Source organism: Salmo trutta, chromosome 23 (assembly GCF_901001165.1).
Source record: "Salmo trutta chromosome 23, fSalTru1.1, whole genome shotgun sequence".
Classification (NCBI taxonomy): domain Eukaryota; kingdom Metazoa; phylum Chordata; class Actinopteri; order Salmoniformes; family Salmonidae; genus Salmo; species Salmo trutta.
Window position 1 is genome coordinate 10760395 of NC_042979.1, and position 120774 is coordinate 10881168.

Genomic DNA, 120774 nt, shown 5'->3' on the forward strand with positions numbered 1-120774 from the left:
TTAAAACTTCATTGTTGGTTAAGGGCTTGTAAAGTAAACATTTCACTGTAAGGTCTACACCTGTTGTATTCAGTACATTTGACAAATACAATTTGATTTGATGGCGTCACCAAGTACTCGTAGTGCCCAGACATCGTGCTGAAGGCCGTCTTCCATTCATCCCCCTCCCGGATGCGGATCAAATTGTTGGCACTACGCCGGTCGAGCTTAGTAAAAAACCGACCCCCACAGATGTAGACCCCCCTCCTTCTTGGCCACGAAGAAGAAACCTGCCGACACAGGGGAGGTGGATGGGCAGATGAAACCCTGTTGGTGAGCCTCCTGGATGCACTCCTCCATAACCTTGGTTTCAGCCACCGACAGGGGGTAGACGCAGCTGCGCGGATGCGCAGAGTCTATTAGCAGGTCGATAGCATAGTCCCAGGGGCAATGAGGAGGGAGACAGGTGGCGTGGGTTAGGGAGAACAACTCTCGGAGCTCCTGGTAAACCTCTGGGATGTTAGCCTGGAGGGCAACCAAAGGACTCTCAACTGACGTGGAACAACAGGGTAAGGGAAAGCAGGTCTTCCGACATCCGGGTGCCCAGGCAGTGATCTCCATCCTCGACCAGGAGATGGTGGGGTTGTGGCGTTGGAGCCACGGGGGGCAGAGTAGGACTTTGTATATGGGTGCCTGGATGATGAAGGGAAGGCTTTCTTGGTGCAGGGGTCCCATGGTAATGGTGAGTGGTGATGTGTGTGATTGTCCCAGATCCCAGTGGTTGGTTATCCAGCGCTTGAACCGGAAAGGAGAGCAGGTATGATGTTATGTTCAGGGAGGAGGCAAGGGCCTGGTCAATAAAGCTGCAGAAACAACACATGACGGACATCCAGAGAGTGAAATCGTGACTAAAAAGGGTTTGGTGGAGAGTGATGATGAAATACTCACACCTACCCCAGTAGACGGATGATCACGGGGCTGTCCCTCTGCTCTAGTGGCTCCCAGGTTGGGACGTAGTGGACACCATTGAAGCTTGTGCCCCTCCTGACCACAATAGGGACAGAGCCCAAGCTGTCTCTGTTGGCGTCGCTCAGCAGCGCGAAGGCATGTGGCCCCTACCTCCATGTGTTCAGGCTCTGTCAACGAAGGAGGGGGAGAGGCGATGGGGTTGCTGACACTCCCAAAGAAGGTTATACAAACGGATCGCCATCGCGATGAGTGTGTCCAATGAGAGTGTGTCGTCTTAGCATGCCAACTCCGTCTGGACCTCTTTGCGCAATCCTCTTCTGAATAAGGTGCGGAGTGCCGGCTCATTCCATCCGCTGGATGCTGTCACTGTACAGAAGGTGAGGGCATACTCCCCAGTGGTCTGGCCCTCCTGCTGTAGTAGGCGCTCACCCCCTCTCTGCCCTCCGATGGATGATTGAAGACTCCTCTGAACAGAGCCATGACCCTCTCATAGGAACCCAGCTCCTCCTTGCCTCTCTCCCAGACGGCCGTAACCCACTCCAATGCTCGCCCGGTCAGCAGGGAAATAACCGTGGCAATCTTGAACCTCTCGGTGGTGGGGGCTCCCATTTGATGAGCGAAATAGAGGGAGCACTGGAGGAGGAAGGCACGGCATTTGGATGGAGTCCCATCATATTTGTCCTAGAGGGACATCACTGACCTGGGCAGACTGTTGAATGGGCTGGGGTGCTGGCTCGACTCACGGTATAGGATCCTCCGCTTGTTGGAGGTGACACCCCTTGAGGAAAATCTAGATGTTGAAGAACGTGGAGGACCTTATCCATAGCCGTCTCCAGTTGGGCCAGATGGTCGTGGTGTTGGCGAAGTAGGTCTCCCTGTTCGCCGACCATCTGGGAAATGCCTTGGCTGGCTGCTGCTTCCATTTTGTGAGGCAGTATTCTGTAACGAAGACGCAGGGAGTCAGGAAGCATGTGCAGTCTGTCAGTTTAATAAGAACGAACATAGAGTGAATACACAAACAAGAATAGCATCTGAACATGAAGTCAGAAACAGTACTGCCTGATGGGTGATGACAACAGAGTGCTAGATAAAGGGGAGTAATCAGTCCAAGTGTGCCTAATGATGAGGCGCAGGTGTGCGTAATGAAGGTTGCTAGGTGTGCGTAATGTTGGGTTGCCAGGACCGGTGGTTAGTAGACCGGCGACGTTGAGCACCGCAGAGGGGGAGCGGGAGTAGACATGACACAGTCAGACCATTTTATTGGTAAGCTGCACGGTAATGTAAACATTTTATTTTTTTGTGATCCAATATGTAATACGGTACATTTATAATAATTTGGTTGTAATCCAGAGAGATTAGATAAAGGATCTAGATCTTCTATGAAGCTGTGCAGGGATCCAAATTGTGGACTTAAAATAAAACATGAGTCGTCAGCGTACAATGAAACCTTTGTTTTTAAGCCGCGGATTTCTAGCTCCTTGATATTATTGTTGGATCTAATTTTAATAGCTAACACTTCAATGGCCATAATAAATAAATATTCTTGACAGTTTAATACTTTCTAAGAAGTATCCATTATTTACTATTTTACTGCAAGTCTTTGACACATGACATGGAGTACAGGGAGTGGATTACCAAAAGAGACTGGTTCCCAGGCAAACTGCCTTCCATTTTTGAAGAAATGTATTTTCATTGTTAGAGTGGCCACTTGACTATCTGGTCAATATAATGGAATACCTGTGGGCACACACGATTACATCATTCATGGGGGATGACATGTTAACTGTTGCCTTGTTTATTTTAACCTCAGCACTCACCCCCTCTAGGTTCTGCAAACTTTAGTCAAGCCAGGTGTTTGTTTACTGCACAGAATAGAATTGAGATGGACTCAATGGAAGCTTTTATGAACACTACACCAAAGTGTAGTGTTCATGTGTAATTTATCTGCATGTTTTGAAACTTGAACAGTAATTTTTATTAACATTTTTCACATGTAACAGATATTGTTTGTTACTTCATTTTACCAGACCTGGTTGATGCTTGATGCTTCCTAGATCCCTTCAGTGAGCTAACCTGTGGTGATTTGTCTACCTGCTCAGGTACAGTGCCTTCAGAAAGTATTCATACCACTTGACTTATTCCACATTTTATTGTGTTACAGCTTGAATTCAAAATGGATTAAATATATATTTTTTCAACCATCTATACACAATACCCCATGATGAAAAAGTGAAAACATGTTTTTAGACATTTTTGCAAATGTATCGAAAATGAAGTTCATAAATATCTAATTTACATAAGTACACACCCCTGAGTGAATACTTTGTAGTAGCACCTTTGGCAGCGATTACAGCTGTGAGCATTCCACACCTAGATTGTGCAACATTTGCCCATTATTCTTTTCAAAATTCTTCAAGCTCTGTAAAATTGATTGTTGATCAATGCTAGACAAACATTTTCAGGTCTTGCCATAGATTTCCAAGCAGAATTAACTCGGCCACGCAGGAACATTCACTGTCTTCTTGGTAAGTAACTCCAGTGTAGATTTGTCCTTGTGTTTAAGGTTATTGTCCTGCTGAAAGGTGAATTCTTCTCCCAGTGTCTGGTGGAAAATAGACTGAACCAGGTTTTCCTCTAGCATTTTGCCTGTGCTTAGCTCCATTCTGTTTATTTTTCTTCCTGAAAAACTCCCCAGTCCTTAATGATTACAAGCATTCCATAACATGTTGCAGCCACTAGTATGCTTGAAAATATGGAGAGTGGTACTAGTGATGTGTTGTATTGGATTTGCCCCAAAATTGCTTTGCCATATTTTCTGCACTATTACTTTAGTGCCTTGTTCCAAACAGGATGCATGTTTTGGAATATTTTTATTCTATACAGGCTTCCTTCTTTTCACTCTGACAATTAGGTTAGTATTGTGGAGTAACTACAATGTTGTTGATCCATCTTCAGTTTTCTCCTATCACAGCCATTAAACTCTGTAACTGTTTTAAAGTCACCGTTAGCCTCATGGTGAAATCCCTGAGCGGATTCCTTCCTCTCTGGAAACTGAGTTAGGAAGGACGCCTGTATCTTTGTAGTGACTGGGTGTATTGATTCACCATCCAAAGCGTAAGTTAATAACATCACCATGCTCAAAGGGATATTCAATGTCTGCTTTTTCTACCAATAACTCCCTGGTCTTTGTGGTTGAATCTGTGTTTGAAATTCACTGCTCAACTGAGGGACCTTACAGATAATTGTATGTGGGGTACAGAGATGAGGTAGTCATTCAAAAATCATGTTAAACACTATTATTACACACAGAGTGAGTCCATGCAACTTATTATGTGACTTGTTCAGCAAATTTTTACTCCTGAACTTATTTAGGCTTGCCGTAACAAAGGGGTTGAATACTTATTGACTCCAGACATTTCATTTTCATTTTTTATTATTTTGTACATATTTTGAAAAACATGATTCCACTTTTACGTTATGGGGTATAGTGTGTAAGCCAGTCACAAAACATCTCAATTTAATCCACTTTAAATTCAGGCTGTAAATGTGGAAAAAGTCAAGCGGTGTGAATACTCTCTGAAGGGACTGTAGCAAGGCTACTCCAATAGCAGGGTCCATTTCCTCAGACAGACCACCCTCTCTCTCACACAGTCCCTCTCACTCCTGTCCTGCTCTGACCATACTGGTGGTCATCTGGTTATGATCAAGGTTTTGAGTTTAGGACCACATTTTTGGAAAATGTAACAGTGTGTCTCAGCCTCAAACCAATATACCCAATACAAATTGAAACAAGTAACATCCACATACCAGGGATCAGAGGAGGCTGATCTGGATGGTAATTTCAGTTGTCAGTGTTTTCATCTATTAGCATCGTATATTGTAGAACTAAATCAAATCAAGTTTTATTAGTCACATGCGCCGACTACAACAGGTGTAGACCTGTCATTACAGTGAAATGCTTACTTACGAGCCCCTAACCAACAGTGCAGTTTCAAAAAAGTATGGATAAGAATAAGAGATAAAAGTAACAAGTAATTAAAGAGCAGCAGTAAAAAAATAACATTCACAGGGGGGTGCCGGTACAGAGTCAATGTGCGGGGGGCACCGGTTAGTTGAGGTAGTATGTACATGTAGGTAGAGTTATTAAAGTGACTATGCATAGATGACCACAGAGTGGCAGTGGTGTGGAGAGGGGGGGGGGACAATGCAAATAGTCTGGATAACCATTTGACTAGATGTTCAGGAGTCTTATGGCTTGGGGGTAGAAGCTCTTTAGAAGCCTCTTGGACCTAGACTTGGTGCTCTGGAACCGCTTTACGTGCGGTAGCAGAGAGAACAGGGTGGCTGGGTGGCTGGAGTCTTTGACAATTTTTAGGGCCTTCCTCTGACACCGTCTGGTATAGAGGTCCTGGATGGCAGGAAGCTTGGCCCCAGTTATCTTACTGGGCCGTTAGCACTACCCTCTGTAAGGGCCTTGCGTTCGGAGGCTGAGCAGTTGCCATACCAGGCAGTGATGCAACCAGTCAGGATGCTCTCAATGGTGCAGCTGTAGAACCTTTTAAGGATCTGAGGACCCATGCCAAATTTTTTCAGTCTCTTGAGGGGGAATAGGTTTTGTCGTGCCTGCTTCACGACTGTCTTGGTGTGCTTGGATCATGTTAGTTTATTGGTGATGTGGACACCAAGCAACTTGAAGCTCTGAACCTGCTCCATTACAGCCCCGTCGATAAGAATGGGGATGTGCTTGGTCCTCTTTTTCCTGTAGTCCACAATCATCTCCTTTGTCTTGACCACATTGAGGGAGAGGTTGTTGCTGACCTCCTCCCTATAGGCTGTTTCGTTGTTGTCGGTGAATAGGCCTACCACTGTTGTGTCATCGGCAAATTTAATGATGGTGTTGGAGTCGTGCCTGGCCGTGCAGTCATGAGTGAACAGGGAGTACAGGAGGGGACTTCGCACGCACCCCTGAGGGGCCCCTGTGTTGAGGATCAGCGTGGCAGATGTGTTGTTACCTACCCTTACCACCTGGAGGCGGCCCGTCAGGAAGTCCAGGATCCAGTTGCAGAGGAAGGTGTTTAGTCCTAGGGTCCTTAGCTTATTGATAAGCTTTGAGGGCACTATGGTGTTGAACGCTGAGCTGTAGTCAATGAATAGCATTCTCACATAGGTGTTCCTTTTGTCCAGGTGGGAAAGGGGTGCTACGGGTCGGTAGTCATTTAGGCAGGTTACCTTAGTGTTCTTGGGCACAGGCACTATGGTGGTCTGCTTAAAACATGTTGGCATTGGCACACACCATACTCTAACAACTGAGCCACAGGGAAGGCTGTACGACTTGATCTTAGTCCTGTATTGATGCTTTGCCTGATTGATGGTTCGTCGGAGGGCATAGCGGGATTTCTTATAAGCTTCCGGGTTAGAGTCCCGCTCCTTGAAAGTGGCAGCTCTAGCCTTTAGCTCAGTGCGGATGCTGCCTGTAATCCATGGCTTCTGGTTGAGGTATATACGTGCTGTCACTGTGGGGACGACGTCATCGATGCACTTATTGATAAAGCCAATGATTGATGTGGTGTACTACTCAATGCCATCGGAGGAATCCCGGAACATATTCCAGTCTATGCTAGCAAAATAGTCCTGTAGCTTAGCATCTGCTTCATCTGACCACTTTTTTATTGATCTAGTCACTGGTGCTTCCTGCTTTAATTTTTGCTTGTAAGCAGGAATCAGGAGGATGGAATTATAGTCAGATTTTCCAAATGGAGGGCAAGGGAGAGCTTTGTATGCGTCTCTGTGTGTGGAGTATAGATGGTCCTGAGTTCTTTTCCCTCTGGTTGCACATTTAAGATGCTGATAGAAATGTGGTAAAACTGATTTAAGTTTCCCTGCATTAAAGTCCCTACTACTAGGAGCGCCACCTCTGGGTGAACGTTTTCTTGTTTCCTTATGGTGGAATACAGCTTATTCAATGCTATCTTTGTGCCAACTGATGTGGTATGTAAACAGCTATGAAGAATACAGATGATAACTCTCTCAGTAGGTAGTGTGGTCTACATCTTATCATTATATACTCAACCTCAGGCGAGCAATAGCTCGAGACTTCCTTAGATATAGTGCACCAGCTGTTATTTACAAAAATACATAGTCTGCTGCCCCTTGTCTTACCAGACGCCGCTGTTCTATCCTGCCGGTACATCGTATAACCAGCCAGCTGTATGTTGATATTGTCGTCATTCAGCCACTACTCCGTGAAGCATAAGATATTACAGTTTTAATGTCCTATTGGTAGTTTAATCTTCCCCGTAACTCGTCGATTTTATTGTCCAAAGATTGCACGTTTGCTAGCAGAATTGAGGGAAGTGGGGGTTTATTCGATTGCCTTCGAATTCTCCCGCTCTCTGGCCTCTCTTTCTCCGCCTCATCTTCACGCAGATCACGGTTGTCGGGGCCTGTTCCCGAGGAAGCCGTATATCCGCCGCCTCGGGCTCGTCAGAGTCGTGAAAGAAGAATAAGGATTCTGCTAGTCTGTGGTGAGTAATCGCAGTCCTGATGTCTAGATGTTATTTTCGGTCATAAGAGACGGTAGCAGCAACATTATGTACAAAATGAGTAAAAAAATAAGTTTAAAACAACGCAGATAAACAAACAAAAAAATACAATCGGTTGGGGGCACATAAACATACCTACTGTACCGGTGGCATAATGCCTGGAATAATGGTCTGGTGATTGGAAAGTTGGTATTTTAATTTCCTTTGGGGTATCTGGGCTCCCGAGTGGTGCAGCGGTCTAAGGGGACTGCATCTCAGTGCTAGAGGTGTCACTACAGATACCCTGCTTCAAATCCAGGCTGTATCACAACTGGCTGTGATTGAGAGTCCCATAGGGCGGTGCACAATTGGTCCAGGTTTGGCTGGTGTAGGCTGTCATTGTAAATAAGAATTTGTTCTTAACTGACTTGCCTAGTTAAATAAAGGTTAAAAAGAAAAACATGTTTTATTCTGTTCTTTTTTGGTCTGGGAATAAACAGTTGTTAAATGTACCATGGCTCTACATTTTCACAAATATTGCCTGCTGCTATTCCCTGACAAGTTGCACCAGAGATGGGCTTTGGTTGTACTACATTTGAAACTATCTGTTACTTTGGGATTTGATAGAGTTTAAAAAATGCAATTTATTTGTTTTTAGAGGCAGAACAAATCCTTCATAGCAAGTTTTGGCAGTAAGACATTCAGCATACTCAAGTACCCAAGGGACTCATGCCAGGTTCTGTTTTCTGACCCCTGTGAAATAAGGTAGAATTGGTTTGTATCATATACTGTAGCTCAATTTCAACATTCTTTGATGTCATGTCAGAAGAAAGACATATTATTATTATTAAGCCAATCAACATGTGATCTCCATGGCTCCTCATGTCTGCATTGTACATGTCTCAGGTCCAGTGTTTGGGTTTGATTTCCACCCAGAGTCCTCCAGGTTTCAGAGTTTATACTTTAAGACTGATCACATTATGTGTTGGCAAGAACAACCATGTGGACCAGCGCCCGAGGAATCAAGATGAAATTAAACAGCAAACTAGTCAATAAAACCTTCCCATGGACATGTTCAAATGGTCGCCCTGCGTTGATGTAGACCTCATGTGTATGAGATTTAAGCTTCAGGTTTAATCCACGTCAGAGACATGTTGAACTTCCCACAGAGGATAGTGGATAATAAACATCTGGGCCCAGATTCACAAAACACTTGTTACTCAAAAACGTAAGAAGAATAAAAAAGAAGAAGTTCATAACAAAGTGTGTATGTGCAATTCCTCATCAATATCTTAAGATTTAATCATTTTCTTACGAACTTCTCAAATATGTTCTTACGAATCTTCTTAGGATGTTTTTTGCTAGTCAACTGATTTAGCTAGCTATCTAGCTAGCAATGGCAATCATGTTAGCATATTTCCTACAGAGATTACTGTTCTAAAACATGTTCTTGGGTTTAAAAAAATCAACACTGAAACTTTCAGATTAACTTGTGAGTGAATTAAACATGTTCAATTGCTTTCATGAGCTTAGTCTCTCACTGCCCTGAGTTTAAGAAAAAGGTTAAGCTATCTTGGAATTAAGAACAAATCCCAAAACTTTATTTTCAAGAATCACATTTCTTCTTAAATGTTTGCTTAAGGAGAAACATAAGACATAGCGCAAGTACATTTCCAAGAACGTTTTGGAAGAATAGCAACTTTGCTTAACTTTCTTCATAAGTCTATAGTTAGGGGAAAAATTGCAGTTAAGAAGACATTTCTTCTTAAGAAGGTTTTATGAATCTGGGCCCTGGACTTTACCTGAAATACTGTTCTCACAATCTTCTCTAATGTTGCTGTAATCACAACTGAGTTCTACAGTAAGTGGAGGACATGTGTGAAGTGTGATCATGCTATGATGGATATTATGGATATTTCTCCATCTCCATGATATGGCTGATAGTGAAGGTTGAATCATAGTCAGAGCAACATTCTGTTGCTTAGCAGTGGAATGGGTGTGGTAATGTCATTGACAGTTGGCACCCTTCACTGATAAAATCAATATGTGTCTTACAATAAATAAATACACATTATTTTGAAAGAATATATGTGAAATAATTTGCACATAAGAAGGGTCCAGGAAATCTGGTCACAATGCAGACACAGTGGATGGATAACAGACACATTTCTGGAAATGTGGACACAATCAGAATGTAGACAAGATCAGGACAAAGGACCCATGTTAGCACCAGGTATAAACAGGGCTTAAGTTACATTCAAAGACAAGGTAGTCAGTGAATTTAGCCACACACATTGTACACTGAGTATACCAAACATTAGGAACACCTTCCTAACATTGAGTTGCACACCCCCTTTTGCCCTCAGAACAGCCTCAATTCGTCGGGGCATGGACTCTACAAGGTGTCGAAAGTGTTCCACAGGGATGCTAGCCCATGTTGACTCCAATGCTTCCCACAGTTGTGTCAAGTTGGCTGGATGTCCTTTGGGTTGTGGACCATTCTTTATACACATGGGAAACTGTTGTGTGAAAAACCCAGCAGAGTTGCAGTTCTTGACACTAAAACCAGTGCACCCGGCACTTACTACCATACACCGTTCAAAAGCACTTAAATATTTTGTCTTTCCCATTCACCCTCTCAATGGCACAAATACACAATACATGTCTCAATTGTCTCAAAGTTTAAAAATAATTATTTAATCTAGTTTGAAAAGCGCCATTTACTCCACATGGGCTAGCCCACTAGCAATTCGAGTTCCAACCAATGAGCCCCTTGCCATTTGAGTGAAAGCTAGCAAGATGCACACACGGCAGAGCGAGAGAATCTGCACATATGTGAAGTAGTACACCATTTTTGGGGACCACTTTTGGCTCATGAGCACTACTTTAACTCCTGGCTAAAAAGTATGCAAAAGTACTGGAGAATCTCTTTAAGTGAGAAAGATCTAAACTAATAAACTGGATCAGCCTACTCATTGGAAAGGGGGATACCTAGTCAGTTGTACAACTGAATGCCTTAAACTGAAATGTGTCTTCCGCATTTAACCCAACCCCTCTGAATCAGAGAGGTGCGGGGGGCTCCCTTAACCGACATCTTCAGTGCCCGGGGAACAGTGGGTTAACTGCCTTGCTCAGGGGCAGAGTGACATATTTTTACCTTGTCAGCTCGGGATTAGATCGGGGAACGCTAGGCTACCTGCCGCCCCATGTTCACTACACATTCTCTTTCGAGGACTTGTATAGCGTTGAATGGATTTTGGAAGGTTTAGGTCAAATTGGACATGTACTGCATGGTATTTAGTTATGGTGCTTCTTTTGACATGTTTATGTTGAGTCCATGACCAAATGTGGGTTTATTTTGGCACCCCCTTTTGACACCCCCTTTTGTTCTCGTTCTCAAGAATTTGCACTACAATCAAAGATATCAGTCTGATCTACTGCTTAGTGTGATAGGGTGACACCACCAACGTGTTTCCATTATATGAAATACAATTCAGGGGTTACGAGGGGGACTATAGAACCCATTTTGGTCAAATGTGAGAATGTCCATTATGGAGAGCGATTTTAGTTCTTTAACCATAAACATCTCAAGCTAAATCATAATTGTCTGTTGGTGAATGGAACCATACAAGTGTGCTGCTCTAGAAATGTATAATTGGCATTCAAATTGTCTCAATATATGCCTTTAAGCAGACACTTCTATCCAAAGCGACCTACATATGCAGGATCTTAATTTGATCACTCTGTTGCAGGATAACTTTCCTGCAATGGGAATTGTATTTGGGGTTTAAAAAGGCTTCTGAAGTTTCCAATTTTCACTTTGAAATTTCAGACTTGATTTCCCCTTTTTAAACCCCTACAAAAATGTTTATTAATTATATTCCAAATGTCCTATTGCTGCAGGATTATTTTCCTGCTGTAGCAAACTGAAATTAAGATCCTACATATATATATATAATCATGCATGCACACTTTTTGTATGTATAGGCGGCCCCAGGAATCAAACCCACTCTCCTGGCATGGCAAGAGCCATGCCCTACCAACTAAGCTACAGAGGACCACTCAGTTTTTAGTCAGTATCACATAACTGTCTGATACCATGCATGCAGCCCTCAGGTTTGAGCTGGCTCCAGAGGGCATAATATAAATAATCTAGAAATAACATTGAACATGTCTTGTATATTTTGTGTGTTCCTGTGTGGCTCAGTTGGTAGAGCATGGCGCTTGCAATGCCAGGGTTTTGTTCGATTACCACGGGGGACCAGTACAAAAAGGAAAAGCATGAAAACGTATGCACTCACTACTGTAAGTCTCTGAAACATAATTGCAGTGGACAAGTCCAATGACATAGGTACAGAATCATTCTTCTACTGTGTCTTATTGTGATTGCCACAGTGTGTTATTGTGATGGCCTTCATTCCATTTAAGTGTATATAATAGGCATTTTTACACTGACAGAATATACCACCATAGAGAAGGCGCAGTAGCATTATACAGGTATGTTGCTGTGTAAATTAAAAAAATACTGGAACTTTGGCAACTAATAAGTACTGTTTTACCTCAATTAGCCACAAAATCCCTAGTTTGAAAGCCATTGGGGTTTTTTTGGAAGCTGTGTGGCGGCATTTTTTCCCCCACATGGGCCAGCCCCCTAGAAATTCACGTTTCAGCCAATGAGCTTCAGCCCGTCGCCAGAGAGAGCGAGAGCAATGACGTGGTGCACAAATCTGCACATTTGTGGCATAGTACGCCTTTTGGCTCGTGAGTGCGACTTTCAGAACTACAACAAATTAGTAATTACAGTGGCATTATTACAGCTTTAATGGCAGATCAGCAGTGTAAATATGACCTAAAACAATTACAATATTGTTTATGGACAATTCATAAGCCATTTGTCATTCTTGCTTGTAACATACATCAGTGTAGGAGTGATAACACATTCCCAAGTTTGATGGATATCCATGTGACTGATGGATGTTCATGTGACAAACTTGATTGGTGACATTTTCATGTTAAGTTGATCATGACAATGCCTGACATGACAATTACCTCCCAAACTGTACGGGCTAAGCCAGGTGGCATCTGACATGGTTTGTCTGAGTATGATAAGTACTTACAGAGCTCTACTTGGACAGTAAAGGGTCTCCTGAGAGAACAGAGTGCATTTGGAGGTGGAGGAACATTGCTGTTTGTTTCGTTCCCCCTCAGGTTTCTCATCGAGGGCTTTGGTGGTCTGATAATGAGGACAACTGAAATCTGGCCTCCTGAGACTGGCTTCAGTAGACTCCCTTGAACTCAGGCAGGGCAGCAGTAGAACCTAGCAGCACTAGACTCCCTGGAACTCAGGCAGGGCAGCAGTAGAACCTAGAAGCACTAGTCCTACTTTTCACTTCTTATGAGCCTTATTGCTGCCTGAGGGGCTCAGTCATAACTCAGCTAACCCTACATGTGATTAAACCACCTAAGACATGATCTATCCAATATTCCAAATATGACGTGTTTTCTCACTGGCTAAGAGGGGTATTTTTGTATAGTAATTAAGAATCCATGTCTTGAGGCATGAAATATGTGTCAATTATTCTATTGTTAGTGTACCTGGTTGCGTAACACTATCTGGTATCTGCCCTGCCTGCTAGAAGCCAACTACAGCACACAGTATTAGAACTCATGAGAAACAGCACTTGCATACAAATTCCCTACACCTACATTAGTGTTTATTCCGATTCACCTTTCCACTGGATATCATTACTATTTCACTTTGACCCTCATCAGCTTATAAACGGTAACTAACAGCATTCTTTTCATTTCCTCCTTCTAGATTATCCTTCCTTCCCAACCGAAGCCACAGTGAACAGCAGAAAGATTTTATCCAATGAGGTAGGATCTCAGGACTCCATGGGTGGACTATAGCCCAGAGAGATAATGGTGTTAACCTGCTCGTCTCACACAAGTTGAACAAGTGAAATACAGTAGGTCTTAATGGGGACGTATGGTCACGACATTGAGATTCTGAGCTGAAGGACTTGAGAGGACTGCAGTCTGATTATTGAATTAGCAGATCAAGGTTTATGGAATTTGATGCAAAAAAGAAAAAGCACTGTCTAGTCGAGCCCCTCCCCCAAGTGAAGACTCAGACAATGACGATACAGGAAGAGATCAAATGCTAGTGTGCCTGTGGAATGACTTCAGCATTGTGCCAAGATTGATGTTCCAAGAGTCCCTATGAAGTTAAAAGCTATTGTCCATGTAATCAGTTGGCCAAGCAGTTTTGTGGACTGGGGTCTCTCCCATTCCTGCTAGTGACCTGTGTGTTAAGGACAACTACGTTTAAATATGTCAATCAACTTAGCATTACATTATCTTTTGACATATATTTCATGTATGTATGTATGTATGTATAGGTATATAGGTTTTGCATAGTTTGGATGTACCAAATGTAACTATCATGTAATGTGCCAAGAATTTGGCAACTAAAAATGTGCTTCTGAATGTCTAAACAAATTCTTTCCCACTGGATCAGGGTATTATTCAAACTCATTGCGGTCTGTTTAATCTAGCCTTAGATTTGTAATCAAGCAGCCTAGACAACGTGACGGGCTTCAATGGAGACAGTTGAATAGCAAACAGCTTTAATTGTGTAATACTGTGTTGCCTTGAAAGCATTTAAACGTTCTTGACCATTATGCCATTGTTTGAGTGAGGCAATTATACAGCCAAAACCCTCTTCTCCCTGTTCATAAATGACTAACTTGATTATCCATGACAATTACATGGTTTCTACAATCCCACTCATCAGTTAACGGCAAAGGAGTGTTTTAGCTCAAGGTCAATGAAACAATCTAGGATTGATGGAGCAGAAGAGGAATATAATTCATTCTCTATAACCATTCAAGTTTACAGGGTCTGGATCAATCTCAGGACTTTGGCTCTAAATCAATTTTCCCTATCATGAATAAAGCCAAACTCTCCCGTGCCATCTTTTCATGTGTATTAAGCTATACTGTAGATAAAAGTTCAAACACTGCCCTGTAGCTCAGTTGATAGAGCATGGTGCTTGTAATGCCAAGGTTGTGGAGTTCAAATCCCGCGTGGGACCAGTATGAAAATGCATGCCCTACTATAAGTCAAAGACAGGTGACATATTTATTAATAGGTATACAAGAAACAGTAAAATTCACATGTCGACATAAAGACAAAACACATTGCCAAGACTGTGTGCAGAAGAAACAAATGAGAAGTAGCTTAACAAGAAAGCAATATTTACAAACAGAAATGCATTAAAAAAATGTTTTTAAAAGAGTAGCATGTCGATCTGCTAGGTCTGTATCAAAACAGGATGCTTCCTCTGGTGTTACCTGGTCATTTATTAAAAAGTAAAGTAAAACCTTTAAAATGAATATTAAAGTACTTCATGTCTAACATCTAAGGGGCTCTACCTTTAAAAAAGTATCAAACTCGTGCAATATCTGCCCTGGACAGCAGAATATTAATCACAGGAAAACATGGATTTCTGACAGTTTCATCCACACCTTTACTATTGCAACACGTTGCAAATTCTACTAAGAGTCCCTTTTGACCTATCCACTTCCATGCAGGTTGTATAAAAGTAGTATTACTATACTTAAATACAATTTGTTAGATTTCAAAGTAACAGCAACACCAATTAGCTCAAATTAGTTGCATCAAGACATCAAAGAATTGTCTGTTGAAGCTTGCGTTACCCGAAATGTTCACTGACCATTACAAAACACTGGCCGTATAGCCAGGAGAAGAGTGCCAAGTGGACAGAACACAACCTCTGAGGAGTGAACTGTGCATGCACCTCTTAAAACGTGGGGTCCTTTTCTGTGGAATTGAAAACTGAGTCACTTGTCTTCTTGAACAGCGCACTCTGGAGGGAATGAAAGACATATTTCAGTAACTGATATCATAACCTCCCCCCCAAAAAAGCACTGTTGGAGTATAAAGTGAGAAAAAAAAAACTTAGGTCAACATTTCATTTACAGTGGATTTGGAAAGTATTCAGACCCCTTGACTTTTTCCACATTTTGTTACGTTACAGCCTTATTCTAAAATCCATTTAAAAAAAAGTTTCTTCCATCGCATCAATCTACACACGAAACCCCATAATGACAAAGAAAACAGATTTCAATATTTTTGCAAGTCTACAACAACAAAAATACAGAAATATCACATTTATAGAAGTAGTCAAACCCTTCAGTCAGTACTTTGTTGAAGCACCTTTGGCAGCAATTACAGCCTTGAGTATGACGCTACAAGCTTGGCACATCTGTATTTGGGCAGTTTCTCCCATTCTTCTCTGCAGATCCTCTCAAGCTCTGTCAGGTTGGATGGGGAGCATCACTGCACAGCTATTTTCAGGTCTCTCCAGAGATGGTTGATTGGGTTCAAGTCCAGGCTCTGGCTGGGCCACTCAAGGACATTCAGAGACTTTATATTTAGCAGACGCTCTGATCCAGAGCTTACAAGAGCAATTAGGGTTGAGTGCCTTGCTCAAGGGCAAGTCGTCAAATTTCACCTAGTCAGCTCGGGGATTCGAACCAGCAACTTCTCGGTTACTGGCCCAGCCTAGACTTCGAGACTTGTCCCGATGCCACTCCTGCGTTGTCTTGGCTGTGTGCTTACGGCCGTTGTCCTGTTGGAAGGTGAACCTTTTCCCCAGTCTGAGGTCCTGAGTGCTCTGTAGCAGGTTTTCATCAAGGATCTCTCTGTACTTTGCTCCGTTCATTTTCCCCTCGATCCTGACTAGCCCCTGCCGCTGAAAAACTTGCCCACAGCATGATGCTCCCACCACCATGCTTCACCGTAGGGATGGTGCCAGGTTTCCTCCAGACGTGAAGCTTGGCATTCAGGCCAAAGAGTTCAATCTTGGTTTCATCAGATCAGAGAATCTTGTTTCTCATGGACAGTGTCTTTAGGTGCCTTTTGGCAAACTTCATGTGGGCTGGGATGTGCCTTTTACTGAGGAGTGGCTTCCATCTGGCCACTCTATCATAAAGGCCTGATTGGTGGAGTGCTGCAGAAATGGTTGTCCTTCTGGAAGGTTCTCCCATCTCCATAGAGGAACTGGAGCTCTGTCAGAGTGACCAACGGGTTCTTGGTCACCTCCCTGATCAAGGCCCTTCTCCCCTGATTGCTCAGTTTGGCCAGGCTGCCAGCTCTGGGAGGAGTCTTGGTGGTTCCAAACTTCTTCCACTTAAGAATGATGGCGGCCACTGTGTTCTTGGGGACCTTCAATGCTGCAGAAATGTTTTGGTACCCTTCTCCAGATCTGCACTTCAACACAATCCAGTCTCGGAGCTTTACGGACAATTCCTTTGACCTCATGGCATGGTTTTCGCTCTGACATGCACTGTCAACTGTGGGACCTTATACAGACCGGTGTGTTTTTCCAAATCAATTGCATATACCACAGGTGGACAATTTTAGAATAAGGCTGTAACGTATCAAAATGTGGAAAAAAGTCAAGGGGTCTGAATACTTTCCGAATGCACTGTAAATGTATGTGTCCAGATGATTGAAGTACACAGTGACACAGTCTTAAGGATGGTCTTACAGTGAAGTCCGAATATAGTTTAAAAGGCTGGTTTAACAATATATAAATTGCAGGAAATTTGCTTTAAAACGAACATTTTCTCTCCACCCCATGACAAAATGTGTAGAATTGCAGGAAATGTGATTTATAAGAGCAAAATGTATCTGCAGACATGAGGGTTGTAGAGTTTAGTTTAAAAGGTTAGTCTTACAGTGAAGTTAGAGTATAGCTTAAAAGGCGCAACTAACAATATATGATGATCTATGAGAATGTATGAATTGCTTTTGTTTTGTAAAGTGCCATGTTTATTGAATTTATTTAATTGGTTGACTATAGAGCTGAGAGAAATCTATTAAAATATTTGTAAAAAAACAACAAATGAACAGCTAGTCTTAAAGTCAAAGTATAGTTTAAAAGGCTGGTCTCACAGCGAAGTCAGAGTAGCTGATTTCAACAGGCTGTTTCCTCTCTGTACTGTTGCACTCCAGCAGGGGCGTTCTCTGACTGCTGCTGCTCTCCAGGGGCCTCATTTTCTGCACAGCCAATGAGAGGACACAAACAAACACGGCACATCAGAGTCAACAAACTGAACATGCAGCACACTTCCTTCTCTGCTTACCTATCGAATCCACCTGAAGTATTATATTTCTACATCTCTTTAATAGAATTATTAACTTGGAAAGAGATTTAGATTCTAAAGACGAGTTTTGATTTTGCTGTCAATACTGTGTCTTTCATAAGCTAGGTAGACTGTGGAAAGTGGCTTACTGCTCGAATAGGCAAAATTCTATAACAGCAATCACCTAGTGGTTGTCTTAATAGTCATCGCGCTATATAAATGGAAGATGTTCACAATCCAAGTTGGATATAAGTGGGCAAGCACAAGAACCAACGATGGTCCACAGTTTGGAGTGAGTGCTGGGTGTGTACCTGCATCTGAACCTGGGAGAGAGGCTTGCTGCTGGGCACACTTATGAAGGTGCTGGATGACCGCACCCTGGTAAGCTGGCTAGGAGTCTTCTGAAAGAAGGGCTATGTGGGTCAAGGTCATGTAAGACTAGTGACACATTTCTTACATTTTCTACCCATGTAAGGTACTTAATGAGAGATTCTTACATTACGCAATTATATCAAAGTAAGTGTTACCACAGTGTTACCACAATAATAAATAAACTAGTCTCATAAGGACCACTGTAAGTGCTAGTTACTGTACCTTCTACAGCTACATATCTGGATATTATCTTTTGACAAAAATCACAATATTATGTTTGCGCTAGTCAGCTGTCCCTGTACCAAAACTCCAGTATTTTTCCTTCATAGCTTGTTCGGACCCTGGCAATTCCCAGCCCTAGTACCTTTCTGATCTTGTTGGGGGTGGGGCCGTTTATCCCTCCATGGGCTCTCTTAGTGGGAGTTTTGAATGGAGTCGTCATCTCCCCCTTCTTTGATGTCTGCAACTTCAACACAGAGACAAACAAAGCCTCAGTCACAGACCAGTCAGTAACAAACAATCATTGCCCCAGAATGGTCAACTCCCCATTTCTCAGCATTGCCATTCGGCAGTTACACATGTTGACCACAATACTCTGTACAAGTATATTTTAATCTAAGTTCAGCACAGTAAGTTTTAGAATTGGCCTTTTGCACATGGGAACCGAGAGATATGGCTTTATGATAGTTTGTGATGAAAACCAGTCACCTTGTAAGAGAGATTTACACAGGTATCAAAACGTTATGCCAGAGTAAGCCTAGACGAAACACAGCCCTTCATTTAAGTGTTTCTAAAATCCCCTATGGGAAAAATGCATGGTGGAAAAACAATTGGAACCAATTCCCTGTTTGACTGCTAGGGTTTATGGGGATTATGACTCATACTGTGGTAATCTATGGGTGAGAATTAGGAGGGGCTGGACTTACGGCGGCACGTTCACTTTTCTCCTTGCCCCTCTGCTGCTTGTACTCCTCCCATTGGCTGGAGATGTAGGTCATGACTCTCTGGCCCTGAACCAGGAAGGCAGAACCCTGGTCCTTCTCCCAGGCTTCAACCCCCTTCTTCAGCTCTTCCTCCAACTGGTCACATCACATAACAGGGAGAAACAACGTCACTTTTCCTATGTAAAAAGCCTTTACACACACACACACACACACACACACACACACACACACACTTACACTGCATTTGGAAATTCAGACCCCTTGACCTTTTCCTTATTTTTTTTTTGCATTACAGCTGTATTCTAAAATGGATTAAATAGTTCCCCCCTCCCCCCCTCATAAAATCTACACACAATACCCCATAATTAGGGATGCACGATATATCGGTGAACATATCGGAATCGGACCATATTAGCTAAAAATGCCAACATCGGTATCGGCTGATGTTTAGTTTAACGGTGATGTGCAAAACCGATGTCAAAGCTGACGTGCATACCTAAATAACGTAGATACATGCCATAATCACGCCTCGTAAAATTTGGCGCTACATGTGCAACACAGCATTCACAACCTAGCCCACAATGTCTGAGGTGTCGCTCGAGCAGTCAACAACTCGAGCAGTCATTTGAAAGACTAAGAACATTTCAGCGAGACAACTCACAAGGCGAAATCCAAGAAAGCCAAGATTATGGAATTCATTGCCCTTGACAATCAACCGTTCTCTGTCAAGAGTGATGTTGGCTTTCGCCGACTGGTCAAGCACCGGTACACACTACCAAGTGCGCTATTTTTCAGATGTTGCCCTACCGGAGTTACACAGTAATAGTGTCACTGCAATTAGCGTCAAGACATACATACTATGGAACGCCGTTCAGGTCTTTCGTCTCAAAAAATATACAGTAGCACTGTCAAAGCTGTACAAAAGTCTGCAAACCAGCAAACACCGGCAACGAATGATGTGTTTACAATACCACATTGGTAATAAAGCATAATTTGTTTGACCGCAACTTCTGGGCTAGCTAGCTTTAGCTTGGTACCTAGCTAGCACCAATACAACCAGCCTGAAAACAATGACCAGTAGAAACTGCAGTCATTTTCATTATTCTTAGCAATGATTTAAGAATCCTTGTGAGTAAGTATTAGCTAGGTTGCCACTTGTTGTTCACCTATTGAAATTTAACTTCAGATCATGAAAATAAATAGCTAGCCAGCTACTTAACACTGTTGCCCAAAGCTAACGTTATAAGCAGCCAGCTGGCTTCATCTGGCTAGTGAGGCTCGACCGGACATGGTTATGTGTAGTGAAGCTAGCCACAATAAGGATTAGGCACAATAGTGGAATTTGCGGTTTGCCTTCAAAATAAGTCATTGAAAGTGATGCAAATGAATACAAATAGTAGAATTACACCATACTGTTATTTTGAAGGCTAACCTCAAAGCCCACTATTGTGGCTAATCCTTATTGTGGTTAGCGTCACATTGATTAATGGTGGTCGGACCCATCTGTGTGTCTGCTCAGCTTTTCAGGTCCCTTCAGAGACGTTCGATCAGGTTCAAGTCTGGGATCTGGCTGGGCCACTCAAGAACATTCATAGACTTGTTCCGAAGCCACTCACTCATTGCCTTGGCTGTGTGCTTAGGGTAATTGTCCTGTTAGAAGGTGAACCTTCACCCCAATCTGAGGTCCTGAGTGCTCTGGAGCAGGTTTTCATCAAGGATCTCTCTGTACTTTGCTCCGTTCATCTTTCCCTTGATCCTGACTAGTCCCCCAGTCACTGCCGCAGAAAAACATCCCCACAGCATGATGCTGCCACCCCCATGCTTCACCATAGGCATGGTGCCAGGCTTCCTCCAGACGTGATGCTTGGCATCCAGGCCAAAAAATTAAATCTTAGTTTCATCAGACCAAAGAAGCTGGTTTCTCATGGTCTGAGAGTCCTTTAGGTGCCTTTTGGCAAACTCCAAGCGGGCTGTCATATGCCTTTTACTGAATGGCTTCCGTCTGGCCACACTACCATAAAGGCCTGATTGGTGGGGTGCTGCAGAGATGGTTGTCCTTCTAGAAGATTCTCCCACCTCCACAGAGGAACTCAGGAGCTGTGTCAGCGTGAGAATCGGGTTCTTGGTCATCTCCCAGACCAAGGCCCTTCTCCACCGATTGCTCAGTTTGGCCGGGCGGCCTGCTCTAGGAAGAGTCTTGGTGGTTCCAAACTTCTTCCATTTAAGAATGATGGAATTTCTGAATGCACTGTATACGTCATTGGCATTTTACGTCAGACTACAACTTCACTGACCCCACCATATAAGCAGCATATGAGAAAGACCTTGAACCGATCATTGGATGCTCCCCAGTGAGCGGTTGTGAATAGAAGCTGTGGCGATTTAACGCTGGACTGCAAAGTGCCTCAATTTAGCGGAGTTTGTTTGATTACCATCATCAACCATGTGTCACTTTTCATAAACATATTTTATATGTAAAAATGAAAAGACTAATTTCTACAACTTAGAACAGATTTTAAGCAGGTGAAAATAATTGTCAGATGAATGGTATATAACTTTCCTTCAGACTGTGAAGCCAACCGCCATACAAATTTATAGAAGGACATGACTTAAATCAAATCAAGTCTTACCTTTGGCAGCATCTTTTGAACTTTGACCTTCTCTTTGGCTTCTTTAAGAAGGGCTCCTCCTCTGTTGGAGAAACGGTTTGGATCATTGGCCTTTTTCTGCAAAGAGAAGTTTCAGTAACAGATTATACATTTTCTTCTCAAATTATATAGAACAAAATTAGCAACACACTGACCATGTATCAGAAAAAGAGCAGATTGTTGTCTAGTATCTACTGTGGAAATGTATTTTAGTTTGCAGCAAATCTAAAACAGATCACATTAGGGCTGACCCCATTTAGTCAACTGGTTGATAGGCCATTGGTTGACCATCAACCAGTCAACTACATGGGGTCAGCCCTAATGTAATCTGTTTAGGATTTGCTGGAAACAAAAATAAAATATCCACAGTGTATTCAGGAAAGTATTCAGACCCCTTTTTCTATAGCTTTTTACGTTACAGCCTTAATCTAAAATTGATTAAATAATTTATCTTCAATCTACACACAATATCAAAGCAAAAAATGGTTTTGAGAAATGTTTGCAAATGTATTAAAAATGCAAAACTGAAATATTACATTTACATAAGTATTCAGACCCTTCACGCAGTACTTTGTTGAAGCACCTTTGGCAGCAATTACAGCCTTAAGTCTTCTTTATGACGCTACAAGCTTGGTACACCTGTATTTGGGGAGTTTCTCCTCTGCAGATCCTCTCCAACTCTATCAGGTTGGATTGGGAGCGTCGCAGCAGTTATTTTCAGGCCTCTCCAGAGATGTTCGATCGGGTTCAAATCAGGGCTCCTGCATTGTCTTGGTTGTGTGCTTAGGGTCGTTGTCCTTTTAGAAGGTGAACCTTTACCTCAGTCTTAGCTCCTGAGCACTCTATAGCAGGTTTTCATCAAGGATGGCTCTGCACTTTGCTCACTTAATCTTTTCCTCAATGCTGACTAGTCTCCCAGTCCCTGAAAAACATCCCCACAGCATGATGCTGCCACCACGCTTCACTGTAGGGATGGTGCCAGGTTTCCTACAGACGTGACTCTTGGCATTCAGACCAAAGAGTTCAATCTTGATTTCATCAGACCAGAGAATCTCATTTCTCATGGTCAAAGTCCTTTAGGTGCCTTTTGGCAAACTCCAAGCAAGCTGTCATATGCCTTTTACTGTGGAGTGGCTTCTGTCTGGCCACTCTACCATAAAGGCATGATTGACAGAGCTGCTGCACTCCACCAGAGTGACAATCGGCTTCTTGGTCACTTCCCTGACCAAGGCCCTTCTTTCACAATCGCGCAGTTTGGCCAGGCAGCCAGCTCTAGGAAGAGTCTTGGTGGTTCCAAACTTCTTCCATTTAAGAATGACGGAGGCCACTGTGTTCTTTGGGACATTCAATGCTGCAGAAAAGTTTTGCCACCCTTCCCCAGATCTGTGCCTTCATACAATCCTGTCCCAGAGCTCTACGGACAATTCCTTTGACCTCATGGCTCGGTTTTTCCCTTGTCCACTGTGGGACCTTATATAGACAGGTGTTTGTCGAGTATCATAACAAAGCGTCTGAATACTTATGTAAACAAGGCATCTTTTTTTATTTGTAATACATTTGCCCAAAATTCCCACAACCTGCTTTCGCTTTGTCATTTTGGGGTATTGTGTGTAGATTGATGAGTAAAAATGATTATTTAATCCATTTTAGAATAAGGCTGCAACGTAAAACAAATGTGGAAAAGGAGAAGGGGGCTGAATACTTTCCGAATGCACTGCGTGTATACATACAACCGTTCAAAAGTTTGGGGTCACTTAGAATTGTTTTCCATAAAAACATACATGTAATGAGTTGCAAAATGAATAAGAAATATAGTCAAGACATTGACAAGGCTATAAATAATGATTTTTAATTGAAATAATAATTGGCGCCTTCAAACTTTGCTTTCGTCAAAGTATCCTCCATTTTCAGCAATTACAGCCCTTTGGCATTGTAGTTGTCAATTTGTTGAGGTAATCTGACGAGATGTCACCCCATGCTTCCTGAAGCACCTCCCACAAGTTGGATTGGCTTGATGGGCACTTATGTACCATACGGTCAAGCCGCTCCCACAACAGCTCAATAGGGTTGAGATCCGGTGACGGCCACTCCGTTAGACAGAAAACCAGCTGACTGCTTCTTCCCTAAATAGTTATTGTAATGTTTGGAGCTGTGCTTTGAGTCATTGTCCTGTTGTAGGAGGAAATAGGCTCCAATTAAGCGACGTCCACTGAGTATAACATGGCATTGCAAAATGGAGTGACAGCCTTCCTTCTTCAAGATCCCTTTAACCTTGTACAAATCTCCCACTTTACCACCACCAAAGCACCCCCAGACCATCACATTGCCTCCACCATGCTTGACAGATGGCGTCAAGCACCCACTCCAGCATCTTTTCATGTTTCTGCGTCTGATGAATGTTCTTCTTTGTGATCCGAACACCTAAAACTTTGATTAGTCTGTCCATAACACTTTTTACCCCCAATCTTCCTCTGTCCCGTCTTTGCCCATCTTAACCTTTTTATTGGCCAGTCTGAGATATGGCTTTTTCTTTGCAACTCTGCCTAGAAGGCCAGCATCCCGGATTCGCCTCTTCACTGTTAACGTTGAGACTGGTGTTTTGCAGGTACTATTTAATGAAGCTCCCAGTGAGAACTTGTGAGGCGTCTTTCTCAAACTAGACACTAATGTACTTGTCTTATTGCTCAGTTGTGCACCGGGGCCTCCCACTCATCTTTCTATTCTGGTTAGAGCCAGTTGCGCTGTTCTATGAAGGGAGTAGTACACAGCGCTGTACGAGCTCTTCAGTTTCTTGGCAATTTCTCGCATGGAATAGCCTTCATTTCTCAGAACAAGAACAGACTGACGAGTTTCAGAAGAAAACACTTTGTTTCTGGCTATTTTGAGCCTGTAGTCGAACCCACAAATGCTGACGCTCTAGATACTCAACTAGTCTAAATCAGCACAACAGTTTTCAACTGTGCTAACAAATGCTAAATGGTTTTGTAATGATCAATTAGCCTTTTAAAATGATAAACTTCAATTAGCTAACAACGTGCCATTGGAACACAGGAGTGATGGTTGCTGATAATGGGCCTCCGCACGCCTATGTAGATATTCCATAAAAAAAAATATATATATATATATATTTTTTTTTTAAACAGCCGTTTCCAGCTACAATAGTCATTTACATCATTAACAATGTCTACACTGTATTTCTGATCAATTTGATGTTATTTTAATGGACATTTTTAAAATGTTCTTTAAAAAACAAGGACATTTCTAAGTGACCCCAAACTTAACGGTAGTGTATATATAATTTTTGCAAAGAATAATAATTTTTTTTAAAAACGTATGATACACGAGACACCGTCTGATTCACACCCATCTCAGTGGACTAATCCATTGCGGTAGTATCACCAGTAGTACATTTACCGTTCTAATCTACAACATTGGTTTCATTTCTGTTAATGCATTCAATATACACTGCTCCAAAAAATAAAGGGAACACTTAAACAACACAATGTAACTCCAAGTCAATCACACTTCTGTGAAATCAAACTGTCCACTTAGGAAGCAACACTGATTGACAAATTTCACATGCTATTGTGCAAATGGAATAGACAACAGGTGGAAATTATAGGCAATAAGCAAGACACCCCCAATAAAGGAGTGGTTCTGCAGGTGGGGACCACAGACCACTTCTCAGTTCCTATGCTTCCCGGCTGATGTTTTGGTCACTTTTGAATGCTGGCGGTGCTTTCACTCTAGTGGTAGCATGAGACGGAGTCTACAATCCACACAAGTGGCTCAGGCAGTACAGCTCATCCAGGATGGCACATCAATGCGAGCTGTGGCAAGAAGGTTTGCTGTGTCTGTCAGCGTAGTGTCCAGAGCATGGAGGCGCTACCAAGAGACAGGCCAGTACATCAGGAGACGTGGAGGAGGCCAACAACCCAGCAGCAGGACCGCTACCTCCGCCTTTGTGCAAGGAGGAGCAGGGGGAGCACTGCCAGAGCCCTGCAAAATGACCTCCAGCAGGCCACAAATGTGCATGTGTCTGCTCAAACGGTCAGAAACAGACTCCATGAGGGTGGTATGAGGGCCCGACGTCCACAGATGGGGTTTGTGCTTACAGCCCAACACCGTGCAGGACGTTTGGCATTTGCCAGAGAACACCAACATTGACAAATTCGCCACTGGCGCCCTGTGCTCTTCACAGATGAAAGCAGGTTCACACTGAGCACGTGACAGAGTCTGGAGACGCCGTGGAGAACGTTCTGTTGCCTGCAACATCCTCCAGCACGACCAGTTTGGCAGTGGGTCAGTCATGGTGTGGGGTGGCATTTCTTTGGGGGGGGCCGCACAGCCCTCAATGTGCTCGCCAGAGGTAGCCTGACTGCCATTAGGTACCGAGATGAGATCCTCAGACCCCTTGTGAGACCATATGCTGGTGCGATTGGCCCTGGGTTCCTCCTAATGCAAGACAATGCTAGACCTCATGTGGCTGGAGTGTGTCAGCAGTTCCTGCAAGAGGAAGGCATTGATGCTATGGACTGGCCCGCCCGTTCCCCAGACCTGAATCCAATTGAGCACATCTGGGACATCATGTCTCGCTCCATCCACCAACGCCACGTTGCACCACAGACTGTCCAGGAGTTGGCGGATGCTTTAGTCCAGGTCTGGGAGGAGATTCCTCAGGAGACCATCCGCCACCTCATCAGGAGCATGCCCAGGCGTTGTAGGGAGGTCATACAGGCACGTGGAGGCCACACACACACTACTGAGCCTAATTTTGACTTGTTTTAACGACATTACATCAAAGTTGGATTAGACTGTAGTGTGGTTTTCCACTTTCATTTTGAGTGTGACTCCAAATCTAGACCTCCATGGGTTGATAAATTGGATTTCCATTGATTATTTGTGTGATTTTGTTGTCAGCACATTCAACTATGTAAAGAAAAAAGTATTTAATAAGATTATTTCATTCATTCAGATCTAGGATATGTTATTTTAGTGTTCCCTTTATTTTTTTGAGCAGTGTATTATTATTATTACTACTGTCTTTTACCGTTCTCATTGTCGGAGTGGACACATTGTTTAAGGACCACACAACCTAGGCTACGCTTATGAGGAACACGTTTTGGTTTAGTTCATACCATTAACGAGTTGTCAATTTATTAATTGTCTTTTGTCGCTCTCCTATCAACGTTAAAACTGAGGACGCACACTGGATTATGCAGAGAAGTAGGCCTAAGCAACTTGGCATGCGTGCAAATGTAGGCCTATAAACGTGCCCATTTGGGGATCTGATAGTATTTCTGATTGTCTTAACTCACCACCACTGTGGAACTTGTTATTGTTTGTTGGTTTGGCAATGCCACTGTCAGCCAGAGAAATATGCTGAGAAGGATTACCACCACAGCAAGCAAGGTACTTGGAGTCAAACAGACAGGCCTGGTCATTTATGAACATCTTGGCCATGTTCTGTTATAATCGCCACAGCCAGAAGAGGACTGGCCACCCCTCATAGCCTGGTTCCTCTATAGGTTTCTTCCTAGGTTTTTTTACTTTCTAGGGAGTTTTTCCTAGCCACCGTGCTTCTACACCTGCATTGCTTGCTGTTTGGGGTTTTAGGCTGGGTTTCCGTACAGCACTTTGATATATCAGCTGATGTAAGAAGGGCTATATAAATACATTTGATTTAAGGTCAGGGCCCTCTGCAAGGCTCACAAAATCATTTTAGACCCAAGCCACTCCCTGTACCTGGACTTTGAACTACTCCCCACTGGGCGCAGGTATAGTGCACCCCTCAGCAGGAAAAACACAACTAGACAATAAATAATTTGTGCCAGGTGTGAAATCCCTCCTCCTCAGGCTAATGTTCCTATAGACTCAGTAAGGCCAGCAGGCTAGTCTTTTTTCATTTTTATTGGTATGTAACTGTTATGAAAGTTGTATTGTCAATTTGGTTTTGTATTTAAAAATGCCACTTTAAAACATGTAAATGACACTGCAACAAAAAAAATATTCAACTCAAACAGCAAGTAAACAAAGTCTGTTTTTACATCCATTGAGAAAGACAATAGTTCCTCAACGTAGCCTATTTGAAAAATCTTTCCAGCTCTTTCGATAACCACTTGTGCTGTGATCTGGTGGAAACATTGTAAAATAGGCCTACCTGACTACTTCTCATCCCTTGCGCAAATTGTCTACAACCGAGTGTCCACAGCCATGTCTGTCTGGAGCTAATTGGCACGGGAAACTGAGAGCCCAGAATATTTTATACAATATTGCAAGTTTGCTAGCTAGCGTGAGCTTCAGGCCGGACCAAGTTGATACAATGTTCCTTGCAGACAAACCATGCATAGCCAATGTGATTTATAGGATATTTATTTTTAGTCAAGATATTTTCTACCTGCAGGCTTCAACATTTTATTTGTTAGCTTTATGTAGGCTATTTTATGTCTACAGGCTATTACCAGCAACTTCAGGAGCTTAACTTCTATGGGCTACACAGCCAGTGAAATATCAGGGCGGCAAATTCCAAAACAACAAAATGTCATAATTCAACTTTCTCAAACCATTTTAAAAAGATACACTTCTCCTTGATGTAACCACATTGTCCGATTTCAAAAAGGCTTTACAGCGAAAGCAAAACATTAGATTATGTTAGGAGAGTTCATAGACAAAAATAATCACACAGCCATTTTCCAAGCAAGGACATGTGTCAATAAAACCCAAAACACAGCTAAATGAAGCACTAACCTTTGACGATCTTCATCAGATGACACTCCTAGGACATTATGTTACACAATACATGTATGTTTTGTTTGATAAAGTTCATATTTATATCCAAAAACAGCATTTTACATTGGCGCGTGATGTTCAGAAAATGTATTCCCACCAAAACCCCAGGTGAATGTGCACATCAATTTACAAAAATACTCATCATAAACGTTGACAAAATATATAACAATTATTTAAAGAATTATAGATAGACTACTTCTGGATGCAACCGCTGTGTCAGATTTTAAAATAGCTTTACGGAGAAAGCACATTTTTCAATATTCTGAGTACATAGCTCAGCCATCACAGCGAGCTATACAGACACCCGCCAAGTTCGGGGCAACCTAAACTCAGAATTAGTATTAGAAATATTGTCTTACCTTTGCTGATCTTCGTCAGAATGCACTCCCAGGACTGCTACTTCCACAATAAATGTTGTTTTTGTTTGAAATAATACATCTTTATGTCCAAATACCTCTGTTTTGTTCGTGCGTTCAGGTCACTATCCAAAGGCATAACGCGCGAGCGCGGTACCAGAGACGAAAAGTCAAAATGTTCCATTACCGTACTTAGAAGCATGTCAAACGCTGTTTAAAATCAATCTTTATGGTATTTTTAATGTAAAATTGCGATAATATTCCAACTGGACAATAGCATATTCATTCAAGAAGAAAAAGAAACAGCAGGCTCGCGGGACAGAGCATAACCAATCCCTTTGTCTCCAGGCAGTCCACTCAGTAACTGAGCTCCTATTATCTGCCCAGTGACAGGAGAATGCTCAAACTACTTTCTGAAGGCTGTTGACAGCCAATGGAAGCCTTAGGAAGTGCAACGTCACCCCACAGACACTGTAGTTTCAATAGAATATCAAGAGAAGAAGTACAATTCTCAGACTTTCCACTTCCTGCTTGGATTTTTCTCAGGTTTTTGCCTGCCATATGAGTTCTGTTATACTCACAGACACCATTCAAACAGTTTTAGAAACTTCAGAGTGTTTTCTATCCAAATCTACTAATAATATGCATATTCTAGTTTCTGGGCCAGAGTAGTAACCTGTTAAAATTGGGTATGTTTTTCATCCGGCCGTGAAAATACTGCCCCCTACACCCCAACAGGTTAACTGCAGAAAGCCAGCAGCAAAGGGAAGAGGAGGGAAGGCTATCTCTGGCTCCCTCTTGAGTAATTTGTGTCTTAATTATTTAATCACTGTGTTTAAAACATAAGACAAGCTCATTAGCCTACATATAGGCTAGTTGATTTCTATATAGGGAAATATACACCTTTTAAAATTTAAACCAATCAATTGGTCGAAAGAAGTCAACTCTTGGTTGACCAAGATCTTTTGTTGTTGCGGACAGTCCTAGATGACATGCACCATGTAGTGCACAATTTTACAAAACGTTGCAATTTCATTCACAAACATAGCTTGACCGCAAATACCAGCAGTACCTCAAAGTCCTGGAAGAGGGCCCAGCATTTCTCCCATCTCTGCAGGGCCTCCAGAAAGGGCTTTACCTGGTCGTAATAATTCTTCACCTTCAATAGCGCAGCATCATGCAGCGCCAACAACTCCTCTGTGACATTATCTAGGGAAAAACAAATTGGTTCGATCAGTACGCATGTGTATTTTGTCTGCGAGAGTGAGATTTCATAGTGTTGTTCTACTCACTGTCACAGAAGTGGGCATTGAAGGGTTCCCTCTGCTCAGGGCCCATGTTGCACTTGTCCCAGAAGGCCACTAGTTCCTGTCTGACCTTGTCAATCACATCCTCCAGCCTGGTCTTCTGCAGGTCTGTCAGACGGTCCAACTCCCCCTGCCACTGGACCGGACAACATGGTCAGGTTCAGTATGAAGAAAGGAAAACAATGCTCAGAAACAGTAATACGAGGAGGTACAATAAGAAACATGTTTTCCCTCGGTGATCCCCAATGAACACTACTCGGGTAAGGACCGTCTCAAACACTACACTGTGGAGTACTAGCGCCATCTCTGTTCTGTTCCCTTGTTAGCTAAGTCCGGGGCAACATTATAGTCATAGTGTAAGGTTTACTGTTTCGAATAGTGGTGTGTGGTATGCATGTGAAGCTTTGTCCAACACAGTGGTGAAGGAGAGGTATGAAGGAGGAGAGTACCAACCTGTGTAATTTGGTCAGAGAGGGTACCCATCACACTCTCTTGGAACACATTGCAGTCTTGCTCCAGCGCATCCAGACGATTCCACAGGCACATGGATCGTTCTTTCAGCTCAGCTAGAGTATTGGTCAGTGATTCCTTCTTGACCTCCATCTACACAAAATGATACAAATACTATTGGCCCAGACCGAGAAGTCACATCAGATACAATAAAAGACTACAATATAATATTTAAGGAATCATTAGTAGCGTGGCTTGATTATTTTCAGTACCTGAGAGAGCAGCAGTTTGAGGGCTTTGATATTTTCATGAGTGAGCAGGAATACATCTTCGTCGTGGCCCACAGACTCTTTCTCCAGGCTAGTCTCTGGTTCGTGACCCATCTCCTCCATCAGCTTCCTGATGTCCTCACGCAGACCTGAGAACACCTTTGCACGACTCTTCTACAGGATGGAGAGACAAGAGTTTCGATTTCCCCCCCAAAATACCAGTAATGAGCAGCTATGACAAATGTACAGTTTGAATAATAATGTTGCTTTTTAAAGACAATAGGAGGTTCAACATGACATTCATACTAAACCCAAATCTTCAACATGGCCTGCAGCCATTACAGTACCTTTTCCTCGCTGAGGGTCTGGATGTGCTCCCGGAGCTCCTGCAGCTGCGTGCAAGATGGCATGCTGCCAGTGGGGATGTAATAGGGGGTGACGCACAGCTCCACACACAGTTCCTTATCCTGCTGCTGCAGTCCGTGTAGCTCCTTCAAACGCTCCCCCTTCTCCTTGGTCAGAACCTCCACACGCAGACGCAGGTTCTTCTCAATCTGGAGGACTGTCAGGCCCTCCTCCATCTGACAGGTGGACAAGTTGGAGACAGGAGGTTAGTACAAAGGAAGGGAAGGAGTTAAGGAAAGGAAGCAGCAAACAATGTTGTTGAGGTTGATTATAAAAAGCCTTAAGGTACCACTTACTTTGTATGGATCCATTGACATTTCCAGGCACAAGGTATCCAGCTGTTTTTTAAAAGTGATGATATTGGCCCGGATGCGGAGCTTCAAGGCTTCCTCCTCGGTGATCATGTCATTCAAAAGGCCCTTCGGAAAATAGTGTCATAGCGTTGGTTAATTATCTACTTGACGAGGATTCAGTAACATGCAGTTCATCTGAATATACTGTTGACTAAAGCCTCACCTCAATGTGTTTCTTCACTGTCTCCATCCGCTCCACCCTCTGCTCCTCCATAATGCCTATGTTGTCCCAGATGTCCACCAGCCTGGCCATGGCATGGTTTATACCCGTCACTAGCGAGAAAGCCAGGGCTTCACTGCAGAGATGAGTGACAAGACTTAAGCTGGGTAGGTAGCTAGCAAACATATAACTAGGTATTTTGAACACTTTGTTCACTGCCAGACTAGCTCTGGTCCAAGCGCATGCGTTGTATCTGCACTACAACGGTTGGACCACACGTAACTATTTTCGCGGTTCAGGCAGAGAAAGGTTCGTCAGCAACCGTTACTCTAGCAACAGCTTTACTTTGGCGAGTAGCGGAATTATGTTAAAGCCTGTCAATATTAAGGTGGAAATCCATCTAGGGGCGAATGTAAAAATAACACCCTGGACCAGAGCCAACACACAGCTGGCTAGTTTGTAAGGGTATCAAAGATTAGCGTTAGTCCTCTGTTAGCTAGCTACCAACGGTTTGAACATTTCCCCTATCTCGGCAATGCTGCAATGTTATTAGCTATTTCTATTGCGGAAGCAACTTCTAATTGTAATCAACCAAACATTGATGCAGCTAACTTTAACTAGCTAAGTTAAACGGGTACTACCAAAGATTTCGTATAACTGTGGTGCTACCGTCTGTACTAACGTTAGCATACTTTAGCAAGCCAAGTCAACTTGAACTTACCTCCTCCGACTTGACATAGTTTCCCCCGAAAACAATAAAGGAAAAATAGGTAGCTGTTGAAGAATATCAATTATTTATACAAAAAGACGTAGATGGCTGGCTAGTTTCATTTGTCACTACAGCGGTGCGGACGCAGTGCCCTTTCAGCTGCTTGTGCAAAAAATTCAAAAAAGGTGTCCTTGTTCGAGAAGCGCTGTAATAGGCTATTCACTCACCAATGGCACTCCCATTTTCTCACTTTGGTCAGGAGGCTTTCTGCCGCCATCAGGTGGACAGTAGGCTACATTGCATTTTCACTTCAGTACTACGCAAAGTAAGTCAAAATACTTTTGTAAAATTACGCCACACGCCATATCACTGTTATTTGTAGGTAGATGTTGCTGATTAGATGGATACACATTAGTCTATGCATTCAATCATGTTGAATAAAGAGTCAGGAAAGCTCGCATTGTAATCAATATCGGTAGTGCTCTGGAGTGATGTTTGAACCTGCAATATGAAAAGTCAGCATAATTCATGCCAATGCCCAAAGTAAACGATTATTTCTGTCAAACTGACACAGCAACTTGTGAAATGACTAAACGGTAGTAAGCCTGTAATGGCTGAGCACAGAGGAATTGTTCCAATGCTGCATTCTGTTATTTTGCCAGTTGATCATTGACACACCCGCTGTCAAGTGAATTGGCAACTGAAAAGGACTAACATTCAACATAACTTCATAGTCTCAAAATCATTTGTCATTTAAATTACACATAGCTAGTATTGTAGTAGTTTATTAAACCATGAATTTACGTATACTTTATACAAAAGCGTTGTTTCTATTGATAACTAAGATGCACAGTCTATAAAAACATTCAACCACCAACAACTCTACAAAGTAATATAAAATACAATTTTAAGAACAATTTGATAAGATTCCAAACTTTAAAAGTTCATCTGAAACATCAACTTCTATTGTAAATCTTTAGATACCAGCGCCTTGTTGGAATAGAAACTGTAGTTTGTGTGTTACAAAATAACTGCTGAAGTCACCATGAATATATTATGGTGCATCTGTCCTGGTCAAACTCGAAATGAAACATAAAATAGATTGATTCTCCCTTGATTAGTAATTTACATGGGCTGCGTCTCAATCCACCTGTATTGGTCTTCCGCATCTGTGGTGGAAGGAGACATCCCGAAAATCATCTGAAGTCGGTGCCACTGATGTGCCAACTTCTGTCTGTAGCGTCTGAATGGTTGACCCCACCATCGAAAGCTGAGTCTCTCATGAACGCGTACATGTTGGTTTTTTAAAATCAAATTATACCTACAGAAACCTGAGACCTTCCTCCCTTCGACAGGAAGAAGGGGGCGAAGGGCACGAAGCTTCCAAAGCTGTTTTTTTTTCTCTCGAGCGCATGGGGGAGAAGAGAGTGCTCATCACGGAGGCAGACACCAGCGAGGGCACAGGCACATGGCAGACACTTTCCTTACAGGAATCATGAGGATAATGCACTTTACTGTTTGACCAAATTGTAGGTTTAGCTGCCAAAAAATAGGACGTTTTGAGTGAGGTGACAATGTACAACTTGCTCTTGCTACGTTTATGAACACCTTTCCGTTTTTTACAATCCATGATCTTAGCTGTATAGCTTATGACAGAATCGGAGAAAGTCTCTTTGCTGATGCCACGTTTGACCTTGAATGTGAGTTTGCGTGACCTCAGCTCAGCCGATCAGAAAACCGCACCGGCCCTTGCCCACAGAACAACCAAAGGCACATTTTATAGAAATGTGAGTTATAGATCTGTCATTCTTATTGAAAGCAAGTCTAAGAAGCAGTAGATCTGTTCTATGAGCGCCATTTCTATGCTTCCCAGTCTTAAATTTTGTTTTTATGTCTTACTTTCGGTTTTATACACCAGCTTCAAACAGCTGAAAATACATTTTTGGTTATGGAAAATACACTGCTCCAAAAAATAAAGGGAACACTAAAATAACACATCCTAGATCTGAATGAATGAAATAATCTTATTAAATACTTTTTTCTTTACATAGTTGAATGTGCTGACAACAAAATCACACAAAAATAATCAATGGAAATCCAATTTATCAACCCATGGAGGTCTGGATTTGGAGTCACACTCAAAATTAAAATGGAAAACCACACTACAGGCTGATCCAACTTTGATGTAATGTTGTTAAAACAAGTCAAAATGAGGCTCAGTAGTGTGTGTGGCCTCCACGTGCCTGTATGACCTCCCTACAACGCCTGGGCATGCTCCTGATGAGGTGGCGGATGGTCTCCTGAGGGATCTCCTCCCAGACCTGGACTAAAGCATCCGCCAACTCCTGGACAGTCTGTGGTGCAACGTGGCGTTGGTGGATGGAGCGAGACATGATGTCCCAGATGTGCTCAATTGGATTCAGGTCTGGGGAACGGGCGGGCCAGTCCATAGCATCAATGCCTTCCTCTTACAGGAACTGCTGACACACTCCAGCCACATGAGGTCTAGCATTGTCTTGCATTAGGAGGAACCCAGGGCCAATCGCACCAGCATATGGTCTCACAAGGGGTCTGAGGATCTCATCCGGTACCTAATGGCAGTCAGGCTACCTCTGGTGAGCACATGGAGGGCTGTGCAGCCCCCCAAAGAAATGCCACACCACACCATAACTGACCCACCGCCAAACCGGTCATGCTGGAGGATGTTGCAGGCAGCAGAATGTTCTCCATGGCGTCTCCAGACTCTGTCACGTCTGTCACATGTGCTCAGTGTGAACCTGCTTTCATCTGTGAAGAGCACAGGGCGCCAGTGGCGAATTTGCCAATCTTGGTGTTCTCTGGCAAATGCCAAATGTCCTACACGGTGTTGGGCTGTAAGCCCAACCCCCACCTGTGGACGTCGGGCCCTCATACCACCCTCATGGAGTCTGTTTCTGACCATTTGAGCAGACACATGCACATATGTGGCCTGCTGGAGGTCATTTTGCTGGGCTCTGGCAGTGCTCCTCCTGCTCCTCCTTGCACAAAGGCGGAGGTAGCGGTCCTGTTGCTGGGTTGTTGCCCTCCTACGGCCTCCTCCACGTCTCCTGATGTACTGGCCTGTCTCCTAGTAGCGCCTCCATGCTCTGGACACTACGCTGACAGACACAGCAAACCTTCTTGCCACAGCTCGCATTGATGTGCCATCCTGGATGAGCTGCACTACCTGAGCCACTTGTGTGGGTTGTAGACTCCGTCTCATGCTACCACTAGAGTGAAAGCACCGCCAGCATTCAAAGTAACCAAAACATCAGCCAGGAAGCATAGGAACTGAGAAGTGGTCTGTGGTCACCACCTGCAGAACCACTCCTTTATTGGGGGTGTCTTGCTAATTGCCTATAATTTCCACCTGTTGTCTATTGCATTTGCACAACAGCATCTGACATTTATTGTCAATCAGTGTTGCTTCCTAAGTGGACAGTTAGATTTCACAGAAGTGTGATTGACTTGGAGTTACATTGTGTTGTTTAAGTGTTCCCTTTATTTTTTTGAGCAGTGTATATTTCACAGATTGTACAATGATTCTCTACACTATACTTGCTTATTTTTTTCACAAACTGAAATTAGGTGAACTATTAGAATTTTAGCAACCAGGAAATATCGGAGAGATTTCTGCTTAGTACATCTTTAACCCTTTACAGCTATATGGATAGTTTCTAACAGAGGAAATATAAAAAGTATATGCATGACCATGGTATCAAATGAAAGAAATGATCAGACCAAAGGTGAGAACACAACAGTTCACCTGACACAAGACCAAACAAATCCAAACATTACGCTGTTGATTTCATGTGCATTTTACATTTACTGTACTTTTCGCTGCATTTGTTGATAACGAATACACTCAGTAACATGATAAGAATAATAATGGAAATTCTGGGGTAGGTGCAAACATTATTACAAGAGTTTGAGTGAGAGGTCTAACTGGTGTCTTCAAGTGGACACACACCTCTCCAAACTGTGCACAGTACCTAAGTAATTTTAATACACTTTAATGACACAAAGAAAGAGCCTTCAACTTAAAGGTGCTTTTTTGAGATCTCCTTTGCTTTGCCGTTGAGGAACTGAAGCAAGCACACTTACAGTCTTTTGTTTGGAACACAGCCCTGCGTCCCCACCATCACACAATTACTGTTGTTGTTTACACAATCCAAAAAACGTTCCATTATAAATCACAATCTGGGTCAGGTGGGCATCATTTGAAAGATTATTCTATTGCCAACATGACTAGTTATAAAATATGATCTTACAGTGTTAGGCTTTCACAAGGCACTTCAGACAAACAACATTTTTTGGTGCTCATAGAATGGAGTCATTCAAGTGTGTGTTCCGCTGCAAATGTTCTTCGCAATATGACAAACATTCTGTTCAGGACAACCCATGGTATGACGCTTGTCATCCTTGTAACTGTACATCAAATATAGCTATCATAATTGTTGATACTGTAAATTATATCAGTTTTCAAATACGGAAATGTGAAGTGCACATTTGGACTTATGGGTGTGTGATTTGCTTGTATGACATCAAAGCAGTATTTATTATAATCCTCCAAGTGTCATCTATTAGAACACATCGACTCCTCTCAATTTACAGCATCCCCTCACTCAGACCACAAAGATATTGCTTAACTACTAGCCCAATTAGCAGGAGAGATTGGGGGCAGCTTTTTATTGTGCGTGGTACACGTTTAGAACGACTGTCAGTTGAATCCCACACAGGGCTGTAAAGTGAGCTGTAAAGTAAAGAGCTTGAGTTCTGACATCATATATAGTACGTTACTGTACAGCCACTGCATTCAGATTTAGGTGCTTATGAGTGACCAAATCTGCCATTTTCAACCCGTATAGGGATGACAGGGGCTGTGAGTGTGAAGGGCTACCAGGCCCATGGACCGCCGGCGATGTCACCTTCTTAATTGTTTTATTTTTATATTAAAAAAATGTTTGTGTGTGTGTCAATTTTGACCAAGCCACCCAACCAAAAAAAATTTCAGCCTATCTGGCATTTTCCAGAATTGGCAGATGGCCAATCCATCCCTGACCAGAGCCATTTATTTACATATCCGTTTATTTGGATATATACGGCTCTGGTCTACACCAATGAGTCACCAATAAATGTAGATGTTGCCCTGTCATTGGCAAATTGAACTGCAGCGTGTACAGTATAGAATGACAAGCGTTCCATGTCTTTGTCAGCCTTCCCAAAGAAAGAGCCTTGTCTGAGAGAATCTATGACCGTTGTATTACAGCTCGCTAGCAGCACTGTGACACCCACCTCCTTATAGTCTTTAATGATCCCTTTGAAGGTTTGCATCCCTGTGGAGTCTACGAAGGGCATGGCAGAGCAGTCTAAGATGATAGTGTGGAAGTCAAGTTCTCTGGACACCAGCCCTACATTCACCTCTCCATTAGTCTTGTCGTCTCTCCCGACTTCCTTCGCTGCCATTTTTTTAGATTTTTTCTCTGCTTCCATCCTCCTGGTCATCTCCAGGAAGGGTTCCACACCCACGGCCTTGTACAGCGACTTCAGGAAGAAGTCCTTGTTTGCATAGTAGAGCGGGGCCTGGAAGCGGAAGATCTTCACTTTAGGGAGGGACATGAGGTTTTCATACTCCTCCAAATCCTCATAGTAGACAGTGTCATGGACCTGTCCTAGCAGAGAAACCTTGGGCTTCTGGGTCTGGACGATGATACAGAGGATAGAGAAAACTACCCCAATCACCAGCCCCATCTCCACACTGATCAGAGCTGAGGCACTCATAGTCACCATCCAGACGATAGCGTCCATCTTACTGACGCGCCACTTACTGGGCACGTCTCTGAACTTACGGAGAGCTCCCCTCAGACTGACGATGATGATACAGGCCAGGACACACTTCTGGAGGGAGTAAAAGAAAGGGGCGAAGAAGAGCAGGACCAGGAGAACGACAAAGGCACTTACAATGCTGGAGACCTGAGTCTGGCAGCCCGTGGAGTCTTTCACCATGGTCTTAGCCAGGGCAGCGCTGGTGGTGAAACAGTGGAAGAACGAAGGGATAATGTTACAGAAACCAATGGCCAACATCTCCTGGTTGGGCCGGACGGTGTAGCCATTCTTCTTAGCAAACATCTCAGAGAGGGAAACCGTGAAGGCAAAGCTGATTACAGCCAGTGGGATGGCATCGAAGGCCACCCGGGGCATCAAACCAAAACTGGGCACCTTAGGGGGGATGAAGCCTGTGGGGATAGCACCAGAGACACTGGAGTCGTACCGTCCGTGGAAGTCTACAAAGTGGGACACCAGTGTAGCGCCCGCCACTACTACCAGCTCTGTGGGCAGAGGGATCTTCAGACGATCCTTGTAGCGATCTTGGAGCTCCTTCCCCAACACCAGGACGGAGATGCAGATGACGCTGGTGATGAGGTCACAGTAATTGGTGTTCTGGATGTTACTGAAGATATTGATCCAGGTGACCACCACAGTGCCGTAGCCCTGGTGGCGAGGGATCTTGAGCCCCAGTAGGTACTTGGCTTGGACGGTGAGGATGGTGAACGATGCGCCTGTGGCAAAGCCGTCCAGCATGGGAGCAGAGAGGTAGACAGAGACGAAGCCCAGTCTGAACACAGCCATCAATACCTGGAAGGAGGCAACCATGTTTATCAGATAGTTAATTTAATCTAATCTAAAGGTCAATATTCAGCACAGTCATCTTTGATGTGAGGTAATTTATGATGTTTAGGACATGAGTGTTTAATCAAGTGTAACTGATTTACATCTGTTCCACTACATGTTGAAATCTGTTCCACTAAATGACTAACATGTTGAAAGCAGTTATGAGAGTGCTGAATCAATCAGAGTAGTTTAAACTGTACCTGGTAAATCCCAGCCAAAAACGTCAAGGCTGCTGCGATGCTGATGGCATAGCATTCTTTCCCACACTCCATGCCGAAGGCCCCTATTGTCAGGTTGACGGCTGAGCTGTCTGAGTCTCCTGTTACATTTAAGAATCCATCTACGGTGGCTGCTTTGGTGTCATCCAGCTCGAACCCTGCCATATACACCTCTCTGTCCACAACCTGGCCCACCATGAGGCTCATAAGACTGAAGATGCCCACAGACACGTGCCTGGAGGTCCCCATGAAGAAGTAGATGATGTTGGCGAAGAAGGAGGTGTAGAGGCCATAGATAGGGTCCACTCCAGCCAGCAGGCAGTAGGCGATGGCCTGAGGGACCAGGATGATGCCTATGATGAGGCCTGACATGAGATCACCCCAAATATACTCTTTCAGCTTGTAGTTGGGAAGCCAGAGCACCACAGGGAAGAACCCAGTCAAGGTGTTCTTGACCCTGGGCACAGAGCAGGACAGGCTACGGCTTAGCTTGGTCTTCAGAGCGGTCATGGGCTCTTTCCGCTGCCGGACCCTCCGCTCCAGGTGGGGAACTTCTGTGACCTTGGCTTCCTCCATGGCCTCTGAAAGGGGTGGGTTGTGGGGGTGGTGGTGGGGTGGGGTGCTTAGCTGTGCTCCTGGAATGAATCAGACAGAGAATCTTCACTCATCATGACACCCTTTGATCATTAGATAGTGTGTCCTCCCCGAAGAAAACAATGATTAAACACCTTCCCAACTAGCATTTGAATTCAAGGGGTGTTGCATTACTCATAGTTCTCTCGTTAAACTTTGATGCGTAGTTTATTACATCATTGAAACTGTAACAGAGGTTCAGTCAAGTAGTGATTTAGTGAAAATGAAAACATTGAAAAGCAATAAACATGTCGGGATCTGTGAGAGATTAGTTAGGCTATCGTCAAAGAAACTTCCTGCTTGCTGTTAATGTGCTCCAACATCAAGTTCAATGTTACACAGCGACATTCAGCATCGTTGTCACACCCTGATCTGTTTCACCTGTCTTTGTGATTGTGTCCACCCCCCTCCAGGTGTCACCCATCTTCCCCATTATCCCCTGTGTATTTATACCTATGTTCTCTGTTTTGTCTGTTGCCAGCTCATTTTGTTACGTCAAGCCTACCGGTGGTTTTCCCTCTGCGCCTGTCTCGCTATTGTGCCTGTTTCCCAGTGTTGACCATTCTGCCTGCCCTGACCCTGCCTGCCGTCCTGTACCGTTGCCCCACCAATCTAGATTACCGACCTCTGCCTGCCCTTGATCTGCTTTTTGCCTGCCCCTGTTCGATTAATAAACTGTTGTTACTTTGACGTTGTCTGCATCTTGGTCTTACCTGAATGGTGATAACCGTGGCAACACTTACTCAAGGACCACAGTGAAAATATACAGGTGTCTTAGGCAACCCTTCTGCCAACCCATCTCAGATTGCCCCTTAAGTCAAAGACAAACGCAGACAATGTATTGACAAACCATCTAAAACTCCAATATATCTTAAATGCGACCTAACCGGAAATATCAAGCATCAAAGCATGCCTCTAATGATATCAGTAGAAAGAAAGACATTTCTACATTTCCCACTGTGGACAGTCTGAACATCTGTAGATTGAGATGAATGAGTGATCCAGACATTCACCATAGAGCTCATCATGTCTCATCATGTCTTCAGAAGCCCTAAACTATGCAGTAGATAACTGTCCCACTGGCCACACACTGGGTGAATCAACGTTGTTTCCACGTCATTTCAATGAACTTAGGTTGAACCAACGTGCAACAGACGTTGTGCCCATCGGGATGATAACCCTTTACGGTAGCAGTAAACAGAAGATTAAGTCTTATCGTTGTGTTCCATCATAACCTCATTACAGCTGTCTGATGGGCTTTGATTCCTGCTTCTTCTTCCTGTACCAAAGTCAACACCCACCCCTCATGTATTATCTGCACTAACGGGACTCAAATAGTAATAGCAATTTTAGATCAAAATCATTTTTAGACCCTCCTCTAGATGCTCTACGTTTACCTGTCTTAAAACGCATGAAATGCATGAAATGGCACACATAGGTTACAAACACAGGCTACTTGTTATTCTACCAATGTTCAGGCTGAGGCAAAATAATAACTCACCCACACTTCGTTCTGCCAACCCAAAGAGGAATGCAAATTTTGTGTCAAAGTTTTGTAGCCCGGAACATGTAACCTACAGGTATAGTCACAGCTATCAGTGTTCTCCCTCACAGCCAACTCTCTCTACTTTTCTCTTCTCCCGTCTCTCCTGTCCCTCTGCAAGCGTCATACACACTCCTCTCTTGCTACCCCGGAGTAGAATGACAAAAAGGGTGTTGTCGCAAATCTATGTTGGATGAGTATAGCGATAAGGGCGACCCTTGTCCTGACACTGATCATTGCCATAGGCTGGACAGCGTGGGGGGGTGGGGCCACTGTCTCCTTTTGGGTTGTCCATAAAGTGGAAGCAAGGCCTCCCTTGGCAATCTAGTTAGGTTCAGGGCAATAGGGTAACAAAAGTCAATTGTTTACTTGCTGGAATGGCTTATCTATCTGTTAGTATTCAGACCTAACCTGGGATCTGATTAGTTTTCAAACTGAAACTGAAGAAGAAGGGTCACAAACTGAAACTGAAGAAGAAGGGTCACAAACTGTTAACATACAGTAGTTCCAGTTGACACAGTGACCTGGTTTGGTGATTGTCTTACAACACAGCAATAAGATAGGGGTTCATTCACTATTGACTTGACACCAGATTACTGATCCCTCTTCTCAGTTTATTATGTGTTGCATACATTAATATATCTGTCATCATGTGTCAAATATGGAAATCTACATGTTTTTTTAGAACTAGATTTTTTTGCATTTGACTGAAGGTCCTGTTTCCAGAGACCTAGGGTTTTAGTAAAGTTTGCCTTTTAAGGTAAATACGTGTTCACACATTCTTTTTGACTTCTGCATTGCACATTAGTCATCATTAATGAACTACTAGATTATGAGTTGTGTTCCTGGTTTCTAGCTATGTCATTGACTTAGACTTAGCCAATTAAGCCATGGAGCGCATCACTCCAAATTTGCTATATGAAGTCCCATTGTGCTCAGTGTTATGGTACAGAAATCGATCTGTGACTAGCTAATAGTTCCTGTCTCGTGACCTGCAGTGATGTCATATCTGTGGACCCAATATTAAAGAATATCTTAGCTTGAAATCACATGTGAAATCCCATTATGATATGGCATGACTCCAGTGTGGGATCACAAGACAGACTATGTGTCGTCTGGTCTTTCCACTATTGTGCCATGAGGGAGAAGTTGTACAATGGCCCTTGACATTATATCCAGATGAATTAAGTCAAGCGTTGACCAGTGAGGTCTTGTGAGATGTGTGTGAATTGATTTGTGCCAGGTCTTGGCAGACACCATAACTTATCACTCCGTTTGACCGGTTTAGTTGAAACATACCCTCCAAAAGGTCTGGATCATCAATATGAAATAGAAGCTGTGTAAACATAATAAACTACATGTATGGAATAATCTTTGTGTATAGAATGATATTATATAGCCTTTTATAATGGAATAGCTTACATGCAAACTAAAGAGGGATTTTTCACTAATCAGTTATTCACTTCATCTAGGTTTTTGCTTTGTTTGGCTGTATTTCATAGTGAATGGCACCATTGTTGGTGGGCTGAAGATGTTGCATTGAACAGACCCCTGTCCAACCGTGTAACAGGCTTCAGTAGAGTAACACTACTAAATTACTGAAATGTGTATATTGTTATTGTTTCATGGGCAACACAATACTGCTCATCATCCGTTTGTATACCATTCATTCCAGACAAAAAAATACCTCTTGAAAAACCTGTGCATTCGGAAAGTATTCAGACCCCTTCACTTTTTCCACATTTTGTTACGTTACAGCCTTATTCTAAAATGGATGAAATAGTTTCCCCCCTCGTCAATCAGTAATGACAAAGCAAAAGGAGGTTTTTAGAAGTGTTTGAAAATTGTAATATTTTATTTTTTGAAATATCACATTTACATAAGTATTCAGACCCTTTACTCAGTACTTTGTTTAAGCACCTTTGGCAGCGATTACAGCCTTGAGTGTTCTTGGGTATGAAGCTACAAGCTTGGCACACCTGTATTTGGGGAGTTTCTTCCATTCTTCTTTACAGATCCTCTCAATCTCTGTCAGGTTGGATGGAGAGCGTCGCTGCAAAGCTATTTTCAGATATCGCCAGAGATGATTTATCGGGTTTAAGTTTAAGGCCACTCAAGGACATTCAGAGACTTGTCCTGAAGCCACTCCTGCATTGTCTTGGCTGTGTGCGTAGGGCCGTTGTCCTGTTGGAAGGTGAACCTTCACCGCAGTCTGGCCCTGAGAGCTCTGGAGAAGGTTTCCATCAAGGATCTCGCTGTACTTTGCTCCGTTCATCTTTCCCTTGATCCTGACTAGTCTCCCAGTCCCTGCCACTGAAAAACATCCCCACAGCATGATGCTGCCACCCCCATGCTTCACCGTAGGGATGGAGCCATGTTTGCTCCAGAGGTGATGCTTGGCATTCAGGCCAAAGAGTTCAATCTCTGTTTCATCAGATCAGAGAATCTTGTTTCTCATGGTCTGAGAGTCCTTTTGGCAAACTCCAAACGGGCTGTCATGTACCTTTTACTGAGGTGTGGCTTCCACCTGGCCACTCTTCCATAAAGGCCTGATTGGTGGAGTGCTGCAGAGATGGTTGTCCTTCTGGAAGGTTCTCCCATCTCCACAGAGGAACTCTGGAGCTCTGTCAGAGTGACCATCGGGTTCTTGGTCACCTCCCTGAGCAAGGCCCTTCTCCCACGATTGCTCATTTTGGCCGGGCTGCCAGCTCTAGGAAGAGTATTGGTGGTTCCAAACTTCTTCCATTTAAGAATGATGGAGTCCACTGTGTTCTTGGGGACCTTCAATGCTGCAGAAATGTTTTGGTACCCTTCCCCAGATCTGTGCCTCGACACAATCCGGTCTCAGAGCTTTACGGACAATTCCTTTCACCTCATGGCATGATTTTTGCTCTGACATGCCCTGTCAACTGTGAGACCTTATATAGGTATATATATATATGTGTGTGCCTTTCTAAATCAAGTCCAACCCCCACTTCCCTCCATTCTGCTAGCAAATGTGCAATCCTTGGAGAATAAAATTGACGAGTTACGCGGAATATTAAACTACCAACGAGACATTAAAAACGATAACATCTTATGCTTAATGGAGTCATGACTGAATGACGACAATATCAACATACAGTGGGCAAGCTATATGATGTACCGGCAGATTAGAACAGCGGCGTCTTGTAAGACAAGGGGCGGCGGACTATGTATTTTTGTAAATAACAGCTGGTGCACGATATCTAAGGAAGTCTCGAGCTATTGCTCGCCTGAGGTTGAGTATCTCATGATAAGCTGTCGACCACGCTACCTACCTAGAGAGTTATCATCTGTATTCTTCATAGCTGTTTATATACCACCACAGTCAGAGGCTGGCACTAAGACTGCATTGAATGAGCTATATTCCGCCATAAGCAAACAAGAAAACACTCACCCAGAGGCGGTGCTCCTAGTAGCCGGGGACTTTAATGCAGGGAAACTTAAATCCGTTTTACCACATTTCTATCAGCATGTTAAATGTGCAAACAGAGGAAAAAGAACTCTGGACCACCTATACTCCACACACAGAGACGCATACAAAGCTCTCCCTCGCCCTCAATTTGGCAAATCTGACTATAATTCCATCCTCCTGATTCCTGCTTACAAGCAAAAATTAAAGCAGGAAGCACCAGTGACTAGATCAATAAAAAAAGTGGTCAGATGAAGCAGATGCTAAGCTACAGGACTGTTTTGCTAGCACAGACTGGAATATGTTCTGGGATTCCTCCGATGGCATTGAGTAGTACACCACATCAGTCATTGGCTTCATCAATAAGTGCATCGATGACGTCGTCCCCACAGTGACAGTACATACATACCCCAACCAGAAGCCATGGATTACAGGCAACATCCGCCCTGAGCTAAAGGCTAGAGCTGCCACTTTCAAGGAGTGGGACTCTAACCTGGAAGCTTTTTATAAATCTCGCTATGCCCTCTGATGATCCATCAATCAGGCAAAGCGTCAATACAGGACTAAGATCGAATAGTACTACACCGGTTTTGACGCTCGTCGGATGTGGCAGGGTTTGCAAACCATTACAAACTACAAAGGGAAGCACAGCTGAGAGCTAAACTACTTCTATGCTTGCTTCGAGGGAAATAAAACTCAAACATGCATGAGAGCACTAGCTGTCCCGGAAGACTGTGTGATCATGCTCTCCGCAGCCGATGTGAGTAAGACCTTTAAACAGGTCAACATTCACAAGGCCGAAGGGCCAGACGGATTACCAGGACGTGTACTGCGAGCATGCACTGACCAACTAGCATGTGTCTTCACTGACATTTTCAACCTCTCCAAGTCTGTAATACCAACATGTTTTAAGCAGACCACCATAGTGCTTGTGCTGAAGAACACTAAGGTAACCCGCCTAAATGACAACCAACCAGTAGCACTCACGTCAGTAGCCATGAAGTGCTTTGAAAGGCTGGTCATGGCTCACATCAACACCATCATCCCAGAAACCCTAGACCCACTCCAATTTGCATACCGCCCCAACAAATCCAGATGATGCAATCTCTATTGCATTCCACACTTCCCTTTCTCACCTGGACAAAAGGAACACCTATGTGAGAATGCTATTCATTGACTACATCTCAGTGTTCAACACCATAGTGCCCTCAAAGCTCATCACTAAGCTAAGGACCCTGGGACTAAATCAAATCAAATCAAATGTATTCATATAGCCCTTCTTACATCAGCTGATATTTCAAAGTGCTATACAGAAACCCAGCCTAAAACCCCAAACAGCAAGCAATGCAGGTGTAGAAGCACGGTGGCTAGGAAAAACTCCCTAGAAAGGCCAAAACCTAGGAAGAAACTTAGAGAGGAACCAGGCTATGAGGGGTGGCCAGTCCTCTTCTGGCTGTGCCGGGTGGAGATTATAACAGAACATGGCCAAGATGTTCAAATGTTCATAAAAGACCAGCATGGCCAAATAATAATAATCACAGTGGTTGTCGAGGGTGCAACAAGTCAGCACCTCAAGAGTAAATGTCAGTTGGCTTTTCATAGCCGATTATTGAGAGTATCTCTACCGCTCCTGCTGTCTCTAGAGAGTTGAAAACAGCAGGTCTGGGACAGGTAGCACGTCCAGTGAACAGGTCAGGGTTCCATAGCCGCAGGCAGAACAGTTGAAACTGGAGCAGCAGCACAGCCAGGTGGACTGGGGACAGCAAGGAGTCATCATGCCAGGTAGTCCTGAGGCATGGTCCTAGGGCTCAGGTCCTCCGAGAGAGAGAAAAAAAGAGAGAAAGAGAGAATTAGAGAGAGCATACTTAAATTCACACAGGACACCAGATAAGACAGGAGAAATACTCCAGATATAACAACCTGACCCTAGCCCCCGACACATAAACTACTGCAGCATAAATACTGGAGGCTGAGACAGGAGGGGTCAGGAGACACTGTGGCCCCATCCGATGATACCCCCGGACAGGGCCAAACAGGCAGGATATAACCCCATCCACTTTGCCAAAGCACAGCCCCCACACCACTAGAGGGATATCTTCAACCACCAACTTACCATCCTGAGACAAGACCGAGTATAGCCCACAAAGACCTTCGCCACGGCACAACCCAAGGGGGGGCGCCAACCCGGACAGGAAGACCACGCCAGTGACTCAACCCACTCAAGTGACGCACCCCTCCTAGGGACGGCATGGAAGAACACCAATAAGCCAGTGACTCAGCCCCTGTAATAGGGTTAGAGGCAGAGAATCCCAGTGGAGAGAGGGGAAACGGCCAGGCAAAGACAGCAAGGGCGGTTCGTTGCTCCAGAGCCTTTCCGTTCACCTTCACACTCCTGGGCCAGACTACACTCAATCATAGGACCCACTGAAGAGATGAGTCTTCAGTAAAGACTTAAAGGTTGAGACCGAGTCTGCGTCTCTCACATGGGTAGGCAGACCATTCCATAAAAATGGAACTCTATCGGAGAAAGCCCTGCCTCCAGCTGTTTGCTTAGAAATTCTAGGGACAATTAGGAGGCCTGCGTCTTGTGACCGTAGCGTACGTGTATGTATGGACGACAAGACCAAATCGGAAAGATAGGTAGGAGCAAGCCCATGTAATGCTTTGTAGGTTAGCAGTAAAACCTTGAAATCAGCCCTTGCCTTAACAGGAAGCCAGTGTAGGGAGGCTAGCATTGGAGTAATATGATCACATTTTTTGGTTCTAGTCAGGATTCTAGCAGCCGTATTTAGCACTAACTGAAGTTTATTTAGTGCTTTATCCTGGTAGCCGGAAAGTAGAGCATTGCAGTAGTCCAACCTAGAAGTAACAAAAGCATGGATACATTTTTCTGCATCATTTTTGGACAGAAAGTTTCTGATTTTTGCAATGTTACGTAGATGGAAAAAAGCTGTCCTTGAAACAGTCTTGATATGTTCTTCAAAAGAGATCAGGGTCCAGAGTAACGCCGAGGTCCTTCACAGTTTTATTTGAGACGACTGTACAACCATCAAGATTAATTGTCAGATTCAACAGAAGATCTCTTTGTTTCTTGTGACCTAGAACAAGCATCTCTGTTTTGTCCGAGTTTAAAAGTAGAAAGTTTGCAGCCATCCACTTCCTTATGTCTGAAACATAGGCTTCTAGCGAGGGCAATTTTGGGGCTTCACCATGTTTCATTGAAATGTACAGCTGTGTGTCATCTGCATAGCAGTGAAATTTAACATTACGTTTTCGAATGACATCCCCAAGAAGTAAAATATAAAGTGAAAACAATAGTGGTCCTAAAATGGAACCTTGAGGAACACCAACATTTACAGTTGATTTGTCAGAGGACAAACCATTCACAGAGACAAACTGATATCTTTCCGACAGATAAGACCTAAACCAGGCCAGAACTTGTCCGTGTAGACCAATTTGGGTTTCCAATCTCTCCAAAAGAATGTGGTGATCGATGGTATCAAAAGCAGCACTAAGATCTAGGAGCACGAGGACAGATGCAGAGCCTCGGTCTGACGCCATTAAAAGGTAATTTACCACCTTCACAAGTGCAGTCTCAGTACTATGATGGGATCTAAAACCAGACTGAAGCGTTTCGTATACATTGTTTGTCTTCAGGAAGGCAGTGAGTTGCTGCGCAACAGCTTTTTCCCAATTTTTTGAGAGGAATGGGAGATTCGATATAGGCCGATAGTTTTTTATATTTTCTGGGTCAAGATTTGGCTTTTTCAAGAGAGGCTTTATTACTGCCACTTTTAGTGAGTTTGGTACACATCCGGTGGATAGAGAGCCGTTTGTTATGTTCAACATAGGAGGGCCAAGCACAGGAAGCAGCTCTTTCAGTAGTTTAGTTGGAATAGGGTCTAGTATGCAGCTTGAAGGTTTAGAGGCCATGATTATTTTCATCATTGTGTCAAGAGATAGAGTACTAAAACACTTTAGTGTCTCCCTTGATTCTAGGTCCTGGCAGAGTTGTGCAGACTCAGGACAACGGAGCTTTGGAGGAATACGCAGATTTAAAGAGGGGTCTGTAATTTGCTTTCTAATGATCATGATCTTTTCCTCAAAGAAGTTCATGAATTTATTACTGCTGAAGTGAAAGCCATCCTCTCTTGGGGAATGCTGCTTTTTAGTTAGCTTTGCGACAGTATCAAAAAGAAATTTCGAATCAAAAAGAAATTTCGGACATCTCCCTCTGCAACTGGATCCTGGACTTCCTGACGGGCCACCCCCAGGTGGTAAGGGTAGGTAAGAACACATCGCCATGCTGATCGTCAACACGGGGGCCCCTCAGGGGTGAGTGCGAAGTCCTGTACTCCCTGTTCACTCATGACTGCACGGCCATGCACGACTCCAACACCATCATTCAATTTGCCGATGACACAACAGTGGTAGGCCTGATCACCGACAACAACGAAACAGCCTATAGGGAGGAGGTCAGAGACCTGTCCGTGTGGTACCAGGACAACAACCTCACCCTCAACATGATCAAGACATAGGTGATGATTGTAGACTACAGGAAAAAGAGGACCGAGCACGCCCCCATTCTCATCGATGGGGCTGCAGTGGAGCAGGTTGAGTGCTTCAAGTTCCTTGGTGCTCACATCAACAACAAACTAACATGGTCCAAGCACACCAGGACAGTCGTGAAGAGGGCATGTCAAAACCTATTCCCCCTCAGGAGACTGAAAAGATTTGGCATGGGTCCTCAGATCCTCAAAAGGTTCTACAGCTGCACCATCGAGAACATCCTGACTGGTTGCATCACTGCCTGGTATGGCAACTGCTCTGCCTCCGACCGCAAGGCCCCTACAGAGGGTAGTGCGAACGGACCAGTACATCACTGGGGCCAAGCTTGCTGCCATCCAGGACCTCTATACCAGGCGGTGTCAGAGGAAGGCCCTAAAAATTGTCAAAGACTCCAGCCACCCTAGTCCTAGACTCTTCTCTCTGCTACCGCACGGCAAGCGGTACAGGAGCACCAAGTCTAGGTCCAAGAGGCTTCTAAACAGCTTCTACCCCCAAGCCATAAGACTCCTGAACATCTCGTCAAATGGCTATCCAGACTAGTTACATTGCCCCCCCCCCCTCCCCTCTTTACACCACTGCTACTCTCTGTTGTCAGCTATGCATAGTCACTTTAATACCTACATGTACGTACATACTACCCCAACTAACCGGTGACCCCGCACATTGACTCTGTATCGGTACCCCCCTGTATATGTTCTCGCTATTGTTATTTTACTGCTGCTCTTTAATTACTTGTTACTTTTATCTCTCATCCTCATCTGTATTTTTTTGAAACTGCATTGTTGATTAGGGGCTCACTGTAAGCATTTCACTGTTGTATTCGGCGCATGTGACTAATAAAATTTGATTTGATTTTATCAATTGAATTTACCACAGTGGATCTCCAATCAAGTTGAAGAAACATCTCAAGGATGATTCATGGAAACATTAATCATGTTTGAGTACAAATTTAAGTCTCATAGCAAAGGGTCTGAATGAAAAGAGGAATACAACATGCTGATGAAAAAAAAAAAAATTTCAATTGAACATTGAAATATATTATACAATTAAGTTATAAGGCAATACTTTGTTTTATAAATGTGTAACTATATAGGACGCACACTATAAATTATAGATATGAGAGGATGACTACTCCGTCTCTTTAAATACTCCAGAGTCGGGGTGTTGTCTGATGTACTATTCATTCTCAGTCTAGAAATGTATCCGTTTTATCTGCAAAAGCCCCTCTCCAGGAGTCCATCTGTGGCTACATAGAACCAGTCAACACAGTGTACAAGGAGAGGGGACTCACTCTGATATAATGAGTGTGGATGCTGGTGAGAGGATACAGTAGCCATGACTCCTCTTCTGAGATCTTCACTGTGCTCACACACAGGCCTGATTCAGTACAGCCGGATGGAGCAAGGGATGATGGGAATAGGAGCCTCATTCTCATCCAGGGCCCGCTCATCTAATCCTCCAATCAGAGAAAGAGAGACGAGGGGATGGGGGATGGGTTTGTGGGCTGGTTCATAACCATGGAAACTGAGGCATCCATTCACTGATGGGACTGAGAGTCAGCATGAGGGGGTTGAGGGACTGAATGCTTTCTCCAAGGCACAGAATGCTCATGAACTTTGTTGAATGTGCCATGTAGGTTGTTAAAGATATATCGCTTTTTCTAGGACACATCACTAGCACTGTTACTTTGTCAAACGTGTCACTGCCAAGTGCCCTATTATCTCCCCAGGTAGGCTACCTCAGCAATGACATCCAGGTGTTCTATTCTACTCTATTGTTGGGTCCTGTTTGCAGTGCTGGCTGGACAGAGGACTTTTTAAAATGCCAGTTCACTCTTGCGTTCATAGTACATGTGGTGTGAGCGTAATTAAAAGTCCTTTACACATTAACTTCCTTTGAAGAGAGTTTCTTTTTTTCATCAGCATGTAAATGTTTGAATAGGATTAGTCAGAGAGAGTGACCTAAGTAACCTATTGGCAACCCTCTCATCCATCTGAACATGTGCATCCAGGTTCACAGCAGGTAAACTCTTGGCCTTGAAATCCACACTAACTGAGTGAACCAGAGCTTGGCTTGAGCAGTGATGTTGAATGTTCTCCCCTTTGATCCAAACAAGATTGATGGTATCAAATTAATGAGACATTTATGATCCTCTAAAACTGATAGAAATCTGCTGTGCACATGACATAGGTGTCAACTCCCATTAACTATAATGGAATTATATGCCAAACAGTGGTTAAACCTTATCAAGAGGACATGAAACATGTTATAAATTATTCACACACTGTTACCAGTATTTTGACATCTGCCTGACGAAAGGACATTCTTATCCAGATCCTTTGGCTTAGGGGTTTTGTCTTAGCAACATGTTCTGGGACATACTTTTGTCCCATTAATTAGAATCATACATTGACGTACTTAAGAAGAGAGATACTTAGGTGCAAAAAATACTTTGGCTTGCATACAATTACATTTTCTAACAGCCAAGATCATTTCAATTTGTTTAATGGGAAAGTAGGTTTTTTTCCCAGCTCAAATGTCCAGGGTCATTGTCGTTGTAAAGTCGCTTTGTCTGGGTTATATTGTAACCATATAATAATTTGTTGCTACATCGGTCTATGTAGAATGCTGATTCACACTAAGTTCAATCGGTCACTAATTTCGTTATGGTTATGGAGTTGTGTGAGCAGTTGTTTGGGGCGAAAGAATAATGCATACCATACAGGTTTGATGCTATTCATAAAACAAATATTTTCCATAATGCACATCATTAATTCTTCGCCACGAGTGTGGTACTTCCACTGGGTGGTGAAATGAGAATAGCATGTGCCACTAGAGGGAGCAGTATCGTATCTTGAGTGCTCATCACCACCACTACTGTTGAATAGTACAGGATGTTGGAAAAGGCAATAGAAACTGTATGGCAATGCAATAGGTTTTTGTGAATGTTTACTTTATCTATATATTCTTAGGATATAACTATTTATCAGTGGGTGATCACTGATCATGGTTTGAATATAACTTTTTGGCTAACTCCAAATGGAGATAAGAACACAGTGTATTTGTAAAGAAACTCTCAGGCCAGATAGGTCCCCAGATAGGCCTCTAAGCCTTTAGGTATTTGAAGTGGAACTGACAGTATTTTAGCAACATGAAATCTTATTAAAATCTGTTCATATACACCCACAGGAAGAATATGACTATTTTTTATTACCTTTTCTGACAAGCGAGCACTTTGATATGGTCATGTTCACGTTTTCATACATTCTTATAATGTTTGGGAATAACATATACAAGGTATTTGTGAAAATTCTACAGCAATATAGAGTGGGAAAGCGGCCGATCTCAGTTATATCACCCCTCCTTTGGGCATGGTGACGCGTGGGGGGTCATACGGAGAGAATTAGTCTCTTCCTTATTGACTCTCCTGCGTTTCCCGTGGTGCTGGGCCTACCCTGGTTAGCTTGTCATAACCCCACTGTTTCTTGGCCACAGAGGGCTCTCACGGGGTGGTCGTGAGAGTGCTCAGGTAGGTGTTTATGGGTTTCCGTTGGTGCTACTACGGTGGAGAGTCCAGACCAGGTCTCCACCATGAGCATTCCTCCTGAATATGCCGATTTGGCTCTCGCCTTCTCCAAAAAGAAGGCAACTCAATTACCACCTCATCGGCGGGGCGATTGTGCGATAAATCTCCTGGTAGACGCTACACCTCCCAGGAGTCACGTGTATCCCCTCTCACAGGCGGAGACGGAGGCTATGGAAACATATGTCTCCGAATCCCTGCGTCAGGGGTACATTCGGTCCTCCACTTCACCCGCCTTCTCAAGTTTCTTTTTTGTGAAGAAGGAGGAGGGAGGTCTGCGCCCGTGATGCCCGTGTATTGACTATCGGGGTCTGAATCAGATCACTGTGAGGTATAGTTACCCGCTACCACTCATAGCCACAGTGATAGAGTCAATGCACGGGGCGCGCTTCTTCACCAAATTAGATCTTAGGAGCGCTTACAACCTGGTGCGTATCCGAGAGGGAGACGAGTGGAAGACGACTTTCAGCACCACCTCTGGGCACTACGAGTACCTCGTCATGGTTGATGAATGCGCCATCAGTCTTCCAAGCCTTTGTAGACGAGATTTTCCGGGACCTGCACGGGCAGGGTGCAGTGGTGTATATTGATGACATTTTGATATACTCCGCTACACGCGCCGAGCATGTGTCCCTGGTGCGCAGAGTGCTTGGTCGCCTGTTGGAGCATGACTTGTACGTCAAGGCTGAGAAATGCCTGTTCTTCCAACAGTCCGTCTCCTTCTTAGGGTATCGCATTTCCACCTCAGGGGTGGAGATGGAGAGTGACCGCATTGCAGCCGTGCGTAATTGGCCGACTCCCTCCACGGTAAAGGAGGTGCAGCGGTTCTTAGGGTTTGCCAACTACTACCGGAGGTTTATCCGGGGTTTTGGTCAGGTAGCTGCTCCCATTACCACACTGCTGAAGGGGCCCCCGGTGCGCTTGCAGTGGACAGCTGAGGCGGACAGGGCTTTTAGTCACCTGAGGGCTCTGTTTACCTCGGCTCCCGTGCTGGCCCATCCGGATCCCTCTTTGGCGTTCATAGTGGAGGTGGACGCGTCCGAGGCTGGGAAAGGAGCTGTGCTCTCTCAGCACCGAAGCTCCGTCCCTGTGCCTTCTTCTCGAAGAAGCTCAGCCCGGCGGAGCGAAACTATGATGTGGGGGACCGGGAGTTGTTGGCTGTCGTCAAGGCCTTGAAGGTGGGGAGACATTGACTTGAGGGGGCTAGACACCCTTTTCTCATCTGGACTGACCACCGCAATCTGGAGTACATCCGGGCAGCGAGGAGACTGAACCCTCGCCAGGCAAGGTGGGCCATGTTTTTCACCTGTTTTGTGTTTACCCTTTCTTACAGACCAGGCTCCCAGAACGCGAAGGCAGACGCATTGTCCCGGCTGTATGACACAGAGCGGCCTCTGGATCCCACTCCCATACTCCCCGCCTCCTGCCTGGTGGTGCCGGTAGTGTGGGAGCTGGACACGGACATTGAGCAGGCGTTACGCGCAGAGCCCGCTCCCGTCCAGTGTCCCGCTGGGCGTCTGTACGTCCCGTCTGCTGTCCGTGACCGGTTGATCTATTGGGCCCACACGTCACCCTCCTCTGGTCATCCTGGGATTGGTCGGGCAGTGCGCTGTTTGAGTGGGAGGTACTGATGGCCTACCTTGGCTAAGGACGTGAGGGTTTATGTTTCCTCCTGCTCGGTGTGCGCTCAGTGTAAGGCTCCTAGGCACCTGCCCAGAGGTAAGCTACACCCCTTACCCATTCCACAGCAGCCTTGGTCGCACCTGTCGGTGGATTTTCTTACTGTTCTTCCACTCTCACAGGGTAACACCGCAATCCTGGTCGTTGTGGAGACATGGGAAGCCGTCCGTGTCCACCTTCACCAGGCCGTGACGCGCCAGAAAGTTAATGCAGATCGCCACCGCAGTGAGACCCCCCGAACTCCCCGAACACCGGGGGACCGGGTCTGGCTCTCGACCCAAAACCTGCCCCTCCGCCTGCCCTGCTGGAAGCTGGGTCCTGAGGAGAGTGAACGTTATAGGTTACAGCTTTCACCCGATTACCGTATTAACCCCTCGTTATATGTGTCTCTCCTCAGGCCGGTGGTGGCTGGCCCGCTCCAGGGGTCTGAGGTGCGGGAGGTTCCTCCGCCCCCTCTGAACATCGGCGGGGCCCCGGCGTACTCCGTTCGCTCCATACTGGATTTGAGGTACCGGTCGAGGGGCCTTCAGTATCTCGTGGAGTGGGAGGGGTACGGTCCAGAGGAGAGGTGCTGGGTTCCGGTCGAGGACATGTTGGCCCATCTATGCTGCAGGAGTTCCACCGTCTTCGTCTGGATTGCCCTGCGCCTCGCCCTCCGGGTCGTCCCCGAGGCTGGTGGGGGGGGGGTACTGTCAAGACTTCCGCCGAAGTTGGTCCCTCTCCTTGTTCGGGCGGCGTTCGAAGTCGCCGACCTTCTAGCCATCGCTGATCCTCTTTTCATTTTCCTTTGGTTTTGTCTTGTCTTGTATCACACCTGGTTCCAATCCCATTCATTACATGTTGTGTATTTAACCCTCTGTTCCCCCTCATTGTCCTTGTCGGTGATTGTTTGTTGGTAAGCTTTGTGCAAGATATGTTCTGGTGCGCAACGGGTTTTGTACCCACATGTATTATTTTGTATATTTTGGTTTTCGGAGATTTTTTTAGCACTTATTAAACTGCTCAGTTTTATACCAAGTTCGATCTCCTGCGCCTGACGCACCCTTACAATTAAGTTGGTTTTGTAGCATGAATTGGGAATGTGATATTTTTGGTTGATATTATGATTTACGGTTTGTTTCATATTTGTAGTCATTAAAGCGCTGCCAGTTCCACTTTAAATGAGCTAGCCAAGCTAATGATGATATATACATTTTTTTGTGGGGTTAGAGTTCACGAGAGAGGGGGCTGTACTGGTAAATAAAATATTTTACATTCTCAGGATTACATTCTCTGTAGAGAAAATATAGCTAGCAAACAATTTCTGAATAACTAGCTTGATTAGCCTATTGCAAAACTACAACTCAGCTATTCTGTTAATACTCAAGCTCACATTGTCTGTTGACCATATTCTCATTAAACCTGGGGACTTTACGGATAAAGGCTTTGGGATCTCACATAGAATTACATACTGTATTAGAACACTAACATGATCATTTAATAGGATCTCTGTGGTTGCATGGTTCAGGAGTTGAGGAGTTAAGCTGGTGTGGGTGAGAGACTTCCCAAACTGACCTAGTCTGGACCTAGCTGGACCTGGATCAGTGGATTCTCTGCCATTATTCACAGTTCACAGCCAAGACTAGTGGATAACACATTTACATAAGTATTCAGACACTTTACTCAGTACTTTGTTGAAGCACCTTTGGCAGCGATTACAGCTTGGAGTCTTTTGGGTATGACGCTACAAGCTTGGCACATCTGTATTTGGGGAGTTTCTCCCATTCTTCTCTGCAGATCCTCTCAAGCTCTGTCAGGTTGGATGGGGAGCGTCGCTGCACAGCTATTTTCAGGTCTCTCCAGAGATGTTCGATCAGGTTCAAGTCTGGGCTCTGGCTGGGCCACTCAAGGACATTCAGAGACTTGTCCTGAAGCCAAGCCTGCGTTGTCTTGGCTGTGTGCTTAGAGTCATTGTCCTGCTGGTAGGTGAACCTTCACCCCAGTCTAAGGTCCTGAGCGCTCTGTAGCAGGTTTCCGTACAAGGATCCCTCTTTACTTTGCTCTATTCATCTTTCCCTCGATCCTGACTAGTCTCCCAGTCCCTGCAGGTGCTGCAACCACCATGCCTCAACATAGGGATGGTGCCAGGTTTCCTCCAGACGTGAGGCTTGGCATTCAAGCCAGAGTTCAATCTCTTGTTTCTCATTGTCTGAGACTCCTTTAGGGGTCTTTTGGTCACTCTACCATAAAGACCTGATAGGTGGAGTGCTGCAGAGATGGGAGAATCTTCCAGAAGGACAACCATCTCCACAGAGGAACTCTGGAGCTCTGACAGAGTGAGCATCCGGTTCTTGGTCACCTCTCTGACCAAGGCCCTTCTACCCCGATTGCTCAGATTGCTCAGTTTGGCCGGGCAGCCAGCTCGTGGTTCCAAACTTCTTCCATTTAAGAATGATAGAGGTCAATGTGTTCTTGGGGACCTTCAATGCTGCCCTTCCCCAGATCTGTGCCTTGACACAATCCTGTCTCGGAGCTCTACGGACAATTCCTTTGACCTTACGGCTTGGTTTTTGCTGTGACATGCACTGTCAACTGTGGGACCTTATATAGACAGGTGTGTGCCTTTCCAAATCATGTCCAATCAATTGAATTTACAACAGGTGGACTCCAATCAAGTTGTAGAAAAATCTCAAGGATGATCAATGGAAACAGGATGCACTTGAGCTCAATTTTTTTGTCACATAGCAAAGGTTCTTAATAATTATGTAAATTGGGTATCTGTTTCTAGTTTTTATAAATTTGCTAAATAATCTATTTAATCCACTTTAGAATAAGGCTGTAACGTAACAAGATGTGAAAAAAGTTAACGGGTCTGAATACTTTCCAAAGGCACTGTATATGTAAAACAATTTATTTAATAAATTTTAGCTCTTGATCAAACATGGATGCAACTCAGAGATTTGTTTAAAAAATATATTTATTTTCATACACACACACTTTACCCGATTGAGCAACCTTTCCCTTGAGACAATGGGTGGTGGACTTTTCCCTCCCGCCTTGCAACATGGTCTATTCATTTCTACAGCGCTGTTATGGACCTATCCATCGGCCCTGGACGCCTCTTCTCATGCCAGCATGCTTAAGGAATTCGGTGCAGGCTGAGCTGACAATTTAGCAAGCTCCTGTAGAGGAAAGAGAAAAATAACTTATTCATGCTCCCTAATCAGATTTATCTGCCTAAGAAAACATTTCTGCACTGGGGCATAATGCAGATTGTTGTGAATATTTTCAATCCTATTTGAACTACAACTCTTAGCTCCCTCTTAGCTTTCATTTATTAATTAGGATGCTCTCCTTCATGCTCATTGATATTATCTAGATGTGATCTCATTTAGCCTTTGTTTTCATGCTGTGTCCCTATAGACAAGTGTCCAACTCACCGGACTGCAGGACAGGCTCGAACTGGCCAGCCATGCAGATCTCCTCCTGTTTCCCATGGACAATGTGCTGGATTGCTGGGGACAGGCCACGGGGGTGACGGGAGAAAATCAGGGAGTAACCATCCTCGCAGTGTCCATCGTCCTTCAGGGTACGGCAGGCGTAGGTATCATAGTCGGTGTCAATCACTCAGTAGTTGTCACCTCCACTGGTAGTTCATGAACATCTTGCTGGGGTTGGTGGGGTTAGGCACAGTGTACTGGGCAGCCATGTCAGCGCACACAACATAGAACCTGTCAACACAATAACACATACTCATTTGCACAGAACATATAAACACACTGAAACTCATATAAGCTCTCGCAACTTAAAAGCAGAGGTCAAACATATGCAAGATTATTGTGATCCATCACTTACAGTGTAAAATGTTGTCTATATTTCCTGTCCACCAATTAACATTTGATTGGTTTGTGCCATAATGTTGTGGTCTATTAGACAAATTAAATGGATATTAATCCACATTCTTCCTTACAACTAGACAATTATTTTAGCATCTGTGTATGCTTTATATGCTAGTTCTTCCAAGTTGATGCAGATCTACTCACCCGAAGAGAGTGACACGTCCTTTGGAGGAGGCGGTCATGGTGCCGTCATCATCGATGGTGTACTCAGCAGAGATGTTGTCCTGGAGGAACAGGCCCACAGGCTCCTTCTTCTGCAGAGCATATCACTTCCCAGAATACTGCAACAGAGAAAACCAGAGATGGAGAAGATTGTCTATTGTTTGTGAGTTTTTCTCAATGAGGATTGAAATCCAGAGGAGATTCAAAACTTTATTCAGCAGATCATTGTAGTCATCTCTTATGCATTTGCATTACACATGATCCTAGCCATGTTTATCCAATCATGTTTTAAACTGAAATTGTTCACTTGTTTTTATCTGTCTAGGGATGTGACCCCTAATGTGTGCACTGTAGCAAAGCTCACCCTCTTGGGGTCGAAGTCCGCCTTGGCTGTGAAGCTGTCTACCACGCAGGAGGCAGACCAGGCAAATGGTCTGCTTCTAAGTTAGTAAACATTCAGTGCGTTCCCAGAGACACTGTAGTAGTGTATCCTCATTGGAGTAAAATGAGGACACACTACAACAGTTTCTAAAGTACAATGGTCGTTCTGTTACATATTCATAGGGTTGTGAGGTAGAAATGAATGCCATATTTCACATGAAGGTAAGACCTAGATGCAGACACGTAATTAACAATGGTTTAATAATCCAACAGGGGCAGGCATTAGACAGGTCAAGGCAGGCAGGGGTCAGTAAACCAGAGGTGGGGAAACAGTACCGGACGGCAGGCAGGCTCAGGGTAGGCAGAGGTCAATAATACAGAGGTGGGGTAAAGGTACAGGTCGGCAGGCAGGCTCAGAGTCAGGCAGTGGTCAGGCAGGCGGGGGCCAAAACCAGGAGGGTGAGAAAAATAGAGACTAGGAAAAGCAGGAGCTGAGAACAAAAACGCTGGTTGACTTGACAAACAAGACGAACTGGCAACAGACAAACAGAGAACACAGGTATAAATACACAGTGGATAATGGGGGAGATGTGTGACACCTGGACGGGGGTGGAGACAATCACAAAGACAGGTGAAACAGATCAGGGTGTGACACATGCATGTCTATACAAAAGCAAAACTCATTCTTAGCTTGCTAGTATCTTCCAAAAACAATTCATACTGTATTTAAGAACGATATTTACATTTTCAGTGAGATAATCAAGTCCTATAATAGCATGAAATATATTCATGGGTCCTCTCCATCAAGACAATGGACCTTACCTGTCTTAGTGAGGATGAGCAGCGAGTAGAATTCAGTGTTTTGTGGTTGTCCGTTAGGTTTTGGAATCTCTTGTGTTTGGGGCCCTTTATGTACAGTGAACACAGACAAGGGTACTGATTATTTTCACTTGTTGTAAGTAAATAAGGTGCTTAAATCACGGGTTAATCCGGTTGGTGATGTCCTGACTATAATCTGGCTTCGCTTCTGAATCCGCCCATGCCTCTCGTAAAAACAATTAGGGCTTTATGTAACTGTGAAGACACACACACTTACGATGGGAAAATATATTGTCCAAACACTGAGGACCATTAGGATGAGAGAAATCATACCCCAGCACATGCTGGAACATGTGTTCCAGGACGTAAATCATTACTGCTGATAGAATACTACCAGCAGCACTGCTTTGTAGACCTTGAGACTAGTTTGGAGATCCTGGAGTATGATTAAACAGCCAGCAGGCTAAAATAGTATATTGGAAATGTAATGTAGGGTTATGTGAAGCGCCACTTGAGAGGCATCCTTAACCATCAAAATTGTAGTGTAAGCTACCAGCTGGATCGCTCTCTGTCAAAACGATTGCTTTCAAATGTTTTGACCGTTGGTGCTCTATGTGCTGTTCTAATCAGTCCTGATAATTGACTTGCTAAGGGCCCGAAGCTGTAATGTGTGAGCTAGTGTTACGTTAGGCTTTGTTTGGCTCTGATGTACTTGACTGGCGTGGTGAAACAGCTTTAAGGTTATTTACTGTATGTGTTGTGCTCTATGGAGTCCGTGAACAAACTCAGCGGGAACAAACATGATGCAGTAAACACTAGTGCTTCTGTTGTGTCACACACACCCTTGAACACACTCAGGCACACACACACACTCAGGCACACACACACACACACACACACACACACACACACACACACACACACACACACACACACACACACACACACACACACACACACACACACACACACACACACACGTAAGCAGTGCCATGAAGTCACCATGATCTTAGTTATTTAAGAACCTGTTTTTACATAACATGTCTATTTTTACCACCAGCTGCTGTCTGAATGGAGTTTCTGCTGAGGCTATTCTTATCCCCCTTTTACCAGTAAAAGACAATGTGCACTCCAAGGTGAAATCCCAGTACTTGGTGCTTCTTGCCAGGAGCTGTCTGAAACTTTCTGTAGTTCTCTAAAGACACCTGGCTCTGAGGAGTGGCTACGTGTGGCTGTAGACACAGGGGATGATGGCAAGAGGCTGAACATGAGGCTTGGGCCTGAATGATTGGCTAGCGGGCCCAGCAGAGAAGTACCACCACCACTCAGCCCCTCTTCATTCATTCTCCATTCATTTAATTAAAGGCACTTCCGGGTAGTTACAGCATTGTTTACTGTACTCTTGGCACTACTCTGAGGCATTACACACAATGTTATGACCTATTTCTGGAATAGATCTTTAGGCATTAGTAGTTTTTGAGAGTTCTTTAGTTGTTCTGTAGTTCTTCTGTAGTTGTTCTGTAGATCTTTAGTTCTTCGGTAGTTCTTTAGTTGTTCTGTAGTTCTTTAGTTGTTCTGTAGTTCTTTCGTTGTTCTGTAGTTCTTTCGTTGTTCTGTAGTTCTTTTAAAAGCCACATACTGTGCTGGCAAACTCCAAGCTGATGGCTGTACTATATTTATGCTTGGAAACATGTACTCGATCTAAGGCTTCATGGAAGATTTTTGGCACGTCTGTTGATAGCATACAATATTGTACTGCGTCAGACCGTCCACAGCCTTTTCTGTACAGGTGTTCAATGTTGGTATTTTGGTTACCATTTTACAGTGTGTATAGGTGTGTTGTTGCTCTTTATTCATTTGTACCTTTGGTGAAGAGGCTGACAGGGAGCATACATTTGCCGACTATTTCTGACATATGAAATGAATTGAACTGCCATTTAAAAAGTTCCAGGGGCAGTAAAAAAAATAACAGAAGGTGTATGACAAACAGGTAACGGTTGTAACATTTACTGGTAAAACTAAATCTTTCGAATACAATTTTGACGGCATGAATACCAATGCCATGGTCAGCTTCAGCAGCAGTGATTAACAGTAGAAGTTCAGTTAGCTTGGTCCTTAGTATAAGCCGGCTGCCATCTTGTGTTGTGTTGTTGCACTGTATGTCTGGGGTGAAATTTGGGCCGTGCACAATGGACGTAACGCACCACAAGGTGTCAACAGTTCATTGGCGACAAACAGCTCATGTAAAGGCTTGCAACGGCTGGAGTAATATGTCAGTATCATTAAACGTGTACATTAGTTAAATCCCTCATCTCCATTTGAGGTTTGCGATGAAAGAACTGTTTAATTCATTCAACATTGATGATAAAGTAATAGTAGTTATACCCAACGTAATATCGAATAACAAACATGAGAGGCGATACTGTTTTATACACGCTCATAAGCAAAGGCTTGTAAGCACACACCCTCGTAAAGGAAGACAGCCGCAGGTTCATAGGAATGAAATGTATGCCTATGCACGTGCACATACTTTGCACAGTACATATCACATGCACACAGACAGAGACACCTCCCTCGCCAGCCTCGTCTCACTCACAGGTAGCAGATGTGATAGTATGAATCTATTCATGTGGAGATTATCCAGCTGACCTTTTGTATAAGATAGTTAAGGAACCTTAATATAGCCGGGGTGGAAAGATTATTGCCATTTTATCATCGGGCTTGTCTTATTGTCTCATAGACCCCCATACATGTCTCTCACTTAACAATTTCTATTTATAAATGTAATATTGTAATTGGATGATCATAACAGATACTGCAGTAAGTAAGGCTATTGTGTAAAAAAAAAAAATCTAAAATCTAAAAGCTTAAATGTAATGTGCTTCAGATGTGTATGAAATATAACTAACACATATTTTTCTGCTTCAGAAGGCTACAACCAGCAGAGGCCTGTGAAGGATCCCATAGCAATAGTATTGACTGAAGACAACAGAATTGGGGTGCTGAGATAATCAACTAGTGGCCTGGCTAAATAGGGCTTAGCAATGAGGAGTGCTTTTTTAATAAGAAAGTTAGGAGCTTGTGTGTGTGGTGCCTGCCTGGGGCATGAGTAGGCTACAGTTGGAGACAAACCAAACGGGGGGACATCTTAAGGCTAACTGCTTTCAGACATGTGACTCCTTTGAGGGAGTCCGGATCTCTTTTCCTTCAGGCTTGTTTTCTAAACCTGGCGAGGGGCGAAAGAAGAGGAGGTAATCGGCCAATGAAATGACTGGGTTGGCCTCCTTCATAGAGATCACCTGATCAGTTTTGCATGAGCAGATCCTGGCTCACCTTCAACACTATTAAGAGAAAAGCTTGCTGATGACAGTGGGATTGGACTCAGCCCTCCCTCCCCTGCCATTGCAAGTGTCTCCTCTGTTCACACCAGGACCTAACTAACGTGCCTGCCCTCTTTTTTAGAGAGTTTGGGGATTACAGTGTGAACTTGCCCTCTTTTTTATTTGCTAGTAATCAATAGATAATTGGTTTTGTCGTCTTTTTAGAGACCGTGGTTTGAAGACTGGGACTGGGGGAGAACCAGTACATCCCTAACCCAAGATGAGTGCGACGAAGGAAGATGTTGAGAAGTTCCTGGATGGGAACCCGGCTTTCGCCCAGGGCTACTTCAACAAGAAGCTCACACCGGGGGCCCTCTCTGTGATGGCAGGCATCTCGGAGTCCAAGGTGGATTTTGGGATGTTACAGGAGCTGGGCCAGATAGAGGAAGGCCAGATCCTGTTCGACCTGATCAAAGAAATGCAGGAGAACGTGAACATGGAGAAAGTGGTGTTTAAGATTCTGAAGAGGATCGTTGCCCTGATCCAAGCTGACCGCTGCAGCCTATTCATGTACCGGGAGAGGAACGGCATCGCGGAGCTGGCCACTCGTCTCTTCAACATCACTACAGAGTCAGAGCTGGACGACTGTGTGGTGCACCCTGACCATGAGATCGTCTTCCCCCTGGACCTTGGGGTGGTGGGAAATGTGGCCCAGACCAAGAAACACATAAATTTGAAAGATGTCAATGAGGTAAGAGTCAGACGGGGAAATGGAGCATAAACATTGTGGTAGTGATGAGGACAGACAGACAGTGTCCCAGAGGCTAGGAGCCAGTGAGATTGTGTTAATAGTCTTTTACAAGGGCCTTGTCATACGCTCCTACATGATATCATCTTCTAGCTGTACCAATGGCCAAAAATAACAAACAATTGCAAAATAAATAGATATATCACGTTTATGTTCAGCCAGAGAAAAAAGTGAATAGTTATTTAATCCGTGCCTATCCGAACATACACACATAGTTAAAATTGTGTTTTTTTTGCTAAAACGCAGTGACACACAAAGTGGTATCGCAACTGTACAGTACTGTGGGGATCTTCTAAATGTATATCTGGAGACAATATAAATCCTCTTGACAGATGTAATCCAGTTATTGTATATCCCTTGACCCCCTGTTGTAACTGGGATTAAGGCACCTGTTCTGGGGCGTTTACACTAGGGTCAGCAGGAAGCTAACACGGTTCAAATTCATTTATATTTCACATTGCCCAGATTTACATTCACTCTTGATAATGGAGTGTACTTCTTACCTGAGCAGTTATATCTCTTTAATAAATTGTGTTTTATCTTTGAATATGCCAGAGGTTAACATGTATTAATTTGTGGTCTATAATGATATGCCAACTGAAAAAAAGGCTCAAAACTAAGGCCATGTACTGATTTATAGACAGACCCGTCTTAACACATCCATGTGGGATCTCTGATGTCGGTGATTTGTTTGGTTTTCTGCTATACAGAGCAGTCACTTCAGCTCATTCGTTGATGACCTGACCGAGTACAAGACCAGGAACATTTTAGCCTCGCCCATCATGAACGGAGAGGATGTGGTGGCTGTGATCATGGCCCTGAACAAGACCACTGGACCACACTTCACCACTGAGGATGAGGATGTGAGTACTGACGACGAAGGCTCTCTGAGAATAGGATCTACACATGTCCATGTGTCAGTATCACAATGGAAATACTAAGAGGAGGTTATTGCATGAATTAGTTGGGGATGAGTAATCAACAGGTTTTCCCCCTTCCCAAAGTGTATTTTCTCAAAGCATATGCAGCATATAAACACAGACTGATGTTGTAGAACACAAACATGTCCATCAAACAAGCACAGGGAACACATGCAAACGGTGCCATTGCTGCCTTAATGAAGAGGAAGGTCACATTCACACCTGATGTTTTCAAATACTCCCTCTCGTCTTTCCTCTACCACCATGATTACACACCAATGCATGTATTTCTCTTTAACAATAATTCCTATTTTTGATCTCCCAGCTTTTTTTGAAGTATCTCAGAATAGCCACTTTGAACCTGAAGATTTACCAGCTGAACTACCTGTACAACTGTGAGACTCGAAAAGGACAGGTGAGTCTGCTGTCTGTACTGATATTCAGAGGAATTACTAATTGTAGATGACATTATGGTGAACAGACAAAAAAGTCATTTTTTTTTTAGCTTTCACACATTTATTGATATATCAACCAACTGGTTATTAGCTGATCCTTCGTGGTTGTTGTTTTTCTGTCGGGTATAGGTCCTGTTGTGGTCTGCCAACAAGGTGTTTGAGGAGCTGACAGACATTGAGAGACAGTTCCACAAAGCCCTGTATACAGTGCGGGCGTATCTGAACTGTGACAGGTACTCTGTGGGCCTATTGGACATGACCAAGGAGAAGGTGGGTGACACTGTCTGCATGTAGCCTGGCCATTCCTGAATTGCGGTATTGTCTTAAGCCTTCAAAGGTTTTTATTGATCTATAATATATATATTAAATAGTTTTGTTTAATTTCTTGCATTCAACATAATAGGTACCTCCAAATCCCCAAAACATGTCACTACAACTCCACTCATCACTTCTGGAACAAGACAATTTGCTTGCCCTAAGTACTTTACACCATGCACAAACATAAAGTTTTGCAATATAAAGGACTTGCATTATGTTTTAGCATTGATAAACAGTTTGTGTGATATGTAACTCTGTGTGATTTTAAAGTGTTTTTCATGGTTGCAAAGGTGAGGGACGTACAGTAAATGCCACCGCAATTCAAGAATGATCCAGCCATTTAGTCATCATAAAGAATAGTTATTATGGGTCTCCTCTGGTAATACTGTAGCCCACAAAACATAGCTCTAGCAGTATTTGTTAATATTTTGCACATACAGCACTACAGTGCCTTCAGAAAATACTCAGACCCCTTGACATTTTGCATATTTTGATAAAACTGAGATAAAACTTTTGATAAAACTGAGATTTTTGTTCACTGGCCGACACACAATACCCAATAATGTCAAAGTGGAATTATGTTTTTAGAATGTTTACAAATTAATTAAAAATGTAAAGGTGAAATGTCTTAAGTCAATAAGTATTCAACCCCTTTGTTTTGGCAAACTTAAATATGTTCAGGAGTAAAAGTTTGCTTAACATGTCACATAATAAGTTGCATGGACTCTGTGTGTAATAATAGTGTTTAACATGATTTTTGAACGACTACCTCGTCTCTGTAACCCACACATGCGATTGATTATCTCTCAGGTCCTTCAGTCGAGCAATGAATTTCAAACCACAGAGGTTTTCCAATGCCTCGCAACTAAATTCACCTATTGGTAGATGGGTAAAAATAAAAAAAGCAGACATTGAATATCCCTTTGAGAATAGTGAAGTTCAGTGGCATTTAATATAAGCGAGGTCGATATTTTTTTTATGAGCATGGCCTTACTTCTATTACAGCATATTGGACGACTGTCATTCATATTCCATTCACCCAGCTCAATGTAACATTGATAGGTTTAGGCTACTACATGATACTAGAATGTTCCCTATACCTATCATGAGGTTGCTACAAACTAGCCTATGAATGAAAGTTTATAACGTAGGTGCACAGGTCGAGAGAAAAAATAAAGTAATCAAGGTGACAGACAGTGACACATTCAATACTGTTGCCTGCATCTTGCTGATCTAGGGTGTAATCATTAGTCCAACAGTTGCAAACAAGACTTTCTAATAGACAAATTCAGTTATGTTTATCCCTGTTTCATTCCGTTTGCTTCCATTTAAGAAATGTTTTTCAACAGAATTGGCAGAATTAATAAATCCCTGATCACACGCAAACACAGTTCACTTTCATAGCAGCCACATACAAACAGCATTATCATTTTGCTTGTAGAATTCCTTCTCGCATCTATGTGCTTTCCTCTCACCTTTTCCTTTTGCTTGTGGACTTCAATGCACAACACATCAGCCGTCTGTGACCAGGCAGAAAAAAAACTTAATATCATAACCGCTAAGCGCTACACACAGCCTACATCGTTATCACCATATTAGCTAACGTCATAGCTAGCTAACATAGCTACTAGAACTAACCTGTTCTTTAACCTGCTACAATCATGCAGTACAGTGTACAGTCAGCAAGCAGTTTAGCAGTTACACCGGCAGGCCCCGGTGGAAATAAATTAATAAAACCAAAAGCTTACCTTGACATGGAAGCGTTCCAGTGTTGGATAGATATAGCCAACTAGCTAACATAGCATCCCTCTCTGTTTGAGCCGGGTGTTTGAGTAGGATAAACTAGCTAGCAGCATTTGCTAGCTAAGTGAAAGTGAAAGAAAAATACAACGAAATATAGCTCTCTCTCTCTCGCTTCTCCTTCATTTTTAAAGAAATGTATTTGTTCAAAACTGTTCAACTATTATATTTCTCTTTATTTGTTTCAACTACTCACCTCACCACATGCACTGCAGTGCTAGCTAACTGTAGCTTATGCTTTCAGTTAGGGGTGTGCCGAGTAGTCGGACAAAACGAGTATCATAACGGATATGGGCAATTTTCTGTACACGATTATGATCATAGTATTTTTTTGTAATTATCGATGACCGGGAAAAAAGTCATTTTCAGATGGCAGAACGCATCTTTCTCATGTCAGTCAGTCATGTGCGAGATTCTACGTGGTCGAAGTAACTCAACTGGCTGTCTGTAAAGAGAAGTGCGGGCTGTACGTTGATCCTGCGGTTCTGATTGGATAGAGGGAAATTATATTTCTCCATCCAATCGCTTCATAATTTCACCCGATCAGTTTTCCTCTTTTTGAGCTGATCATTTAGATTGCTGCTGCCTGGCTGCTACTATGATAAATCACATGGCGAGGACGTTTGCTATCAATGTGCATAATATCTCACAAGTGGGGCAAGGGTAGGAAAAAAATATTAAACGCTGATGTGGATTCTGACTGAGTGACAAACTTGGCTGCCAGCAGCAAATTGAGGCCAGACGGACACACACACACCCCTCCGCGCTCTGCTCTGAATCTATAGCTTCATTGCAGGAATTTGGCCAACATCTATTTAGGCATATTAAAACACTTCTGTTTTTTCAGATCGCAAGTATCATCCGATCCGACAATCAACTGTCAAATTACGGATACGATTACGAATACAAGTATTGCCATGTCGGCACACCTACTTTCAGTACTATAATCAATCTCTGATCCTTTGATTGGGTGGACAACATGTCAGTTCATGTTGCAAGAGCTCTGATAGGTTGAAGGATGTCTTCCGGAAGTTGTCATAAATACTGTGTGAGTTTATGGAAGGGAGTGAAGACCATGAGCCTCCTAGGTTTTGTATTGAAGTCAATGTACCCAGAGGAAACAAGCTGTCCTCCAGCTACAACATGGTGCTACCCTACAGAGTGCTGTTGAGGCTACTGTAGACCATTGCAAAACAGCGTGTTTTAATCAATTATTTGGTGACGTGAATATATTTAGTATAGTTTTATCTAAAAACGATAACTTTTTTAATGTTTCACTATTTACATTTTTATGAAATTCATTAAGGAGGATGGAGAAAACTAAGGACGGATCAACAACATTGTTGTTACTCCACAATACTAACCTAATCCACAGAGTGAAAAGAACAACATCTGTATAGAATAAAAAATATTCCAAAACTTGCATCCTGTTGGCAACAAGGCATCATATTATGGGCATGCATGTAATCGTTAAGGACTGGGGAGTTTTTCAGGATAAAAAAATTAACTGAATAGAACTAAGCACAGGCAAAATCCTAGAGGAAAACCTGGTTCAGTCTGATTTCTACGAGACATTGGGAGATGAATTCACCTTTCAGCAGGATCATAATCTAAAACACAAGGCCAAATCTACACTGGAGTTGCTTACCAAGAAGACAGTGAATGTTCCTGAGTGGCTGAGTTACAGTTTTGACTTAAATCGGCTTGATAATCTATTGCAAAACTTGAAAATGGTTGTCTAGCAAATATTGCACAATCCAGATGTGTAAAGCTCTTAGAGACTTACCCAGAAAAACTCACAGCTGTAATCACTGCTAAAGGTAATCTAACATGTATTGACTCAGGGGTGTGAATACTTATGTAAATTAGATATTTCTGTATTTCATTTTCAAAACATTTTCAAAAATGTCCAAAAACAAGTTTTCACTTTGTCATTATGTGTAATAATATATTTAATCCATTTTGATTTCAAGCTGTAAAACAACAAAATGTGGAATAAATCAAGGGGTATGAATATTTTCTGAAGGCCCTGCAGTGACGGATTTAGGTATAGGAGACATGGGTAGCTGCCCAGGGCGGCATCTTGCCGGGGGCGGCACGGAGGCACCCGCACAAAATGTTTTGGAATGGTGACATTTGCGCGATCGGTTTTCTATCGCTCATTTGCACATCACGTCAGTGATATGATGTCACCGTGTGGGACTGCGGGTCAATTTACCTTGTCGGAGTGGGCGCCATGATTCTAGTTTGTGAGCTAGGCAGGCTACTACCTGGGAAGGTCTCCCACTCAGAAGTACGAGATGAGGAGGGGGGCTGGGGTAGGTTGACCTCAGGTTTCCCCACTGGAAGCCTGAGGTAGGGGGACTGGGGGAATGGATGGGCGCATCTCTAACGTTGTACAGTACTAATGGGGGGGGGGGGGGGGGGGGGGGGGGGGGGGGGGGGGGGGGGGGGGGGGGGGGGCAGGGAGCCATACAAGCTAGAACCACCACTGAGGCTCTGTAATATTATGTAATATGCTGTGTCTGACAATCCATCTGTGTTATTGCGTTGTTCCTATAGGAGTTCTTTGACATCTGGCCAGTGTTGATGGGAGACCAGCCCCCTTACTCTGGACCTCTTACCCCTGATGGCAGAGTAAGTGTTCATAACTATCTACTTATTATCCTATGAACTGGTCTCTGGCCTTTGTTTCTGCAAATTTGTATTTGTGGTGTGTGATTTTTTTGTTTTGTTATCTGTGATTCTAGGAAGTCATATTCTACAAAGTCATTGATTATATTTTGCATGGAAAAGAGGACATCAAAGTTATCGCGTATGTTTATCTCACTTTTCTCTTAACATTAATGTATAGTTGAAGTAGTTTCAACCATGTATTATCAGACCTGGGTTCAAATACATGTGCATTTGAGTAGTTGGTATTAGAAATATTTTTTCTGTGTATTTGAGTATTTTTAAATACACAGCCAAAAAAAAGTACTTTTATTTGAGTATTTGAATGGTTATTTGTAAAGACCAAAATGTCTACCAAATTGTATTTTAGAGAATTTTCAAAGACTTATTTCAAATACAATTTTCAAATACCTGGGTTAAACGCAAGCGAGTGTATTTTAGTCAGTGTATGCACATTTTTCCCAAATGTATTTCCAAACACATTAAAATGTTCAACTACTTGTCTTTTCAAATAAAATATTTCTGAATACTTACTTTGAATGTATGTTAAAGTGATTGAGATATCTGAAATAGTATTTGAACCCAGGTCTGTGTTTGATACTGTATAGTGGAATAATCAGTGTGTCTTGTCTGACTGTGTGGTCAACAGGACTCCCACTCCAGAACACTGGGTTTTGTGTACTGGACTTCCCACATATGTGGCCGAAACTGGTCTTGTAAGTTTTTTAACTGGCATTCCAATAGCAAGTGTTCGAAATGCTATCAGAATTTGGAATTGACTTGAAAATAACGCAATGTTCAAATTGCCATGATTTGCATGTGTGTTGATGCTGTACTCTTTATTTTGAATATCTAGATATGTAACATCATAAATCCCGCAACAGAGGAGATGTTCAAGTTTCAGGTACATTTTGCTTCCTTATAAAATCAAGTACCCTTGCATGTGGTTTTCGCAAAAAGTTTAGCAACTTGCATAATTCCTGTTGACCATTTACCTTGTGCCTTCCCATAATACAGTCAGAACCCTTGGATGACAGTGGTTGGACCATAAAGAATGTGCTGTCCATGCCAATTGTCAACATGACGGAAGATATTGTGGGCGTGGCTACATTCTACAACAGGAAAGATGGGAAGCCATTCGACCAGCAGGATGAAGAGCTAATGGAGGTACTTTACTGTACTACAGCACGCAACTGTCTTCTCAACAACTCCTCTCTTCACAGAGAAGTCGTCAAGTCAAATGGCTCTAGAAAGCCTTGTTCTCTGTATTTTTTGTGTAGACCATTCATTTATACAATGCACTGTGGCAGTCAAATGCCTCCCACTCTCTTCACCACATTGACCTGAGTGAACCTACTCTGAATGATAGTGTGATTGTCTGTCTACCCATGTTGGCTTCTGAGTGAACCTACTCTGAATGACATTGTTTCTGTCGGTCTCCCCAGGCTATGACTAACTTCCTGGGCTGGTCCCACCTCAACACAGACACCTATGACAGGATGAAAATGATAGAGAACCGGAAAGACATAGCTCAGGACATGGTGCTCTACCACGTCAAGTGCCGTGATGACGAAATACAGAATATCCTGGTGAAGCCTTGCTCACAGACATACACAGATCTAACCTCCTTTACAAGAGAAGTGTTGTTTTAATATTTCACACTTATTGTTTTATGTATTTTAGAAAACCAGACAGTATTTCAACAGAGAGCCCTGTGACTGTGAAGAGGATGAATTCCTGCAGATTCTGGTATTGCTACCTTATTTTTGTAGAATAATCATTTGGTCATAATCTGGAGGTTGTAGAATTATCTCTGATTTAGTCCCTAGAGTATATGTTTAAGTACTGGAACAGTAGGCCTGCATTTGAAAGCTCTAGCTAGATTTATATGGTTGTATAGATATAGGATCTTCATTTGATCACCCTGTAGCAGGAAATGTAAAACGTATAGTGTATTTGAGGTTTAAAAAGGCTTGATTTTCCCGACAAAAATGCCCATTGATTATTATCAACATAATAATTAAAATGTCCTGTTGCTGCAGGATTATTTTCCTGCTGTAGTAAACTAGCTAAAATTAAGATCCTACGGTCTTCCCTGTGGCTCAGTTGGTAGAGCATGGTGTTTGCAACGCCAGCATGGTGTGTGCAACGCCAGGGTTGTGGGTTCGATTCTCACGGGGGGCCAGTCAAACAAAACTAAATGCATGAAATGTATGTATTCACTACTGTAAGTCGCTCTGGATAAGAGCGTCTGCTAAATGACTAAAATGTAATGTACATCTGCATGTTTAGTTTTTGTTAATAATGCCATAATGATCATGTATTATCACACAGAAAAAAGAACTGCCCGGCCCCAAGAAGTTTGAGATCTATGAGTTCGGGTTCTCTGACTTTGACCTCACAGAGCTGGAGCTGGTGATGTGTGGGATCCAGATGTTCTATGAGGTTGGAGTGGTCAAGAAGTTCCAGGTTCCACAGGAGGTATGGTGCAATCATGATCTGTACTGCAACATCTTTCAGTGCCGGGAAAGTGTCAGTTCTGAATAATCTCTGTGCAGTTTGTCATTAGTTACTTTATTACTCTCCCATACTATCTGTATATGCTCTAAAGTTCTACAGCTCCACTTCCAAATCCTATGAAAACCAACAGGCATCTTTATTTCAACAGGTTCTGGTACGCTTCATGTACTCTATCAGCAAAGGCTACAGGAAAATGCCCTATCACAACTGGCGCCACGGTTTCAATGTCGGACAGACCATGTTCACACTGTTGACGGTAGGAATGCTTACACCTCAGTAATGTACCCTAACATGTTTTCTTACTTGCCAAAAAAAATTAATTGAAGACATGATTGAAAGATCTCTAATTCTGAAAGTCAAACTGCTGTATTTTGTTGTGTCAGACAGGGAACATGAAGAGATACTACACAGATCTGGAGGTGATGGCAATGATCACATCTGCTTTCCTCCATGATATCGACCACAGGGGCACCAACAACCTCTACCAGGTGAAGTGAGTACTCCTGGGAATCGCTGCTCTCTTTTTACTCTGCTCTCTGAAAGTTGGTACTGATGTTGGATCTTAATTTGACCAGTATTGTCACAGCAAAATAATGATTTGACTGTTTAGTCCACTACGTTGCTTGATCGGTGGTTAGGCTATTAGCTGGCCAAAAGTATGTTACATGAAAAGTGCAATACTATTAGTGTGCGTTAGTGTGGGTGTGTTAGTGTGGGTTTTCAGTGAATTTATGTAAATCACAGGAAAATTGCAGGAAAGTGAAGGAAAATTCTCAGCAACAAAAGAGTGATCAAATTAGGATCCTACATCTGCGCAACCAGTCCTTAAATTATTTATGGGTCTCTTCTTTTACTCACTCTCTTGTCATAACTGAGGCCTTGCATGTAGAGAAGCACCTTGATTAGCTTTGTGTGATGAATGGCTTATGATGAGCTCTTTACAGTGTCTGGTCTGGTCTCCCCTCACAAACAGATCTAGTAACCCACTTGCCAAGCTTCACGGCTCATCCGTCCTGGAGAGGCATCATCTAGAATTTAGCAAGTTCCTTCTGGCAGACGAGGTACGTAAGGGTTTTGTATCTCAGACATAAACATTCACTACTAGAGTAGAATTTTTTTGGGTCAATTATTTATTTATTTGTACTTTATGCTTCCATGTTGATCACATGCTCTAGTCTCACTCCTCCATCCTCCCCCCAGTCCTTAAATATCTACCAGAACCTCAACAGAAGACAGAATGAGCATGCCATCCACCTCATGGACATTGCCATCATTTCAACAGACTTGCAACTCTATTTCAAGTAAGACTTGCAACTCCAATTCAATTAAGTTTGCTACAGCAGGAAAATAATCCTGCAGCAACAGAAAATATGAATTATTATGTGTATTATAATTTATGGATATTTTTTGTAGGGGTTTATACATTTTTTTGTCAGGGAAATTCTAGTCTGACATTTTAAAGTGGAAATTACAAACTTTAGAAGACTTTATAAAGCTTGAATTCACTACAAGTTTGCATTTCGTGCTGTGCAGGAAAATTCTCCGCAACAAAAGAGTGATCAAATTAAGATCCTACATCTGTATTTACTTAACGGCAATACATATTGTATTCCCCATACAGATCTTAGGAAGCATGTATTGTTGTCAATGTGGACTCTTTTTCTGCATATTAAAGCACAGATTTAGATACGACGATCAAGCTTACTTAGTCCTGCAAAGTTGAGGGAACAAGATTTCACAATGCACAGCTTATAACTTTAACTGAATGTATAAATCTCTGTTTGGACATTTTCCAATGTCACCAGGAAGCGAACAATGTTCCAGAAGATTGTCGACCTATCAAAGACCTACGAAGATGAGAAGAAGTGGGTGGACTGGATGTCCCTGGAGACTACCAGGAAAGAGATTGTCCTGTGAGTGCAGTTCATGTTAGGGGGAGGATAGTAGTGATAGGGGGATATGTAGGATTATAACATGCACATTGGATCTTATTTTAGCATTTCTATTTTACGCTGAACCTTCAATAATTCCCCTCAAAGGGCCATGATGATGACAGCATGTGACTTGTCAGCCCTCACTAAGCCATGGGAGGTACAAAGCAAGGTGAGGACCTCCCTTGATTATATATACGACATTTTAGCAGATGATTTAGTATTTCTGTAAGTGAATAAAGCTGTCCAATATAGTGAAATACGTTGGACTACCTGGCTTCGTTCCAGGTGGCGCTGTCTGAAGCAGCTGAGTGGTGGGTGCAGGGTGACTTGGAAAGAGAAGTTCTTGAAAAACAACCCATTGTGAGTATATCAACGTGTGTGTGTGTGTGTGTGTGTGTGTGTCTGTTCTTCAGATATCCACCTACATTTTTACACATCCAAGATGCCTGATGAAGAACTACGTTTTTATTTTGTGCGTGTGTGTGTGAAACCATGTTTCTCCCTCCTTTTCATCCAGACAATGATGGACAGAAACTGCGCTGGTCAATTGCCCGAGCTGCAGTGTGGTTTCATTGACTTTGTCTGCACATTTGTCTACAAGGTAACGTTACCACATGTACTACCACTCCTTCAGACTAGCTACATCACTCAGCTTCACAGTTATTGCTAAGCACAAAGTAAACCATGAATCAATAGATCTTAGTGTTTGGTCAAATAGTTGGCAGACCTTCTATTGGATGTGTAGAATGACCAAATGCACAAATCGTTGCCATTCAGACGAGCATTATTTGGTTAGATGGCTTGACTGTCAGAAATAGAGCTCTCAAGTTTTTGTTTTGTTGTTTATCCGTCAGGAATTGTCCCGCTTCCATCCGGCCATCCAGCCGATGTATGATGGCATGCTGAACAACAGGAAGGAGTGGAAGGCCAAGCAGGAAGAGTACGAGGCACAACAGGCCATCCTGAAAGCCCAGTCAGGTCAGAGTGGAGGATATACTATTGCTCTCTAGTTTAGAGGGCATTTTGTCTGTGCATTAAAGGTAATACAGATTATCCTTAAACATGTATTGTTTTTTGTATTCTTGCTATGTAAAGGGTCCAAGACGTGCTCAGTGTGCTAAAGCTCAGGACCTGTTTTGGAGGTAGGTCCCTCCAGGATACATCACAGCCACACAGTCTTACTGCCGGCCGGGGCAGGACCAGCCTCACCTCAGAACAGCTGTGGAAGGACAGCCTCCCCTCACAGCATCAGAACTTTAGAGAAGAGCCAGAGGGACTCCTTATCAGTCACGCAGCAAGGCCGTTGGACCTTCTGGTTCCAGACCCATGTTGGCACATTATGGCCACAACAGTCAATTTCCTGCCTTCAACTGAAGAGCAGTTATCATTAGTTGCATTGGCATATCCACATTTTGGAAGTTACCCCTTTCACTATGCTTCACGACATTCTGAGGAATCCTTCATGGTCTTAGTGGAGTTGATGTTGTTTGTACTAACTTTTTTAATGTATGTACAGTAGGATCCTGAAGGTTTTTATTGACCAATTAAAGGAACAAGAAGTCAACAACTTCTGAAATGTTTCCATATGTATGTATGATGTCATTAATATGACACTAAAGCCCTGTTTAAATCAGGTGCCAACATACGTTCTTTGTCTTGATCTAGTCCACATTCTGATTGTGGCCACATTTTCAGACATATGGTATTAAAGTGTGTCTCTTATCCATCCACTGTGTCTGCATTGTGACCAGATTTCCTGGTCCCTACCTGTATGCAATTATTTCCCAGATATTCTTTCCGAATAATATTTATTTATTTGAAGACACATGGCAGAGGTCAATGGTGCCACCTGTCAATGATTTTAGAGGCCAAAATAATGATTATTTAAATGGCTTCACTGTGCAGATCAGTCTACACTTCGTAGATATCCAGACGCAATGTGTGTCTGACTACCTCTGGAGGTGGTCAGGAAGAGCTGACCTATGACTGCATTTGTCTAAAATTGTGGGATCAATCAGAATGTGGACAAGATCAGGACAAAGGACACATGTTAGCACCCCGGGTATAAACGTAGCTCATTATGATTGCTTTTCGTTTTAAACAGGTTACTGTTTCTTAACTACCATTTTCGTACAGAATACTGTATGAAATGCACAGGGATACTTTTTGTTTTACATTAATATTTTACGCTGTTATTTGTTGTAAGGACATAGATTTTTAAAACAAGTAGGCTTGTTTTTAGAGTTATCACATTAAAGGTAGACTCAACGAAATGATGTTGCAGCACCGCGGATAGAGATGAGCGAGATGCAAGATCCCGGTCTTACACGGTCACATACAGTATCTGTGCCTGGGTTTGCTTCATGCTGTTAAGTTGAGCCTCGCGCTTCAACACTCTTAGTTGTTGCGGAAATTGACCCACTATGGTGTTTACTTTCTACATCTACGTCAGAACGCTGAGTCTACCTTTAAATAACACTTTACAAAATGTTGGTGGATTCATCAAGGATCCAACTTTACTTTTATGTATGTTATAATAACAGTGTAATAACCGTGACTTACATTGTTCTTTACTCCTTCCAGTCAGTCGTCATTTACATAACTGTCCAGTTTTTCCAGATTTCTATGAAATATGACCTATAATTAAATACAAAATGATTGAAATAGTTTTCCTTCCACGAAATGGTAGTTAAAAATAAGCTTTTCTACATTTGAATGGTGTGGGCGTACCCCAACAACAGAATGGTGTGGCATACACCGGTCATAAAAATGTGAATGACAAATAAACAGCTGATTGGCCAGCTCAGCCAATGACCCAACGTGGCATGTTAAATGAGGAAATAGCAAGCATTTTTCAGCTGGGGTTGAAGTATTTTTTATTTTATTCATGCTTTGGCCACGAGTACGAGAATAGGACGAGTCAACAACATTATTAGTATGAGTTAACAGAATGAGCTTTTAAGTGAGATTTTCACTGAACAGTCACTTTAATGGTAATCAAAAGTAGATTATGCAATACTAGGGTATAGGGCTTGCATCCACATATGCCATAAGAAGTATGTTTTATGGTTCCACTTCATTACAGGGTAATGTGACCCCTTGCTGTGGGATGCTAAGTGATGGTTTTGCGGTATATTACTATTGTCCCATGTTGTGTTGGGTGAAATAATGGGGTGTAGCACTTTTAGTACAGCAATGTAAGAGGTGCTGTTATAGAATGACTGCAGTCAGGCAGTTGAAAACAAGTATATTTTCTGTGTGTGTACATGATCATTTATTGTTCTGAGATAGGAGAGAAAGGAGTTGACATTTTCAGGAAGGTCTGTCCCTGGCTATCAACAGTTAACTAGAAATGCTTCATTTTGAGAAACCCATCGTTCTCTCCATGTAACTGTTCACTGTTTATTTTTGAATATTTGAAAGAGACATAGTTTTAGGGTAAAAACAAGATAGAGTATGTCTCAATATATGTATATCTAACAATATTGGATGGATTTTTATATGGTCCAGTCCACTGGGAATAGTGGTCAAAGTCCAATCCCTCAGTAGAGTGATTGAAGCCAGTGGCCTTGATTCTGTTACTCTTGAGCCTACTCACTGGATCCATAGAATCTCCTAGTGTTCATTATGAACAGAGGATAATCATGCTCTTACAGCAGCCCCACTGTCAATGGGGTACCTATGCTTTTATAGATGGAATCAATTGTAAATAGTCTTCTCCTGTAAATATATTTCAATAATAGTATATTTTTTTCAGATGATTAATACTTCATTTCCTCTATGAGCGTCAGTGCAACATTACTGTTATGTTCTATCTGTGCCGACATTATAGGATGAAGGGAAATATTAAGGACCCTTTTATTAGAAGCAGTAATTATGTGCTTTATCTTTTCAATTCCACATCATTAAACATTGCAACGAAACATTTTATTCCACAATTTGCTGTTAAAAATACTTTAGCGTAGATATGACAAATTCTGAAGCTCAATGTATGCGTTTTGTCTACAATGACCAAAATAAAGTACATTTATTTTTAAGGATGCATTTCGTCTAATGATATCTTGTTAGTTTTATATAATAGGAAACATAATTTAAATATCCATTGTATCCTATTGTTTTCATAGATATGGACAGAGGTTGGGCCAAAGTATCTAAAGCATTGTTCATGCTGCAGGCCTTAATTCTCAAATCAGTTTTGTTTTGGAATACTGACTTTCCAAACAGGAAGTTACGAGTGACCAAATCAGATGTGTGTGTATAGACAGCAGTCATTTGCTGACATGGCTAAGCTAGTTATCATAGGAACGACGGGTGTGCACGGTGGTGTAGGCTGATTGGTGGTGGTGGTGCGCGTGCTTCCTATCACACAGAAGTTGTAGCAAGTTAAGGTGACAACAAAGCCCGCCATGGACATTTCCCAGTTGCTTTGAATGTTCCCTAATCATAGTGTGAGAACTCTTTTCAAGGCTCAAAGGATAAGATTATCCAAACTTTTTTTTTTGCTAGCCACAGTAGCCGTTTATCTTTCCAGCTCATTCACTAATTTGTTCAAATCAAATCTTATTGGTCACATACACATGGTTAGTAGATGTTAATGCGAGTGTAGCAAAATGCTTGTGCTTCTAGTTCCGACAGTGCAGTAATATCTAAAAATTCCCCAACAACTACCTAATACACACAAATCTAAAGGGGTGAATCAGAATGTGTACATATAAGTATACGGATGAGCGATGGAGGAGCGGCATAGGCAAGATGCAGTAGATGGTATAAAATACAGTATATACATGTGATATGAGTAATGTAGGATATGTAAACATTATTAAAGTGGCACTATTAAAAGTGAAATTGTTTAAAGTGACTAGCGATCCATTTATTAAAGTGTCCAGTGATTGGGTCTCAATGTAGGCAGCAGCCTCTCTGAGTTAGTGATTGCTGTTTAACAGTCTGATGGCCTTGAGATGCAGTTGAAGTCGGAAGTTCACATACACTTAGGTTGGAGTCATTAAAACTCGTTTTTCAACCACTCCACAAATGTCTTCTTAACAAACTATAGTTTTGGCAAGTCGGTTAGGTCATCTACTTTGTGTATGACACAAGTAATTTTTCCAACAACTGTTTAGACAGATTATTTCACTTATAATTCACTGTATCACAATTCCAGTGGGTCAGAAGTTTACATACACTAAGTTGACTGTGCTTTTAAACAGCTTGGAAAATTCCAGAAAATTCTGTCATGGCTTTAGAAGCTTATGATAGGCTAATTGACATCATTTGAGCCAATTGGAGGTGTACCTGTGGATGTTTTTCAAGGCCTACCTTCAAACTCAGTGCCTCTTTGCTTGACATCATGTGAAAATCAAAAGAAATCAGCCAAGACCTCAGAAAAAGAATCGTAGACCTTCACAAGTCCTGTTCATCCTTGGGAGCAATTTCCAAACGCCTGAAGGTACCGCATTCATCTGTACAAACAATAGTACACGAGTAAAAACACCATGGGACCACACAGCCGTCATACTGCTCAGGAAGGAGACACGTTCTGTCTCCTAGAGATGAGCGTACTTTGGTGCGAAAAGTGCAAATCAATCCCAGAACAACAGCAAAGGACCTTGTGAAGATGCTGGAGGAAACGGGTCCAAATGTATGTATATCCACAGCATAACAAGTTCTATATCGACATAACCTGAAAGACCACTCAGCAAGGAAGAAGTCACTGATCCAAAACAGCCATAAAAAAGCCAGACTATGGTTTGCAACTGCACATGGGGACAAAGATCGTACTTTTTGAAGAAATGTCCTCTGGTCTGATGAAACTAAAATTGAACTGTTTGGCCATAATGACCATCATTATGTTTGGAGGAAAAAGGGGGAGGCTTGCAAGCCGAAAAACACCATCCCAACTGTGAAGCATGGGGAAGGCAGCATCATGTTGTGGGGCTGCTTTGCTGCAGGAGGGACTGGTGCACTTCACAAAATAGATGGCATCATGAGGGAGGAAAATGATGTGGATATATTAAAGCAACATCTCAAGACATCAGTCAGAAAGTTAAAGCTTGGTCGCAAATGGGTCTTCCAAATGGACAATGACACAAGCATACTTCCAAAGTTGTGGCAAAATGGCTTAAGGACAATAAAGTCAAGGTATTGGAGTGGCCATCACAAAGCCCTGACCTCAATCCTATAGAAAATGTGTGGGCAGAACTGAAAAAGCGTGTGCGAGCAAAGAGGCCTACAAACCTGACTCAGTTACACCAGTTCTGTCAGGAGGAATGGGCCAAAATTCACCCAACTTATCGTGGAAAGCTACCTGAATTGTTTGACCCAAGTTAAACAATTTAAAGGCAATGCTACCAAATACTAATTGAGTGTATGTACACTTCTGACCCACTGGGAATGTGATGAAAGAAATACAAGCTGAGATAAATCTCTCTCTAGTACTATTCTGACATTTCACTTCTTAAAATAAAGTGGTGATCCTAACTGACCTAAGACAGGGAATGTTTACTAGGATTAAATGTCGGGAATTGTGAAAAACTGAGTTTAAATGTATTGGCTAAGGTGTATGTAAACTTCCGACTCCAACTGTAGAAGCTGTCTTTCAATCTCTCGGTCCCAGCTTTGATGCACCTGTACTGACCTCGCCTTCTGAATGATAGCGGTGTGAACAGGCAGTGGCTCGGGTGGTTGTCTTTTTGGCCTTCCTGTGACATCGGGTGCTGTAGGTGTCATGGAGGGCAGGTAGTTTGCCCCCGGTGATGCGTTGTGCAGACCGCACCACCCTCTGGAGAGCCTTGCGGTTGAGGGCGGTGCAGTTGCCGTACCAGGCTGTGATACAGCCAGACAGGATGTTTGTAAACAATTAACAAGCTAGGTAGCTACCATGTCATGTTCTTATCAAACTGTCAACAGAGTAGCTAGCAAGCAACAAGATATGCCAAATATGTCTAAAAAACATTTTAGGGCAAATAAATCAGATTTGACCATTCAGACAAGTCGCATGGCCAGGAATCCACATCTGACTTTAAACCCCCGAAGGTGGTTTGAAATATGGCTTGAAATAGAACAGATTCGACTCAGATATGCAAAATCATTGGATGAGTCACTTGAAACTACCAATGTGAACAAGGTTCACCCCTGGTCAATCTGAATCATTTTTCTATTTTGGGAATGTATTGTCTCGATATTAGCTCCACAGTATAATTTGCAGCTGAAATTCCCGTCGTCTCCAGGCAGTATCCAGCTCATGACTCATCTGGAAATAAAGCCTCTTAGCCAGCACTAACTCTCAGCAGTTTCCACCAATCTTCTGACTCATATACATTATTATGGCACAGTTGCAGAACCGAGTTGTACAGAGGAACACATTTTAAGCCATCTTTTTTTATGGCTGTTGCAGACTATTATACACACAACCCTTGTGAGTGTCACGATATAGCTCACTAATAGCATTGAGAAAACCTAATTAACATTAAACAGTGTTGGTGTTATTAGCCTACATAAGTAAAATTCTGCCATTGTTCTGCTTGTCATTCAGGATTACAGGGCAGCATACAGGTAGAAGTGGAAGAAAATCTGAAAGCATTTCGCTGGGAGGTTATCAACAAAAAACTGCATGTTGAATATTCATGAATGTAATGTCAAATTGACCAGGTATATGTCTATTGTGTGTTAAACCTGGGTCGAAGGGTGTGTGGAAGTAATATTCACTCAGCACTTTCTTAGATTGGCCTATGACCTGAATCCTGGGATTTATGCTATACTGGGCCTGGATTACAGCCTAGTCCCTACTCCGGTCATCTCACAGTGAAGGGCAGGGTGACAGAGATTTTCATATTGTCCTGCTCTCATACCAGGATTTACGGTATTACTGACATAGCACACAAGGGGGCACTAAAAAAAAAAAAAAGCTAAATCACAAACACTGTTAGCTGAAAGCTAACGAGCAAAAACTAATTGCAATGGTAGGTAAATCCAGTTCATCAAGTCATACAGGATTAGCTAGTAGCTACCGAATGTCCATTTCGGTGAGTGTGGACATTTACAAGCGAAAGTTGAACAAGAGAAATTATGCAAATGACCAAAGTTGTGATGCATGCCTTTGAAGAAAGAGCAGCATGTGTAGGCCTGTACGGAGCAGATGGAAGACAAAAAAACACTAGTAGGAAGCACAGGGGGAAAAAACAGCAGCTGCACAGCTCTTTGACTTCTGGCAGATCGCCATTATTAGATAACTGATGGCAAACATTTAGTAGTGAATTGCATACAAGTGTAACGTCATCTCATGTGCGTCGCACAACTGACTCACCGATGGATATAGAACACTATTGACTCACCAGCTCGCTTTCTCCGGTTGTGCCATTTACTGTACAAGCACGTGATGTCTTAACTGATTTGGGGAACTATGGTGAAATGAAGAACCCAATCTGCTTCATCTCCTAAGGTATTGCACAAGTTGACTGAAGGCAATATACTATATATACAAAAGTATGTGGACACCCCTTTAAATTAGTGAATTTGGCCATTTCAGCCACACCCGTTGCTGACAGGTGTATAAAATAAAGCACACAGCCATGCAATCTCCATAGACAAACCTTGGCAGTAGAATGGCCTTACTGAAGAGCTCAGTGCCACCGTCATAGGATTCCACCTTTCCAACAAGTCAGTTCGTCAAATTTCAGCCCTGCTAGAGCTTCCCCGGTCAACTGTAAGTGCTGTTACTGTGAAGTGGAAACGTCTGGGAGCAACAACGGATCAGCCGCGATGTGGTAGGCCAGACAAGTTCACAGAACGTCTGTCCTCGGTTGCAACACGAACTACGTAGTTCCAAACTGCCTCTGGAAGCAACGTCAGGACAATAAGTGTTCGTCTTAAGCTTCATGAAATCGGTTTCTATGGCCGAGCTGCCGAACACAAGCTTAAGATCACCATGCGCAATGCAAAGCGTTGGCTGGAGTGGTGTAAAGCTTGCCGCCATTGGAGCAGTGGAAACGCGTTCTCTGGAATGATGAATCACGCTTCACCATCTGGCAGTCCAACGGACAGATCTGGGTTTGGCGGATGTCAAGACAACTATACTTGCCCCAATGCATAGTGCCAAAAAGTTTGGTGCAGGCGGAATAATGGTCTGGGGTTGTTTTTCATGGTTTAGGCTAGACCCCTTACTTCCAGTGAAGGGAAATCTTAACGCTACAGCATGCAATGACATTCTAGACGATTCTATACTTCCAACTTTGTGGCAACAGTTTGGGGAAGGCCCTTTCCTGTTTCAGCATGACAATGCCCCCGTGCACAAAGTGAGGTCAACACAGAAATGGTTTGTCGACATCGGTGTGGAAGAACTTAACTGGCCTGCACAGAGCCCTGACTTCAACCCCATCGAACACCTTTGGGATGAATTGGAATGCCGACTACGAGCCAGGCCTAATCGCCCAACATCAGTGCCTGACCTCTCTTATGTTTGTGGCTGAATGGAAGCTAGTTCCCACAGCAATGTTCCAACATCTAGCGGAAAGCCTTCCCAGAAGAGTGGAGGCTGCTATTGCAGCAAAGGGGGGAACAACTCCATGTTAATGCCCATGATTTTGAATTGAGATGTTTGATCGCTTTTGGTCATGTAGTGTAACTTAAACAGTAGCTACAAATATTAAAATGTATTGAAAAACTTCAAATAAATAGTTGATATTGTATTGACAAACCATCCCATTGCTTTCTCCAAATACCCATATAAGGTATACCACACAAGCCTAACATATACACCTGGGAACCAGATGTACCTTTTATAGTTATTTCACTCAATTTACACAGTAGAAAAAAACAAGGGTGGGTATACACAAATATTTTCAGATTTGAGACTAACTATACAAAACATTTCAGCTAGGTTTCATATAGGATATTTGGGAAACATCTGGCGCGCATATATATATACTTAAAAAATTGAATTTGGATGTCAAAACACATGACTATCTTAACAGATATATCCAAGAATAATTATTTAAAACATTAAATAACTTATGTTTTTTATTTCATTATTCTTCAAACACAATCCATAGGCAGTTCATTTGAGGATGGTGTCTTCAGAGGCTGTAAAAAAACAACAGAAAAACATGTTTCACAACATTTCCTCTGTTACATCTTCACTGCATCCCTCCTAACATTCTGATGAGTTTTTTTATTTACCTTCTGCAAGTGCTTTGGCAATTTTCTCTTGCTCCTCTCGGATCTTCTTCTCTGCCTCCTCAACAAGCCTCTCTTTCTCGGCTCTTGGCTTCAGATAGTCTAAGGGAAATACAGCAATGACACTGTGACATTGCAATAATGGTCATTCAAAATACCCTCAGGTGACATTGCAACAATCGTATATCTTGTAGTAAGCTACTTACCATATCTTTGTTTCCCATAAAACATGCCAATGAGCAAGAATGACCACCTGGCCGTCTGAAATAAAGAAAATTGATTAGCTAGTTCGTTGATCTGAAATAAAGAAAATGTATTAGCCATTTAGTTGACTTAGCTACACAGCTCAAACGTATGCAATTGCCTTGACCACTATCTATTTATGCTGGTTGACTTTCAATCGTCTTTTGGCAGCAGATTTATTTAGTGTCTTGCACGCTAACGTTAGACTACATGTGAGATGACCTGGAACGGCAAAAGTTAGCCATGCTAGCTAATAATTTAGCACGTTAGCGAGCGTACTGGGCAAGTAGCCAATACTATGACCTTGCCTCATAATTATTATAGACTAGTGAGTTGAACTATTAAACCTGGGTCAAAGTAACATATTGTCATCAATTTTGGCTGGATTATTTCGTTATGCTAGCTTTATGGCAGGTATATCGTAATTTAGCTGGCTAGCTAAAACCTCATTGGATTGAACCAGTCAATGTCATACGATTAACATTGATGTTAGAAGCTAGCTAGCTAAACTTACTAACAAGCTAGACGTCTGAATTTAACATGACATAAAATAACCTGCTGTATTCACCATATGCATTCAAATGAGTTAGTACAACACAAGTTTTTAAAAAGAATATAGATTTACCTTGATGACAGGCGAGACCGCAACTGGAGGAACCATTTTGCTAGTGAGAAATTGAGGAAGTCTTCTTCTTTTTCTTCTATAATATAATGGACATCGCAAACAAAAGTTAGAGGTGCATGCCGCCACCTACTGTACTGGAGTGTGTAGTCTATCACAGTTTACAGACTAAATGAATAAATACATAAACATTCAAATAAACTAAACCCTCCTATCTAATCATGTACTACTAAGAAAATTAAAAAGAGCCCTAGTAATTTCTAACAAACCCTTCCCTATCCCCCATCGAGAGCATCCTGACCGGTTGCATCCCCACCTGGTATGACAACTGCTCGGCATCTCACCGTAAGACGCTTCAGAGGGTAGTGTGTACGGCCCAGTACATCAATGGGGCCAAGCTTCCTTACATCCAGGACCTATATACTGTACCAGGCGGTGTCAGAGGAAGGCCCCAAAAATGGTCAAAGACTCCAGTCACTCAAGTCATAGACTGTTCTATCTGCTACCGCACGGCAAACGGTACCTCAGCGCCGAGTCTAGGACAAAAAGGCTCCTTAACATCTTCTACCCCCAAGCCATAAGACTGCTGAACAACTAAACTAATCAAATGGCCACCCAGACTATTTGCATTGACCCTCCCCTCCGCTGCTACTCGCTATTTATTATCTATACATAGTCACTTTACAAATTACCTCGACTAACCTGTACCCCCGCACATTGACTCGGTACCGGTACCCACTGTATATAGCCTCGTTATTGTTATGTACATTTATTGTGTTACTTTTTGATTTATTTGATTTATTTTACATTAGTTTATTTAGTAAATATTTGATTAACTCTATTTATTGAACTGCATTGTTGGTTAAGGGCTTGTAAGTAAGCATTTCACGGTAAGGTCCACACCTGATGTATTCGGCACATGTGACAAATACAATTTGATTTGAAATAGACGCAACTGAGCAAACAGCACCACCTCTTCCTTCCTAATCTGACCCTTGAATCTTGGTCCACCAACCTTTCTTTGGAGGGCAAATAAATGCCAGCCTTTGAGCTTGATGTCCCACCTCTTCTGCCACACATCTATGATATTGGCTCTAGTCTTACATTTGGCCTCACCTCTACCCAATTCTATCTTGTTTTAAAGCCTTTTTTGCTACCTGGTCTACTATTTCACCCCCACCCACTCCCAAGTGAGCTGGGACCCAGCAGAATCTCACAACTAGACCCAGTCTCTCAATTCCCGATAATAACATTAATGCCTCCAATAGTAGGTCACTCCTATTTGATTTGCCAGATGATAAGCTATTCAATACAGACAGGGAATCTGAGCATAATATAATTCTGACAGGTTGAGCATCCTCCACTCACTAGAGGGCAGCTACTATCGCCAACAGTTCAACTGAGTTTACTGACAGTTCATCTGACATATCTTCACATCAAGTTCAGGAATGTAAACGCCTGCTCCTCTCCTGTAAGACCCCTATCTGGGTTTGAGGATGTCAAAGAAAGACAATCTATTATGACAAGATAGTCGAGTGACCGCTCTACAATGGAAATATATGTCCTCAAAGAAGGAAGGCAGGCGGGAGGAGGCGAGATCAGGTGGGGGAATTCTAGCCAATGAGAGGGTAGATACCCGTAAACAATAGGCACAACTTGGATATAAAGTTGTTTTCTTTCAAAGTAGGCAGAAATGTATTTATTTATTTTATTTATTTATTTTATTTAACTAGGCAAGTCAGTTAAGAACAAATTCTTATTTACAATGACGGCCTACCAAAAGGCAAAAGGCCTCCTGCAGGGACGGGGGCCTGGGATAATTTTTTTTTTAAATACAATATAAATATAGGACAAAACACACATCCCAACAAGAGAGACACAACACTACAGAAAGAGAAACCTAAGACAACAACATAACAAGGCAGCAAAACATGACAACACAGCAATAGTAGCAACACAACATGATAACATCATGGTAGCAGCACAAAAACATGGTACAAACATTATTGGGCAAAGTCAACAGCACAAAGGTCAAGAAGGTAAAGACAGCAATACATCACGCAAAGTAGCCACAACTGTCAGTAAGAGTGTCCATGATTGAGTCTTTGAGTGAAGAGATTGAGATAAAACTGTCCAGTTTGAGTGTTTGTTGCAGCTCGTTCCAGTCGCTAGCTGTAGTGAACTGAAAGAGGAGCGACCCAGGCATGTGTGTGCTTTGGGGACCTTTAACAGAATGTGACTGGCAGAACGGGTGTTGTATGTGGAGGATGAGGGCTGCAGTAGATATCTCAGATAGGGGGGGAGTAAGGCCTAAGAGGGTTTTATAAATAACAATCAACCAGTGGGTCTTGCGACGAGTATACAGAGATGACCGGTTTACAGAGGAGTATAGAGTGCAGTGATGTGTCCTATAAGGAGGATTGGTGGCCAATCTGATGGCTGAATGGTAAAGAACATCTAGCCACTCGAAAGCAACCTTACCAGCTGATCAATGAATTATGTCTCCGTAATCTAGCATGGGTAGGATGGTCATCTGAATCAGTGTTAGTTTGGCAGCCGGGGTGAAGAGGAGCGATTAATGAGGTGACTACCTCAAGCTCTAAACCCTCAGAGGTAATAATAACACCTGTGGAAAGAGGGGCATTCTTCTTACCAAACCACCTGACCTTTGTTATGGAGGTGTTCAGAACAAGGTTAAGGGTAGAGAAAGCTTGTTGGACACTAAAAAAAGCTTTGTTGTAGAGCATATAACACAAAATCTGGGGAGGGGCCAGCTGAGTATAAGACTGTATCATCTGCATATAAATGGATGAGAGAGCTTCCTACTGCTTGAGCTATGTTGTTGATGTAAATTGAGAAGAGAGTGGGGCCTAGGATTGAGCCTTGGCGTACTCCCTTGGCAGTGGCAGGCAGTGGCTGAGACAGCAGATTTTCTGACTTTATACACTGCTCTCTTTGGTAGAGGTAGTTAGCAAACCAGGCCAAAGACCCCTCAGAGACACCAATACTCCTTAGCCGGCCCACAAGAATGGAATGGTCTACCGTATCAAAAGCTTTGGCCAAGTCAATAAAAATAGCAGCACAATATTGCTTAGAATCAAGGTCAGTGGTGACATAATTGAGGACCTTTAAGGTTGGAGTGACACATCCATAACCTGAGCGGAAACCAGATTGCATACCCGAGAGAATACTATAGACATCAAGAAAGACAGTCAGTTGATTATTGGCAAGTTTTTCCAACACTGTTGATAAACAGGTTCAAAATAGAAATAGGCCTATAACAGTTAGGATCAGCTTGATCTCCCCCTTTAAATAAAGGATGAACTGTGGCTGCCTTCCAAGCAATGGGAACCTCCCCAGAAAGGAAAGACAGGTTAAAAAGGTTGAAGAAAGTCTATGACAAATCAGGACAGGTCATTTCACTGAGCAGCCATTACGAACACAGGCTGTAAAACAGTGATCACCAAGGTCATTACAGAAAACACCAGACTGATACCTATCAGGATTATTTGTGAGGATAACATCAAGGAGAGTAGCCTTTTTCTGGGTGTTTGGAGTCATACCCTGTGGGATTGGTGATAATCTGAGAAAGATTTAGGGAGTCCCATTGCTTTAGGACTTGGTCAGGTGGTTTAAACATGTCCCAGTTTAGGTCACCTAGCAGGACAGATTCAGACTTAGTGTAAGGGGCCAGGAATGAGCTTAGGGCAGGTAGGGTACAGGCCGGTGCTGATGGAGGACAATAGCACCCAGAAACAGTCAACAAAGAGCTATTTGAAAGTTTAATGCTTAAAACCAGTAAATCAAATTGTTTGGGGACAGACTTGGTGGAGGCAACCGAGCACTGAAGGTGATCGTTGGTAAAGATTGCCACTCCCCCACCTTTGGAAGATCTGTCTTGCCGAAAAATGTTATAACCAGAAAGGTTAACATCAGTATTCAAAACACTCTTCCTTAACCACGTCTCAGTAATGACCAACACATCTGGATTGGAGCTGTGAACCCATACTTTCAATTGATACATTTTAGGTAATAAGCTTCTAATGTTATTAACATGCAGAAAACTCAGGCTTTTACGAGAGCAGAAATCAGTGAAGCAGGTATCAGAGCACAAGTCAGAATTGGGGCTAGCAACAGTAGATGGGCCAGGGTGTACATGCACATTTCCAGATATCATCAACAGTAATACAATCAAGGCACGGCAGAGTACAGGGAGAGCTCTGCAGTGCTGATTTAAGACATCTGAATGTGCATCAGACGGCAACAAGATCATATTGTACAGCAATTTCATCAGGTAACATGAATACAAAACCGGTGAGAGGTGGTTAGAATAGGATGGGAGGCCAAAAGTCTGTGTAACCAATAGAGAGTCAGAGTCCCGAGTGTGGGAACAAACATAGTCTGTCCCACGTTTGGGTAAAGAAAGTTTGTAGTCAACGAAGTATGTAGGAGTCATGAGGAAAATAGCAAAATAGAAAAATGCACAAGATTAAAAAATATATATATAACGACTTTGGGCTAGCCATTGTAAGTTCAGAGTCACCCGCCCCAACAGTGCGTGTGTGCTGGAGGCGAGCGAAAGCTTGGGAGAGAGGGGTGAGTGTGGTGGAGGTACCTGTACCAGACAGGACAGGGCAGTGTGGTGGAGGTACCTGTACCAGACAGGACAGGGCAGTGTGGTGGAGGTACTTGTACCAGGCCAGGGCAGGGCAGTGTGGTGGAGGTACTTGTACCAGGCCAGGGCAGGGCAGTGTGGTGGAGGTACCTGTACCAGACAGGACAGGGCAGTGTGGTGGAGGTACCTGTACCAGGCCAGGGCAGGGCAGTGTGGTGGAGGTACCTGTACCAGGCCAGGGCAGGGCAGTGTGGTGGAGGTACCTGTACCAGACAGGACAGGGCAGTGTGGTGGAGGTACCTGTACCAGGCCAGGGCAGGGCAGTGTGGTGGAGGTACCTGTACCAGGCTAGGGCAGGGCAGTGTGGTGGAGGTACCTGTACCAGACAGGACAGGGCAGTGTGGTGGAGGTACCTGTACCAGGCCAGGGCAGGGCAGTGTGGTGGAGGTACCTGTACCAGACAGGACAGGGCAGTGTGGTGGAGGTACCTGTACCAGGTCAGGGCAGGGCAGTGTGGTGGAGGTACCTGTACCAGACAGGACAGGGCAGTGTGGTGGAGGTACCTGTACCAGGCCAGGGCAGGGCAGTGTGGTGGAGGTACCTGTACCAGACAGGACAGGGCAGTGTGGTGGAGGTACCTGTACCAGGCCAGGGCAGACGGTGAACATATCGCCAGGTGGAATCCAAGCAGCAGCGCAGCAGGAAATGGGAGTAGGTGTGTGCCATGTGCATCCACTTATATCAGTGCACACAACTAGGAATTTGAATATTTAATAGCATTTCTGACAACCTAATCATTACAAAACTTATATTTGATCAAATAAGCCTCACGTAGCAAATTAACAATAACAATTTTTGTTGACCAAACTTGACACTCATAAGATGTTTCTATTAACTTGTTCAGTGAATTTTGATAGCAGATCAAATCAAATGCACATACATCTTTCTACCACATATAGCTCAGTGGGTTAACAAGGGGTTAATAATTTAGTCACCATTCTTTTTTATCTAAAGAAAACATTAGATAAACTATGTAGCCTATGTGTGTTGCAGGAAAATAGAGTCCCTGTGAAATACTGCCATTCTAGCAAATATCATTATTCAGAGAAAGCAGTCATGAATCTCATGAAGAAAAATGAAACAATGAAGGGCAAATTATTTATTTTATTGTATTTGTTATTATGTGAATCAAATGCATTTCTATGACATGGGCTTTTTAAGAAACCAAGGCATTTGTTCCCTCACACTCTCAGTCAGAAAGGTCAGACCTATCGCATAAAATCTAAGGTTGTCATGGACTCTGACTTTCAGTACAATATGACATAGGTAACAAACCTGTCAGGTGATAACCAGCCAACTACGACAACTGATCTGAAATGCTTTATTTGGCATCACATAGTAAATTAATTTATGATGAGTATTTAAGTTTATCATCATCATCATCATCGTCACACCTTTGTTGTCAATCAGTGTGTAATGTGTCTTGTTAAATATAGAATATAAGTACTCAATGTGATTAAGCCATGTTATGTAACCTATAGGTTCAATATAAAAATGCAACATTGTATGTAATTTAGGCCTATACATTGCAGTCACAGTTATTCATAAAGGGAAAACATCGAGAAAGTACTGAATTTGTGGACTGTATTGTTCTTGAATGAAAATGTCATATCACCCCAAAAATAACCACAATAAATAAGATAAAGATTATTGATGTAAAACAAGAAACAAACCCAAAAACAAGATATTGGCACACATTGTTCAGTCGTTGTCATAGATGCAATCTGCAAAGAAATGTGAATTATTAGGCTAACTAGAAATGATAGAAATAATACATAAAAATCCTCTGACATCAAAAAACACATCAGCACCATGTTGCAAGAATAAAATTGATATAGTTGATCACTTGATCTTTGTATAAATGCCATTATTTCATGTCAAAAGTCTAAAACGTACCATCACCAACGTCATCATAGATATCAGAATCTCTGTAAAAGCAAAACAGATCAATTATATCTAATTCAGGGCATTTCATATCCAAACATTTTCTCTGCAGTTTAGTGAACTGGTCAATAACATACTTTAGATGGTGTATATTTCTGGATGTGTTTTTGTATGATCTGTTTTTGTGTTGTACTTACTCTACTACAATATGGCTAGTCAAGACGTAGCCAACTAAAGGAGAGAGAGATGACGATCATTAAAGTTAGCCCCCTTGCAAAAATGGTTTTATTGCAGAATGCCTATGTGTGGATTCATTGTTACTCACACTTGCCCTCCTCGTTCCTGCAGATGAGCTTGTTGTCTACAGGCTCAACGATGACATCCACAGTCTCCCCAGGTCTCAACGGCAGATCTTTACTGCTCCACTTCTTATTGGCCAAGGTGGAAACGATGGTCACCTGATACAATACCTGGATCTCCCGATCATGCTGTTGGTGGGAGAGAACAGGTTTGAGGGTCAAACAAATACATAAAATGTAAAATCTATGTAAATTGTAATAATATATTACTTACCTTGAACTTCTTTCTGAAATCCTTCTCTTCCTTCTCAAATTTCTTTAGCTTTTTAGGATCTTTGTCCTCAGCCTTATCCTTGGTTTTACTTTGTGGGAGACTGAAAAGAAAAGAAATGTGACATTATAAATGTTTTTCCCAATGGGGGATTAGGACATTCTTATGTCATTACAGCAACTTTGTTTAACCGTGGGTCTATTTCTCTCTCTCTCTCTCTCTCTCTCTCTCTCTCTCATTACCTGCTGATAGGTGGAGTCGGAGGGAAGTTAGTGACATCCACATCATCATAGATTTCCTCATCAATGACCTCAGACGATTGTTCTATAACAGCAAGAGATACAAAGAAAGAATAGCAAGAACATATTGAAAATGCACGTTTTTGTAATGCCACTGATACAGAGCACAGATAGTCACCCAAGACATTAAACATAATACTTTACCAGTATTTCCTTCCTGATCAAATTGGGAAGGTGGAGGTACTCTGAAAATGACAAAAACTTAATTAACATCTTAGTCCATGTTATGCCTGGTCTCTGGTGTAATTTGATTTGATTGATTGTGCTGTAGGTCAATTTTGATCAAATGGAGATGAATCAATACAGATAATTGAACAATCACACAGGAAGTCAACAAATCGCCAACAACACTATGATTACAATTATTTAACTCACACCTGTAGATAGATCATTGTGGGTACATATACATTTATAGACAGAATGAAACGGTTGTTAAAGGCCAAGTGCAGTCAAAACTGTGATTACTGTGTTTTTTATATATTTCCACACCACGAGGTTGGAATAATACTGCGAAATTGTGAAAATTATGATAATGCCACTTTAGCTGTTTGAAAAGGCCACCTGAAATTTCAGCCTGTCTTGGTGGGATGGAGTTTGGTCTAGTTAATAGACCAATAAGAAAAAGTTCCAAACCTCTCTACCAATAACAGCTAGTTTTCAGTTTTCCCCTCCCTACTCAGACCACTTCCTGACAGTTCTAGCAACATTTTTGCTTGAGAGATTGCTCTTTGCTAAGAAGCAATTTTTGTTTCTTTTTAACAATTTTAATTGAAAACAATCACAGTTGTCACCCAGAAATTATATGATATTGAGATCAAAATGGCTGCATTGGACCTTTAATTAATTGAAGGACATACAAAAACAGTATTTTTATTGATGTTTTAAGAATGATTTCAGACTGATTAAATGATTCAGTAATGAGTTAGTGAATCCCTTCTGTCCCTCCTGTTTAGTTCTTTGAGATTTTGGGTTATAGGGTTAGGAGTTAATGACAGTGTTTTTTTCCTGATCCATCTTACTAATGAGAGAATTACTCAATTTTGCTGCCTGGGCCTTTTCTCCACTCCTCGAAGCCCTTTAACACCCAAGAGAGACCGCGAGGTTTAGGGGGCAATCTGGTGTCCGAGAGGCTAGGGTTGCACACACACACACACACTTATTTACATACACTCACACAGACACATGCATAGAAAGTATACACTCACACAGACACATGCATAGAAAGTATACACTCACAGATGAACGCACGCCAATGAATCTACATCATCATAGTGCAGCAGGTCACGATATTCTCACCTGACGTTGAAGCTTGACTCGTCCAGATCATCATATACGTCCCCATCTTCCTCAGGTGGTGGAGGAAGAACCACTATGAATGACAAAAGGAAGATTGAAGCTACTGTAGATGTAACTAAGGTCCTGTGTGACCACATGGCCATATTGTGTTATTCACTTTCAATATTAAGTTGTGGTCATTTGAAACTTACTTCCTGGACCCTTGATCCCACTGGAATGAGGAGAACATGATTTCAATGGAGCACATAATCACACAGTCCAAACTAAAGACAGTGAAAGGGATTCATGCAGTGCATTTCTCTAAGAAGGTATTCATATCTTTCCAATGGTTATTTATCTCAAAGGTTTTGATAGTGTCAGTGGCCATTTTACCTGCTGAGGTTATTATGAAAGTCCACGTCATCATAAACCTCCGGTTCGTGTTCCATCTGACTGGGTATAGACACACCATGACGCTTCAAAGTGTCAAAGTCAATCGCGACAGACTCAGTCTTCACATAGCCATCTGAAAATATACAATATACAAAATATACAAAGTCTCACACATGGGGAACATTTAAATGGATGTGAGGGAGAAAAGTAAGAAAAATAGAAAGGAGATGGAGTAGAGGAGGAAGAGCAGGAGGAGGAGGAGGAGGAGGAGACAGCTGTCACTTACAGGAGCCATCCTGTGACCTTCCCAGCCAGCGGCCCTCTGGGTTGTCCAAAACACGCATGATGTCAATAGACTCTCCCTGCTTCAGCCCCAGGTCTGTCTTGCTCCCTTTACTGTCCACTCTGGCCTTGGCCCTGTGGATGACCTCCAGTGGACCAGTCAGCTGCCACATTAAGGATAAATAAAAACATGATAGAGGATGCAACGTAATACACATTAACTTCCCAAATATTCTACAGGATGGACTCCCTGATAACTACAATATAGCAAGACTTAGGGGAACCCCTGAACAACAGGCTTCTGCAGTGCAAACACTCACTTTGAATTTCTTTCTGGCGTCTTGTTCTTTCCTCTCGCGTTCTTTCTGTTCTTTCTTTCCCACCACCTGTCGTTTTTTCTCCTCCATCTCTCGCTTTTTCTCTTGTTCCTTTGATGATTCCCTGATAGAAAAGAAGTGTCAGTGGTGTTAATGCTCACTAGAGGGCAGTGTTCATTTAAAGCCTGGTACAATAAAAGTTGAATACAAATTGGAGGGAATCCATAGAGACGCTGTAGTTAGAGGACTCAACTTGGATATAACCCATTTTATATCCATATAACCCATGGACATTGCCATTGAAGACAATATAATTATGCCATTGAGGGTAATGTATGCACCCACTACTGTCTTATTAGTCGCTTTGGATAAGAGCATCTGAAATTGCAAAAAATGTACATTTTAAAGTATTCAACTGGGTGGGGATTCCTATAGTTTGGGAGCGATCAGCCAATGATCAGAGCATTGTCTTCTTCTTCAAATTGGGTTTTATGGACTGTAAATGGTTTGAAGTCTTATCACCACCATCTATCTAATGGCCACAATCAATAAATGACAAACAATATTTGGTTCAGGACTCCAGCCATGCCGGGGTTGGTAAATCACCAATATTAGCTTTACACTATTTTTAAACAAACAAAATAAATATATATACTACTTTAAAATGGAGATAGCCTCAATTGCGCTGCCCAAGCTGTCGCAGGTGCCATAATGGCACAGATACAAAGGTGAGACCTTTTAACATCTCTATGAGGGAATCATTCTCACCATCTTTCATCAAGATCTTCATACATTTCATCACTTTCACTGTCCTATTGGAGGAAAAATATTTTGTTAGAATACTGTGCGAATACATGGCGATAGTTAGTAAAAACAAATGTTGACCAAGTGACAAATATTTAAAGTCACCTCATTCCTTTGACTAGGAGGGTTGTTCATTAACCCCACATCATCATAGTTCTCATCTGGGTCAGGTTGGATTCTGGAGGCAGAGACACAAAGTCAGTCAACTGGCCAAAATGACCCACCACATCACAATAAAAATAAAGTCAGTACACAAGTATTCAATTTTCAAAGTTACTAAAGGAAATAATAAGTACTAGTGCATAAACAAGAAAGGGTGTTGCGAATGATATTGTATGATGTTTCTATGCTCTGAAGAAAGTGCACTGTGCCTCTACAGGCCGATGTGTATTTGACTTGTGTATATACTTCAGTGCCAATCACGCTAGTCTAATATTGTTCGGCTTTCACACGACATTCCCCTGATTATCGGAGTCTGATACTCACATGGCTCCTGGTGGTCGCGGTGGCAGGCTAGGGGCCATGGGGTTAGAGGGCGGGGGTGGGGCCACATGGTTACTGGGGTGAGAGGCAGGAGGTGGGGGAGCATTTCCCTTTCTAAACCCAGCAGGACCTTCAGGGTAAAATTACAAACCTTTAGATGGTCCTTTCAGATGTAGTGAAGAAAAACTTTTCTTTTTCAAATCAATTGCAGATTCTTAATATAGCAATTGAATAAGACCTCAGTCCTCCGTGTTCTATGGACGTTATTCTGTAGTTGAAAGGGAATGTACAGTAGCGGAGTTTGAGAAAAGAAAAATCCTTGTCCCTATGACGTGTCCAGCAGGCAACAAGCATTGGATATCTGGTTACTGAGTATGTTGAATTTCATCCTGCATGTTGACAACAATCCTTACAAAAATACACGAATAGTGCCTGTAACATCTCAAAATGACATTGTCACAAGAGGGAGTGTGAAATTCACATTGGATCCCTCTTCTGTCTGCTGACTTACAATAATGCAAACCGTGCTGAAGTCTATCTTTAGTGAAAACCCTATTCACATGTGGATCCAAAAAAGGATACCTTTCACTTGAATGTGTCCCTGTTAAAAGAGGAACTCCGCAATTAGGGAGCAAACATCAGCTGTAAAAAGGAGGAAGGTAAAACAGAAACTGGAGCGGGAACTTGAATAGAGGAAGCCAATGTTCGTGTCTTTGGTTTCACATTTCAACGTGGAATTGTACTTCTGTGTGTAACGACTTTTCTAAAGCTTTTGTAAGATCAACCCCTCTAATCTGTCTGTCTGTTGTGATGACAACCTGTGACACAGCTGATGTGTGTGTTCTACCACCTGTCTCCGATCAGTGGAGCATACAACCACAGAAACCACTAGACTGGGTGAAAGGCCTGTCAATCTGCAGAACTGGAAAACCACAGCAGGTGCATCTTAGCAGCTGATAGACTTATCCTGATGTGGCTTATTAGTGGTAAGTGAAAGACAAAACACTTACCATCGGTACTAGCCTCTGTGCCCTTCTTGAACTTTTCCAAGTTGACCTTAGGAGGCCGGTTGGGTTTGGCTGGGGCAGTCCCCAGTGCCAGGATATTAGGCAGTGGGTTCCTTTTGGGGACAGAAGAGCTACTGGTAAGGACAGAAGGGTTCACCCCCGCGACTGGAATGGTGTGGCCCAGTGGCTTCTTAGTAAAGCTTGGTTTCTTACTGGCTATAGGTTTGGGGGGACAAGAGTCACTGGAGGTGAGGGGGAGTTTGGTTATTTCTTTTACTCCTTCCTCAGATAGTGTCTCTCCTCGATTGAATGCATTCTGAGCAGTCCTGAAGTTTGTGGGCTTGAGGGTAGTGCTTGGTGTGAACGGTTTGATTGTAGAATCCACAGCGCCAGCCACACTATTCTCTGTCTGAAGCCGAATCCTTGCAATGGAGCTGATGGGTTTTATGGAAGGGGGTAATTTGTTCGGCGTACCCCCGCTGTCGTCAGGTTTGGAGCTTCTGTCTTTGCCCCAGGTGGGTTTGGCCACACACAGGGGTGGTTTGGGGAAGGCAGGCTTGGTGCCAGGCAGGGTCGAGCTCAGAGAGGACTTCTGGAGAGGGGATTTTGTCAGAGGAATTTTGACCTCAGTGTCATGGGATACTTCTGGGCCAGGAGGTTTGGGTTTAAATGGGTACTGTTTGACAGAGGGTTGGCTGTCCTCTTGGGCACTTTCAAACATACTAGCGATCGCTTTGGTTTTTGGCAACTCCCTAACTTCGGGAGCACTCTTGGTGGAGACAGTGTTCTTGAGGAAGTTGGGTTTGGGCGCGGTGGATGCTGCGCTGCCTGATAGGCTGGTCTCCAGGACAGGTTTCTTAGGCTGGATGGGGGGTCCAGAGGACAGGGTGGGGTGCACTGCAGCTTTGGGACGTCCTGTAGAGATGCCCTCTGTGGAGTTTCCCCCCGTGTTGAAGCGAGCCGTGATGGCCTTCACATCAGACTTGTTGTTCTGCTGGCAGCAAACAAACAAAGACTAGTGAGGAGGAAGTGTCCTTTATGGATACACAGTTTCCCCTAATAAATACTAATTTGAGGAAGACAGAAACAAATAATGTAATTTACATCAATAGTAATTCATTAAACACTGTTGGTTATTTCTTTATTATACAAACTCACAGACATATCTAACTAGGGAGCTAGGGAAGGAGAAAGATATAGAGAGAAAAGAGGGAGAAAACAGGTTGTAACCGATGCTTTATAAATGGCATTTAGAAATGACTCCAATCTCCACATGTACAACTTCTCATTCTTATTGGTTTACGGTCATCTAAGAGAAAAGTTGTTCTTTGATTTTACAGCTTAGATTGACATTTCATCAAAGGACGGCCTCTGAAAAGGATGCTTAACCCTGAGTAAACTATGCGATGTTTGCGCCATGTTGGTATTAAACCACCTCAATCTCACCAAATCAAGCCAACAACGATTCACCTACCTCTCAGTGTCTTGCTGTACTGAGAGCACTAAGCTCCTCAGGGTCCAAGTATGTGTAACAGATCATAGAGGAAACGTAACAAATTCATGGCGCTAAACAGGAAGTGGGTACATAGGTGTTCTGTGCTCTCATTATTTGATTAACCTATACTCTTTATTTTTCATAGACAATATAGTCATTCAACGATAATGGTTCTGCTACTACTATTTGAAAAAAAGGTATCTTGAATGCCTGTCTGTAAAAAGAGCTGTGTAAATATAATGAAGACCTAATATGACCTAATGAATCAGATTACCCCTCTATGATGAAAGGGTTCTGTATTATGACATTCTGTCTTTCCTTAGTCAAGATACAAATTACCCTCTGGGGGACAAAAAAAGCTGTTTATCTGTGCTCTGTGTGAGCAGGTACCGCAGGTTCTGACCTCTGGTGAGAGGTTTTGAATACTGTATGTATCTGTTATTAGCCACACTGGTGATAGTTGCAGTAAAAATCTATGCCTCATCATGTTGTTGATAGTAAAGGACATGTGGTGGATGGCTCTCCTCTTGTAGCACCACACCTCACTGTAATGAGGGTTGTTCGAATCGAGACAGAGCAGTCCTATCATGAGGAAGTGCAAAGGACAGGCGTTCCGATTGCACAACGCTGATGGCCGCCTGACTGGGGAGAAACAAACTGTGCCGTTGTTGGACTTCAGGGGACAAACAATGGAGACAGCTAGGGGGGCAGAAATGTGCATTGAAAGTGGCATTAACTCATCAATTAATTAAGCATGTTAATACTTGTTTCACAGTGTATCGGACTTGTCACTCTTTATGAATACACATATAGCCTAATAAATTGTGTCTCGTCACATAAAGAGCAATGTAGGGAGATTATAGTAGTTCACACTGGTTCTGCTTATAGCAGTCAATGTCACGTGACTTTGTTTTATCATTAGTCTCACTGATGAGCATCCAGATGACTAGGGGGTACATTTATAGCCTATTCCCACGACTGTTTCTCAACTGTAGTTTCTCCTTAGAAACCAAACAGGCCACAACTTCAGCTGGAAACCACTGAGCTAGTTTATGTCCCTAATAAATGTAGATATTTCTGAGCTAATGATTATAATGCAACAAAGTTATAAAGACAATGTCTGCCTGTCATTTATGTGTTGAAGGCTGTGAGACGTACAACCCATTTAACGATATTCAAAGCAGGGACTCCGCCACTCAGACACAGAGAACTGTGACAATGCTGTCATGTTTACGACTTCACAGATACAGTGGATTTCACTTGTCTATATGGCTACTGTATGTGACGTGGACTGTCACCAAAACACTGAAAGAGAGACTTTCAGGGCCCTACTGTCTCTAGTCACTTCACCAGAGATGTGCTGCATGCCTAGCAAGACTAAATTACAGCCAACAACCGAGGGTCAAAGGTAACACGTTGACTCTTTTTAATCAATGAGTTTAGTTGCTTGTGTGCTGAAGATTATTTTGGAACATTTTAGTCATTTAGCAGACGCTCTTATCCAGAGCGACTTACGGTAGTGAATGCATACATTTCATACATTTTTTATTTTTTTTCCCCATACTGGTCCCCCGTGGGAGTCAAAACCACAACCCTGGCGTTGCAAACACCATGCTCTACCAACTGAGCCACACAGGACTGTGGTATGACATGGCCTGGAGCAGTAACATGAAATCCATGGATGAGAAAAAGCAGACAGTAATTACATAGAAACAATGAATGACTTTTCCAACAAAAGAGCAAATCTCCTGACACACTACGGTCAATGTCCGAGAAATGAGAGAAGAAAAAACACCTTGAGTGAAGCAAAGAGGAACCAAGTGTTTTTCAGAGTGGTGAAACAAGTTAAAAAGTCTGTATTACACAATCCAGATTATCACCAACCCGTTTAAAAACTGTACTTCTCTAATGCAGAGGTTAAGCGCTACTTTAATAACCAAAAACAAACTACATCTACAAATCCTTCTAAAAGAAACAGTATAGGTTTATAGTAATCAATTACAGAATCACCATCTCATAGCACTTTCATAAAACTTCCAAAGGAAAATGTTGAAAGATAACAGGGCCCTGTATAACAAATAAGAAAATGAATATAGAGTCTTGCACATTTCAAAATCGATAAGAACAAAAATTCTACAGCGAAATGGGCTAACACCTGCTACTACACTACGGTGTCCAAGGAATTTAAACAAACAATAACGCTTTCCCAAGTTAGCCATACAGCCAATAAAGATACAGCACCATTAACTTCTCAGGGTCATAACTCATGAGGATATGATTGTAAGGCAGGTACTCACCATAGTGGCAACAATCAGTGCCCAGGGAATCTACCCAGTCTGTACGTGGGCTGGCGGCCCTTAGGTAGGAGAGAGTTTCTCTGTGTGTACTGAATGTTTTTTTGTGAGCGATGGCATGAGAGAGAGAGTGAGTGTGTGTTTGTGTGTGTGTGTGTGTGTGTGTTTGAGCATTTGTGACCTCAGTGTCTGTGTGCTATTGGCTACTTCCCCTCTCTGCTAAATGACTCCTGTGTAGTCATCAGCATGGCAGTCTTATCTCTCTCTGTCCATCTGCTGTATTTGCGTATTTCAAGCAGGTACATTGCTCTTTCCATCTCCAATGAACCACCAGCGTCACAATTCCACAGTAGTTCCCCAGAACTGTTGTGAAATACAACCTTTTTCCTCCACTGGACATATGTTAACTAGTATACAAAACCCAGTAATAAAATGTACTGAATTACATAAGGAGGGTCAGAGACACAAAGTCCACTGGCTAATGTAGTCAAACCTGAGGGTTAGCCAATAAGTGAACAAGGGTTTGATGTTGTTGTTGATTGTAGAGAGACTGGGAATAAAATGAAACGCTTCTGGATGAATGCGGTCTGATATTTTAGATATGAGCTATCCTAGATCTTTTGTGAAAAATATTGACCTGAAATTAACAAAATAGAGTTACATCTTTCTCGTCCAAACTAAAATAATGGAAGGAAGGAGGGAGGAAGGTCTGTAACTTTTTTTTTTACTATGCGCTGCATGGCATTTTCAAGCACATCACATTTGGTGTCAAATGAAAGCTAAGAGTCTATATTATTGCGAAACGAAGGCATATATAATATTTTTCTACCATTTTCCATCCTAAAAATTAGGAATAAGCATAGGCTTTGATTTCTGGTCAAATAGATGGAAAAGGGGTCTTAGAAAACATCTAGCAGAAAAAGTCTTAAAAGGCATTAGAAATGCATCAAACCACCATTATGTTGAAATTATTTGTCCTCTCTCTCTCTCTCTCTCTCTCTCTCTCTCTCTCTCTCTCTCTCTCTCTCTCTCTCTCTCTCCCCCTCCCTCCCTCCCTCCCTCCCCCCCCTCCCTCCCTCCAATTAATGTCCCCTCTCCCGGCTCTCACTGACACCTACAAATGAGCAATGTTCCCTCTAATTTCTTTTGGCACTGAGCAAATTTCAGGTCTGCTGAGTGCAAATTTGAACGTTCTGAAAATTCTGTGCAACTTCTGGCACACGTTAAATATCGGCACTGAGGCTGTACCCTCTTTAAGTTACAGTTATAACAGTGGCCAAGTAGGCTACTGTGGCTATTTGATCATAATGTAGGCCTACCAGAGTGGCCCACCATCAAAAACAATGGAGAAAATGCATCCCATAACATTTTAACATGGAAATAGCTGTTATATCATTTAGCCTACAGTAGCAGCCAATGTGTGGTGTTCAATGTAGTCCTACATTCCATGAGACTTTGGAAAATACCATGTAGGGATTGACAATAACATGTTTATCCAGTTGTCCTTCAGACAAGGAGGTAACTGAAAATGTTGTGTTGTTTGATGCAAGAAACCACTTTACAAAACGCATCATTATTCCCATATCATTATCACAGAGAATCAAACAAATTATGCTACCCTGTGCCTATTGGCGACTTAGTTTATTCAAGCCTGTCTCAAAATAGTACACTTCCCCTTTAAGACAGAAAAAAGCTGTCTTTCTTTTCAAAGATGGCTAGAAATACACCTTCTGTGCTCTTGTCGGAAGCAACCACCCCCCCTTTGCTGACTAGAAATATGCTATAACTGGGCTAATAACTCACTAACTAGCAAAGAATATGAACAAATGTACACAGCTGGCTACATGCAACTCTTTTCTCTCATACACTGAGCACTGACAGACACCGGAGGTCCATGGATGTTAAAAAGTAGTTGAAATTTGGTCAATCCAATTTGGTCAGTTTCACATGTTTGGACAGCACAGTACAGTCAGCAAAGCAGAGTTAAGTACAGTACAGTACGGTATTGCACACTAGAGTAGAGTACAGTATCATTTACTGTACTGTATTGAACTATACTGTGCCATACTAAACTCTACTCTACTGTACTGTATTGCGCTGTGATGTCCAAACTTGTGAAACATAGACGTCTATGATTGGTACAGATTTAGTCCGGTCTGAATCAATAACATTCCTAATTATGCATTCACAGTATAGTACAGATCAGGGACCCAGTACAGATCAGAGACCCATGATGTCATTCTGTTAACGGGTGTTAATCCACTTCACTTACTGTAATTCAATAACCAAAATAGATGGGGTTTTTTCAAGGTGTCATGTCATTGCTTACACCCCATTCATTCTGCAGACATCTTTTAATTCTAATTTGGAGTAATTATTTAAGAGCTTTTGGAAAACCTGGTCACGTAAAAAAATGAGGGAGATTCTACTTTCATTCTGTTACCAAACTGTCACAGGCGTCGTAGTGAAGAGACCAAGGCGCAGCGTGTTGAGTGCTCATCTTTTACTTTTAATGGAAGCACTTCACAAAGAAAACAAACGACAGCCAAACAGTTCTGTCAGGTATACTAACAAACTAAACAGAAAGCAACCACCCAAAAAACCCAAAGGAAAACAGGCTGCCTAAGTATGGCTTCCAATCAGAGACAACGAAAGACACCTGCCTCTGATTGGAAACCATACTCGGCCAAACATGGAAAACGAAACATAGAAAATGAAAACTAGAACAAATTCCCCTTAAACTAAAAAAAAAAAAAAACACACAAAACAACCCCCGTGCCACTCTACCCCTGCCACTCTACCCCTGCCACTCTACCCCTGCCACTCCCCTGCCACTCTACCCCTGCCACTCTACCCCTGCCACTCCCCTGCCACTCTACCCCTGCCACTCTACCCCTGCCACTCCCCTGCCACTCTACCCCTGCCACTCTACCCTGCCACCCTACCCCTGCCACTCTACCCCTGCCACTCTACCCCTGCCACCCTACCCCTGCCACTCTACCCCTGCCACTCCCCTGCCACCCTACCCCTGCCACTCTACCCCTGCCACTCTACCCCTGCCACTCCCCTGCCACTCTACCCCTGCCACTCTACCCCTGCCACTCCCCTGCCACTGTACCCCTGCCACCCTACCCCTGCCACTCTACCCCTGCCACTCTACCCCTGCCACTCTACCCCTGCCACTCCCCTGCCACTCTACCCCTGCCACCCTACCCCTGCCACTCTACCCCTGCCACTCTACCCCTGCCACTCTACCCCTGCCACTCTACCCCTGCCACTCCCTGCCACTCTACCCCTGCCACCCTACCCCTGCCACTCTACCCCTGCCACCCTACCCCTGCCACTCTACCCCTGCCACTCTACCCCTGCCACCCTACCCCTGCCACCCTACCCCTGCCACTCTACCCCTGCCACTCTACCCCTGCCACCCTACCCCTGCCACTCTACCCCTGCCACTCTACCCCTGCCACTCCCCTGCCACCCTACCCCTGCCACCCTACCCCTGCCACCCTACCCCTGCCACTCTACCCCTGCCACTCTACCCCTGCCACTCTACCCCTGCCACTCCCCTGCCACCCTACCCCTGCCACTCTACCCTGCCACCCTACCCCTGCCACTCTACCCCTGCCACTCTACCCCTGCCACTCTACCCCTGCCACCCTACCCCTGCCACTCTACCCCTGCCACTCCCCTGCCACCCTACCCCTGCCACTCTACCCCTGCCACTCCCCTGCCACTCCCCTGCCACCCTACCATTCTACTAGGGCAAAATACCCTTTTTACTGGTCAGGACGTGACACAAACTTTACACCTGCACTGTTCTTCAATTAAATGTGTTTTGTAAAATTTTCAGTGGAAATTGATAAACGTAGTCCATGTGCATAGAGTTTAACTTAGCGATCTATGGTTTTTGTTTGGAATACTTTTAAAGTGAAAAGTCAGAGACTCAGCATTATTCTGTTTCCGTGGAATTGCCCTGCACCTAGTCATCTGTGTCCAGTTCAAAGCCGCTGAACATGTTTTTTCTCCCCACTAATCCCGGCCCAGACCTAGCATAGCTCAAAGACAACAGACAAAAATCCAGGTCAAGTACAACCACATTCATTAGACCCATCTTATTCCTATTCTATTTTACATAAACATGAAACACAGCTGACTACTAGCCTACAGCTAATCACCTTACATTCTCTTGTCAAGTCAATTCCTATTCTACTACCTGGATTGTAATGTTGGTCTACAAGTCTGTAACTGTAAGAGTACAAGTTATTTTTCATAACAATGTAGTCTTGTGTGATTGGTGTAGCCAAATAGCGGCGCTTTCAAAGCACACCTTCAGGCATCGTATTTTTTAATGACTTTCTCTTTTTACAGCTGTCCAGGTCTGTAGATTTAAAAGAAACCAGATGTCATCTTCACAATTATAGAAAATAACTTTTTATTTCAAGAAACATGTTAAGTATTTGTAGATATGTTTTTGGTAATACCATTTCAAAGTACAAAATGCTGATAAATGCTGATCTACTTTGCTAATACATTTCTAATAAAATTCCTTTAATGGTTATGATTCCATCTGTTATTATGTCAAGTGTTTTACCTACAACCATTAAACATTAATTTGAGCTTGCTGCCATGGTGTTTTTAAGGTTTTTGGGCGGTTTTCTCTCTTTCACTCCTCTGACCTCTGACCTGTGGTAAAAGTAGCGCTTGTCTGCTTCCTCATCATGACCTTGGTAACTACCGCCAGTATCCTCAGGACCGTGAATACCCAAAGTCCTCTGCAGCTTCTCCTCTTGCTGCCGCAGCTCCATGGAGTCCACCAGGTCATAGATGTTGGCCAGAGACCACATGGGGAGGGGAACCTGGCTTTCACATCCCTGTCCTTCCCCACCACCAGCATACTGAAGTACTTCCGGTTGAGCTTCAGCTGATCACGGAGACCGTTGACCACATCCCATGACAAACACTCGTTCTCAGTTTGGTTCTTCCATGAGAAGAATAAAGGAAAGGTGTTTGTCATGCCATTTCCCGATTATTTCCATCAACATTTGACTGTTAATAAGTAGGATCGAATCAGTATGGGAAATGACAGAAGGAAATAGAAAGATTGTTTTTCTGTAGCATATCTCTTGGGTAAGGTCTGTGTACAGGAATGGTTGGATCATTCAAAGGGATTTGGATTCTGTTTCCTGTCCAAAAACACACAATGCATGACATGTTGACGTTGTCTGTTGACATGTCAGTACACAGTATTATCTTATAAAAAAAATTTTAAATCACCATTGAATGGAAACAGTTCCACAGAGCCTGAGGCTGTTGGTCCTGTTCCGATCAACAGCAAAATGACAGACACCTGCTGGAAAGACCAACAATGGAATTCAAGTATTTAGTCATCATCCTTCCGTTACTTCTGAGTGAGGACTATTGTGATAATGGCATAATGTTTCTGAGGTTAACAACACTCAATCATTCTTAGACTAGTCTGGTCTGGTTGGAGATGTTTAACAAGGAGCCTGACCCATAGGACAGGCCTGTCCTCTCAGCCCCTGGAGCTGCTGTTGGAAGGAGTAGTCATCCTCAGATGGAGTAGAGATGATCAGCAGTCTCCTTTTAGACATGAACCTGGTTGGGGTAAATGGCTCTATTATTATCTGTGCCCTGCTTTGTAACCATTACTAGTCACATGATAATGCTTTATAGGGGCTTTATGTAAGGTACTGTGTTGACTTAATCACATACCTCAGCAGTGCCCCACCCTGTTGTTGGGATTTGGAGCAGGCGACAGGAGTTTTTCTCTCCCTCTCCATTTCAGACCGTCACGATGGAAAGGTGTCACCATAATCCATCAACGCAGATGAGGGTGGAGGTACATGAAATACTTTCTAGAATACACAACACATCAGGACACAAATATCACATAATGAATGTGTCAATTGATCACTACTGAACTACTGAACTTGGTAATCTGTGTAACCAAATGATTAGTGTCACCGCAAAGGTGAGAGAGATGACCCTTACTTTGAGCTTTGGGTCGTAGTCAGTCATAGTCATGGAGAAATCCTTGGAGGACCTCCCGTACTCCTTTATCAGTTGAGAGATGAGATCTGGGTAAGTGAACTTCTCTGGTAGTGAGGTGAATTGAGGCTCAGAATCTGGAACAAATACAGAAATCCGGAGATTTACGGTAGGGAAGCTCAAAGAGGAAAACCAGATGCTTAGTTAACATGATAACGGCACTATAATCCTGAAGAGAAAATGATTCAGGATAAATGTAGGATCTATCTGAGAGAGATGGAATCAGTAGACACAGACATAGCAGCACCAAGTTGGTAGTGGTGTAGGGTGAGAGTGGTATCGGACCCCGAGCTCAGGATGGTTGCCAAAGTAACTTTTCTGAGGGCGAGGTCACAGAAATGAAGCTCGTTCTCCTCCCTCTGCTGGACATACTGAGGTGTACTGTCACTGGGCGTGGCTATCAGCTGTATCACAAATGAATGCGCACATCTATCACAAACAGATTGATTGATAGACTTAAAAGTTACTCATAAAAGTATTTACCATAAGTCTTCCGTTCCCCTTCAACTGCTCTACAAAGTCCATCAGTGCTTCCTGGTTGTTCTCATTCGCATCTCTGTGGGATTTATTCCTGTTGTCTTTTCTGTTTTTCTTCTGCCCATCATTCTTCCCTTTGCTTTTGCTTTTTCTTTTGGATTTGTTTTTCTCCAAGGATTCTCCTCCCCCACCAACGTCCTCTGGTTTTGGCCTATTATCACTAAAGTTGGCTACAGTCTTTTTTTCTCTTGCCTCCACAGTAGAGGGGTATGTTTTTCTTTCTGTAGAAACATTTCCATCATTTTTTGTGTTGTCCTCTCCCACAGCTTTGGAGTTTACCTTCCCTATGATTAATATTTGTGTTACTTTTGAATCAATGTGTGTCTTTCGAATGACGAACCCGGAGCGACCACTGAGGATGTCCTGAATTTTGCTCTTCAGTGTAGCCTTCTTGTCCACGGGCTTCCTTACATTTGCCTGCATATGGGGACTGAATACCTTCTTAATCACAGGAGTCTTTTTCTTCACCATCCTCTTCTTGATGATTTTACATTTCAGACGGGAGCTCTTCCTGGTGAGTTTTTGGAGCTTGCGTTTGGGGAACTGATCAATGACCTTCAGGACGGCTTCAACATGGACGGGGTAGGGGAACCGCTCACTCACCCTCAGGTTCTTCTTCCTGTCTAGCATGGAGAAGCCTTGGTCCCCCAGCTCCAGGTAATGCATCAGCTTTGTGACCATGCCTGGGTCCATGCTCTCCACAGTGGCCTATCCCTGGAAGGTGGTCTTCTGGATCCTGCCTTCCATCATTGCGTTCTGGATGATGGTGACGATAACGGTGTCCCTCTCGGCCAGGCGGCAGTATAGCCCCTCCTGCTCCATGTCGTGGATCTGTTTCTCCATCATGCGGAGGTAGTTTTCGCTGTGAGACGGGGCTGTGATCACCCACAAACGCTTCTTACCTGCAAAATCAACCAGAAAATATTTTTCTCGCTCGAGGCTTGCTGCTGGACTTTCCGGGTTTCCCTCTACGCCACCCCCATGATCTTCCTCTGGAGCCAGGACAGCAGCAGGTTCTTCATACTAGGGCCTGGTTTGATGTCTGCCCTTCCCTGGCCGTGCAGCAGACACCCCTGGGCTGTGACTCCACAGAGAAACCAGGACAAGCAGAGCAGAGAACAGTCTAGACATCCTCCGTGGGGTGGTGGTAAGTGGGGGATAATGTCTCTCACCAACAGAGTGGGTTGACTGGGGATAAGGAGGACTCCTGGTTCACATTCTCCGACCTTGTTACAGGAATCTACAGGGATCTTTCAACTTCAAAGCATACACACTCAAGCAGCATGCTTGGTGGTATCTCCACTTCAGACTGAGACTACCTGTGTTAGAGGCCGAGCTATAGAATAACAGAGAGGAGGAGAGAAGGAGAAGAGGATGAGAGAAGAAGAGGTTTGAGAGAGCGGGAGGGGTACTGAAACCTGAGCTTTTACAGATTCTAACATCAAACAGTGCAGGAACAAAACAAACATCGATCTGTATTGTACATCTAAAATAAACACAGGATATATTTCCTGACAATTATAAACCATCTAAACATCATGCACTGCACAGGAACACACATTTTCCTCAATAGTCGTAAACAAAAAAGGGTTCCAAAAGGGTTCACCAGCTGTCCCCATAGGAGAACCCTTTTTGGTTCCAGGTATAACCCTTTTGTGTTCCATGTAGAACCCTCTGTGGAAAGGGTTCTACATGGAACCCATAAGGGTTCTACCTGGAAGCAAAAAGGGTTCTTCAAAGGGTTCTCCTATGGGGACAGCCGAAGATCCCTTTCAGGTTCTAGATAGTACCTTTTTTGTATAGAGGATCTAGCCTGTGGGGAAAGAAGGCTTTAAATAGACACAGACGGGGGACAATTATTGCTAAGATTTAGAGAATGGTTTCATTTTATAGTTTTGATTCCAACATCTGTCAGATATTCAAGCGTTGACTTTATACTGTAGATGACAAATAGCAACAAGTAGCTTTCTTGATTCATGTTCTTCTTTTAAATTCATTGTTTTTACTAATTCACGATCTCAGTCATGAGTTGGAGAGGTTGACACTCACACCAGACACCAAAGCAAGTGTTGTCCAGACTACGGCAAAAACATTTCCTGCTCAATCTTTCGAGTGGTGCTACAGTATCTCTTTCACTTGACTGGTGTGAAATTGATGGGTCTTTCAGATGTCGAGTGCCTCTTTTTAAGTTCCACTTTTTTTCAATTGAAAGGAAGAAAGACAGAGTAAGACTGTTCAGTGAAAGTCATGACCTTACACTTCAAATGAGGGTGAACAGCACAACAGTAATGTCAAAATGCCTCCAACTGTATGTCATATCAGTGTTGGTCTGTCTGTATACTCCTTCTGGACACTTGGTGAAGAAAGCAACAGGTCTGCAGTTTGTCTTTGCAGATATCTTGCTCAGCACATTGCGCCATGCAAATGAAGACTCCACGATAAGATGGAGGACAGAAATCACCCAAAAAGAGGAAGAGGTCAGAACTTATGAAATGAATGTAAGCACACATTCTCTGCCAATAGCAGGGACAGATATTAATGTCATTCACCTACATTAAGATGAGTTCAAGAATACTAAGTTTGCATGGAAACATTTGTGCTCCTGGTACTGAATGAGAAAAGAAAAAGTGACGAATGTTTCACATTGTTTTATTCTGATGCGAAGTAATGATATGAGCCAAGATGATGAGTCCTACAGTAACGGTGGCATGATTTAGTGCTTCCTAACCCTTTTAAACATTGTGTGTTTAAGCTACAGACTGCTGTTTAATAATCTTGACCGCTAGTCTGTGTAGATGCAGACTAGCGTGTGCCACCCTGGCAGTTGATGTATGCCACAACAGATGTATTGTCTGTCCTGACTGGGATGTGACAATTTCGGAGGAAGGGCAGAAAACGTCTTACTAAAAGGAACACTGTCAGCAGTTCGAGGTATTTTATATGAGCGAGGCAGAGTTGTGGGGGGCATACTCCGTTTACTGCTCTTACCTTGTAGACTGCTCCCCACCCTGTGAGGGATGCGTCTCTTGACACGAACGCTAGAAGAGTGCCAGAAACAAAGATTGAGGGGCTCTTCTAGTGACGAAGACCCGAGAGATATTCAGAAGTTACCGTTATCTTTCGATCGAGTTGACGTCGTGTACACAGACGACGGGCTGATAACCAACGCCGGAAGTCTCGTGTTCTCAGAAGAACTAGTGGTACAACTGAGATGGTGGACGCCGTCAACCCTAACACTCGGAGACACGTTCGGAGCCTGAACCACAGTGCCTCTCCCTGTGGAACAGCAGCTGTCCGTGTAACCGTCCGTCTGTGTAGCCCGATAAGAGAGAGAATCCAGCCTGATGCCTAGGTATTCTATTCTCTGTGTGGGCTCTTTATCCGGTTGATCTTGAGCCCTAACTCGGTGAGGTGGGTTACAAGGGAAGCCGTGTCTCGCACTGCTTGCTCCTGTGATGGGGAGCAAAGCAGGTAATAGTCTATTTAGGCGGAGACTCTCAGTCCCCTGATTCTCAGGGATGCTAGAACCGCCTCCACATCGTTTCAGAACGTCAGAGGAGCTAGCGCTAGCCCGAAGGGGACAGCGAGGGAATCGTAGGATGTGCCCCGAAAAGCAAACCTGAGAAACCACCTGTGTGCTACAGAATACTTATATTGAAAATAAGCATCCTGTAGATCGACTGAAGAGAACCAGTCACCTGGAGGAATAGAGAGAGATATCACATTGAGCATAAGCATACGGAACTTAATCTTCCTCACATGGCTGTTGAGGACCCATAGGTCCAGAATGGGGAGCACGCCCCATTCACCCTCCCTCTCCTTCATGGGAACCAAGAAGTACAAGGAGTAGAAGCTGAAATGGCTATCTTCCACTGGTATTACTCTGATTGCTCCCTTGCTCAATAGATGGGAGATTTGCAGCTCTAGCATGCGAGCTGAGTCGCCATTTGCTATTGAAGCTAGAATCCCGTTGAAAACGGTTGGCTTCATGTGCGCCAGTTCTCTGCTCTTGTAGCGAGTCGTCCACATGTTAAATGACTCTCGCTCGCCAGTGGTCCTAGAATTCCCTCTGGCAGCATTGTACCGAGTTGCCCCTTTGTTGTATTTTTGCTCAATGTTAATTTCGTCAACAAAAATGTTAGTCAAACACCTATATTTCAGTGGCACTTGACAAGACGATAACTAACTAAACAGACCAAGAAAAAAATACAACTAAAGGAAAAATATTTGTCATTTCGATTGACGAAAACGAGACGAGACAAAATTATCTCTGTGACTAAAGTCCGACTAGTAAATGGACTGAACAAGAGTTCTTTGGAGAAATTGAGAGCTTTCAATGTTATTTATTTGGTCCAATCAAAAGCATGCATAACATTAGCAGAATTGTAAGGCTTTCTCATTGCAATGTTGCAATAGTGTTATTGGTGGAAAATAAATTAACCATGCCCAGGTCATTCACGAGTCACCTCTCTGCCCGGCAAACCGTTCTCCAATCTGGCGGCAACAAATTATTGATGCAAATAAGGCACAAGCCATGGCTACTCTCCTGGTTGTACAAGCTTCTGGTAGAAAAAGGGTTGATGTTTGGAGCCACTTTTCCTATTGTATCGATACAAACAAGACCGAACACAAGTTAATGTGGAAAATTACTACCAACCTCAAGAGACATCTAAAAGCGCATCATCCCAATACACACTGAGAATACAAAACATTAAGGATACCTGCTCTTTCCATGACATAGACTGACCAGGTGAATCCAGGTGAAAGCTATGATCCCTTACTGATGTCACTTGTTAAATCCACTTCAATCAGAGTATATCAACGGGAAGAGACAGGTTTAAGAAGGATTTTAAGCCTTGAGGCAATTGAGACATGGATTGTGTATGTGTGCCATTCAGAGGGTAAAAAGATTTAAGTGTCTTTGAACAAGGTATGGTAGTAGGTACCAGGCGCACCTGTTTGTGTCATGAACTGCTACATTTTTCAAGCTCAACAGTTTCCTGTGTGTATCAAGAATGGTCCACCACCCAAAGGACATCCAGCTAACTTGGCACAACTGTGGGAAGCATTGGAGTCAACATATGCCAGCATCCCTGTGGAATGCTTTCGACACCTTGTAGAGTCCATACCCCAACGAATTGAGGCTGTGTGGAGGGCAACTCAATATTAGGATGGTGTCCTTAATGTTTTGTACAGTGTATATTAGTGTATATTAAAATGATTAAATTAAAGGATTACATTTATTTCTATCATCAATTGCACACCACCACCAACCAAAACTTGACTGCCGTTTTTAACCCAAACCCACATTGGGCGTCCGGGGAGCTGTTGTTGTGGGGGGTTAACTGCCTTGCACAATCGCAGAAAGATGGATTTCTCATGTTGTGGGCTCAGGGATTCAAACTGGCAACCTTTTCGGTTACTGGCCTAACACTCTAACTGCTAGCGCCACCTGCTGCCCTCATGCTAGGCCACCTGCCGTCCTTATGCTCAGGAAATAACAGATTGATAATAGCTAGTTAGTTTGCTACAACCTATGAGACCACTACTTATGACAGAACTTTGATTGCAATATAGCTACAGTCAAGGGTTGGGATTCTCTATCTGCTGCAGAGTAATGTGTTCTTCTGCCAATTTGGCTGTTGGGAAGAGAATCATGCGGTAGGACGTAATGCAGAAGAATGTGTTGGTAGGACAAGGCTATGTATGTTTGGAAATCAGTGATTTAAGTTTACTATAGGTTAATGAAGCAATAAAAATGTGATGTGACTAAAATGTGACTAAAATGAAAGGGCAATTAGTTGACTAAAATGTGCCACTGTTTTCGTCATTTTGACAATAACTAGACTAAATCATTATTCAAATGTGAAAAATGTGACTAAGACTTCATTATATTTTAGTCAAAATGACTTGGACCAACATTTACACTGTCTTGGCAAGACGCTTGGATTGGACAGAGACTTTTTTCTGGGTAGTGTCAGAACACTGGGGTTTGGGGACAGTGCTTGGTGGGGACAGACAATTTATCTTCCTGCCCCTGCTACTTGAAAAAGAGCAGAAGAGCTGTTGCACGAAGGGCACTTAGGGGTAGAGTTAGACCCCTCCATCTTCCCTGTGAGCGGATGCATAGAAATTTGCCGCTGCACGAGGTGTAGGGTTTTAATAACTCATTTATTGACGCTAGCTACCTTTAGCGCCAATTGACAATAGTATCTTCTGGCTGGGGGACTTTTGTTAAGAGCCCTGATGAGGTACGATTTTGTAAAACTAAGGAATGTATCTTTCATATCAGCAACATTTTTTTTTCAAAAAACAAAAGGTTAAATTACTACACGCCTTTATAAGGTTAGGGATCCCACATGGCCACATGTCCATGTTACAGTGTTTGTTTACGGAAGACAAAGGCGTACCTGTGCTAATTAGCTATCTGCGTCGCCGAACACCTGTGTATAAGCGTAAACAAATTTATCATCGGGCAATGATGCTCTGCTGAGGGCGGAAGAGAACCCCGAGCTGCTGACTTAAGCATCCTCTTCCTCCTCTTCTAGGTGAAAGAGATTAGCCATGCCCTCACCATGCCCTTCCCACCCCGCTCCCTTGTTGCTATATCTTGAAACAGTGGGTGGAAGTCTTCGGGGTACACATCCATCACCTTGGCCCAGGTGAGTTGTGGTTTTGGGGTAGCCTCCTAGCCCGAAGGCTGTGAGGAAGATGAGCCTCGGGGAAGGATGCTCTGCACATTCTCCTTCTGAGGGTGGTCGGGGGAAATTCCCTACAGTGCACACATGGTTAGCAAGTGTTGGCTTAGCATGCTCAAGACTCCACAACTAGGCAGTACACGCAGTGTGTATCCTTTCCTGCGATTGTAGTCCACATGTACACAGGTGTGTCGGTGCTGGGGCAGGAGCCCTTCTCGATTCCCCCTGTGCAGGATCAGCAGACTCCATGGCTTCAATAACTGTATTCCTCTGGCAAAGCACAAGTTAGCTAGCGTTCGCCTCGTGGGCTAATAGTCTAGCTAGTTATTAAAATGCTTGCCTGAGGAAGTGTGTGTTATCTTGGTCTCTCAACAAACTAAGCGTTTCGACCATCGAGCTGTGGTGTAAGGGCAGTCAGTCTAGTCAACACGGCATGAGGGAACGTGGGCTGAACTTGTCACGGCTGTTTGAAGGATTGGACCAAAATGCAGCGTGTTCGTAGTTCCACATATTTTATTATAGTGAAACTGAATGCAATACACAAAATACTTTATACAAAAACAACACACCGTGACGCAGAGAGGAAAACACACTACTCAAAAGATAATAACCCACAAACAGGAAGGGAAAAACCCCTACTTAAATATGATCTCTAATCAGAGGCAATGAGGATCAGCTGCCTCCAATTAGAGATCAACCCCAAACAATCCCAACATAGAAATAGAAAAACTAGAACTTAAACATTGAAATAGAAAACATAGAACAACCCAAAACACCCCCTGTCACGCCCTGCCCTACTCTACTATAGAAAATGACATCTTACTAGGGTCAGGACGTGACAGAACTAAACGAGAGAGGAGAGCTGGAAATTGTACCTTTCCAGGTAGAAAAGCCAGTGATATAGCTGGCCTTGCAGCGAGCTAGCCAAGTTAGCTAAGCCTTGCGGCGATAGCTAGTCAAGTCTCAGTAGCTAGTTGTGTGACAATAGCTACCACATGAGACTTAGGGGGTAGAAAAAGCAAACTAGCCATTTCTACACGAAGCAAAAATGTTCCTTTCAGTCAGTTATTCAACACAAAGGACGAGAGCTGAGGTCCTACGTTCGGCAGTGTTAACATTGAGGTTCACCTGAGAAGAGTTAAATAAGAAGACAAGGTTCAAGTTGTGCTGATGAGAGCTTCAGGAGCTGAGGAAAGCTTCAGTGATCTTCCGCAAGGAAGAGAGGCGAGAATGACCAGAGGGATGGGCTCGATTCATTCGCTACTCAACCTGTCTGTCTCTGACAGACATTATGGGATTGGTTCTTCGTAGTAGTGATCTGCCTTGAGAGAATCCCATTGTGATACAGTACCAGTCAAAAGTTTGGACACACCTAATCATTCAAGGTTTTAAAAAAAAAAAATTAAATTATTTTCTACATTGTAGAATAATAGTGAAGACATCAAAACATCACACATTGAATCATCACCAAAAAAAGTGTTAAACAAATCAAAATATACTTTAGATTTAAAGAAGCCACCATTTGCCTTGACGACAGCTTTGCACACTCTTGGCATTCTCTCAACCAGCTTCATGAGGAATGCTTTTCCAACAGTCTTGAAGGAGTTCCCACATATGCTGAGAACTTGTTGGCTGCTTTTTCTTCATTCTGCAGTCCAACTCATCCCAAACGATCTCAATTGGGTTGAGGTCGGGTGATTGTGGAGGCCAGGTCGTCTGATGCAGCACTCCATCACTTTCCTTCTTGATCAAATAGCCCTTACGCAGCCTGGAGGTGTGTTTTGGGTCATTGTCCTGTGAAAAACAAATGATATTCCCACTAAGCGCAAACCAGATGGGATGGTGTATCGCTGCAGAATGCTGTGGTAGCCATGTTGGTTAAGTGTGCCTTGAATTAAAAAGAAATCACTGACAGATTTCCACCGGTCTAATGTCCATTGCTCGTGTTTCTTGGCAAAAGCAAGTCTCTTCTTCTTATTGATGTCCTTTAGTAGTGGTTTCTTTGCAGCAATTCGACCATGGAGGCCTGATTCACGCAGTCTCCTCTGAACATTTGATGCTGAGATGTGTCTTTTACTTGAACTCTGTAAAGCATTTATTTGGGCTGCAATATGAGGTGCAGTTCACTCTAATTAACTTATCCTCTGCAGCAGAGGTAACTCTGGGTCTTCCATTCCTGTGGCGATCATCATGAGAGCCAGTTCCATCATAACGCTTGATGGTTTTTGCGACTGCACTTAAATAAACTTTCAAAGTTCTTGAACTGTTTCAGATTGACTGACCTTCATGTCTTATTAAAGTAATGATGGACTGTCGTTTCTCTTTGATTATTTGAGCTGTTCTTGCCATAATATGGACTTGGTCTTTTACCAAATGGGGCTATTATCTGTATACCACCCCTACCTTGTCACAACACAACTGATTGGCTGAAATGCATTAAGAAGGAAAGAAATTCCACTAATTAACTTTTAACAAGACACACCTGTTAATGGGAATGAAGTCCAGGTGACTACCTCATGAAGCTGGTTGAGAGAATGCCAAGAGTGTGCGAAGCTGCCATCAAGGCAAAGGGTTGTTATTTGAAGAATCTCATATTTTTATTTGTTTAACACTTTTTTAGTTACTACATGATTCCATATGTGTTATTTCATTGTTTTGATGACTTCCCTATTATTCTACAATGTAGAAAATAGTAAAAATAAAGAAAAACACTTGAATGAGTAGGTGTGTTTTACATGCTCCTAACCAACTGTGCTATTTTGTACGTTTTTTGCGTTGTTTGTAACTTATTTTGTACATAATGTTGCTGCTACCATCTCTTAAGGACGAAAATAACTTCTGGATATCAGAAAAGCAATTACTCACCTCGAACTGGAAGAAGCGTTTTCCTTTAACGAGTCCAAAGAGAAGGATATACTACTTTCCCGGGAACAGGCCCAAATCCCCATAATTTGCGTGAAGAAAAGACAGAGAAAAAGGGGGTGGAGGTCGGGCTGCCTTCTGAGAATTCGTAGGCGAGCAAGTAAACTCCCACTGCCATCCGTTCTAGTGGCTAACGTGCAATCATTGGAAAATACAATTGATGACCTAATATTAAGATGGTCCTACCAACGGGACATTAAAAATTGTAATATCTTATGTTTCACTGAGTCAAGGCTGAACAACGACACGGATAATATAGAGCTGGCGGGATTTTCCATGCAGCGGCAGAACAGAGAAGCTGTCTGGTAAGACGAGAGGGGTGTGTGTGTATTTGTCAATAACAGCTGGTGCGCGATGTCTAATTTGAAAGAAGTCTCAAGGTATTGCTCGCCTGAGGTGGAGAACCTTATGATAAGCTGTAGACCACACTATCTACCAAGAGAGTTCTCATCTATATTATTTGTAGCCGTCTATTTACCATCACAGACCAACGCTGGCACTAAGACAGCACTCAACCAACTCTATAAGGCCATAAGTAAACAAGGAAATGCTTATCCAGAAGCGGCGCTCCTAGTGGCCAGGGACTTTAATGCAGGCAAACTTAAATATGTTTTACCAAATTTTTACCAGCATGTCACATGTGCAACCAGAGGAAAAAAAATATAGACCACCTTTCTCCATACACAGAGGTGCATACAAAGCTCTCCCCCGCCTTCCATTTGGCAAATCTGACCGTAATTCTATCCTCCTGATTCCTGCATACAAGCAAAAACTAAAGCAGAAAGTACCAGTGACTCGCTCAATATGGAAGTGGTCAGATGGCGCGGATGCTACGTTACAGGACTGTTTTGTTAACACAGACTGGAATATGTTCTGGGATTCATCCAATGGCATTGAGAAGTATACCACCTCAGTCATCGGCTTCATCAATAAGTGCATTGATAAACTTTGATTTGATTTGATCGACGATGTTATAAACACAGTAACCGTACGTACATATCCCAACCAGAAGCCATCGATTAAGGCAACATCCGCATCAAGCTAAAGGCTAGAGCTGCTGCTTTCAAGGAGCGGGAAACTAATCCGGAAGCTTATAAGAAATCCCGCTATGCCCTCAGACGAACCATCAAACAAGCAAAGCGTCAATACAGGATTAAGATTGAATCCTACTACACTGGCTCTGATGCTCGTCGGATGTGGCAGGGCTTGAAAACTATTATGGACTACAAAGGGAGACCCAGACGCGAGCTGCCCAGTGATGCGAGCCTACCAGATGAGCTAAATGCCTTTTATGCTCGCATGCATTCTGAAGCATGAACGAGTCTGGATGACTGTCTGATAACACTCTCGGTAGCCGATGTGAACAAGACCTTTAAACAGGTCAACATTCACAAAGCCGCAGGGCCAGACAGATTACCAGGACGTGTACTCAGAGCATGCGCGGACCAACTGGCAAGTGAATTTTCTGACATTTTCAACTTCTCCCTGACCGAGTCTGTAATACCTACATGTTTCAAGCAGACCACCATAGTCCCTGTTCCCAAGAAAGCGAAGGTAACCTGCCTAAATGATTACCGCCTCGTAGCACTCACATCGGTAGCCATGAACTGCTTTGAAAGGCTGGTCATGGCTCACGTCAACAGCATTCTACCGGATAACCTAGACCCAGTCCAATTCGCATAGTGCCCCAACAGATCCACAGATGACACAATCTCTATTGCACTCCACAATGCCCTTTCCCACCTGGACAAAAGGAACACCTATGTGAGAATGCTGTTAATTGACTACAGCTCAGCGTTCAACACTATAGTGCCCACGAAGCTCATCCCTAAGCTAAGGACTCTGGGACTAAACACCTCCCTCTGCAACTGGATCCTGGACTCCCTGACGGGCCGCACCCAGGTGTTAAGGGTAGGCAACAACACATCTGCCACTCTGATCCTCAACACTGGGGCCCCTCAGGGGTGTCCCCTCCTGTACTCCCTGTTCACCGACGACTGCGTGGCCAAACACGACTCAAACACCATCATTAAGTTTGCTGATGACACAACAGTGGTAGGCCTGATCACCGACAACGATGAGACAGCCTACAGGGAGAAGGTCAGAGAACTGGCAGTGTGGTGCCAGGACAACAACCTCTCCCTCAATGTGAGCAAGACAAAGGAGTTGATCGTGGACTACAGGAAAAGGCGGGCCGAACAGGCCCCCATTAACATCGACAGGGCTGTAGTGGAGCGGGTCTAAAGTTTCAAATTCCTTGGTGTCCACATCACCAACAAACTATCATGGTCCAAACACACCAAGACAGTCGTGAAGAGGGCCCAACAAAACTGAAACTGATGCTGAAAAGATTTGGCATGTGTCCCCAGATCCTCAAAAAGTTTTACAGTAGCATCATCGAGAGCATCCTGGCCGGTTGCGTCACTGCCTGGTATGGCAACTGCTCGGCATCTGACCGTAAGGCACTACAGAGGGTAGTGCGTACGGCCCAGTACATCACTGGGGCAAAGCCTCCTGCCATCCAGGACCTATATAATAGGCGGTATCAGAGGAAAGCCCATAAAATTGTCAGAGACCCCAGTCACCCAAGTCATAGACTGTTTTCTCTGCTACCACACAGCAAGCGGTACCAGAGCGCCATGTCTAGGACCAAAAGGCTCCTTAACAGCTTCTAACCCCAAGCCATAAGATTGCTGAACAATTAATCAAATGGCCACTGGACTATTTACATTGACACCCCCCCCCATTTGTTTTGTACACTGCTGCTACTCGCTGTTTAATATCTATGCATAGTCCCACCCATTCCTACATGTACAAATTACCTCAACCAACCAAACTGTTCTTTAACTGCACTTTTAGTTAAGGGCTTGTAAGTAAGCATTTCACGGTAAGGTCTACACTTGTTGTATTTGGCGCATGTGACAAATAAAGTTTGATTTGATTTGTTTTACTGTACATAGAAGCGAGTATTTGAAAGAGAACGTCTGTA

The 120774-nt window shown here is 43.1% G+C and overlaps 4 protein-coding genes and 1 pseudogene across 10 annotated transcripts; 1 reads left to right on the plus strand and 4 right to left on the minus strand.

The window, feature by feature from the left end:
* Positions 1–14593: 14593 nt before the first annotated feature.
* Positions 14594–32589, minus strand: LOC115159317 (protein regulator of cytokinesis 1). Of its 4 annotated transcripts, none has more exons than XM_029708898.1 (14): positions 32419–32589; positions 31701–31833; positions 31481–31603; positions 31127–31360; positions 30783–30953; positions 30514–30663; positions 30046–30196; positions 29826–29962; positions 21591–21686; positions 18943–19095; positions 18381–18482; positions 17956–18042; positions 17454–17558; positions 14594–15360 (listed from the first exon to the last, which is right to left on the minus strand). In XM_029708898.1, exons 1-14 carry the CDS (start codon positions 32433–32435, stop codon positions 15295–15297), a joined length of 1725 nt encoding a protein of 574 aa, XP_029564758.1. In that variant the 5' UTR covers positions 32436–32589; the 3' UTR covers positions 14594–15294. The 4 variants fall into 4 exon arrangements, with proteins under 4 accessions (XP_029564758.1, XP_029564756.1, XP_029564755.1 ...); XM_029708896.1 differs by having other exon boundaries at positions 17956–18045; XM_029708895.1 differs by having other exon boundaries at positions 17956–18057.
* Positions 32590–35989: 3400 nt separating this feature from the next.
* On the minus strand, positions 35990–41700 carry LOC115159318 (sulfate transporter). Its single transcript, XM_029708900.1, has 3 exons — positions 41449–41700; positions 39297–39949; positions 35990–39060 (listed from the first exon to the last, which is right to left on the minus strand). Exons 2-3 carry the CDS (start codon positions 39888–39890, stop codon positions 37537–37539), a joined length of 2118 nt encoding a protein of 705 aa, XP_029564760.1. The 5' UTR covers positions 39891–39949; positions 41449–41700; the 3' UTR covers positions 35990–37536.
* Positions 41701–58144: 16444 nt separating this feature from the next.
* On the minus strand, positions 58145–58899 carry LOC115160258 (purpurin-like; annotated as a pseudogene).
* A 266-nt stretch (positions 58900–59165) lies between these two features.
* LOC115159319 (rod cGMP-specific 3',5'-cyclic phosphodiesterase subunit beta) lies at positions 59166–78780 on the plus strand. Of its 2 annotated transcripts, XM_029708902.1 has the most exons (23): positions 59166–59239; positions 63541–64066; positions 64834–64986; positions 65369–65458; positions 65628–65768; positions 70179–70253; positions 70367–70431; positions 70939–71005; positions 71146–71193; positions 71307–71456; positions 71735–71878; positions 71973–72038; positions 72624–72770; positions 72958–73065; positions 73193–73302; positions 73783–73870; positions 74010–74110; positions 74615–74722; positions 74849–74912; positions 75029–75103; positions 75261–75344; positions 75598–75721; positions 75839–78780. In XM_029708902.1, exons 2-23 carry the CDS (start codon positions 63596–63598, stop codon positions 75862–75864), a joined length of 2505 nt encoding a protein of 834 aa, XP_029564762.1. In that variant the 5' UTR covers positions 59166–59239; positions 63541–63595; the 3' UTR covers positions 75865–78780. The 2 variants fall into 2 exon arrangements, with proteins under 2 accessions (XP_029564762.1, XP_029564761.1); XM_029708901.1 differs by lacking the exon at positions 59166–59239 and having other exon boundaries at positions 63372–64066.
* A 12757-nt stretch (positions 78781–91537) lies between these two features.
* On the minus strand, positions 91538–101790 carry LOC115159320 (FYN-binding protein 1). 3 transcript variants are annotated; one of them, XM_029708903.1, is made up of 18 exons: positions 101560–101790; positions 97771–98761; positions 96764–96890; positions 96383–96455; positions 96242–96285; positions 95477–95597; positions 95161–95320; positions 94875–95007; positions 94694–94713; positions 94503–94575; positions 94241–94336; positions 93351–93391; positions 93150–93231; positions 92911–93010; positions 92663–92825; positions 92535–92568; positions 92350–92381; positions 91538–92177 (listed from the first exon to the last, which is right to left on the minus strand). In XM_029708903.1, the coding sequence occupies exons 1-18, from the start codon at positions 101560–101562 to the stop codon at positions 92155–92157; spliced, it is 2316 nt and encodes a 771-aa protein (XP_029564763.1). In that variant the 5' UTR covers positions 101563–101790; the 3' UTR covers positions 91538–92154. The 3 variants fall into 3 exon arrangements, with proteins under 3 accessions (XP_029564763.1, XP_029564764.1, XP_029564765.1); XM_029708904.1 differs by having other exon boundaries at positions 97771–98758; positions 101560–101786; XM_029708905.1 differs by lacking the exon at positions 94241–94336 and having other exon boundaries at positions 101560–101784.
* Between the last annotated feature and the right edge of the window lie 18984 nt (positions 101791–120774).

Coding starts and splice junctions, on each gene's coding strand:
- LOC115159317 (XM_029708895.1), bottom strand. Junction 30,954..31,126: donor AGACCCTCAGCGAGGAAAAG/GTACTGTAATGG, acceptor TCCATCCTGTAG/AAGAGTCGTGCAAAGGTGTT. Junction 29,963..30,045: donor CAATGCCCACTTCTGTGACA/GTGAGTAGAACA, acceptor GTTTTTCCCTAG/ATAATGTCACAGAGGAGTTG.
- LOC115159318 (XM_029708900.1), bottom strand. CDS start 39,890: ATGGAGGAAGCCAAGGTCACAGAAGTTCCCCACCTGGAGCGGAGGGTC. Junction 39,061..39,296: donor TTTTGGCTGGGATTTACCAG/GTACAGTTTAAA, acceptor GCCTCCTTCCAG/GTATTGATGGCTGTGTTCAG.
- LOC115159319 (XM_029708902.1), top strand. CDS start 63,596: ATGAGTGCGACGAAGGAAGATGTTGAGAAGTTCCTGGATGGGAACCCG. Junction 65,769..70,178: donor TGGACATGACCAAGGAGAAG/GTGGGTGACACT, acceptor TTGTTCCTATAG/GAGTTCTTTGACATCTGGCC. Junction 71,194..71,306: donor AGGAGATGTTCAAGTTTCAG/GTACATTTTGCT, acceptor CCCATAATACAG/TCAGAACCCTTGGATGACAG.
- LOC115159320 (XM_029708903.1), bottom strand. Junction 94,714..94,874: donor TTTCATAATAACCTCAGCAG/GTAAAATGGCCA, acceptor TCCTCATTCCAG/TGGGATCAAGGGTCCAGGAA. Junction 92,826..92,910: donor ATTTCAGAAAGAAGTTCAAG/GTAAGTAATATA, acceptor TCCCACCAACAG/CATGATCGGGAGATCCAGGT.